General features: G+C 42.6%; 1 protein-coding gene and 1 long non-coding RNA gene across 3 annotated transcripts; one reads left to right on the forward strand and one right to left on the reverse strand.

The window, feature by feature from the left end:
* Positions 1 to 1,419: 1,419 nt before the first annotated feature.
* On the reverse strand, positions 1,420 to 3,676 carry LOC117347054. Its single transcript, XR_004536713.1, has 3 exons — positions 3,476 to 3,676; positions 2,919 to 3,020; positions 1,420 to 2,281 (listed from the first exon to the last, which is right to left on the reverse strand). It is a non-coding gene; the product is annotated as an uncharacterized LOC117347054 (long non-coding RNA).
* Positions 3,677 to 24,752: 21,076 nt separating this feature from the next.
* On the forward strand, positions 24,753 to 90,875 carry DRD2 (dopamine receptor D2). Of its 2 annotated transcripts, XM_033917373.1 has the most exons (7): positions 24,753 to 25,019; positions 56,147 to 56,256; positions 63,432 to 63,568; positions 70,764 to 70,957; positions 72,119 to 72,205; positions 80,083 to 80,419; positions 89,546 to 90,875. In XM_033917373.1, exons 1-7 carry the CDS (start codon positions 24,753 to 24,755, stop codon positions 89,737 to 89,739), a joined length of 1,326 nt encoding a protein of 441 aa, XP_033773264.1. In that variant the 3' UTR covers positions 89,740 to 90,875. The 2 variants fall into 2 exon arrangements, with proteins under 2 accessions (XP_033773264.1, XP_033773265.1); XM_033917374.1 differs by lacking the exon at positions 72,119 to 72,205.
* Positions 90,876 to 144,179: the final 53,304 nt, after the last annotated feature.

The raw sequence follows: 144,179 nt of genomic DNA on the forward strand, positions 1-144,179 counted from the left end.
CAGGACTTCCAGTCTCTCCTCATATGTCTTCTGGCGCAAGCCTCCTATCATTTTCGTCGCCCTCCTCTGGACCGCCTCAAGTCTTCTTACGTCTTTTGCCAGATACGGTCTCCAAAACTGAACACAATACTCCAAGTGGGGCCTCACCAATGACCTGTACAGGGGCATCAACACCTTCTTCCTTCTACTGACTACGCCTCTCTTTATACAGCCCAGCATCCTTCTGGCAGTATTATGTGACTATAATTGAATTATTTATTGCTTTATTGTAACCACTTTAAAATGTCAATAGTATATTAAATAAATGTCAGTGGTATATTAAATAAATAAATCAAATCAAATATGTACTGTATTTTTCGCACCTGACCATAAGACATGCTCACCTCTAGAGGAGGAAAAAACAAGAAAAAAAAATTTCTGAACCAAATGGTGTGCCCTGCCCTGTCCCCCCCTCTGGTGGTCTAGTGGTAGGCCAGGACAGGGTACAGGGCACATCTAGTGGTAGGCATGTCTAATGGTAGGCAGCCCTAAGCCAGCCTGCCCCTAGCCAGCCCGCCAGCCCCAAACCAGCCAGCCACAGGCCAGCCAGCCCCAAACCAGCAAGCCAGCTCTAGGCCAACCTGCCAGCCAGCCAGCCACAAACCAGCCAGCCAGCCCCAAGCTAGACAGCCAGCTCCAGGCCAACCAGCCAGCCAGCCCAAGGCCAGCCAGCCCCAAACCAGCCAGCCAGTCCAAGGCCAGCCAGCTCCAAGCCAGCCAGCTCCAGGCCAACCAGCAAGCCACAAACCATCCAGCCAGCCTGCCAGCTCCAGACCAACCAGTCAGCCCCAGGCCAGCTCCAGGCCAACCGGCCAGCCAGCCAGCTCCAGGCCAACCAGCAAGACAACCAACCCCAAACCATCCAGCCAGCCAGCATCAGGCCAACCAGCCAGCTAGCCTAAGGCCAGCTGGCCCCAAGCCAGCCAGCCAGCTCCAGGCCAACCAGCCAGCCACTTTTGGGTGGAAAAAAAGTGTGTCATATGGAGCAAAAAATACAGTAATTAAAGTTATACTGATGTGTTTAACAAGCAAAATTCATCCTTTTTTTCTTTGCTTATTATTTTACCCTTTACTGTAGCCTCCTGATGGTGCTAGATCTCTCATTATTGTGGACTGAAGCTGAATTTTCCTACTGCTATATTTTATTGATAGTATGCATTATTTATTTATTTTCCTTTAATCAACTTTACTATACAAGGTTTGTTTTTGAGTGTATTCAATAAATATATATATATTTTTTTTTAAATCTTAATGGTACAGGAACCCCTATATAATTAAGACCCCTCATACATGGAACCTGCACTCCCTGTCAAAACACAGTGACATGGGGTTCTTCATAGAAGTATGATTGACACAAGAGTCACCCAATAATTGTTTATGTATAAAATATGTTCTGAAAGCCCTGACACGTCTAGTGACAGGAAGAGAAATCAAAACAAATTTAGCTTGCGTTTCTAGAAGTGGCATACGTGAGATTATATTCAGCATCTCAATCAACCTGAGAAGTGGAAATAGATGATTGTGGAGGCTTGGAAACCAATAGCTTAAAAAACAAATCGAAATATAGGGTTTAAATATGTTTATCTGGCTGTCTGATTGCTGATTTAGAAATGTGAGCAAGAACTTAGCAGGCTAACATTCATCTCTCATCTAGCAAAGATCTATATCTTGATTAAAGCAAGAAAACCACTTTACAATGTGTCATGTCTACATGGCTCATCTACTCAATGCTTTGGAAATGGCACTATGCCTAATCTTCTTATCCACCAGAACTTTCAGTAATTTTGTTGCTGTTTTTAATTCAAACGGAGTGTGAATTCCGGTTGGCGTTTGCAGATCTAAGGGGCTCGTCCATGGAGAAGAAGGCTTTTAAGCAAGCTATGGAGAGCAACGCCGACTGGAATTAGAACAACGGCAAAAACTAGAAACAGCAGCAAAATTACAAAATAATGCAGCCGCTCCTTAGATCTGCATTGTTGAGCTTTGCATAGTGCATTAGGTGACTGCGCAGCGTTTAACTTGTCCTTTGAGAAGTTATCCTTACCGGTGATACGTTGTACTCTGCACAACATATTGGGCAAATCATAAGGCTCCTGAGGCAGACCGTTTAGGCCGAAACACATGCGTGTCAAGCAGAGTTCTGAATTAAAGGAGCACACTTGTGTTTTGAAAGTCTCCACTGTTTGCTTGATCGTTGTTTGGTTGTGGAGGCGACTCTTCTGGTTTTTCTTGTCACATTAGCCTACCAGATAGCAAAGAGCATGTTACTTGCAGTAATGGCCTCTGTATTGACTGCAAGGTGCAGTCTTGACTTGCTTCCTGTTTAATGTGAGAATTACTGCACACTGTTAAGATGCTGCATTAAACTGTTAGCAGCAGTCCCCACTGCTAGTATATAGTCATTCCCATTTTGCAGCTTAGTAAATTATGAAGTGCTGACAGGATTGTTCTTGAAAGTTCTTGAAAGTTTGAGGTAGGATCATTAAGATTGTGAAAATTATCTGGGGGAGTAGTGGGAAGTAATGACCTATGGGCTTGAAAATTAATTGGAGAGAGCAGATAAAGGCTGATAGTTTGTCCAAGCTAATACCCATCCATCAACTTTAAAAAAAAAAAAAGGTATTGTCAGGGGAAAGAATGCTATGCTTTAATTCTCCTGTGTAAACTAGTGAGGTACAGAACTAGAAAGGCCTTGGTTGCTTGATATTCATTTCACAGACAGGAGAAGTGACACAACCAATCAAGCTTTGCATTTCTCAGCCTCTGCGTGATAAAAACACTTTTAAACACCTTACACAACTGTTCAAAAGAGATGTATGAGATGTCACTGGGTTTCACAGCAGTGCGTTAACTGTCAGGAAAAAAAAATCCATACCTACCTCCTTCTAAGTAATGCTCCAAGATGAAAATAGACCTTCCCCACAGGATGACAAGCAGCTTCGTAGAGTAGATACAAGAGATGCTAGTTTCAAAAGCTGAATCTGTTGTCAAGTTATGTAAATGAAAAAAAAAAATTGGGATCAGTGGAAGCTTCTGGATTAGATGAGGACAAAATAGGGTTTTCCTCTGGTTGCAGGTAACATATTCCTCTGAACTGACACTGTCTGCATTTCTACCTAACAAGGATATTCTGCAGTACAAATATAACTGTTTCTCACCTCTGTAGTGCTACTTAGATTACACATTTCTTAACAATCACATGTTAGAGATGGCTCCTTTTCGGGAAAGCTTATAATCCTGTGTCCCCCGGTCATGAAATGCCCTAAAAATGACAGTGAGCCTCAGGGTAAAATTGCTTGCTCTGTACTATGGTGATGCCCTAGCAGAACTATATGGGGGAGTAAATTTTGTGGCTTGCTTTCCTTCCAAGGAAGGAATTATGATGTCATAGAGGTCATATATAAGGAGCCGCTGAAAAGTTCTCAGTCCAACCAACCTTCATCTTCTGGCAGGCTTGCAGATCTCTCTGGTGAGAGGGCCAAGGGCAATTTCCCTAGTTGTACTCCTCCCCAACACCATCTTTATATTTTGCACAGAAGGAAACGCATCTCTGTTTCTCTGGTGCTGTACTACATGCATGGAACATACACACAGGCTGAAACTTCTTGGGCAGTGAACAGAAGTCAGAAGCAAGGTGTTCCACAGACTGAAATAAAAGCAAAAAACACAATCCAAATCTGTCTACAGTAAAGCGCAATCAAAACAAACAAAGGGGTCCTTTTATCAAGGCGCGGTAGGGGTTTAATGCGCGGAATACCGCACATTAAACCACCTGCCGCGCTAGTCGCTAATGCCTCCATTGACCAGGCGTTAGTTTTTTTGCTTGCCGCGGGGGTTAGCGCGTGATGAAATGTCCGACGCGCTAACCCCGCTAGCGCGGCTTGATAAAAGAACCCCAAAGAAAAAACTGCAGACAAGAGTACAAGACGCTGGCTGGGTTTATATAAACAAATATATATTGCGGCTAATGTCACCACCTTTATACAAACCAGGGGATCCAACAAGGTCCGTGTTTCGGTTAACACTCCTTCATCAGGGGTCTTAACAAGTAACCAAAACTGTAAAAAGGAAATTTGCACATAAAGGTGGTGACATTAGCCGCAATATATATTTGTTTAAATAAACCCAGCTTGCATCTTGTACTCGTGTCCAAAGGCTGAAATTCCTTGGGAAGTGAATATGACCCAAAAGTAATGAATTAACCAAAGAGAGCATTTTTGGACTGTGAACATAAGTTGATAAACAAATTTATCCTGACTTCTGATCAGGACTCCTGAGGAAGGTGCTCTATGTTTCAAGGGTGGCAAATTTCATGGTGATACCAGAAAATACTTCTTCACCGAAAGGGTGGTTGATCGCTGGAATAGTCTTCCACAACAGGTAATTGAGGCCAGCAGTGTGGCAGATTTTAAGAAAAGATGGGATTGGCATGTCGGATCTCTTCATGGAGGTAGATAGGGGGTGGGTCTTGGTGTGGGCAGACTGGATGGGCCATGGCCCTTTTCTGCCATCATTTCTATGTTTCTATTAAAAGTTTGTTGTACACGCAATGTCAAGTACTTCAATGCGTATGAGAATTTAAAATTAGGAGACAAAAAAATGAAACAATTTTATACAAATAAACGTACAATGTAACATACAAATAATTACCGATACGAAAGCAGAGAGGGATGAATTATAATCTTTAAAGAAGATAAAGGTACAATTAGGGAAAAAACATCTGGAGGGTAACAAAGAATAATTTTAAAAACATGGCTAAGCCTGAAACACAGCCCTTGCTAGATATATCCTTTCCATATCAGCTATTTTTTTGTTGATCTTGTGCGTATATTGATAGTTTGGGGTTTTTTGTCTTCTTATTATATGGGTACTTTTGTCCCTTTTCCCTGTTGTACTACATGCAAGATCTGACTTCTTGGGGTTTTGGTTCCATGTATGTTTATAATCCGTGGTCACTTATTCTTTATTTGGCTCTTTTGTTAAGTGAATATAACCAAGATATTCCTTTTGCATGAGTTTTCTATGTAGCTTTCTGTAATAATCTGGTTTGTTCAGTTTTCCCAATAGATGTATGTCATCATGTGACTGGGCCGAGTAGTAATACCCATCACATATCCACCCTCAGTCACCTTTGTTCTCTGTAAAACACAATACAAACAGGGTTAGACACAGTTTTTAAAACATATGACCAGGTCTTCCCAACCTCCTGTTCGTCCCAAGGTTCTCCTTGGACTCATCATTCTCCTAGTTCCTCCCTTGACTCCGCTAGCTCTCATGGGTCCTCCCTGAACTCCATCTCTCCAGGTCTCTTGAGTCCTTCCTGCAACCCTGCATTGGCCTTCTCCATCTTCAGTAGCCTCCGGTGCCATTACTGGTCACTCTGCTGCTGGTTGCCACTGTCCCAGTCCCTCCGCCAGATACTCCTTAGATCTTGGTCAATGTTTCCAGGGTCTCTGAGGCTGCTTCACCTGGGGCCCTCTCCAAAGGCTCTCGGTGCAATTGCTGGTCTCCCCGCTGGTCACCACCTGCCTTGCCACCAATCAACCACCTGACCCCCTCAGCCTTGGACTCTGCCAGCTCTTCCTGTTGCCTCTTATGGGGCCACCACCAGTCCCTCACTCCCTGGCCTCTTGGGTCTCCACCATCTGGAACTTTCTTCATTGATCCCATGCTGGTCATCAAGCCTGAGTCATTTTCTCAACTCCAAGCTCTACCAGGCCCTCCAGCTACATTTAGCTGTTTCCTGCCAGTGTATAGGTCCTTATAGATCCCGCCACTACTGGAATTCTCTCCACCAGTATATAGGTCCCCACAGAGCCTCCCACCATCAGACTTCCTATTGCTGTCCAAATTCTCCCTGTCAGGACTAATCAACCTGACCACCTTACTCTGACTGGGGATCTGGTACAACAGAGTAAGGTGGTCAGGTTGATTAGTCCTGACAGGGAGAATTTGGACAGCAAAAGGTTGTGTCTCGAACATGCATGCGCAGACGATCTATAGATCATCTGCGCATGCGCGCAGATCGCATAACAGCGATCCGTACAGGCAGATGGGGGCGTTCCTTCGATCGCCCCCCATCTGCATATTTTTCTTTCCTGAATTCATCGGTCCTGCCCAGATCGGGCCCGATTGGGCAGGTTAGTGAACCTGGGCCTATCTCCCCCTGTGAATTCCCTTCTGGTACCTTTGCATTCTACTTCAAAGCATTTGGAGAGATTACATACCATGAGGCTCAGAGTTCCCAGGGGATAAAGTAAATAGCACTTAGGCAGGGGAAATGTAATAAGCTAATGACTTTCCATTAGCAGACGCTTAGGGCAAGGCTGACATCCCACCACTTCCTTTGGATTTCTTTCATGCAAATCTCTCAAACCTTTAAAACTTGCCAGAGCCTTCACACTTCTGATCGTTCTATTTGAAACACATTTTTAGTACAGTTGAGTCCAGATACACAGTATATAACAGTATTTATTTATTTACTCATTTATTTTAGCCCATCTTTCCAAAAAGAGCCCAGAACGGGTTACAAGGACAAACTTTAGTGAAAAATAAGCATTTACAGTATAGACATAGGGGTTTTTAGATTACATCATTTACAGTATAGATATAACATACAGACTTAAAAATGCAGACTTAGTGGACATAGGGTGGTTTAAACTGCAGTATTTTCTGTATAGATAAGGCATAGCATAGAGGTAAAATAACTTTTTCTTTGGAGGTGGGTGCATCGTTGTCAGAGAATGTGGTAGCAATTCAAGTTATATTTGCAATGGCATACGAGTTTTAATGAGATTCCGTTTAGTGTATTAGTCGTTGCTTTTGAGATCCATCTATTTGCAGACGCGGTTTTTTTTAAGCAGCTGGGTTTGTAAAGAGGAAGGTTTTCATGGCCTTCCTGAAGTTCCAGAGACTGTCTAATGATCTAATGGATGGGGGGATGATGTGCCATAATCTGGGTACGTAATGAGAATAAGAGCATTTTCTGGCTGTCTCAGACGTGAGTGAGTGGCCAGGTGGTAGGACCAGCCGTTTTTCTGCTTGGGATAATTGTTTATTCTATAATATTATAATTCTGTTTCATTTTCCGTAAATACTTGCTCTCATTTAGAGCTCTCTTTCTTGGTCAACAATATTAAAATGCTGAGCTTTCTACCCCTAGGACTTGATGGCATAGGGATCGGCCCAGAAACATAGAGCCTGTCACATCAAAGACTGGATGGTTCAGGGGATGGGCACAGGAATAGAGAGCTTGTCACTCCTAGGAACAAAGGGCTAAAGAGTTGGCACACCGATAAAGAGCCTATCACTTCTAGGAATGGATGGTTCAAAGGATGGGCAAAGGAATAAAGAGCCTGTCACCATCAGAACTGTTTAGTTTGGGATGGACAGGAGGATACAAATCCTGTCACCACTGGGACTGAAGGACTTGGTGGAGAGCAAACAATCCAGCAGCTAAAGTGACAAATGGTGTAGAAATGCCTTAAGGTAATTTGGCCCCTTAGAGCTATGACTGTCCATAAAACCTTGTCTAACATATCAGCTGCTACCTGTTCAAACCTATGGTCCAGCAGACTGGTCAAAATATGAAATTATTCGCCTAGGTTTCAACTCAAATCAGACTTAGCTTGGCTGGGTCACTGAGTTGTTATCCATTAAGGGGATCGTTTTCTAACTGTGCGCGTGGGGGGGAAAAACTATGCACTATGCTCTGTGCTGACTTTGGTCAGATTTTCAAAACAAATGAATGGGCATATTTCCTTTGAAAATTTTGCTGTCCTTGTACAATCATTGTAATTCCATCTATCTAAGTCTAACCAAGAAAAATCTTTCAAAAAGACTTCAGCGGATCCAGAACACTATGGCTAGGTTGATCTTCGCAAAGAGCAAATTCGATCATGTTTCCCCGCTTCTGTCAAAACTTCACTGGCCTGCCTAATTTTCAAGATCCTACATGGCATTCTTCCTCCCCTAATCCCACTATCCTGGAATTCTTCGAGACCTGACACTGCCAGATCCGCCCACATACTCAAACTATCTTTCCCCTCGTTAAAAGGCGTCATGTATGCAGGGAAATAAGGAAAATCCCTTTTCTTCAAATTCACTGAGCTTTGGAATAACCTCCCTGCCCCGCTGCGGAACCTAGGCTCATTCCAATTATTCTGAAAGTATCTGAAAACCTGGCTTTTCTCCAAAACGTAAAGTTATCTATTTAAAATGTAAAGCTAGCTATCCTCTTCATAACCTCTAATTTCTTATTATGTCCTTCCCTCATTTATTGAATTACCTGTAAACCGTGCCGAGCTCTATCTTTATGGAGATGATGCGGTATACAAACTTAAGGTTTAGTTTAGTTTCTCTTCCTCTCTCTCTTTTTTTCTCTCTCTCTTTGTCTCTTTTTCTCTCTCTCTGTCTTTTTTTTCCTCTCTCTTCTTCTCTTTTTTTTCTCTCTTTGTCTCTCCTCTCTTTTTCTCTTTTCTTTCTTCTCTGTTCTTTTTCTTTTTTTCTCTCTCTCTTCTCTCCTCTCTTTTTCTCTTTTCTTTCTTTGTTCTTTTCTTCTCTCTCCTCTCTTTTTCTCTTTTCTTTCTTCTCTGTTTTCTTCTCTCTTCTCCTCTCTTTTTCTTACACTACCCGATCCGCACACATACTCAAACTATCTATCCCCTCATTAAAAGGCGTCATGTATGCAGGTAAATTAGGGAAATCCCTTTTCTTCAAATTCACTGAGCTTTGGAATAACCTCCCTGCCCCGCTGCGGAACCTAGACTCATTCCAATTATTCCAAAAGCATCTGAAAACTTGGCTTTTCTCCAAAACGTAAAGCTGTCTATTTAAAATGTAAAGCTAGCTATCCTCTTCATAACCTCTAATTTCTTATTATGTCCTTCTCTCATTTATTGAATTACCTGTAAACCGTGCTGAGCTCTATCTTTATGGAGATGATGCGGTATACAAACTTAAGGTTTAGTTTTAGTTTAGTTTAGTATAGTATATCTATGTTATTTGAATATTCTAATATTATTTGAATGATTTTTGACTCGGTGATAAGACAGGTGTATGAGGGAAAAGCATTGATGTAGTGTGCTTAGATTTTAGTAAAGCTTTTGAAATGGTTCAGCATAGACAACTTATAAATAAATGGTGTGAACCCTAAAGTGACTGACTGAATTATAAACTAGTTGAGTCGGGGGAGTAGCATTGCCAAGGAATTGGTGAGCTCTGTACAACGCAGCCAGCACACTGTGTTATTTTTGAGGGTTAGCTACTATAAGAAGCAGCAGCCCCCAAGGCACGTGGCCGCCGGTGCGTGCCTGAAGGAGTTGCCTAATGAGGCATGCACTGCCCCTTTGAAGCCCCTTCAAAGTCATGACGAGTAGAAGATTATTCATCTGCAATTTGAACCTTTTCTGGATAGGGTCGATTTTGACATCAATGACGATATAAAATGTATTGTGCTTTTTTTTTTTTTTTCTTTTATCACAGTGAAAAGGAAGAATAAGGGCCAGAAATCTCCTTGGATGATATATGGGCAGTACTGATTAGATATAAAGCAATATTAAAATCAACAGCCACACAATTTGCTGATTATACCAAGCAAACCTCAGAGAAATTGGCTGAATTGTATAATAGTGTTGATGAAGTGGAATACCATTTAACTTACATTGTTGTTGTACAGCGCTGCGTATGCCTGTCAGTAGAGAATCAACACATAATACAAGGGCTGGTCACTGCTAAGACCCCCTGGTAATTTTCCCAGCGTAGTATTGAATGCAATTGACCCTCAGAAATGCCACCAGCCACTCAAATATGTTTCATAGTGGTTGGATTTATACATTATATCCTCACCGGGCCATTTTTGTTTTGTTTTGTTTTTAAATTTGTGAATATCTTAGTTTTTCAAAAAGTGCAACAGTGCCAAAGTAAAACTTATTGTAGATAAGAGCTAATACTTAGCTTAGCTATACTGGTCCATTCTAAGGGATACTATCACCAACGTGTTTCACCCAACACGGGTTTCATCAGGGCTCTGACACGGGGACAAATGTTTCCCCGTCCCTGCAGGAACTCAATTTCCCCGTCCTGTCCCCACGAGTTTTGTCACTGTCCCTGTTCCTGCCCCATTCCTGTAAGCTCTTAACCACACAAACCTCAAACACTTATGATTTTAAAAGGGTTTGAGGCTTGTGCAGATGAGGACGGAGCTTAGGCATTGGTGGAATGAGGCATTATGACATCACAATCTGAGCTCTAGAATGTTGCTGCTTATGATTTTAAAGTGTCTGAGGCTTGTGCAGATGAGGACGGAGCTTAGGCATTGGTGGAATGAAGCATTATGACATCACAATCTGAGCTCTAGAATGTTGCTACTTATGATTTTAAAGTGTCTGAGGCTTGTGCAGATGAGGACGGAGCTTAGGCTTTGGTGGAATGAGGTTTTATGACTTCACAATCAGAGCTCTAGAATGTTGCTACTTATGATTTTAAAGTGTTTGAGACTTGTGCAGGTGAGGATGCAGCTTGCAGGAATGGGGCAGGGACAGGGACAGAACTCGCGGGGATGGGAAAATGAGTTCCCACAGGGGCGGGGGAAAAAATTTGTCCCCGTGTCATTCTCTACCTATCCAGCACTATAAAAATGTTAAATAGTAGTAGTAGTGGACCAACAGATTATAACTTTACAGGCAACAAGTGTATCAGCCACTAAAGATAGCTATACGTTACATAAGAAGATGAAAGCACTAAAAATGATTTGAGATTTAAAAGTATGAGATTTTTGAATTTCCCAATTTGCCATCTTTTGTCTGCTGAGATTTTGCTTTGAAAGTATTTACAGGAAGTGTTGCTGATAGATGAAATTTCCTGGTTTGCTTCTTACTATTTATCTACTACTTGGGCCCAGAGGACGAACTAAACGTTATTGAGAAGAAGAATTCTTTTAATCTTTCTCAGTTTCTTGAGACTTCTCAAGATGCAATTGACTTTAGAGCTACTCTTCTGGGGTGTTTTGTCTGGTTTTTCCTCCGAGTTAGATAAAACAAAAATGTTCAAAGCATATTCTACAAATAAAAATGTTTCTTTTTGTGATCAATATATTTCAATTTTTCCTGATGTGGCTAGGTCCGCACAACTAAGATGCATAGAATTTCTTACTTTAGACCCCCCTTCTCATCAAGCCGTATTAGGGTATTTTATCACCAGCCACTGAGGTAAAAACTCCAACATTCATAGAATGTCGGCCAGCGATAAAAAAAACAACAACCCTAATGTGGCTTGAGTAAAAGGGGCCTTAAAAAGCAAGCTGCTCTCTTTAGGAGCATCCTTTTTTTCTTAAACCCCCCCCCCCTCCCTTTATGAAGCTGCATTAGGCATTTTTAATCACTGGCCATGTTAGTATTAGCTCCAATCCTCACAGGAATTCTATGAGCATCAGAGCTAATACTGCTGCAGCCAGTGATTAAAAAAAGCCTAACACGGCTTCGTAAAAGGAGGGGGGGAGGAGGAATTTCTTAAATCATTACTTTCCAAAAAAATTGATATGTATTTATAGATTTAGCATAGCTGGAGAAATTTATCTCAGATAAGCAGGTGCAGGACATAGAGAATATCAGTAAGTACTGGGGGTTAAACATAGAAACATAGAAACATGACGGCAGATAAGAGCCATAGCCCATCAAGTCTGCCCACTCTACTGACTCACCCCCCATAGTCTGTTCTCCTAGAGATCCTGCTCCTAATGACCCATCCTTAACTCCACCCTCTTAGGGACCCCACATGGGCATCCTATTTACTCTTAAAATCTGGCACGCTGATGGCCTCGATTACCTGTACCGGAAGTTCGTTCCAATGATCAACCACTCTTTCGGTGAAGAAATACTTCCTGGTGTCGCCAGATCTAAGATATGGAGAACCAGAAGTGGAATTTATATTCCTAGCTCTTTTATAAATATGTACCATATTTTTCGCACTATAAGACACTCCTGACCATAAGATGCACCCTAGATTTAGAGGAGGAAAACAAGAAAAAAAACATTCTGTACCAAATTGTATACTATTATATACCAGGCTTTGCACCCAAACCCCCTCACTCCCTGCCAGGCTCTGCACCAAGCCTCCTTCTCAACCTGCCCTGGCTATGTAGCCAGCCCCTTTCCTTGCCAGGCTCTGCACCCTGTCCCCCCGCCCTGCCCTGTACCCTGTACCCCCTCTGGTATTCTAGTGGTAGGCCAGGAAAGGGTACAGGGCAGGTCTAAGTGGTAGGCAGCCCCAGTCCCAGCTCCCACCCCCACTCCTGCCCATCCCTCACTGGATGGCTGCCTCCTCATTATATCGGGGCCAGGGGCGCACAAGGCAGGAGCGAGCTTTTCGTGCTCTACTCTGGTCCCGTGCAACTTCCTGAATGGCTGTCATCAATTCTCGCAAGTCCCGCGAGAACTGATGGCAGACATTCAGGGAGCGGTGTGGGCCCAGGCTGGAGCGCGAAAAGCTCACTCCTGCCTTGAGCGCCGCTGGCCCCGACATAATAAGGCAGTGAGGGAGGGGGCAGGAACGCAGAAAACTCTCTCCTGCTGATGCACCACTGGACCAGCAGAATTTAAAGGTGCCGGGGGGTGTTAAATTTGCTTCATAATACACACAGACATTTCCATCCACTTTTATTGGGGAAAAAAGTGTGTCTTATGGAGCAAAAAATACGGTAGTTTGTTTCTATAGGGTATGCTTTCCCATTACTGTGGAGTTTAGAATCTCTATGAAGATTGCTTTCATAATTTTCTCCATTGTCTAGATCAGTGGATGGGCAATTCCAGTCCTTGAGAGCCAGGTCAGGTTTTCAGGATATCCATAATGAATATGTATGAGGTGGATTTGCATGCAGTGCCTCCTTGAGATGCCAATCTATCTCACGCCTTGGAAGAAAGGCAGGAGAGGGGAAATATGATAGAGACATTTAAATACTTCTGTGGTATAAAAGCAATGGAAGTGACTATCTTTCAATTGACTGGATGCTCTGGAATGAGAGCACATAGGATGAACGTGAAAGAGGAGAGACTGGAGTAATCTAGGAAAAAAATTTTGTCCCAGCCACCTCCACTGCACTTTCTGTGAAAGAGTATTTCCGATTAATGTTTTTTTAAGATTACCTCCTTGCAGCTTTATTTCATGTCCTCGACTTCTACTGCACAGCTTCCCTGTCTTTGAAAAAAGATCTGCTTGCTCATTAACATCTTTCAGGTATTTAAATGTCTGCATCATAATTGAAAGCTACTAATGAGCAAACAAATCTTTTTCAAAGACAGGGGAGCTATGCGAGTAGAGGACATGAATTGATTTTATGGTGGCAGACTTTAGGTACATACGGAAGGGGAATTTTTAAACTGATTAAAATTCATGCTATTAAAGTCAAATTTTAACCACATAAATCTTTTTAATATCAACCCTTACATATCTAAACAAATATGCATAATAGTAGGGAAGTCAATATGCACTAGAAGGACACCAAACGATTCTGAACTGCATCAGGCACATTAATATTTTTTTAATGTGGAATTTACAGTATTTTGTTAATTATTTACCAGAAATTGAAGAATGAAAAGAAAAAACTCTGATCTATGTTCTTATCTATTGAAGAATGGGCTGAGCTCATGGATATTGCTTTAAGTTTAGTCACCTATTTCATATTGGCAAAGTTCTTCCTGGCACTACTTGTAACCCTTGCTTTCAAGGGTTACTGAAAGTCATTTTATAATGTTTATACGGAGGTGAAGGCTGGGACCAGCTTGAGCTGGGAGGCTGATTAGCACATTAATCCACTCACTCTGCATTCTCCTTTCATCCAATAAGTCAGTCCAGGTCAGAATTTAAGTTCTGAACCTAATATTGGTTTAGGGTTCCCATACTTGTGAAGACAAAAAAAAAAAAAAGAGGAGACATGACCACGCCCACACTCCACTCACAGCCCCGCCCACACTCCACCCATTTTCTTGGTCCCACTTCCCATCCTCTGTACCCTTTTAGTGCTTCTCTCTCATTTCCTCCAACCCTCCTTCTCCTCCTTCTCATTCCTACCCCCCTCTCCTGTGGATGCTTCTTTCTTTCTATTTCTCTTGCTCTCTTCTTCCAAACCCAAAACTAGAGAATGACACATTGACAAAATTCATCACCGTCCCCGTCCCCGTGGATAACCGCGGGAAACCATCTTCATGTCATTCTTTAAGGAGAGAGGGAAGAATCAGAGTATAATTGGGCACAACCACTGACCCGCAAACTTTGCTTTGAAGAATGCTGGTGTACAGGACCGAGGTTGAAATAGACACTAGAAAATGACATGGGATTATTTTCCATGGTTATCCGCGGGGACGGGAACGGTGATGAATTTTGTCACCGTGTCATTCTCTACCCAAAACCCCCTCCCACAGTTGCCCCTCTCTCTCCTTCCAGCTTCCTCCCCTGTTGTTTCTGTCTCTCCCCCTTCCCATCTAGCACTACTCTACTCCATACTCTTTTCTCTAGCACTCTCTCCTTTCCATAATGCTTCTCAAGCCCTCTCTCCCTCCATGCTGCTTCTCCAGCACCATTCCTCTTTTCCTTCATGCTGTTTCTCCATCCATTTTATTTCTCCAACCCTCCCTCCATTCTGTTTCTCAAGACCCCCCCCCCCTCCCTCCTTCTCTTCATGCTGTTTCTCCCATTCCCTCCCTCCTTCCTCCAACATGCTCTCTATCTCCTGACTCCCCCACCTACCTCTTCCCCGGGCTGATCACTGTAATTGAATCTTTGGGTAGCTGACAGCAGCAACAAGGTAAGCCTGCTGCTGCTAGCTTCCTCTCTGCAAGTCCCGCCTAAGCAGAAACAGGAAGTCACTGCAGATAGGCAACTTCTGGGACAGGCTGGCAGCAGCAGGCTTATCTCATTGCTGCTGCTGGCTGCCCGTGGCCAGCCCAGAGAAGAGGTAGGTAGGGGAGTTGGAAGAGCTGGCTAAACCTGGACAGACTCCCCATTTTTGAAAAACTGTCCAGGCACCCAGACAGCCCTTGAAAAAGATGACATGTCTGAGTTTTCCCAGATGTCTGTTAGGTTGGATCATTTAGGCAAGCCTTGGTCAATACTCAGCATCAACTATATATAGGCAGAAGTAAAGGGGAAAAATTGATTCAATAATTTACAGTCTTTATTAGATTTTCTTAGGAATGCTTATGTGGCAGGGGGTTCCTGATGAAAATCTTTTTACAGCTATACTTTCTGACCCCTCCTCCAGCATTGGAGGATGGCAAACAGAGCAATTGCTCTGAACCCCATACCACAGAGGGCAATAACTCTGCCTCTAGCTGAAGGAGGCATAGCATGCAGGTGGGCTTTGGGACTCCCTCCCCAGTTTCTGGCTTGGGCCTCTGCATGTCCTGAGTTGAGGATTAACCTAATGGTTAGAGTAGGATTACCATATGGCTCCAGTAAAAGGAGAATGGATTGAGACAACCGGGTTATACTTCCATTGCTTTCAATGGAAGTAAAACCCAGATATTTCAATCTATCCTCTTTTTCTGGAGCTATATGGTAACCCTAGGTTAGACCAGTAGGTCAAGAGCCAGGAAAGCCTAGTTCAAATGCCATTGCAGCTTCTTATGAATTTGGGCAAGTCTCTTAACTTTGCATTGCCTCAGGTCAAGGCCGGATTTTCCTATAGGCTAACTAGGCTTCAGCCTAGGGCCTCAAGATCAAGAGGGGCCTACATTCAAATTGTTAGCAAAATTAAATTACACCATTCTAAAAACAGTGAACACTAAAACACTGAACCGAAAATAAGGAGAAATTCTACGCTTCGGGATCAGAACTGGCTCCGGCCGCAACAGGGCGCCGACTCGGCTTCTCCCTTTCTTTTTCTCGCCCTGGGAGGAGGATCGGGGAGGGAAAGACGTCAGTCCGGAAACAGCTGGACAAAGCCCAGCCCCGCGGGGAGAGAGGCAAAACGTGGATCTGTCAGGACAGGGCGACCCAGACTGGCATTGGGGGTGGGGTGGGGGGTTTCAGTGGAAGGGGGATGGGAGGCAGGCAGGCAGGCTGGCATCGGAGGGGAGGTGGGGGGTTTAATGGAAGGCAGGCAGGCAGGATGGCATGGGGGGGTGTTCAATGGAAGGGGGATGGGAGGCAGGCGGGCATCGGAGGGGGGGTGAGGTGAGGAAGGATGCACTGGGGGCACTATGGACATAGGAAGGGGCGATGTTGTATGTTATGTTTGATTAGTTATTGTTACAAGTACTATATATGGTGCTGAGAATAAATGTCCAAATAAGTGTTCTTGACTTTTTTTAATTTATTATCCGTGTCACATTTTTTATAAAGGTTACTACAGTAATGATGTATTTTATTATCTCTCATGTAATTTACAAACTTAAAAAAGGGAGGTGAAAGGGCCTCATAAGTGGAATAGCCTAGGGCCTCTTTTCATCTAAATCCGGCCCTGCCTCAGGTACAAATTTACTCTAGCTTGTCAGTTCATCAGGGACTATTAATATCTCCTCTAGCTAAATATAGCTCACACCTTGATCTATAACTGAAAAAGATATAAGCTAAAATAAATAATTTAGCAATGTAGGAAATCAATATGGGAAAATCAATATGGTACTTGAGGTCTCGATACCATTGTCGTATGATGTGGTCCTATTCGGGACATTGTTGAAAGCTAAGAATCCAATAGACATTTATAAAAGCAGACTTCTTTTGATTATGACAGGGGTGGGCATGCAAATGATAACTGGAAACTGGAAGAATTGGGGACAGATTTAGGGCTCCTTTTATTAAGCTGCGATAGCGTTTTTAGCGCACGCAGAATTTTAGCGCGCGCTAAGCCCGCTAAGCGCAGCTTAGTAAAAGGAGCCTTAAATGTTTCATTTTTGATGGGAAACACTCTGTTTGTATTACAATTACGAAAAAAAAATGAATGCGGAAGAATTGGGTAATAATAAAAAATTTAAAAAAATATGGGGTCCAGTAGAGGTGTTTGTTAATAAAAGACTGATTGATTAACCTCTCTCGAACACCATGTCCAACATTCCTCCCTCCTTCCCACCAAGCTGCCTGTGACTAACCCAGAAGCCTTCCCTCTGAGCTACTTTTTACCCCTCACCAAGTCTGATCCTAATATTCTTCCCACCTTCTCCACTTCCTTGAGGCTCCTCTTGCATCCCTTTCAATCCGTCCCACTATTCTCTCTCCACCACCACATCTAACATTTCTCCCTCTCATCTCAGCTGATTCAAAATACTGCAGTGGGATTGAAATATGGTCTGAAGATAAATGATATTGTTTCAATAATTTATAAGAAACTTCATTGACTGCTACCTATAGAGCAATGTATAGAGTTTAAAACAGTTTGATTCATCATATTATACAGGCAGAGGCTTCCTATAATCTCACGTTGTGGTTTTTTTTTATGTTTGCAGTTTCCCCCTTTTAGAGGTATACTTTTTAAATGTCAATTTAATTCTTCTTTTTACATATGCTGCTATTGTTATTTGGAATGATTTACCTGTACAATAAGGACAAAAGTTAGTACAGTAATTGGAATTTCATAGTACAGTGCTCCACTGCGAATTCGCGGTCCGCGGTCCCAGTCATTCACGGTATTTTTCCATCCATGAATGACGGGGCAGGAAGGGCAGCCTCGCGGTATGCCTCTGACCGCCCTCTTCTTGTACTAAAGTCGGACCTCACCAATCAGGAGCTGCTTTGACACGCAGCTCCTGATTGGTGAGGCCCGACTTTAGTACATTGTAAATTGCCTTGAACTAAATGATATTAGAGCAATTCAGAAAACTTGTATTAGATTAGTTATACTAGGTATTTCCCTGTCTCTGGAGAGTTCACAGTCTAAAGTTGTACCTCAGATAGTGGAAGGTTAAGTGATGTGCCCAAGACCACAAAGAACACACGATTTGAACCAGGCTTCTTTGATTATTGACCTGATTCTCTAATCATTGGCTCCTCTTCTGCTTTGGTTTAGTCTCCATGGGAACAGGTTCTTCATTTTATATAAGCATTGAGGGATACAGCTGCTGTGGATCAGATCAGCAATCCCTGTGGTTTCTCCTTTTTTCTTAGCCCCTAGAGCAAGTCTCAAGCTTTAGATGGGCCCCAGAGTAGGATAATATCTCTCCTGTATTTCTCTCTCTCTCCTTGCCGTAGGCTTCTGGGCATTAGGCGTCGGAAAGTGGGGAGACCATAGAGGCCACGGTCTCCCTCAAAATTCTCGGTCGCTGTGGTTGTGGCCCTACATCCCACCCTTCTTCTGCACAGCCGCCACACAGCGTCAAACAGCAGGCCTTCCCTGGAACCCTTCATTCTACTTCTGGGGGCAGGCCTACTCATGGACACTGCACGGCAGCTGCTGTAGATTTAAAATTAAAGTGCCGGGAAAGGTGGGTGGGGGGTTTCAGGAGCTGTTTAGAGTTCATTCGCCCGGGCGTTGCTCCCGGGCTCCCTCAAACAAAGCAGCGTTCCTCTGCCTATGCCTCTGGGTGAGGAAAACAAGACTCTATGCTTAAGCTAAGACATTCTAAGGCCTTTTAGTGTAGAATTATGTGCTACGCAGCCAGGATTTGGTGTGAACACTAAAATTTAGCAGACAAGCTAAAATGTCATGCTATTAGGGGAGTGTGTGGTGCAGTGGTTAGAGCTTAAGTCTCCCCACCCTGAGGTTATAGGCTCAAATCTCACACTGTTCCTTGTGACCCTGGGCAAGTCACTTAATCCCCATTTTGCCCCAGGTATATTAGGTAGAGTGTGAGCCCACCAGTACAGATAGGGAAAAATGCTTGAATACTTGAATTTAAACCACTTAGGCTATAAGTGGTATATAAATAATAAAATAAAATTATGAGCATTACACATTTTTAAAAAACCAAGGGCTAGATTCACTAAGCCCATGGATCCGATCCGATCCAATCAGTGGGCGAACCGAGGCCGGGCGACCGATTCTCAACGTGCCCACATGCTAAGTAGGCTGATCGGAGCCACTCCTCCCACTGACTACACGGATCGCTAGAGAGTGATCCTAATGCATGTGCAGACCATCTTCTTTGCCTGTAGATAGACTGCGCATGCTTACAGAGCTGGAAACTTTTTTTTTTTTTTTTACTACTTCGCAAGCCCATAGTTTTAACCTGTTTTAAACCCACTGGTTAAAACTGCGGGGAAAGACGAGCAGGAGAGTCGGGGCAGAAAGCGGGGGCGGCAAGAGGAGAGTCGGAGCAGAGAGCAGGGCGGCAGTCAGGAAGTGTGCTAAAGGGGCAAGAAATATTGTGGCGGATATAAAAGGAGGACGCTATAGCTGCAGCTGGAAAGACAAAACAAATTTTGTTTTTTAAGGCATATTTGTTTCTTGTGCTTTGAGATTTTGATGCACGGGAAACAGCGTTATTGGTCAGTATTAAAGAAACTTTTGCAGGGCGGCAGTCAGAAAGGACGTGAGCAACTGGTCCCTAGCAGTCGCTTCTTTTTTGATCGGCCAGCCCAGTCGGTGTTCCATATTTTGGTTAGTGAATCACTGCCTTCCTGCTTTGCATGCCGTTTCCCCTCATATGCATGCGCGGATTGGATCGGATCGGAGGATGATCAGCACAGAGGTTAGTGAATGGGGTCAGAGGAAAATCGGGTCGGTACACGATCGCAAACACGGTCAGTGGGCTTAGAGAATCTAGCCCCAAATCTTGCCAGTTCTAAATGCATCAGTGCAACATTCTGAGGGTTTCTTTCAGTGGCGTACCTAGAGTATGTGGCACCCGGGGCCCATCATTTTTTGACACCCCCCCCCATCTATATGAAAAATATGACTTTTAGTAACAATCCACATATCGCACATCAAGAGTGTACCTAAGAAAAGGCAGCATCTTAAACACTGCAGTGAACACTAGAACACCAACACATACATTGTAAAACTAAACAAGCCAGATCCCGCACAGTCAATTGATCCTGTAGTCAATGCCAACTGAAAACTATGTTCTTTTCATACACATAGAACAGAGATACACCCTCGCCCCATATGGAATAATCACAAACTAAAAATAGAAATATGTAGACAAAAGTTAAACTGAACTGCCAAGAAACCAGACCCTGGATACAATGCAACACCACAAAAACAGTAACACATGTCCTCTAATACAGTGCAAAATATAAAGACAGTAGATGTAAATTTGAAAAAACTGATACATAACAATCACCACTTTACAAATTAACAAATAAAAATAAAACAAATAATGAGAAATAAAAAAAATACCATTTTATTGGACTAATCCCTGTAAGCTCTGTCCTCATCCCCGCAAACCACCTGATTCCATCCACACAAGCTTTGAATTGTTTATATTAAAGTATAATAAGAAACAATATTCTGTACAATTGTCAATTTATAAATCAGCGTCTTCTCCCCACTCTCTCTTCCCCGTTTCCATTCAGCGTCCTCAGCCTACTCTCTCTCCACTTTCCTTCAGCGCACGCACATAAAAACAAGCAATTTCATTCTATTCATTCATAGAAATTAAAGTCTAAATAATGCCAGTCACATAACAAAACATGATTTTACAAAAATAATTCCCTGCACAGTCAAGCCTGCAAGGATTACTAGATATCTTTCAGCAGCTCCCCTCCCTCCCTCCCCCTTACCTTTGTGGCCAAGTCAAAATGATCTACCAACAATAATATTTTAAAAAAACACAACGCACACTGTACGCATAGAATTGTTAATTATCATTCCTATTCCGGGTTTTTTTCAAAGAGGTCAAAGCAGATGATTCTATGCACTGTCACCTCAGTAACAACCATACAAAAATAGACAAATACCCACCCCCCTCCCTTTTTACTAAACCACAATAGCAGTTTATAGCGCAGGGAGCTGCGCTGAATGCCCAGCACTGCTCTGGACGCTCTTAGGCTCCCTGCACTAAAAACCACTATTGCGGTTTAGTAAAAGGGGACCATATTGTAAAATATAGACAGCAGATATAAATTCAGACACATTTTGATCATTAAATTTAAAATAAAATCATTTTTCCTACCTTGTCTGGTGATTTCATGAGTCTCTGGTTGCACTTTCTTCTTCTGACTGTGCATCCAATCTTTCTTTCAGCCTGTATGCTTCCTCTCATCCACATCTCATTCCCTCCCCCAACTTTTTCTTCCTCTCTCCCTGATCTTTCTTTCTTTCTCTCTTCATGCCCCCTTTCCTTTTTTTCTGTTTCTCTTCTTTCCTTCTGTCTCCCTGCCTGCCCCCTTTCTTTCTTTCTCCCTGCCCTTCCCCAAGCCACTGCCACTGCCGCTGCCATCGGGGAACCGGACCCAAACCGCCACCAATGGATACCAGGCCCCAAAGCCGACGCCGATGACGCCCCATGCTCTCCCTGCTTCGGGCTGACCAGCATTCCTCTCCCCGACGTCAATTCTGCCGTCGGAGAGGAAGTTTCGCCCAGCCAGGCAGTGATTGGCTGGCCCGAACTTCCTCTCCGACAGCAGAATTGACGTCGGGGAGAGGAAGACTGATCAGCCCGATAGATCGCCAAGGCAAAGTGAGTCCTGAGTGATCGACTCACTTTGCCTTGGCGAGCTACCCATCGAATTGGGTACCCCTGCCCTAGGGAGAACACTCAGCTCTCTCCTGTGCACCCCCTTGGGGCGTTCACCCGGGGCGGACCACCCCCTCCCCCGCCCACCCTAGGTACGCTACTGGTTTCTTTATGTGCTGCATTTATGGCTGCATATGACCTCTGACAGATAGCCCAGTGAAAGCCAAAGGCCAAGCCAGAACAGAAGCATTAGAATCGACCAGAGCATTGCACAGTTCAATGCGTCTAATAGGATATCATTTTACCTCCAGTTTCTTTCGGTAAAAGACAGCCAAAGCAATATGTTATTACCTTTGACTGAATCAGGCTTGGCTTACACTCAAGTGTTCTTATAAACCCCACTGCCTTTTCCTTTACAAATTGAAAATAACAGCTCTGGGTTATTGTTTTCTGAACACACTACATTCAATAATGAATCTCATTTAACAAAAGATTCTACAGAGTCCTAGGACATCAATCTTTTTCTTATCCAATATGCAGTGTTCACCTGGTTCCCACTTTCCTCAAAGCCTTCTTCCTCATCCCCTGTAGTAGCTTTTACCTTTTACCTCCCATGAGGTTTACAGGCTCTCCGATGCTGGAATTCTGACCAAGAGCAATGATCCCCATTCCTCATAATCGTCCTTTTTTTTAAAAAAGCACATTTCTTATCTTGTTCACACACCTTCCTTCTACGGTAGACAAAAGAGCACTGCAACAAAACATGTCTCATCATTTTATTTCTAAAAGAAAGGGGTGCTGCTTCCAGAAATTTCTGCACTATGTCTTGCTATCTCTGTTGCCTCTTTGATTGCTCTCGGCCACCAGAGGTCTTATTTCTCCGGGACGTTTGTTTTCTCAAATCTAATCGTATCACCGGTTTCCCTGCCACGGAGGGCTTCCGCTGATTTTTCTGCGTCACATAGCTTGTGGGGGGTCTCTTGTGCTTGTTCAGCCTTTCCTCTGTGGTGCGTCCAGTTTCACCAATGTAGGATTGGCCGCAGCTGTCTGGGATTTTGTACACCCCCAGGGGCTTGGAGCAGAGGTAACTGGCCTTTCACATGTGTGAGTGTAGATACGAGTTTCTGTCATGCACTGAATGTCGTTTTAATGCTATTTTTTCTTTACTAGTTTCCCTATGCGATCTGTTACTCTTTGGACATATGGAAGCACTATCATTTTTTGTTCTTTCACAGCATTGTCCTCCAATGGTTGTTGCCCATTGCTGATTTTCTGGGTCAAGGTGTCCACAAGTTTTAGGGCTAGAGAAATAGCATTTCTGCTATAGCCATTAGCATGAACTGTGTCCTGGAGGGTGTCCTTTTCTTTCTGAAGGCTGCCTGGATCGCGAACTCTTAGTGCTCTGTTCATCAGTGTGCGTAGAAATGAATTCCTCTTTTTGTGGATGGGACTCTGCATGTAGAGAACGGTTGGTATGGGTGGGTTTCCTATATGCCATATTTCCCAAGCTTCCATCGAACTGATTTCTAATCATTACATCCAGAAAGGGAAGGCATCCATTGGTCTCTGTCTCCGCGGTGAATTTTATGTTGGAGTGGCCATTGTTCACAAGGTTTAGAAATTCACAGAGGTTTTCCCATCTGAGGGGGCCAAATGACGAGTGTTGGCTACATAGCGGATTCACAGTTTCGGTTTGAACTTGGCACTCTCCAAAGAGAATGCTACAAATTATTAGGTAAGGAATGGAGAATAAAACAGAGAATATTAGAATGCTTTTGTATCGCTCCATGGTGTTACCACACCTTGAATATTGTATGCAATTTTGGTCTCTGTATCTCAAAAAAGATATAGCAGAATTAGAAGAGCACAGAGAAGGGTGACCCAAAACGATAAAGGGGATGAGTCGACTTCCCTATGAGTAAAAGCTACAGAGACTAGCACTCTTTGGCTTGGATAAGAGACAGCTGAGGGGAGATATGATAGACGTTTTTAAAAATATTGAGTGGATTGGAAATGGTAGACATGAATAAATACAAGGACTAGGGGGCATGCAATGAAGCTGCTATGTAAGTAGCAAATTTAGAACAAATTAGAGAAAATATTTCTTTGCTCAGTGTGTAATACTGTCACAAAGCCCAGGAGCTCTTACCAGTTTTCCTTTTTTAGGGAAAGGGGAGGGATATCAGTCACTGGGAGGTTAAGGAGTGACCTCCCCTAATCCCTCCAATGGAGCACTACTTGATAGGAGCACTGTTCTGAATTCCAGATGTCCCTTGATCTAATCTCAGGTAGCAGGTGCAAATACTGATGCCCAAAACACACCAGACTATGCAAGCCCCTTGCCCCATGCACATAATTTGATCATCTTTGCAATATAAATATCTAAATATTGGCTTAAACATGCCTAAAACCCAAATAGCACTTCTAAAATAAACATCTTAATTTTTCTGTGAACATGGCAAAAGTGGATACCAGATATTTGCAAAAATGCTGTTTCTAACGCAGTCTGTTTCAATCTTAAATTATCAAAAATAAACAAAGAACAGATGCAGTGGCGTAGTAGGAGGGGGGAGGAGGCGGTCCGCCCCGGGTGCCGTCTTGGTGAGGGCACCCCCTGCTCCTTCCCCGCTCCCCACTGCCACGCATACATGCCGCTGCCCTTCCCACCGTACCTCCGTAACATTCATGGCATGGGCAGCAAACCCCCAAGCTGATGTCACAGCAGTGTCAGGTCTTCCTCTGATGTTACTTCCTGGACTCGTGTCTAGGAAGTGATGTCAGAGGAAGAGCCGATGCTGGTGCGACAGCGGCTTGGGGGGGTTGCTGCTTACGCCACGAATGTTATGGAGGTACGGGGGAAGGGAAGCATCGTGATACAGGAGGAAGTGGTTGGGGGGGGCCATGATGAGGGCGGGGGAGAGGAGCCTCTCATTCTCGCTACGCCACTGATCAGATGATAAAGGGGATAGTATGTAGAAAGCTGAGATTAGATCAAGGGCAGACTCTTTGGTAGAAACAGGTCTGTGCACTTTGAGCACTCCTTAAATATCTGGCGTTTGAAACAAAGATGTTGATGGCAATTAGTACTGTATAAAATTTAATTTCCATTTCCTTTCTTCTCTCCTTTCCTGTGTGGCAGCTGAGCTGGAAATCGACACTTGCAGCTACATGGATTTCCTGAACCTGTCTTACTACAATGATGACATTAACAATAGGACAAATGGATCTGACGTGGGCCAGAAGTTTCACTACAATTACTATGCCATGCTACTCACGCTGCTTATCTTTGTCATCGTCTTTGGGAACGTGCTGGTGTGCATGGCTGTCTCACGCGAGAAAGCCCTCCAGACTACCACAAACTACTTGATTGTCAGCCTGGCTGTAGCAGATCTATTGGTGGCAACTTTGGTTATGCCATGGGTGGTCTACCTTGAGGTACGCCTTTTCATTTCTTTCCTATGCGTACTTGAATTTTCACACATCTCATGCACCAGCTCCGAACTTTGAAATACAAGGAAACTGAGGGAGTGCGTAAAGCGTGGAGCATAACGTGTGCAAAATAAATAAAGTCACAAATCTTATGTGCTTTGACTGCAAGAATTGTGCCTTCTGATCACTGAGTTATTGCTGGGGGGGGGGTGGAAAATACTGTTCATTTGTCTTTTGTTTGTTTGTGTCTGCATGTAAGCACTTGCTAACATTCACAAACAAAGTATGATTTTGTTGGGGAATTTTGCATCATTTCAGATGGAAAATGACACAAACCAAAACAAAAAAGATCATGTCATGATTTGCTCATTGTTTGAATTAGTAGCACATCCTTAGTCACTGCGTAGGAGTCATAAACCTGAATGCTCAAATTAGATCCATGTTTGGAAAACAGTGTAAATCTTCAACAAGGCAGATCCTCTGTAGTTCTTGGCTAATTCCTTAACAGATTTGGAACGACCTCACCTCCCCGTTGCGGAACCTGAGCTCCCTTCAGTTATTCCGCAAACAACTGAAAACCTGGCTTTTCAGCAAATTCCCCCCCTTCTTTTCTCCCCCCCCCCCCTTCTTCACATAAGTTCATGTAATCCTTTTTCTTCTTCTCTACCTACTATTTTAAGTTCTTGTAAACCGTGTCGAGCTCCATACTCATGGAGATGATGCGGTATATAAACTTAAGGTTTAGATTAGATTAGATTTGATTTGATAGGCTTAGGATAATATAGGGGGGGGAGAGTGCTGAAAAGTTCTCAGTTCACCCAATCAACTTCCTAAATTCTGAGCACCCTTTTGCCACAGGAACTCACGGCAGCCATTTTGATGATGGCTCTGCATGGGGCAGGAGAGTAGGAAGATCGATCCTGCCCCGTGTCACCGCTAGACCACCAGGTAAGGTCTGGGGAAGGTCCGGGACGCAGGAGGGAGGAGGGGGTGGGCCAGAGTCAGCCCAAAAGTTATTTGTGAATATTCCATATTCGCTGACCAGCTCTGCTCCTAACCCCCACGAATATGGAGGGAGGAGTGTAGATACTCATGTCTTGTAGGCCAGTGTGACCAGGTACATGTACCTGTGAAGGGAAGAAGTAGAAAAAATGTATTGACAAGCAACAAATACAGCTTTCATGGGACCTGTCAGACTTTGATCCTGGAGTGTTAAGATTAGACAGAAAAAAAATCTTATCTGAAGTATAAGAGAAAAGACTCCTGCCTTCTCCAGAAATTGTTAATCTCATATGTAATGGAGAAGCTCGGAGAAAATGCTTTCTCTTGTCACTTTAGGGCTGGAATGTAGAATAAAACAGAACAAACTTATCAAAGGCATTATTACGCTCAGCCACAGATCTCTGAGAGTGTTTGGAGGTTTTTTTTAATGATTTTTGGCCAAGTGTGTTTGGAGTAATTGAAAGTAATCAACCCTGTTGTGTTCCCAGTATCAAATAAACTTTTCTGCCCTTTCTCCATTTAGAGATTCAGCTGCCAGAGCATATCTTGCAGAAAGAGAAGCTTAGCACGTGTATATAGGCAAGTTACACTAATAAAAGAAAAAAACAACAACCTGTCATTGCAAATGTTGAAAGAGTGTGAGGAAATGTGTGGATTATCTGCCGATAGCAGTTGACAATCAGTAAACCACTCCATGTAGACCTTCTCAGACACGTGCCAATATAGGACCTAAACCAATCTATGTTTTCCCTCTGTTCTTCCTTCATTTATGAGATGGCATCTCCCACTGACTTCAAGAGAGCATATTAGACTGGATTAGACCAATAGTTCGTCAAACCCAATGTTCTTTCTCCAAAAATCTAAGTAGTTAATAGACGTCCGGATTTCCCCAATTATGCCCTCCTTTTAGACGACATGTCTGGACGGCTTTTCAAAACCCAGCACTTTGTCCAGGTTTTGAAAAGCTTCCAGTTAGGTGCAACATTGGGACGGCGTCTATGCATGCGCTGATGTAACGCGGTGACGTCACATACATGAGTGCGCGTGTGTGATGTCATCACATCACGCCAGTGCGTGTGCAGATGCCCTCCCAACAAGTGAACAGGTTGAGGGGTGGGGGCAGAATGGGGCATTACTCGTGCAGAAGTGGGTGGGCCCGGGGGCAGGGCATGGGTCTGGATTTTAGTTCCCAAAAATCTGGTAACCCTAGATTACTAGAACCCTGCATGGTAAGTATGAGAGGCATGCCCCCTATAGAACTAGGATCATGAACAGCTATAAGGTCCAAGGGAGTCATTGAATACCTCTATACACTTGAGTGAGATATAGTAATACTAGTCTATACACTTCCCCTTCCCCATTCGCGGTTTCAGTAATCGCGATTTCACATATTTGCAATTTTTTGGGAAGGGGAAAAAAAAAACATTGTTAAGTCTTCCCCCCGGCATCCCGGCCTTACCTGGTGGTCTAGCGGGCTTTCGGGGCAGGAGCGATCTTCCTACGCTCCTGCCCCGTGCAGATCGCCATTAGGAAATAATTGTAGGGAGTTCCCGTCATAGTCTCGAGAGACTACGGGAACTCACAGCAGCCCCGAAAGCCCGCTAGACCACCAGGTAAGGCTGGGAAGGCGGGAGGGAGGCGGGGGTGGGTCAGAGACGGATATTCGCAGTTTTTCGCCATTCGCGGTCCGGCTCTGCCTGTATCTCCCACAAATCTGGAGGGAGAAGTGTATTCTGTTCAAGAAAGTCAGGGGAGGAAGAAAAGGAGGAGGAGTGGCATCATAAGTTAATTATCATATTAAAAAGTCACACAATTGCTAAGGAAGAGGTGCTATGGCCAGATTCTGTATAGGATGCCGATCTCGGTGGCCACTTAAGAAGCACCCAAGAATTGTGTTTCAATCACGAACCGGTGTTCTCATACAGAATTGCGTCTACCTTAGGAACAGATGCCTTAACCCCCGATTCTCTAACCAGCGTCCACGTCAACCGGTGTTGTTAGAGAATTGCGCCTGCCAGATTGCAAAGATAGGCGGCTCAGTCGCCTATCTTTGCCAAGAGATCCCTTGCCATCAGCTGATCGCAGCACAGGAATCCCTGATTAGCTGAGCCAGCAGGACTCCCCAAAACCTTCGGGGAGTACTGCCGGCTTCAGGGAGTACTGCCGGCTCAGCTGATCACGGGAAATTCCCCTGCTGCAATCAGCTGAGCCAGCTGCGGTGAGCAGAGGACCCCCAGGACCCCCACCCCAAGATTGTCAGGAGGGATGCCCACTCCCTCCTGCCTGACACCTCCATCCGCCAAGATCGGCAGGAGGGATAGAAACTATGGAATTAGGGGGCATAGGATGAAAGTGAAAGGGGACAGACTCAGAAGTAAACCTCAGAAAATATTTTTTTCACTGAAAGGATGGTGAGTGTGTGGAACAGCCTCCTGGTGGAGGTGGTTTGGAAGAAAAATGTTTCCGAAGTACTCAGATTCTCTTAATATCATAATTCACTCCCTTATAATATCCAAAATGGATTATTGCAACTCATTATATAAGGGTTGTGTCAAAAAGATATTAGGCGCCATCAACTCATACAAAATACGGCCATCAAATCATCTCGGGTTCAAAAAAATCGATCACGTCACCCCTTTGTTAAAGAAAGTTCATTGGTTGCCTATCTCACACCGGATCACCTATAAAATTGCTTTTCTAACTTTCAAAACTCTACAGACTAATGCTCCTGCATTTATAGATAGACTATTCCATATGACCCCCCCCCTTCCAGAACCTTAAGATCAGCCCCACAACACTCTCTAAATGTCCCGTCCTTAAAAATAATTGGCACCCGTCGTACTCTTATTTTCTCAGTTACTGCCCCCTCAATTTGGAACTCCCTCCCTTATACCTCAGAGCTGAACAAAACTTGGATAAATTCAAAAGTAGTTTAAAATGCTTTCTTTTTAAAGAGGCCTACAATTGATTTATCACATATACAGTAATATTTATTTTATTATCACTTAACCTGTCACATCTACCCTACTGCACCTCCCTTTCATATGCTTTTTCTTAATAAATTGTAGTTCCTCCTTCCCTTTTCCTATTGTTCTCATGTCACAACCCCAAACAAAGTATGTCAGTCTTGGAAGGTCTATGTTTATTATTTGTTGTTTGTTCCCTATTTATATTTAAATTTTTAATGTACATCGCTTTATATTCCAGGAGAAGCGTGTTATCAAATTTTAATGAACTATGACAAATTTTTCACTGTCCCTAAGGGAGCTCATTTTCTTATCCCGCTCCGGCAAGTTCTTTCCCTATCCCTGCCCCATTCCTGCAAGCTCTGTCCTTATCTGCACACACCTCAAACACTTTAAAATCATAAGTAGCAACATTCTAGAGCTCAGATTGTGATGTCATAATGCCTCATTCCGCCAATGCCTAAGCTCTGTCCTCATCTGCACAAGCCTCAGACACTTTAAAATCATAAGTAGCAACATTCTAGAGCTCAGATTGTGATGTCATAATGCCTCATTCCGCCAATGCCTAAGCTCTGTCCTCATCTGCACAAGCCTCAGACACTTTAAAATCATAAGTAGCAACATTCTAGAGCTCAGATTGTGATGTCATAATGCCTCATTCCGCCAATACCTAAGCTCTGTCCTCATCTGCACAAGCCTCAAACACTAAAATCATAAGTAGCAACATTCTAGAGCTCAGATTGTTATGTCATAATAATAACTTTAATAACTTTATTTTTATATACCGCCATACAACAAACAGTTCTAAGCGGTTTACAAGGGAAGAGACTGTATAAAGAGCGACTTTACAGAGACTTTACAATGCAATATGGAAAAGGGAACAGGGAACTAATGCCTCATTCCACCAATACCTAAGCTCTGTCCTCATCTACACAAACCTCAAACACTTTAAAATTATAAGTGTTTGAGGCTTGTGCGGTTAAGGCAGAGCTTACAGGAATGGGGCAAGGACAGCGATAGCGACAAAACCCGCAGACAGGACAGGGAAATTGGAGTTCCTGTGGGTGCGGGGACAGATTGTCCCCGTGTCATTTTCTACACTGGATCTCTAAAGGAAAAGAATGGAAGTTAGATGACATGGTTAGGCAGACTAGATTTATTATTTAAAAATTTATTTCACGTTTATCACCTAAGTGGGTTACAGTAAAAAACATACATATTCAAAACATACTCAAGTATATTATAACCTAGACATCCTATCTTTTTCTTCCAAATAGAATCACTAAAACTAGCATAACGCTAATAAAAAGCTCACCCTATATGAACTGTATAATACATTTCTCTTCAAAGCTAATAAAAAGCTTTAATAAATAGATATGTTTTCAACTGTTTCTTAAATGAGAGTTTCTCTCTACATAATCTTAAAACCCTGGTAATGTATTCCACAAATCTGGGCCTACAAAGAGATAGCTGTTGCTTGCATTTTTTAATAACATGTTTCACCTACTGTATCGATCGATAGCCTCATCGCGGATTGTGATCTCAAATTCCTAGAAGGAATATATTGTTTCAAAAGCTGTTTTAGATACAGAGGCGTCTCCCCATAAATTACCTGATGAACAATTGTCAAAATGTTGTATTCAATCTGCGATTGAATTGGCAGCCAATGCAAATTCTTCAGTACTGGAGTAATATGATCATTCCAGGCTACCCCTGTGATCATACGAGCTGCCTCATTCTGCACCACCTGTAATGCTTTAATTCTACATTTTGAAATACCTATCAGCAAGGAATCACAAAAATTAATCCTAGAGTCATAGTCCGAAGATCTGATATTGACATCATAAATTTTACCCTTGACAACAATCTCAACTGAAAAAATACACTTTTATCCGTTTGCATAATTTGTTCTTGCATGGTGAGCTTTGTATCCAAATATACCCCTAACATATTTAGATACGATGGAATGTTTAGAGTCACATCCTGGTCTTTATCTGCCTTCATTTTTCTGTTTATGTGTAGCAGTGGCATACCAAGGGGGTGGGGGGGGGTGATCTGCCCTGGGTGCACGCTTCAAGGGGGTGCACAGCCGGCTGGGTCTGTAACCTCCACCCTAACTCAAAACGGTACCTCAGTGCGGCTGCCGTACTTATCCAAGAGCAGAGTCGGCAGCCGCGCTGAAGTGCAAGAAGGTCCCGCGATGACTACTTCTACTGCCTCTGCTCCGGAAGAGGTAAGTGACATCGGGGGGGTGGGGGGTGGACCAGCAGCCGCAGTCATCGCGGGACCTTGCCGCAACTCCCTGCGTCTGCCAGCCCCCCTCTGACATCACTTACCTCTTCCGGAGCAGAGGCAACAGAAGTAGTCATTGCGGGACCTTGCTGATTTGGATGGAGAAAGAAAGGAGCATAGCAGGGTGGTGGAAGGAGAAAAATGGGGTCAGGGTGGTATAGAAGGGTGGTGAAGGGAGAGAAAGGGATTTAGGGTGGTAAGGAAGGGTGTGGAGGGTGAGAATGGGGGTCAGGGTGGTAAGGAAGCGTGGTGGAGGGAGAGAAAGGGGCAGATTGCTGATGGAAGTGGGGGGAAGGGAGAGGAGAGAGTAAAATGACAGACCATGGGGGTGTGGGAGAGGGAAGGAGAGGAGAGAGATGCCAGACCATTGGAGGAGGGAAGGGAAGAAGATGGATGCCAGACCAATGGGGGTAAAGGGAGAGATGGGAGGGGGAGGCATAAAGTTTCTGGAAGGAGAATAGAAGGAGAGAAGATTCCATATAGAAGGGGCAAAGAGAGGGTAGACAGTGAATGAAAGGAAGAGAGTGACAAGAAGATGAGGAAAGCAGAAACCAGAGAAGACAAGGTAGAATAAAATTATATATATATTATTTTTATTTTTTTTTGCTTTAGGGGAGATGCATAGCTATTTGTGATGTTGCATTGTATGAGGAGTCCAGCTTTTTGGTGCTTCAGTTTAACCTTTGTCTACATATTTTTATTCTATCTCCCCATTTACAAAACTGTAGAGCATTTTTTAGCATTGGCATCTGAGCTGTTACCACCATGACTAAAAGCCACACTACAGTTTTGTAAAAGGGGGAGGAGTTAGTTTAGGATTACATACTAGGCGAAGGTGTTTTCTGTGTTCTGTATGTTCGAAAAGACATGGTTTTCTGTTAGGATCGACTGTGTAGGATTGATCTGTACTAGTCTGGCTTGTTTAGTTTTACAATGGATGTATTGATGTACTGCTCACTGCAATATGTAAGATGCTGCCTTTTCCTAGATACACTCTTGTGTGACATGTGGATTGTTACTAAAAATCATGTTTTCATACAGATGGTGGGGTGTCAAAAAATGATGGGACCCGGGTATCACATATGTTAGGTATGCCACTGCTATGTAGGTAAACCATTAGATCTGTAGAAAACTTAATTACGTACATTGCTATCTCTCAGCTGCTCTAGTAACTAATGTTAATTAACAATTAAGCACACACAATAACTTAAAAAGTGAATATTTATAGTTTTATCTGTGCTTGAAAGCAAGCATATTCTATAGAACACATTTAATCCATGCTAATCTTTCCTTTACGTTATCTGAAGTATAAATTGAGTAGCTTTTAAACCTTCATTGCAGGAACCAACTTTAAAAGTATCGCCGACAAAATACTGATTACTGAAAGTAAAAAGAATAAAACTCTTGATTAGTGGCATAGCTAGGATTGAATAAGCCCTTGGTGGAAAATTTTAAAGGGGTCCTCTATGACACTATAAGCACCATTTCTCCCAAGGTGACCTATACACTTCTTCCTCCGTATTTGCGGTGGTTAGGGGCAGAGCCAGCCCGCGAATATTAAAAAAACACGAATAATATTCAGGCCGATTCTGTCCCTATCCCCCGCTTCCCCTGGCTATTGTAAGCCCTGAAAGCCCCCCTTAAGCCTTACCTGGTGGTCTAGCGGGTTTTCAGGCAGGAGCGATCTTCCCACGCTCCTGCCCCCTGCAGATCGCTCACAGGAAATGGCTGCCTTGAGCTCCCATAGTCTCTGTAAGCGATCTGCATGGGGCAGGAACGTGGGAAGATTGCTCTTGCCCCAAAAACCCGCTAGAACACCAGGTAAGGCTTAAGGGGGGGGAGGCTTAAAGGGCTTAAAATAGCTCAAAAAAAGAAAAAGGAATTTTAGGTTTAAAATCGCGAATAAGTGAATTCGTAGATACGGAAAGTGTATAGAAAATCTGTGATAGTGACAGAAATAGAAACTTAAATGTAAGATATAAGAGATGGACATTTCCCACAACTGACATATTACAATTAATAAATTCAGAAATATAACCACCTTCTTGTTACCTTTAGGGTCTGAAACATTGTTTAGCTCCCAGTCTCTCTTTTCTGCTTTTCTCTGGTTTTTCTTCTCATGCAGGGTCTCCTGTCCTTTTGACGTTTGTTCTCTATCTATATCTAGCATCATCTTTCTTCTGTGTCCTTCTCCATCCAGTCCAGTGTCTCCCCTCTATGTCTCTATCCCTATTATCCCTGGATGTCCAGCACCTGCTTTTTCAGTGCCCCTATGCATTAACCCTCTGTATTCCTATCCCTCCCCTGTGTTCAGTATTAACCCTCTGTGTCTCTATCTCACACTTGTGTCCAAAATCTCTTTTCTCTGTCCCTTTCCCTCCATTTAGCCAGCTTGTTGCCTCTCTCCTCTCCTCCTTCCATACCAAGCACCCCAAAATGTCTCTCTCTTTATCTACCCTCTCTCTCTCCTTCCCGCAATTGGTCAATTGTTTTTTTCTTCAAGGTCCAGTCTTTTCATTCTTTTCCAAACATTTGCCTCCAAATCCAGCATCTCTCCCTCTTCCCATCTGTTCTCTCTCTCTTCCTTTCATTCACCTCTCTGGGTCCAGCATCTATCATCCTTTCTTCCCCATTTCATAGTTAAATGTGCACAGGACAAATGCGCAAAGACAAGTGAACACAAGAGGTCTGAGTGCAAGACATCTGAGCACAAGACAAGTGAGTGCAAGACATCTGAGCGCAAGCCAACTGCAAATGAAGAAATTTGGAAATAGTGTCGCTCTCACCAAAGGCGAGTGAAATCTGCGCAAGACAAATACCTGTTATAGAGCAAGTTCTAGCAAGACCAGAAATTTACCTATAACAGACACAGTCAGGCAGCGAAAGAAAGGCGGGCTATTCTCAGTACATATAAAAGGAGCAAACGTAATCAAAGTAACAAAAATGCATTCACGTGACTTATATTCTAAGCACAAAGAGGCTAGGTAACCATAGTTATAAAAATGCACTTGCAAAACACTGTCATGTATGATGACAATGACATCTTTACGTGAACGTGCGCATGATTGTGTTGTTAACATTTTGTGGCGCGCTCCGCACACTTGTGTGCTCAATTGTCTTGCGCTCAATTGTCATTGCGCAGAATTGTCATTGCGCTCAATTGTCGTTGCGCTCACGTGTCTTGCACTGAATTGTTTTGCGCTCAATTGTCTTGCGCTCGTATGCATGCAATTGTCCACACGCTTTTGTCTTGCGCACATTTGACTTTCCACCTTCTTCCCCAGGTCTATCCCCCCCAGTCCAGTATCCTTCTCTTCTTATTCCCCTCCCCCCAGGTCTGGCATCTCTGTAGCACCCGCTTCTGCGTCCTCAAAATGTGCAGCGGGTGGCTAGCAGAAGCAGCGATGTAAACAGATTGTCTCGCCAGCCCTGCCAGGGTCTTTGCCATGTCCCATGACAGCAATCCAGAACAAATTTATAATGCAAAAAGCTTCTGAAAATCCTCAATGTCCAAATCCTGCTGGGTTTATGTTCTTTTAAGTCATCAATATTCCCTTGTTCGACAGCATCCTCTGGCCTTTTCAGGCACTGGAAACATGGTCCAGATGGCAGTTAACTGCATTTTATCCCCAAATGAGTTATTTTTTCACTCAGAGAATAGTTAAGTTCTGGAATGCTTTGCCAGAGGATGTGGTAAGAGTGGTTAATGTAGCTGGTTTTAAAAATGGTTTGGAGAAGTTCCTGGAGGAAATGTCCATAAACTGTTGTTGAGGCAGACATGGGAGAAGCCACTGCTTGCCGTGGATCGGTGGCATGGAATGCTGCTACTAGTTGGGGTTTTGACAGGTACTTGTGACTTGCATTGGCCTTTGTGAAGATGAGATACTGGGCTAGATGGACTATTGGTCTGACCCAGTAAAGCTATTTTTATTATACTGTATGTTGCTTATTTGGAATTTTATACACTGCCTCATTCGCAATGCAATTGTAAGCAGATTAACAATAAAATCGTATTCTAAAAGCAGAAAAGAGCTCCATTGTTGCACAGTAAAGTACACATTTACTCAGAACATAGACATACAATTATACACTATTTTGCATAGTTATTGTATTCTACCCACATCCCTTCTTGCATTTGCCCACTGTTCACATTAGACAAATATATTAAAAAAAAAATCAGATTCGTTTTCTGGATTGCCTCCAAATGCTATTCAAAAAAAAAAAAAAAGTGTCTTAAAAATTGAGCTAAATTTTATCAATAAAGGTTCAGACTATATACAAAGGCAGCGGCAAGTAAAAAGAAAGCTGACTTTCTTGTCTTTTCCTTTTGGAGATTTTTCAGGAGATGGTTAGGCAGGGTATGCAATCCTACCAAAAGAAAAAGCCTTGGAGTTTATGAGGGCATCCAGTGAGGCTGTGAGCTGCAACTCAGCCTTGGGCTCCTTTTACTAAGCTGCACTAGCGGTTTTAGCGCGTGCTAGACACTAACGCCAGCATTGAGCTGGCGTTCGATTTTGACGAGTAGCGCGGGTTAGCGCGCACGGCAATGCAGCGCGTGCTAAAAACGCTAGCGCACCTTAGTAAAATGAGCCCCTAGTGTTACATAGAAACATGATGGCAGATAAAGGCCAACTGGCCCATCCAGTCTGCCCATCCTCTTCCTCTCTCTAAGAGATCCCACGTGCCTATCCCAAGCTCTCTTGAATTCAGATATAGTCTCCGTCTCCGCTACCTCTTCTGGGAGAATGTTCCATGCATCTACCACCCTTTCAGTAAAAAAGCATTTCCTTAGATTACTCCAGAGCCTATCACCTCTTAACTTCATCCTATGCCCTCTCATTCCAGAGCAGAGCTTCCTTTCAAATGAAATAGACTCGACTCATGCGTATTTACATTACATAGGTATTTGAACGTCTCTTATCATATCTCCCCTCTCCCTATTGGCTAAGGCTCTTAACATTTGCATCTCCTCTTTCTATAGGCTAAGGCTCTTTACACCTGAATTGTGAGGTCATAGAGCTGCCCATCCGCAGTAACCATTATCTCTTCCTCTCTCTGAGAGATCCCACATGCCTATCCCAGGCCCTCTTGAATTCAGATACAGTCTCCGTCTCCGCTACCTCTTCCGGGAGACTGTTCCATGCATCTACCACCCTTTCACTAAAAAAGCATTTCCTTAGATTACTCTAGAGCCTATCACCTCTTAACTTCATCCTATGCCATCTCATTCCAGAGCTTCCTTTCAAATGAAATAGACTCGACTCAAGAGCATTTAAGCCATTTAGGTATTTAAATGTCTTATCATATCTCCCCTCTCTCACCTTTCCTCCAAAGTATACAGATTGATATCTTTAATTTCTTCTGGACTGACTCCATCCTGTTTATATCTTTCTGAAGGTGCAGTCTCCAGAATATTCTCAATGAGGTCTCACCAGAGTCTTATATAGGGGCATGAATACTTCTTTTATAAAGGCATGTATGAGTACATAAGTGATCTTTTATAAAATACTGACTGGCATAAGATTAGGTGCCTTATGACATGATGGGGTGGACTTTGACAGTGGACATGCACAGGAGCAGAGTTTAGGCAGAGCATGGGCAAACGTAGCAGGTCCACACATAGATTATGAATTATGACTTGGTAAATGAATAAGACCTGAAACCAGAGGACTGAGATAGCCTGCATGAGAAAGACCTCTCCATGGTGCAAAAGCCTTTAAAAGCAAAAAGAAACTCAAGCAGATGTATACAAATTCAATTGCCACTTTAAAAAAACAGAAAAGAAAATGCGTACAGCAGATAAGAGGGCAACGAATGAAGGAGGAATACATTTCATGAAAATAGCTTTGTATGTTATAATAAGAATGCATGCTATTTGTAATAGCTTGTAGTACAGTATTTCTAATTATAGTATGCAAAGCTACACTTGCTAATTGTGTCTCCACAAATAGTAGCTTTGTTCATAGTGCTTGTATATGAAATTGTACTTAAAGCCAGCAGTTAATGACCTTGAGGTGGAGAATCATGCAAAGCAGTTCATTGACTTTGAGTGCACAAACTACACCCACAATTTTGCAATACAATAACTACATCTCAATGAGGTGCTTTTTGTTGTTGTACATTTTGCATACTGTTTTTCTATACAGCTCATTTGCATACTCTGTATAAGAAATTCCCAATCAGGCCTGCAAAAATGATCAGCTTAATGCAGAAACTTCAAAGCACTAGAGCAAGAGAAGCTCCCTCCCATCTTAATCCCTCTGATATTCATTACTTCTACCTTTTGCAACAATGTTTCTTAAAAGATATTACTGAAAGTGGAATGTCTGCTTTACAAATTAGTTTTATAGAAAAGTAAAACCGGGAAATGCTATAGGACAAAGTATCTGATAAAGGAGTTCGATATTCGCAGGAGTTAGGGGCAGAGCTGGCCCGTGAATATTGAAAATTTGTGAATAACTTTTGGGCCGACTCTGACCTGCCCCCTCCCCCCCTCTCTCACTCCTTCCTCCCAGCATCCCGGACCTTACATGGTGGTCTATCATCCGACGCTCCTGCCCGTGCAGATCACTCATCCAAAATGGCTGCCATGAGTTCCTGAAGTCTCTCGAGACTACAACAGGAACTCATGATAGCCATTTTGGATGAGTGATCTGCATAAGGTGGGAGTGTAGGAAGATTGCTCCTGCCCCAAAAGACTGCTAGATATTGTATATTTAGACTTCAGCAAGGCTTTTGATAGAGTCCCACACCATAGGTTTATTGAGCAAAATGAACATGCTTGGGCTTGAAGAAACACTAACAGCATGGGTAAAAGACTGGCTTAGTGGCAGACTTCAAAAGAGTAATGGTAAACGGTATTCCCTCAAAAACATCGAGAGAGTGACCAGTGGAGTGCCACAGGGCTCGGTCTTGGGCCCGATACTGTTTAAATATCTTTTGTAAGGAATACTGACTCAGGGGACTTCGTTGGCAAAATTACATTATTTGCAGATGACGCTAAACTATGCAACGTTGTGGGCAGGGCAACGGAACCTGACAGCGCTACCAGGCCCAACACTATGGAGCAGGACCTACTTCTGCTGGAACAATGGTCCAAGTACTTGGCAACTAAACTTTAATGCAAAAGAATGTAAAGTAATGCAATCTTGGAAACAGTAATCCATGCAGAGCATACACCTTGAACGGTGTGAAAGCTTACCAAGAACTACTGCAGAAAGGGACTTAGGGGTACTCATCTGGGATGATATGAAAGCTGCAAATCAATGTAGAGAAATGCTTCAGCAACAGCTAGACAAAAGCTGGGGTTGCATCAGAAGACGCTTTATCAGCCGAAAGCCTGATGTCATACTGCCATTGTACAGATCCATGGTGAGACCTCACCTGGAATACTGTGTCCAGTTCTGGAGGCCACATTATCAAAAAGATGTGAAGAAAATGGAGTCGATCCAGAGAATGGCCACTAGAATGGTCTCGGGACTCAGGGATCTCACTTATGAGGAACGTCTCTGACCAAACTGCGTTTTGTATTCTCTCGAAGAGCGCAGAGACAAGGGGGGGACATGATAGAAACATTCAAATACATCAAGGGCCGCACCGAATGGAGGAAGAAATCTTTTTTCTCAAAGATCCCACGGCGACAAGAGGGCATCTGCTAAAACTTAAAGGGGGAAGATTTCACGGTGACACCAGGAAATACTTCTTCACCGAAAGGGTTATTGATCGATGGAATGGTCTTCCACACCAAGTAGTCGAGGCCAGTAACGTTCTCGACTTCAAGAGACGTTGGGACAAACAAGTAGGGTTACTACAGAGTTAAGCTTAAAAGATGGATTCTCATGGGAGAGGGAATTCTAGAGTGGGCAAATTTGCTGAGGGAGGGTTCTTGAGGGGGCAGACTTGTTGGGCCGCTGGCCCTTTTCTGCCGTCATACTCTATGTTTCTATGCTAGACCACCAGGTAAGGTCCGGGAGGTGGGAGGGGGGGTGATTCTGGTTTTAGGAAATCATGAATAATCGAAATCGTGAGTCCTAAAACCGCAAATCGGAAGGGGGAAGTGTAGTCAAAACCTTGAATTTAATCCTTTTCTGTATTCAATTCAAGAGCGGGACAGCATTTGCAGTTAACACATGGGTAAGGTACCATGCGCTACCTGTCATAGCTGCAGATGGTGTAAGTGAAAGCCAGCCTGTTAGGTGCATCCAGGTGCATTTCAGGGGTGGAGTCTAGTTAACTCTCAATATGCATGTTTAGTGCATAAATAGGACCACATAACTAGGTGTCCTATCTGTAGGTGCTAACCCATGGCTGGTTAAGGCTGAATGCTGACCTAACTGGGCATACTATAGCCATCTTTTAACAAACTGGAAATTCAAAGCTGAAGCCACACAGGGCCCGGCACTGAATTTCCAGTTTTAGTGTCTGCAGCCAACAGAAAAACAGTATACTGTCGCTGTCTGAGTATCAACTGGAAAGTGTTTTTGCAGATGCAATTTCTGTCGTGGTTTTCCAGAGATGATCACCAAGGTTAGATGCTCCAATTCTGGGTTGTAATAGTATTCTATGGGCCAGGAAGTAATGCGTCCCCTCCTGAGGAAGGTACCATTGTGAAATGTGAGTAAGGGGGGGAGGGGTTGGCTCAATGCACAGTGTCAGGGATTTTATGTGGAGGACAGCAGTGAGCGTAGGCTTTATTGTAACGGAAACTAGCACACCAAGACGACAAACCACAAGATAAGTAATAAGTAAAAGTTAATGAGTAACAACAGTGTAAATGATGTAATCAATGCCTTGGTGGAATGGGACTGGAAGGTGCGATGATGGTCCCTTTACTTTTCTGAAACTGCTTTCAACTCTTAACTCCCACTCACTGCTGTCAGATATCTAGGCCCACTGTATCATTTCCTCTACCATAATCTCCCCAACCCCGTAATGTCCTATCTAAATTAGTTTGTAATCTCTTCTGAGCAGGGACTGTCTATTGTATGTTAAAATGTACAGTGCGGCGTACGCCTTTTCAGCGCTATAGAAATAGTAAATTGTAGTAGTAGTAGTACCATGCTCATTTTTAATTGAGCATGTAAGCTGTTGTTCTGAGCATAAGAACATAAGAATTGCCGCTGCTGGGTCAGACCAGTGGTCCATCATGCCCAGCAGTCTGCTCATGCGGCGGCCCTCTGGTCAAGGACCCAGCGCCTAACTGAGACTAGCCCTACCTGCTGATTCAGCAGGACAACTTGTCTAACTTTGTCTCTGAATCCCTGGAGGGTGTTTTCCCCTATAACAGACTCTGGAAGAGCGTTCCAGTTCTCTACCTACTCTTTGGGTGAAGAAGAACTTCCTTACGTTTGTACGGAATCTATCCCCTTTCAACTTTAGAGAGTGCCCTCTTGTTCTCTCTACCTTGGAGAGGGTGAACAACACTGTCTTTATCTACTAAGTCTATTCCCTTCAGTATCTTGAATGTTTCGATTATGTCCCCTCTCAGTCTCCTCTTTTCAAGGGAGAAGAGGCCCGGTTTCTCCAATCTCTCACTGTAGGCAACTCCTCCAGCCCCTTAACAATTTACTCATATTGGTATCGACTAAACAGTGATATTCATGAGTACCCTGTGACGCACGGAAAATAGTAATTAAGCCAGCACAGGCCTATTGATATAGTGAACTCCCTATTATTAATTTGAGTGCAATAGATTATTGCCACATTGTCTACCATGCTTCAATCTCTCATGCCATGTCTGCCACACAGTGTTTGCTGTTCTATGTCTTCTGTACTGTGTTTCATCACGCACGCTTGCCTTACCAAACCAACTTTGCCAAGTCGTATCATTCTATGTTACCCATGATTTATAATACTATTTCTCACCGCACCATGTTTGCCATATTAAGCTTTACCGTGCTTTGTAAACTATGTTTTGCCATCCCTGTCAAACAAAGTTTGCCATGCTATCTCCTACCGTGCTATGTCTGAGAGTGTGGCGTAAGGGTTGAACCTGCGGCCTCGGCACCCTGAGGTTGCAGGTTCTGATCCACGCTGACTCCTTGTGATCCTTGGATGAGTCGTTTGGTCCCCAGGTATATTAGATAGATTGTAAGACAACACTCTCACAGGAACTCTGAACTGCCTTCTCTCTGCTATGTCACACAGGAAAATGGAACACCTCTAAACAAGAACGCGAAGAATTTATCCTCCAGCATTCCCTCTCCTCCACACATAACCTGAATCCTAGGAGACATCAATCTCCACTTAGAAGACCACACCTCCAATCAAGTAGCGGTACATTCTTTCATACCTCAACACCCTATCTTACCAGATACTCAATCCCGAACCCCCACGCATAAAGGGCCATCAACTTGATATAGCCGCTTACACTTCCCCCAACCTTAACACACCAAAACATCCACATCACCAACGGCTCCTGGCATCCCACCTTATGGTCTGACCATTACAAGTACACCTTCACAATTAACTGGGTGCAGAATAACAACAAACCCACGCCACACACAACAAGCTTCAAGTCAGAAAGAAAAACGATCCTACCACATTCTGGGACACAGTAGACCCAGAAATAGACCTAAACAATCCCAAAGGATTCATAAACACCTGGCGCTCCACAAGTGAATCCGCTTTAAAACAAACTAGCACACTAAAACAACAAAATAAAATATGCAGACCATCAGACAAATGGTTTTTGACCGCCGAACTCCTACACCTAAAAAGACAATGCAGACAATTAGAAAGGACATGGAAAAAAACAGAAACAAGACCACACCAAAAACAGAATGGAGACACCAATCAACACAATACAAAATCAAACTGAAGAAAAAAGAACAGACTACTAACTCCAAACTCATTGGCACCGATAAACCGGGACACAAAAAAAACTTTTCAACCTTGTCAGAAATCCTCACTGATACCAAACCCCACCTCGCCACCCTAGGAAACCAAATCCAACAGCCTCCCAACTAGGGACCATTTCAAACACAAAATCATCACAATCAGATCCACATTTAACAACTCTCGAAACATCTTAGAAGAGATACTAACAAAACCCACAAAAGACGAAGCCACCTCAGCAGATAGGATCTGGACCGACTTCCCAACGACACAATGGTCAGACCTAGACCGGCTGTATAAAAAATACAGCAAATCTTCATGTGATTTGAACAATTGTCCTCCTTATCTACTAGCTACAGCGTCATAAATTCACAGCTGGTCTCACGCTATGGCTGCAAACCACCCCTAAGGGAAGGTCAGTTCCCCCGCGAACTTGGCGAAATCATAATTATTCCCATACTAAAAGACCCCAAAGGCCCAATAGACAGCCCAACTAAATTATAGGACCAATCGCTTCTATACCTCTATACGTCAAACTCATAGAGGGTCTAGTAGCACAATATCTCGCCAATTACCTAGAAGACCACCACATCCTACACCCTACTCAATCCAGATTCAGAACTAATCACAGTACTGAAACACTTCTGGTTTCCCTACTAGACATAGCCCGTCAGCACCTCAGCAAAGGAAATAAGTTACTAATCATCCAACTCGATCTTTCAGCAGCATTCGACTTAGTTGACCATTCCATACTACTCCAGATACTAGATGCCATAGGAATATCAGGTAATGTTCTCAACTGGTTCCAAGGATTCCTCAAAACAAGATCATACAGAGTCAAGTCAAATGATCTTCTATCCGACTCATGGTCAAACCCCTGCGGAGTTCCACAAGGATCCCCTCTATCGCCCATACTTTTCAACCTCTTCATAGCATCCCTAGGCACGGCCCTAGACCCCCCTAAACATTACATCCTTCAGCTACGCGGATGATATAACCATCCTCCTCCCCTTCGACATCCAAGACCCCACCTCCAACGGACGCCTGAAAACAACATTGGAAACTGTAGAAAAATGAATGACGAACCACAAGTTAAAACTGAATGCGGAGAAAACCAAATTCCTACTACTAGAGAAGGAACAAAAAACATCCCTAACAGAACTAGGTGTAAACACAATCAAATATCCAATACAGAATACTCTCAAAATTCTGGGAACACACCTAGACAGAGGCTGCACAATGCAAACACAAATACACAAAACCATAAAAAAAGCATTCTTCACCATGCGAAACCTAAGAAAAATAAGAAAATTCTTTTCCAAAGAACACTTCAAGATCATTGTACAATCCCTCATACTCAGCTCCTTAGATTACTGCAACAGCCTCTACCTACCTTGCCCAAATACTATGATAAAACAACTACAGACCGTTCAGAACACAGCTATCAGACTCATCTACTCGCCTCAGCAAATTCGACCACGTCACACCCGCCTATGTAGACTCTCACTGGCTTCCGATAAAAGCAAGAACTCAATTCAAACTCTACTGCTTACTTTTCAAAGTAACCCATGGTATGGCCCCCAATAACCTGAACAACCGTCTTTGCCCGCTACCGACTACCCAGATCAAGAAGAACTCAGAATCTTTTCACCTTCCCCCCTCATAATGGTACCCGACGTAAGAAACTTTACGACAGCCTTCTAGCAACTCAGGCAGCGAAAATTGACCCCACCATCACCAAACTGATGATCAAAACAACAGACATCAAAGTGTTTCGGAAAGAAATCAAAACATTTCTTTTCAAAAAACACGTCCTTACTTAATATTCCCCTCCCCAATCGCACATGCACTCTCCCCAGCAAATAACACACTAGTCATCCCCTTGAACCTCATTTACGAAAAATATCCAAACTCCTAAATAAGCATCTCCCTTAGGTATCCATTTTAACCTTCTCCTAAATAAGCATCTCCCTTAGGTATCCACTTAACTGATTCCTTCAAAGTTTAGGTATCTTTCTTCAGTTGCCTATATTGTTTTCCCCACTGAACCTTGTAACTACTTGAACCCTGTCAAGTTATTCTATCGATAAATCCAGATATCTTATACTTATATTTCTATACCACAACATGTAATTTACTTAAATCGTTGTAATGTAATTCTCTCGGTAATGTCCTGATCTCTTTTAACTGTAATCCGCTTAGAACCGCAAGGCACAGGCGGAATAGAAATCACAAATGTAATGTAAGACAGGGGAAAATGCTTGAATACCTGAATGAATTCATGTAAACCGTTCCAAGCTCCCCCCTGAGAAAACAGTATAGAAAATTAAATAAATAAATAAATATATTACTCAGACTATTCACTGAGAATTAAATCCTTTTCATTCAGAGGATCGCCAAGGTATTGTGTGAGGGAATTTTTTTTTTTTTTTCAGGGAACTAATGAATTGATCTTGGCTTGTGTACAACGTTCAGTTATAAAGGTTTTGCTTACCACAGCACGCTAACAAAACAGTGTTTATCTGACTGAAAAACATTATTACACTTTTATTTCTCTTCCCCCTGCCTTGCTACTCATTATACAATATGACTCAGTCACCTTATTACTCTCCTGGCATCCAATTGAGTATAATTCACTATTAACCAAGACAAGGCGAGTTTTACAAAGCCCGAGGGGGAAGTATCAGGAAATTTGCTGTATCTGACACTGACAATACAACATGCCACTTCTAGTGAGGATGGGCTGCTTTTGTGATATCTTGGCCACATCCATGATGCTTATGCCCACTCTGTGATACCAGATGCCGTACTCCTGAGGTCAACAGCTTAAGTGAGGAAAAGCCAGAGCAAATAGGAATGTTGTGATTTAAGAATAGCCAAACTGGGTCAGACCAATGGTCCATCTAGACCAGTTTCCTTCGTCTAACAGTGGCCAATTCAGTGGCAGAAACCCAAATAGTAGCAACAGTCTGGAACCCCAAAGAGTATCAAGATTCCATGAATAATCTCAAAGGACAGTAAGATTCCGGAATGGTTGAAACATTCCATGCTATCGATCCCAGGGCAAGCAGTGGCTTCCCCCGTGTCTGTTTCAATAGCAGACTATGAACTTTTCTTCCAGGAACTTGTCCAAGCCTTTTTTAAACCCAGCTACGCTAACTGCTGTTACCACATAATGCAGAGGGTGACCTGGCTGGGTAAATATTTAGGCTTTGATCCCCATGTTACACAAACACTATTGGTGGATGGAGATAGGGATTTTAGGATGGATTTTGACCTCCATAAAAGGAGTACATCTCAGACAGATGGTAACGGAGCCCACTAGGGCCCAAACGATCCTAGACCTGGTACTCACCAACGGGGAAAGCGTCTCAGAGGTCTCGGTGGGGGATACGCTAGCCTCCAGCGACCATAACATGGTATGGTTCAACATTGGGAAAGGATCCCCTAAATCAATTACAAAAACAAAGGTGCTCAAATTCCGGGGCACCGACTTCGCACGCATGGGAGATTTCGTTCATCAGACACTGCAGGACCAAGCAGAGACCGGCAATGTGGAAACTATGTGGTCGTACCTGAAATCATCCATACACGAAGGAACTAATCGCTACATAAAATCAGTAGATAAACGGCAAAGAAACAACAAACCCCAATGGTTCACTGAAGAGATCTCGCACCTCATTAAGGAGAAGAAAAAAGCATTTCTTTCCTACAAACGTACGCAGAGAAGAGAAACTAAAGTAGAATATAAGACCAGATCTGCAGCGGTCAAAATAGCAGTTAGGGAGGCCAAACTTCGAGTGGAAGAAACTCTGGCAAAAAACATTAAAAAAGGGGACAAATCCTTCTTTAGGTATATCAGTGATAGGAAAAGGAACACAGACGGTATAGTACGCCTTAGACAACCGGACGGAAACTACGCGGTGGCGGATTCAGAAAAAGCAGAACTACTAAATGAATATTTCTGCTCAGTCTTCACCTGTGAAGCACCAGGACACGGACCACAGTTGAAGGTAAAACAAGACGTGGATGACCTGTTTCAGAATTTTGAGTTCACACCTGGGGACGTCTACAACGAACTGGCAAGGCTAAAGGTAAACAAGGCCATGGGACCGGACAATTTACACCCAAGAGTGCTCAGGGAATTGAGAGATGTTCTGGCGGAACCGTTGGCAGTGCTCTTCAATCTCTCACTAAGTACGGGGATAGTTCCGTTGGACTGGAAAACAGCCAACGTTGTTCCTCTACACAAAAAGGGTTGTAAGGCTGAGGCTGCAAACTACAGACCGGTAAGCCTCACCTCAATAGTGTGTAAACTCATGGAAACACTAATTAAGTATAAATTAGATACGATCCTGAACGAGGGAAATCTCCGGGATCCCAGTCAACATGGATTCACCAAGGGTAGGTCATGCCAGTCCAATCTTATCAGCTTCTTTGACTGGGTAACAAGAAGACTGGACTCAGGAGAGTCCTTGGACGTCGTGTACCTGGACTTCAGCAAAGCGTTTGATAGCGTCCCACACCGCAGACTGCTGAACAAGATGAAATCGATGGGATTAGGAGAGACTCTAACTGCATGGGTTAAAGATTGGCTTAGTGGCAGACTTCAGAGGGTGGTGGTTAACGGTACCCTCTCTAAAATGTCGGAGGTGACTAGCGGAGTGCCACAGGGTTCAGTCCTGGGCCCACTCCTCTTCAACATATTCATTGGGGATCTGACTCAAGGGCTTCAAGGCAAGGTAACCTTATTCGCTGATGACGCCAAACTATGCAATATAGTAAACGGCTATAATCTACAGGATGCTATGGAGCAAGACCTGTGTACTTTAGAAAGTTGGTCCTCGATCTGGCAGCTGGGCTTCAACGCCAAGAAATGTAAGGTCATGCATCTCGGTAACGGAAATCCTTGCAGAACTTACACCTTGAATGGAGAAACTTTAACCAGGACTATGGCAGAACGAGACTTAGGAGTAATCATCAGTGCTGACTTGAAAGCAGCCACTCAAGTGAAGAAGGCTTCATCTAAAGCACGACAGATGATAGGTTGTATTAAGAGAAGCTTCGTCAACAGGAAGCCTGAAGTCATGATGCCATTGTACAGAGCCATGGTGAGACCTCATCTGGAATACTGTGTGCAATTTTGGAGGCCACATTACCGTAAAGATGTGCTCAGAATTGAATCGGTTCAGCGGATGGCCACCAGGATGGTCTCGGGGCTAATGGGTCTTCCGTACGAAGAAAGACTGAGCAAATTGCAACTCTACACTCTGGAAGAGCGTAGGGAGAGGGGAGACATGATTGAGACATTTAAGTACATCACGGGACGGGTCGAGGTGGAAGATGATATCTTTCTTCTGAAGGGACCCTCGACCACAAGAGGTCATCCGCTCAAACTCAGGGGAGGGAAGTTTCGTGGAGACGCCAGGAAATACTTCTTCACGGAAAGAGTGATTGAGCATTGGAACAAGCTTCCAGTGCAGGTGATCGAGGCACGCAGCATCTCAGACTTCAAGAAAAAATGGGATACCTATGTGGGATCCCTACGAGGGTCATGCCAAGGGATAGGGTCACTAGGGTATAGACTTGAAAGAGCGGGTCAGTAGAGTGGAAGTATAATTACAATCATACTCAAGGGGATCATTAGACTTAATAGGGAGGGTCAATAGGGTGGGCAGACTCGATGGGCTGTAGCCCTTATCTGCCGTCATCTTTCTATGTTTCTACATTGTTTCACTTAAAACAGGGATGTCAAAGTCCCTCCTCGAAGGCCGCAATCCAGTCAGGATTTCAGGATTTCCCTAATGAATATGCATGAGATCTATTAGCATACAACGAAAGCAGTGCGTGCAAATAGATCTCATGCATATTTATTGTATTTACATAAATAGAAAGAGCTATACTTTAATATAAATAAATTGCTATCGCCACTATCCCAAATAAAGTGTTCACAAATTTATTGCTTTCTATAAAATACCTATACAACACCTTCTCCACATACAATTCATGCCTTATAAATATATTAAAAAATTCACAATCTACCCAACCACCTTGCTATCATAAAGTGCATCTTCTTGTAAACTTTTATGTAATCTCTGAAAACCTTTATGTAATCCGCCTTGAACTGCAAGGTATTGGCGGAATAGAAATCACTAATGTACTGTACTGTACTATATCTTCAATCCTTTGTTAATTTTCTTTTTTCTTATACCATTATTTTCTTTCTGTTATAGTCCTTCTTCATATATCATACTCCAATCTTCAAAAATATGAACACCCTACATAGGTCTATGTTTCGCCGTTCGGCGTCATCAGGGACTTTAGATTGTTCCCAACTTCAGATTTAAAATATGTTCTACAATACATGATTTATATTCTCTTATCATTACTGCAAATCACATCACAATACCCCTATCATAACAATACATCATTATATAAATAACATACCTTGTCATTCATTATATATTGTTTATAGGCCACACACTGTTGGGATAACTCCAAACCAGGACCTCTCTGCAATAGCAGCACAGGAACTAAAGCATCATGACATCACTTAATCTACTCCCTCTTTTAACAGTTATACTCAGCTGATGGTAATCATAACAAATGCCATTCTACTTCCTTGTTCAAACCATAGGGCTCAACAGTGCCCCATGAATAAATCAATTTTTGTTCTTTCCTCAATAAAATTTCTGAAATGTTGCCTCCTCAGTTTAAGTGAACTGTAATTAATACTATAAACTTTAAATCATTCACCCTATGTTGATATTGCACACAATGGGCTACCAACAGGAGATCTAATTTCTCTAACCTTAAATTACTCACATGTTGGGCTATATGTTGTTTGATCTTTCTCCTCATTTGGCCGAGATATCATAGTCCACATGGGCATATAATCCCATATATTACTTGTTGAGTATTACAGTTGGTTCTATCCCGTAAGTAAAATATTCTATCACTATTGGGTATATTAATTTGATCAGTTTCCAAAGCAAACCTGCAATAAACACACCCACTACATCTCCCGTGGAACCCCCGATGACATTTTTTTCCTACTATTCCGATTGGACAACAGCTCACTAAGGTTCCGCCCTTGAGAATAAGCAAATCACAGAGCTCAGCATGTAATCCAAGAATGTGCCAGTGTTGCCATATTAACTACCTCAATTGGCCCACTTGAGCTGAATAAGGAAGAATACATGTTAATTTAGTATCATCATTTTCCTTTGTTTTCTTTAGCATTAACCACTTCCTATCTGAATACTTAGCCTGTTTATATGCACGTTTAATAACTTTCTGAGGATATCCTCTCTGATTAAATCGAGCCATCATAATATAGGCTTGAGATTGAAATTCCATTGGTTCACTGCATAAACGCTTCACTCGCAACAACTGACCAACCGGAACACTGTCCTTCAAAGATTTAGGATGGTAACTATCATGATTGGTCAGTTGTTGCGAGTGAAGCGTTTATGCAGTGAACCAATGGAATTTCAATCTTGTAAGAGGTTCAGCATGATCTTGTAGGGGATGGTAACAAGACAGCAGAGAGTTTGGAGAACCTGACAGAAAACACAGCTACAGGAGCAGCAGTATACATCTATATTTTGGGTTTACATAATACCTCAGCTGACAGTGAAAGTTGGGATATAAGCTGATTGTCATTGTTTAAAAATGATGAGTGGAATAGAAGGAAGTATGCTGGGATTCCAGTTTTTGGGATATTTTAAGGTGCATGAATAGTGTGACCATATGGCTCCAGAAAAAAGGGGACGGATTGAGACATCTGGGTTTTACTTCCATTGAAAGCAATGGAAGTAAGGAGAACAGATTGAGACATCTTGGTTGCTTTCAATGGAAGTAAAACCCGGATGTCTCAATCCATCCCCTTTTTTCCGGAGCCAAATGGTCACACTATATGAATTATGGCACATGATTATACAGTGCCTTTCATGAGTGGTGGGAGTTTGTTTGGGCCTGAGCTCCCCTTTGATGCAGTTTAATGATTTGACTTCCTCTGAATGAGGGAAACTTTTCTTTTTCTTTTGGTGAAGTGTTACTGTCAGCATGGAAGTATATTTTGATAGTGTGGTGTACAGAGGAGCTCCTAAGTTTAACACAGTAGAGAAACTGTTTAATCTCGGGGGTCAATATTCACATCAGAAACAGCCCCTAAGTTTAGTGGTTAAATTGACTGCATAAAAGTCCTGTCTTTATCCAATGTGGTTAAGTTGTTAATGTTGCAAGTAATCATATGAGATAGTCGGCCACATAAATCTAAATATTCAATGACAGTGCCTGGTCATGGACTGACATTTAATATCTGAGAATAAGGACATAAGAATAGACTTACTGGGTCAGACCAATGGTCCATCAAGCCCAGTAACTCGTTCTCACGGTGGCCAATCCAGGTCACTAGTACCTGGTCAAAACCCAAAGGGTAGCAACATTCCACGCTACCGATCCAGGGCAAGCAGTGGCTTCCCCCATGTCTTTCTCAATAACAGACTATGAACTTTTCCTCCAGGAAATTGTCCAAACCCTTCTTAAAACCAGCTACGCTATCCACTCTTATCACAACCTCTGGAAACGCATGCCAGAGCTTAACTATTCTCTGAGTGAAAATAAATTTCCTCCTATTGGTTTTAAAAGTATTTCCCTATAATTTTGAGTGTCCCGCAGTCTTTGTAATTTTTGATGGAGCAACAGCTTAAAAAAACTGCTCACTGCCATCAGGTTGAGGGTAAAAATGGGGAATGCTAGACAGTGACGAGCATTCTAAAATGTTTGAGAAGTGTATTGAGGCACCGTACCCAAACAGTTTGAAACACAGTGTTAACTGCATAGGATAGCCGGGTGAAATATGAGTTGGTGGTGATTAGGAGATGCTGGTAGGAGGATTGGGTGGGGCGGGGGGTAGAGGTGAGTAAGTGGGGATGAGATATAGTGGGATCTCAATAAAAGCCATCATGGATCCTGATATTTTGATTGGCTATTTAGTGCTCAATAGGGAGGGGGGAACATAGAGGGCTGGGAATGGGCAAGAGTGGTAGAGAGAGGGGAAATGTCAAAATGATATCTCAGAGTGGCCATTCAATATCTACTTATGGTCTTCAGGATGATGTGGCCAGGGGGAATGTCAAATGCCTGTATCTTGGCATAGTATACAGACCCCCAAGGCAACAGGATGACATAGATATAGAATTAATCGGTGACATAGAGAATATCACGTGGGGATACAGTGTTGTTAGGAGACTTCAATATACCTGATGTGGATTGGAACACACTTTCCTCTGCATCCAGCAGCAGCAGGAGACTATTGAACTCTATGAAGGGAGCTAAACTGAGGCAACTGGTATTGGAGCCAACAAGGGAACAGGCAATACTGGACCTATTGCTTACCAATGGCGAAAGTGTCACTGAGGTCTCAGTGGGCGACAAGTTGGCCTCCAGCGACCACAACATGATATGGTTCAAACTCAGGAAGGGTTTCGCCAAAACTAACACATTAACCAGGGTCCTTAGCTTCAAGAACGCCAGCTTTGAGGGTATGGGGGATTTCATCAATCAAGCACTACAAAACCGAGCAGGAACAGATAACGTAGAGGAATCGTGGTCGACTCTGAAAGCTATCATTCAGGAGGCGACCAATCGCTATATAAAATCAGTGAGTAAACGGCGCAGGAACAATAAGCCACAATGGTTCTCTGCGGAGATCTCAGACCTCATAAAAGAGAAGAAAAAAGCGTTCATCTCCTACAAACATACAGGATCTCAGGACTCTAGAGAAGTCTATTTGGCTAGGGCAAAAACTGTCAAAACAGCGGTTAGAGAGGCCAAATTCCGAATGGAGGAAACTTTAGCAAAGAACATCAAGAAGGGCGATAAATCCTTCTTCAGGTATATTAGCGACAGAAACTGCAGCACAAGTGGGATATTACGCCTTAGGAAACCAGACGGGAACTATGTAGAAGCAGACTCAGAAAAAGCTGAATTGTTAAACAAATACTTCTGCTCGGTCTTCACCCGCGAGGCGCCGGGTTCCGGCCCTCAGCTGCAGAAAAAGAATGGCTCAGGAGACCCGTTTAGTAATTTCAAGTTTACAACAAGCAGTGTCTACTGTGAGCTGTCTAACAAAGGTTAACAAAGCAATGGGGCCAGACAACCTACACCCCAGGGTGCTCAGGGAGTTAAGAGACGTCCTGGCGGAACCACTATCCGCACTCTTCAATCTCTCCCTTAGTACAGGTAGAGTCCTGTTGGACTGGAAAACGGCTAACGTCGTTCCACCCCACAAAAAAGGTTGCAGGACAGAGGCTGAGAACTACAGACCAGTGAGTCTCACATCTATAGTGAGCAAACTAATGGAAACCCTAATCAAACACCAATTAGATAAGATCCTGGATGAGGAGAATCTACGGGATCCCCGTCAACATGGATTTACCAAGGGGAAATCCTGCCAATCCAAATTGATCAGCTTCTTTGACTGGGTGACGGGAAAGCTCGATGTTGGAGAGTCCTTGGACATTGTATACTTGGACTTCAGCAAAGTATTTGATAGTGTCCCACACCGCAGGTTGTTGTGCAAAATGAGTTCTATAGGATTAGGTGACACTTTGACAAAATGGTTTGGGGACTGGCTTAGTGGTAGGCTTCAGAGGGTGGTGGTGAACGGTACCCCCTCCGTAACGACGGCAGTGATCAGCGGAGTGCCACAGGGCTCGGTCTTAGGCCCGATCCTTTTCAATATCTTTATAAGGGACTTGGCTGAGGGGCTTCGCGGTAAAATAATGTTATTCGCCGATGACGCCAAACTATGTAATATAACAAGCAAGAGCACAATGAACAATATGAAACACGACCTACTCCTATTGGAGCAATGGTCAAGGACCTGACAACTGAGTTTCAATGCCAAGAAATGCAAAGTCATGCACCTCGGCAGTCAAAATCCATGCGAGACTTACACCCTAAATGGCGAGATCCTAGCAAGGACTGTTGCAGAACGGGACTTAGGGGTGATCATCAGTGAAGACATGAAGACTGCCAATCAAGTGGAGCGGGCTTCATCTAAGGCTAGGCAGATCATAGGATGTATACGTAGGAGTTTCGTCAGCCATAAGCCTGAAGTCATTATGCCGTTGTATAGATCCATGGTGAGGCCCCATCTGGAATATTGCGTGTAATTCTGGAGGCCTCATTACCGCAAGGATGTACTGAGGCTTGAGTCAGTCCAGCGAATGGCCACCCGGATGGTCTCGGGACTCAAGGATCTCCCGTACGAGGAACGGCTGGATAAACTGCGGCTATACTCACTCGAGGAACGCAGAGAGAGGGGAGATATGATCGAGATGTTCAAGTACCTCACGGGCCGTATCGAGGTAGAAGAGGATTTCTTTTTTTTCAAAGGTCCGACGGCGACAAGAGGACATCCATGGAAAATCAGGGGGGGGAAGTTGCACGGCGACACCAGGAAATACTTTTTCACCGAAAGAGTGGTTGATCGCTGGAATAAACTTCCACTTCAGGTGATCGAGGCAAGCAGCGTGCCTGATTTTAAGAAGAAATGGGATCGTCACGTGGGATCTCTGCACAGAGTTAAATAGGGGAGGGTCATTGGGGTGGGCAGACTAGATGGGCTGCGGCCCTTATCTGCCGTCTTTTTCTATGTTTCTATGTGGTTGTATTTGATTCCACTTTTGGAGCTCATCTCCTGCTTTGTGAGTTAATAAAAAAAATATACCATTAAAAAAAAACCTGATGTGTATTTATTTATTTACATACTTCCATTAGTGTTTCCCATTTAATACAAAAATTGCCTTAAGGCAGCTTGCAATCATCCAGTTAAATATCAATCAATATGCGGAAAAAAACAACATGCAGAAAAAGAAAAGTGGTATTACTCTACATCTTTCATACATAAATGTCAGCGATTCTACATGGAAGTGATGATTTCAGTACTTTTCTATGAATAAGAGGCCCATTTCATATATATATGCCCATTTCATATATATGCCTGCACTTATAAGTGCAGGCAGTTAAGAAGCAAGGCCTCAAAGAGTGAGTTTTTTTAAATATTTTAAAGCTTGTGAAAAGTACCAGTGAGAAAGCACCATTAATTGCCCTCTCAATCACTTGCTTCAAGCCTTGGCCAAAATGAGTCCTTTGAAGAAGCTTGCGTTCATCTCAGAGGAGGAGAAAAAGCCAAAGGAGAAATTGTTTATAATATATGTAGGTGTATTCCTATAGTAAAATGGTGAATTATGTATCCAAACACCACCCCGTTGAATCTGCACATCCCAGCTATCTCCATAAGTAAATAGGGCATTCCGAAAATAGCCATTTACACATTTATGCATTCTCACCATTGTGCATGCATATTTTGGCATGCCCCCGATATGCAAGCGCAATTTAATTGAATAATAAGCCAATTAGTGCCAGTAATTGAGATTTTAATGAGCAATTATCAGGGCTTATTAGTTTTAATTACAAGATATGCATGTAGGTACAGGATCCATGCCTAAATTTTAAGTGTGAGTCAAAAAAGGGGCCATGGAAAAGGGAGGGGCATAGGCGAATCAAAGGCATTCCTGAAAATTATGCACATAATTATAGAATTAGAGGGATCTGCGCCTAACTTATTGGTTATAATTAGTGTTTCTTGGTACTGATTGACACTAATTGGCAGTTTCATGCATAGCTGCTCTTAGTCAGTATTCTATAAGTTGCATGCAGATCTAATGGGGTATGCACCTGGGAGGGGCTTGGGCAGTTATGCATGTGGGTTAGGGTTGACCCCCCTAGCCCCGCCCCCCGCTGCCTGCCTCGTCAGGCAGGGAGGAAGTCTGCGCATGCACGGACGCTACATGATAACATCATGTACATGCATGCATGTGACATCATCACATGGCGTCCGCGCATGAAGCAGACTTCCTCCCTGTCCGACATAGCTTTCCAAAATCTGGACAAAGTGCCGGGTTTTGAAAAGCCGTCCGGACCCCCGGACATGTCCTCAAAAGGAGGACATGTCTGGTGAAATCCAGGCATCTGGTAACCTTGATGTGGGTTGTAGAATACTAGCAATGTTGTGCCGTGAGGGCTTCCAGGGGATTCAGTAAATCCCCAGCTCTACAGCCCTGCTTCTGTTGTTGTTGGTGCACAGATGTAGACTTACACGACTGTCCTATAACAGTAAATGTAAACTGTGGCTTTCTGAAGTTGTGTTTACATCTGTATGCCAATATAAATGAGGATACCGTCAAAATAACCTTTGAAGGGCCTGGAGAGGATATTATGTAAGTTGGAAAACTAATACTTTCTGCTGATTTTTTATGCACTTTTGGTTGTTGTACTCGGGAACGACTCAAGGGATTGCGACACCCTGAGCCAACTTTTGTGAGAGCAAAGGAGCATGTTATCAACTCTGGAGGATGACCCAGTGAGAAAGGCTTAGGGTACTCTTGAGCTTTTGCACCTTAAGCCAGTGCCTAACCTAGATCTTGCCTCAAGCCGGCTCTGATAAACTTTATATATGTTGTCTAAAAATCAGTGGCGACTAGTGCAGCGCTAAGTGCAATTCTATAAAAGTTATGTGAACCTTATAGAATAGCGCTGACATGCGCCAATATGTGGCATAACGTTCAGTTGCGCCCTTTTTAAGTCAAGGAAAGCTTGACCTAAATGCGTGCGCCTAAGTCGTGTGCACAACAGTGCATAGGAGAAAAACTTCCACATTACTCAAAACCTGCCCACGATCCAGGCCTAACCACGCCCCTTTATGCTATGCGCCTCCCAAGTTGTGCGTGCAACTTTCAAATTAACTCCAATTAAGGTCAATGGGATGCTGATTGCCAATTATCGGTGCCAATGAAGCCTATTAATCAGTTAAGTTGTACGCATACATCAGCTACGCACACCGATGTGTGCACACAACTTTAGTCGCCAAATGCAGAATTTGGCCATTAATATACCTTGCTATGTACAGCCAATCAGAAAGTGGGTTATAATTTTATGCCCTGCCTTCTTCTCTTTGATCCTCAGGTGGTTGGTGAGTGGAGATTCAGTCGAATCCACTGTGATATCTTTGTTACTCTCGATGTGATGATGTGTACTGCCAGTATCCTCAACCTGTGTGCCATAAGCATTGACAGGTAAGATTTATTCATTTATTTATTCATTCAATTTTCTAGCCCGTCCTCCCAAAATAACCCAGAACGGGTTACAATATTATATACCAGATACTGACAGATATATACTCTTCCACAGGGAGAAGTAGAAATTATTTCTTCGGAACAGAGAGGAGTGAACACTCTTTATGGAGGGGACAGATTCAGAACTAATGCTAGGAAGTTCTTCTTCAGCCAGATGGTGGTGGACACCTGGAATGCGCTTAAAGAGGGCGTGGTAGGACAGAGTACGGTATTGGGTTTCAAGAAAGGATTAGATGCTTTCCTGGAGGAAAAGGGGATTGAAGGGTATAGATAAAGGATTAATATGCAGGTCCTGGACCTGACGGGCCGCCACGTGAGCGGGCTGCTGGGCACGATGGACCTCTGGTCTGACCCAGCAGAGGCACTGCTTATGTTCTTATGATTTGAAGAGCAAAACTGTAAATTAGAGGGAGTTACTGGGGGAAAGGTGAGTTTTTACAGCCTTCCTGAAGGCCAGTAGTTCTTCTAGAGAACTAATAGATTGTGGGAGTAGATTCCACAATTTTGGCAGGACATGTGAGTAGATTCATTTGTGGGCCGTTTCCAGATGAAGGGATCAACCTGGAAACAGCCCTCAAGCGTATTTACTCAAGTGCCCTGCCTAAATTGGGGATGTTCTGGGAGTGAAGTCGGCACTTCGCCAGTTAAGTCCTAATATTGAACTCTTAATTGGTCAAGGTAACTGCATAAAAGGGACCACATAAAACGCAGCCCTATCTTTATATGACAATCCATGGGCGGTTAAGTTCTGTATAGCGACTTATCTAGTTATGTCTTAGCTGGATATTCGAAGCCAAACCCCAAAAAATGGTCTGGACTTGAATATCCAGGAACAATGCTCCAGCGGCAGTCAGCAAAATGTTCACTGACACCGGCTGAATATTTTCCTCATTATTTCGAAGTATATGCATAATTTTGAAAACAACAGCTTGAATGTGGTACCAAATCCCACTCTAATCTAGGATTCAAACCATTTTTATTGATGATATAAAAATACAACCATGAAAAAGTTGAAAAGTAAATATCAAAACAAGAACGTTGACAAGAACTGCAAATAACTATAGGAATATCATCAAATTTTGAACCACACATCCCCCCTCTTAACATAAAGAAAATCCCCTCCAATCCCCTCTCCCCCATGACAACAGGCCCAGCAGGTTACAGCAAACGAGTAGTAGCCAAGATCCTGGTTCCGTAAAGACCTCGGCCTAGGAAGAAAGTAAAACCAAAGGGTCTAATCTACAATTTGTGTCACTCTATGCTTAAATAGGTTCAAGGTGTACAATTAAAGTGAGGGCAAAGATAGAAGAAAGGGGGGTATGAAGATATAGAAGGGAGGAGGGAGGGTGAAGTCTTCTGTAGGGAAGTACTGAGGAGATATTAGAAGTACAATTTACTTTGGAAGGGAAGAAATCTGTGAGTTAGAACAAGCTAGTGATTGTCAATGGAATATATTGCATCTGACATCACTTCCTGGAGCAGCACTTCCTACAGACAGGAGATGTACAGCCAGAATGGCATCACGCATGGACTTCTACCCACATGTACGATGGGCAATTAAAAGACCTGTTTTCAGGTATAGTTTTGTGTTCCCCGCACAAATGACTTTGAAAATTACACTTTTTGAGGGTAGGAATAGCTGATAGGCATCACAAGTGAGATTATTCACAAAGAATGGATTATCCTAAGGGCTGCATGCATATGTATTTTCTGCTAGCATAATTAGTATAGTAAGAAAAAAACTAAAAACAATTTAAAATTGTGTTTGCCTAATTTTCAAATTGACTCCTACTAGACCAGCACTGTCCGAAGTCATTAATTAATTTATTTAAAAATGTATATACCGCATAAGGGGAGACCGTGGCGCAGTGGTTAAAGCTACAGCCTCAGCACCCGGAGGTTGTGGGTTCAAACCCACGCTGCTCCTTGTGACCCTGGGCAAGTCACTTAATCCCCCCATTGCCCAGGTACGTTAGATAGATTGTGAGCCCACCGGGACAGACAGGGAAAACTGCTTGAGTACCTGAATAAATGCATGTAAACCGTTCTGAGCTCCCCTGGGAGAATGGTATAGAAAATTAAATAAATAAAAACTATGCGGTTTACAAACCGAAAGCATCCTTGAATAAAAATGTTTTTAGAAGACTTTTAAATTGTTCAAGGTTAAGTTCCATTTGGATGTGGTTGGGAAGGGAATCATGGTAGTGTGATGCTATGTTTATTTTGGGCACACAAAGTAACTATTTATTGGAAGGAGAGTACTTGTACAGTGGTACCTTGGATTACGAGCATAATCTGTTCCAGGAGCATGCTCGTAATCCAAAATGCTCGTATATCAAAGCAAGTTTCCCCATAGGAAGTAAGGGAAACTTACTTTAATATGTTCCCCCCCCCAAACCTTCCCCCCCCCCCGAGGCCAGCAGCGCTGCTCCCCCCCCCCCACGAGAACCGGCAATGCTCCCCCCAAAGGCCTCCCCCCGCGAACGGGCACCCTCCCCGCCGTAATCCGGCACCCCCCCCCCCCCGCCGCCACCGGCACCCTCTCGCTGCCACCTGAGATCCCCCAACCCACCCGAACCCTCTTCTTACTTCAGTGTAGCCTCCGCACCAGCATCGCTGGCATCAGCATGTCCTGTGCTCGAAAATCTGCTTCCTGTGCCGGGCCTTGAGCATGCGCGCATGCTCAAGGCCCGGCACAGGAAGCAGATTTTCGGGCACAGAACATGCTGGTGCCGATGCGGAGGCTACATTGGAAGTAAGAAGAGGGTTCGGGTGGGTTGGGGGATCTCAGGTGGCGGCGGGGGGGTGCCCAATGGCGATGGGCGGGTGCCCGATGGCGGCGGGGGGTGCCGGATCGCGGCGGAGGGGTGCCGGTTCGCGGGGGGGGCGTTCGTACAGCGAGGCAAGCTCGGTTTACGAGGCACCAAATTTGCGAATGTTTTGCTCATCTTGCAAAACACTCGCAAACCGGTGCACTTGTAAACTGAGGCTGTATTTAGAACCTAATTCTAATGTAATAACTGATCCCAATCTTATTGTAAGCCGCAATGATTCCTTGCTGAAAATTGCGAGATATAAGAAACTATGGGGTCCTTTTATTAAGGCTCGCTAAAGATTAGCGCGCACTAAATGCTAAGGCATCCATTATATTCTATGGGCGCCTTAGTATTTAGCGTGCGTTGATCTTTAGCACGTGCTAAATCGGTTAGTGCACCTTAAGAAAAGCACCCCTATATGGTATGGTATTTATTATTACATTGTATTTTTATTGTTTAGGTTTGTAAATTGCTTTGGACTGTTAGTTAAATTGACACTGCATCTAAAGATACAACTAAATTAACTGAGGAAAGCCTGATTTTGAGTTTTGAAAAATTTATATCTACTGATTGCTATGGATGTACTAAGAAAAGCAGCTTTAACGCTGATAGGTTGGCTCTGCAGAGGCTGGAGACCATTAGTGCTTTTTAACTAAATAGGAAATGAGTCCGTGGGAACAGATTGGTGGAATAGCACAGCCCTGATTTTTTATTTTATTTTTATTGGAATTTATTACCCACTTTTCATGAAGAGAAGCGGTTTACCATACATGAATGGTAATCAGGTAATAATAATAATAATAACTTTATTTTTCTATACCGGCATAGTCAGATTGACTTCTAGGCGGTTTACATAGAAAGAAGGCTGGACAATCAGCGAATTACACAGTGTGAGAGGAAGAAGTTACATAATAATTAAGGAAGCATAGTGAAGGAATACATGAGAGAAAGAAGTTACGTAATACATTGGGGGTGTAAGGGGAAAGAATATCTGAGGGAGGTCATCTAGTTAGGCAAGGAATTTATCTTGGTACATTACTCTTAAGTAATGTACCAAAACAATTTTTATCTCAGGAAGTTTCACTGTAGGCAAATTAGTGCAAAACATTTTCCTCATAGGCAAAAAAAAAAAAAAATTAGAAATCTTTAGTATTACAGACCTCAATGTATGATCTTGATTGCTGAAAGCTGAAAATAACCCCAAGCAGAAGTCATGGATCAAGGAGCTGACTTTTTCCTTGTACATAACATTATATTAAAGATAATTAGGATGAATTTAAAATAGCTTATAAGATACTGCAGTTATGGCAGGTTACAGCCAGTCCAAAGATTAAGCAGAAATTGGAGAAGTTTTAAAGGAATCACATGGTATGCATGGGTTTGCTCTTAAATGTACTGATTACATCTGCTTATCTAATACTTTGTTGATCACATTCTGTGAATGGCCCTTAAATCTTAAGTTATTTCTCTGCTTGTGATATCAGATAAAAACTAAAATATTGCATTATCTGATGGTGTATCATACAGCAATAAACAATGAAGGAGACCTTTGGTGCTCAATCACTTTGTGTAATAAGACTCAACATGATCGTGTTTCGATCCTAAAAGGCCTGCCTCAGGAGTCTGAATAATGATTGGGAAGTGATTATTAAAAAACTAGTATTTAAGCCCGTTACATTAACAGGTGCTAGAATACATGTGTCTGTCTGTCTTTCTTTCTGTTTGTCCCTATCCTTGGCCGCTATCTGTCTGCTGTCTCTCTCTTTGGCCACTGTCTGTCTGTTTCTCATGCCCCTTCTCCCACCTACCTGTCTTTCTGTGTGTGTGTGTGTGTGTGTGTTTTTTAAATTCTTTATTCATTTTCAATATTTTCAATAAGTGCAATACAAATTAAATACATTTTATATTTAAGACATCACTTAATACTCTTTCAAGAAACAAATCAATCTATATCCCTCCCCCCACTCTATCCCATAACTATTATAAATTTTTAATTTAATAATCAAATCTTCAAAAAGCTCATTATGATACACATGCTGTGTGTGTGTCTTTATTTCCATCTCTCTGTCTCCGTGCCCCCTGCCTGTCTTTTTATCATGTCCCTTCTCCCACGTACCTTTTTTTTTTGTGTAGAGTGCAAAGGGCAACCGGCGCACAGAAACCGCCGCTGGCTCAGCTGTAGGAAGTGTAGGAAAGCCCTGAAAACCGCCACCTGCGCACGCGCCGCTACTACCATGTCTCTGCCTACTCTGCCACGGAGCTACGGATCACAGAGGCAGAGATCACGGAGGTAGGAGTGCGCATGCGCGCTTATGGTTTTATTATTATTGATATTGCAGACAATCAATGCATATATTGTAGTATAGTCAAACCTTGGTTTGCAAGTAACGTGGTTTGGGAGTGTTTTGCAAGAAGAGCAAACTTTAACTCGCAAAACGAGTGTTGACTTGATCAACGAGCGTGTCACCTCCCCCTCCCCACCTTACCTCCAGCTGGCAAACAACCCGCACCAACCCGCACCGGCACCACCGCTACCTGGATGTCCCTGGGTGGGTAGAGTTGTGCAAAGGTCCGCCCTCTAGCCCTAATTGGTGGAAGGCAGGCAGGAAAGGCATCTCGGCTACTTCATAGAGGTGAGGAGGAGCTTATATAGGAAGTGGAAGCAAAAGGGGGTTGAGCTTGGCTAAGGAAATGCTGCGTTCCGGCTCTGGAACGCGAGCCCCCCACCCCTCCCCAGCATCCAGCCTTGCTTTCATTACCCTGTCCCCCACCTTCTTCAGCCAGGTCCCCCGCCAACCTGCCTCACTTTCTTTCCACCCTGACGCCCTGCTACTATCGCCTCTCATCCTGTGTGGAGCTGACAATGCCTGGTGAAAGGTGAGCAGAACGGAGCCATGAGGGGAGAGACTGGCGATATCAGGAAACCGGAACCAGATGGGCCCATGATCATCCTGTGCAGAGCTGCCCATGCCTGGTGAAAGGTGATCAGAGCAGAACGGGGCCGATAGCAGTAGCGGGAAACCAGATGGGTCCATGAAGTGGGATTGGAGCAATAATGGGTACCATGAGATGATGCTGGCATTGTAACACTCTCGGAGCAGCTGGGGGCTGAGAGGGAGCCTGTATGGAGGAGCAGGCCTTGATTTGAGAGCGGGGCCTGTTAACGATGGGAGGACGAGAAAAGGGAAAGATGATCTGTGAGGATGAAAAAAGAGGGGAGTACATATGCTGGGTTGGAGAAGTGTTAGAACAAATCATCCTAGTTTCCATTAATTTGTATGGGGAAACTCGCTTTGATATACTAGTACTTTGGATTACGAGCATGCTTCTGGAACGAATTATGCTCGCAAATCAAGATACCACTGTATATAAAACCATTATAACGACTTCTGTTTATTTATGATGGAACAAGGCTTAACAATCAAGTTGTTCAGTGTTGAAACACGCAAGTATCATCTGGAGGGTGTGTGTGTGTATGCGTGTGTGTGTAATGCTTTCAGTCATTATAATGGTTTTGCATACTACAACATATGCATTGATCGTCTGTGATACCTTTCAATAATCACTTCCCAGTCTTTTATTTAGACTTCTGAGGCAGGCCATTTAGGGCCGAAACACGAACGTGTCAAGTCTTATTACACAATAAAATGATTGAGCAACGAAGGTTCCTTTCGTTGTTTATAGATTTCCAAGACTTGGGAAGGTGGTATCTCCTGTTCCTTCGTGGTGTCATAGGCAGAGGCATGTATTTTCTAGGGTATGCACTGAAAATGTTTTTGTTTCATTTTGTTTAGAATTAAATTAAAATGTCAAAAAGTAACACACAAAAAAAATGAAATGGAAAAGTTTCAGTCCCACTCCTCCCTCAAGTTTGAATAAGAAGCTCCCTTGGACTTGTCCACAGCTCACACAGGACCCTCTCCTGGATCATACCTTGCTCCTGCCTCGCCAGTGCCTTAATTCTAAATGGTACCAGATGGCTACCAGTACGACAGGAGCATTTGAGGAACATGGGTGGGAAAAGGAATTGGTGGGGCCAGAGGATGGTGAAAGAACCTGGCTGGCTTTTTTAAAGAAGGCACAAGACTTCTTGGTTTTTTGTTTGTTTGTTTTGGGAATGCCATGAATAAAGAACGTTTGTGAAATTTCTATTTTGTTTCCAATGAAAGCATGTCCCTAATCCTTTACTCACGCAAAAAGTGCAGGCAGGCTCCACTGATGCATAACTTAAGGAGAGTCCCATCTATGGCTGTTATTTGCGTATGGCATGACATTGTATGTTCTCTTTCTGTGCTGCAGGTACACAGCTGTGGCCATGCCAATGCTATACAACACCCGCTACAGCTCCAAGCGCAGAGTGACTGTCATGATTTCTGTGGTATGGGTACTCTCTTTTGCCATTTCCTGCCCACTTTTGTTTGGGCTTAATAAAACAGGTAAAACCCCACATCAGTGCAATATCATTCAAGGCTAGTGTTTGTTTCAATGCAAAGCCCCTTTTTTTGTTTGGCTGTCTTGTGTGTCCGTTCGTCTTGACTACATCATACTCTCTCAAAAGTAGAGGCTGTCCATTATCACTTGGAGTCTATACATGGCGCTGAAATTCTGGCACGGGCCCAAGATGTGTATATGCAACTAAATTGGTTAACAAGCCATCAACTATCAATTAATTGGCCTTCACAATCATTTATTGAAGTTAATTGGCACTAGTTTGGATTTGTGCATCCATCTGTCTGCATGCTATGCTATAATACCAGATGCTTAAATCTCATAGTGCACAACTCAAAAGGGGGCATGCATAAAATTTACAAGGGTCTGACTAGGTTTCACCTGGCATAAATGCCAGTACCCAGCTTTAGGCATGGGAATCGGCTCTACGTGCTATTCTAAAAGGGTGCTCATCCTGGAGCACTTTTTTATAGAATGGTGCTTAGCATCCATTTTTTTTTTCCAGCACCAATTTTTCAGCGTCGTTTATAGAATTCCCCCGTGTTTCTGGACAATGCTGCATCCATCTAGTGCAGCATTTCCTGAGTTGTCAAGATATCCACAATGAATATACATGAGATTGATTTGCATATACTGCCTCCATTATATGCAAATGTCTTTCATGCATATATATTGTGGATACCCTGAAAACTTAACTGGCAAGGGGGGTACTCCAGGACCAACTTGGAAAACACTGATCTAATAGGCAATGTAGAAATTATGACGATAATAATAATTTATAGCAGTGTCTCTCAAACTATCTCCAGCCGCAGCACACTAAAGGTAGTGGCCGCGGCTCGAGGCGCCTGTAAGTGCGCGGACATCACCGTGATGATGTCACATGCCTGCTTCAACGTCAATGCGTGAAGGCCCTCCAGACGGGCCCTGAGATGTCAGTGGGGGTGTCAGCAGGGAAGAGGGCCGGAGAGAAGGAGAGGTGCTGGCGCCCGCTGATTGCCTACAGGACGTGCCTCTCGCAGGCAGTCAGCCGGCGCTGGCGCCTCCCCTCCTCCCCAGTGTGCTGCGGCACATCTGAAATCTCAGGAGGCACACTAGTGTGCCACGGCACACAGTTTGCGATGCACTGATTTATAGGATACTGGGTATTTGGGCATTGTGTATTGTGCTTTAAGGAAGAAATGGGAAAGGGACGCACAAAGAGTGCTCCTAGATTTAGGCAACTGGAGGGCACCTGATTGGCGCATATTCTATAAAGGAAAGTGTGCGCCTACTTTCTACATTATGAGCTTAGCTAGGACCACATATGACAGCTAGTTCTCTAAATATTTATTTGGTCAATATTCAGTCAGCATCATTTTAAATGCTTACCACTGCTGGCTGAATTAGATCCTAATATTCAATGCTGGCACCAATGCAGGTACCAGCACTGAAAATTGGGGCTCTGTACAAGCTTTGACAAATCCAAAACTTCACCTCACTCTATAAGAGGAGGAAATCAAAGGTTATACGGCTAAATCTCCAAACTGAGATAAGCCACAACATCCACCTCTGATAGGTTGTAAGTCTTTAACACTTGCTGTACTCCGTCATCTTCTAATCTTTTCAGAAGTAAGACAAACCAGTGGCATCTGATCATTCATTCATTCATTCATTTTTCCCGGCAGATCTAGCACCTGAAATGTGAGGACGCTAAAGAAAGAGTGCCTACTGTGAACCCTTGAGAAAGCCCTGCTTGGGAGAAACGGGTCCCGTCGGGGCATGCTAGTAACTCTGCACGATTAAAAGAAAAATAAATGAATGAATTATCAGATGCCACTGGTTTGTCTTACTTCTGAAAAGATTAGAAGATGACGGAGTACAGCAAGTGTTAAAGACTTACAACGTATCAGAGGTGGATGTTGTGGCTTATCTCAGTTTGGAGATTTAGCCGTATAACCTTTGATTTCCTCTTCTTATAGAGTGAGGTGAAGTTTTGGATTTGTCAAGGTTTGAATAACCTCACTTTCATCTTCATACATTTTTGAGGGCTCTGTACAAGCTCTAAGCAGAACCTAGATCTAAGTGGCCAGGTGTGATATTTAGCAAGCTGCCTGGTTTGTTAACTGTGCAGAGGGCTGAATATCAGCTAAAATCTTCCCCAGAGCATTTCCCCTCCCTAGAGCATCTCCCCCACCCCAGAAGTCTCTTCCCCCCCCCCACACCCGATACTAGCACGCTCAAATCCCCCCCCCCCCGATCATAGCACTCCTCCAAAATCCACTCCTCGCTACACACATACACTTGTTTGCAGTCCTCCCAAGCCCTCCCCCCAAGACAGCTCCAACCCTCGACCCCCATCCCCAATAGGTTTCCTGGTCGTTTAATGGATCGTTGAGGAATCAACGATCCTCACTTGCTCCAGCCCATGCCGGCTCCCGAGTTAAAACTACTGCTGCACTCTCTACTGCAGTCTCACAGAACTTGGTAGCATTCATGAGTTACACAGCATTATTTGATGGATAGGGCTGTTATACCCTCTCTCTCTCTGTTTAGCTAAACTGGAAGTGTGGACTGCAGGAAAGAACAGTGTTAGCCAAATATTTCCTGGCTATGTGAAAGTCTATAAGGATTCTAAGCGCATTTTGGCACATGAAAATTTTTTTAAAAATGGCACAGAAATGAATCACTTTGAACTGGAAAAATAAAAAGACCCTTCCCTCAATACAGCAGTACATTAATGAGTTGAAGACAGTCTGCATTGCTTGGAAAGCATATTTATATTCCGAGAAGCACAGAGTATAATTTCTTAAGGGTTTAGAAGACTAGAATTAAAGATATTGGCTAGTTGTTAGCCAGAAAGCTTAGTTTACACAGTTGCTGTTCAATAATACAAATGCCAACTATGGCGTACAGCTTTTAATAATCACATCAGGTTCCAGAGTGACTTATTCTAATTCTTTATTTATGATGGCAATTTAGTGTTGCAGTACTCAGCTTAGCTGACCTTGGTGAATTCTTAGGTAAGAAAAGTTGCATGAATTATACATCTGTGGTGAGACTTGCATATGTTCATTTGATTCATGGCAGATGTACATTAGTGTATTGACACCTTATTCACTGAATAAGGGTGGTAGATGCGTGGAACAGTCTCCCGGAAGAGGTGGTGGAGACAGAGACTGTATCTGAATTCAAGAAGGCCTGGGATAGGCACGTGGGATCTCTTAGAGAGAGGCAGAGATAATGGTTACTGCGGATGGGCAGACTGGATGGGCCATTTGGCATTAAACTGTCATCATGTTACTATGTTTCTATAACCATAAAGCTCTATGACATCACAATGCAGGTGTAAAGAGCACTAGCCAATAGGGAGAGGAAGAGATCATGGTTACTGCAGATGGGCAGACTGGATGGGCCATTTGGCCTTTATCTGTCATCACGTTGCTATGTTTCTATATCTCCGACTTTAGTCACCGTGATTTTTCAAAACACTAATCAATGAATCAAATAATCATTCAAGTAAAAACCGGCTTCAGAGTGAACGCTCAGATCCATAACCAAACTCTAGTGAAAATTCACGGAGCCAGTTAGTTTAGAGACCATCATAGCTAGTTCACTGTCTCTGTCACCTGCTGTCTTAAAACAAGGCCAAAATATCATAACAGCAATGATGTTACACGCTATACTTATCTGACATGCAGAGTGGCAATGCTGCTGCTCTAAAGCTGCTCCGGGTCCATACTTATATTACTGCTAAACTGCTGCTGCCATGCTCTCTCCGACCCCCCAACCCGGGTTTCACGGTTGGCGTCTTCAGGAGATGATACTATAACGAAAACATAATGCTAATAACTACACCACAGTGAAACAAGGGCCACGGTGCTGTAGAAGCCCAAATTGAACCATAAATATTACATCTGTATCACAAATGTGAATCAAAAACTTGAATATACTTATTCCGGCTTACCGGGACGTAAAACTCCTCAACCCAGCATCTGTGAGGGGGGGGGGGCGGAATCGGTGTGGGCAGGCATCAGCAAGGGGGGCATCGGCACGGGGGGGCAGGTTAAAACCACAGGCTGGCAATGCATTTTACAAAATATATAAAAAAGGAAGAATTCCTTTTTTATGTATTCTGCCAAAGCGCATTGCCAGCCCATGGTTTTAAAGGGCAGGAGAGTCGGATCAGCAAACCCAAATCGGTCTTCCTTCTTCAGTTTGGTGAATTGCAGCCCTGCCTACTTTGCATGCCGTTTCCCCTCATTTGCATGCACGGATCGGAAGCGGATCGCAGGAGAGGTTAGTGAATCGGGCCGGAGGGAAATCGGGTCACAAAAGGAGTCACAAACCCACCAGTACCCGATCTGTTTGCTTAGTGAATCTAGCCCTTAGTGATTACAAACAAGGAAAGTGTTTCTGATGTTATAGTGGGTGATCATCTCGCCTCCAGTGATCACTGCATGGTAGGGTTTAATATTAAGATGGGTATAGAGAGGAGTCATGCAAAAGTAAATGTTCCAGACTTTTAAAAAACTAACTTTGTTCAGATGAGGGATTATGTCAAGGAATTGTTGTCTGGATGGGAACGTCTGGAAGGAGTGGAAATGCAGTGGGCAAAACTGAAAGGAGTAATTATAAGAGCGACAAACCTTTTTGTGAGGCAAGTAAGTAAAAGTAAGAGGAAAAGAAGGCCGCTTTGGTTCTCAAAAGTAGTATCTGAGAAGGTAAGGAATAAGAGGTTAGCTTTCATAAACTACAAAACATCACAGAAAGAGGAAGGCAGGCAAAATATCTGGAAAAGTTAAGAGAGGCTGGTGGTCGTGTAGTCAGAAAAGTAAGGATGCAAATGGAAGAAAAAATAGTTGACACGGTAAAATGGGGAGACAAGATATTTTTTTTAGATATATTAGTGATAAGATGAAGTGCAAAAGTGGCATTGTGAGACTCAAAGGTGAATAACCAACCTGATTTTATTAACAGTCTTTTAATTCCGTACGTAACAACAAAATCCCTTCGTTCCACTTCTCAAAATCTTTTAGTTATACCATCATTAAAATCAATAAATACTTTACACACCAACAACTTTGCTGTCACTGCCCCTTCGCTTTGGAATCTACTGCCTATAAATCTCCGTAACGAATTAGATATAAAACAATTTAAAATAGCATTAAAAACATTTCTATTCCGAGACGCTTTTTGTTAAATGGCCTCTTTCTTTCTTTTTTTTTTTGATAATTTTTTACCTAACCTACTGTTTTAGCCTTTATGACTTATCTATCCTATACTTATTGTAGTTCCTTCCCATCTGCCCTTTTGTTGCCGTATGTTTGAGTAAGTCATTTGTCTTCCCTGTTTTAATATGTTTAATTTGTTTTTGTGTAATTTTATTATGTTAACCGCTTAGAAGTTGGATTAAGCGGTCAAACAAATTTTTAATAAACTTGAAACTTGATGTAGAAGCTGATAAAGAAAAGGCTGAATTGCTTAACAAATATTTCTGTTCTGTGTTCATGGCTGAAGCAATAAAATGCCTCAAATTGGTAAGGCAAGACCTCACAGTTACAGAATTGCCCTCTTAAATGCTATTTCAAGGTCATGCTGAAAGAAAGTTGGAATGAACTAGAAAATAAGTTCAGAGGTTAGTATGGTGCACAGAAACAAAAGATTCAGAGTGTGAGTGAGTAATTTCAAGAATTCCAAAACCCAAGCTAAAGCTGCCTAGATATTGAGAAGACCTTTGCAGTTACTTGTGAGGAGTGGAGTCTGAGGGGCTGCTGAAAAGTTCTCAGCCCAACCAACATATCGAGGGATATACACTTAGAACCTGATTCTATATAGGACGCTGATATCGGGGGTGCCTAAGAAGCGGCCACCGATCTATGATGAATCATGCATCAGCATCCTATTCAGAATTGTGTCTACACTCCTGGACAGACGCCTTACATGTAGGCCAGCATTTTGCTTAAGCACGCCCAAGGCCACTTCTGGGTGAAACCACGCCCATGCCCCGCTTTGGGCGTACTTAAGCAATGGGTATGCATCTTTGTAGATGTGCTACAGAAGCCTACAATGTAGGTGTCCTATTTCAGACACTTTTTTATGTTGAAACATTTTATTGAAGAAATCAATCAAATACAATAAATGCTCATTACAATTAAATTCAAAGCTCAAATTTTACATAAATAATTTTATCATTTCTCCAAAATATATTTTTCATATTACCTATTCATAATACCATATATACCCCCATACCTTCCCTTCACATCCCCCCAAATTTTTAAAAATATAACAATGTAATAAATTAATTATATAAATATACAATTCATGAAATTCCAACTATTATTATCATCAAACAAATTCCCTCCCTACCCCCATAATGAAAGATGACACATATTACAGTGTTAAGAAGCAATGAAGGTTTCTTATTTCTCAATATAAAACATTAAGAATCATACTACGAGCTCTATGGGAAAGATTTTGAATATATGGATTCCAAATTTTCAAGAAATACCTAGTTCTTCTAGGAAATTTACAAACCTCCCAGACTTCAAATAAAATTAACCAATGGAATTGGTTCCTCCAATGCCAAAAACTAGGAGGATCTTTCTGTAACCAATATTATAGAATACACTTATGACCAATCATGCATGCTTTCTGAAATAAAATATTTCTTTCTAATCCAAAACCCCCACAAGCAGCAGCTTTACGAAATATTACCCCCCTTACAGATTCAACTAATTGAATATTCCATAAAGCACCTAAAAATAATAAGATGGCAGACCAAAATGATTTAATGAGAGGACATTGCCACAATGCATGAGATAAAGTATTTGGGTATTTTTTTTTTTTTAAACGTGCATCCCGATTGGCTGGCAGACGGCATGAGGACGCCTACTGCTACCTGCAATCGGGACGCATGTTTTAAGAATCAGGTCCTTAATCCAGTGATTTTCTACTTTTTTTGTACCATCTGAAAAATACAGAAAGAAAAAAGCAGAAAATCGCTGAACTACTTGTAGAGCCCTCGATGGAGACTGCCCCAAAGTTGGGCTGAGAACTTTTCAGCGGCCCCTCATAATAGTTGTTTCCACTGGGAAAGTTAGAAGTAATCACTTTAATCAAGAGTTATGCAATCTCAGAGTGAAGGAATGGTAACACCCCCAACATTTCAGAAAAGATTCATGCAATGCAACTTTTGTTTTTCAGATATTAACAATGAGTGTATCATTGCAAATCCTGCCTTTGTTGTCTATTCCTCCATCGTCTCTTTCTATGCTCCCTTCATTGTCACCCTGCTGGTGTATGTTCAGATTTATATCGTTCTCCGAAAACGCAGGAAGCGTGTCAACACCAAACGCAATAGCCATGGCCTGGAGGCAGAAATGAAAGTATCACACAAGGTATCATCACAATGCTTGACAAATGTTTTCTTCAGTTTCCTTCTCCCCATTCTCTACAAGCCAGTGGTGTGGAAACACTTCTGTTTTACCACAAATCTCAAAACAAACCCAAAATAAAATGGGGGAGAAAACTTATAAAAAATTGTAAATATAAACGTTGTAAATAGTTAAAGTAGGGATTCATTCACACCAAAAAAATATATAATAACAGGTACAGGACAGTTGACAAAATCATAAATAAACGGAGAAAAATAAACCTCAATTGTGGGTCGCCGGGACTACACAAGTACCCAAAGCTCACCACCTCATCACGGTTTTATAAAAAAACTCCGTACAATTATATGTTGCTTTCACACTTCAACATCTCTTTAAAAGAATAGTTTTCAAAAAATTCTCAAAGGATTTGAATTTCAACGTCCATAAATTTTCTATTATTAGGTGAAACAGTCCCAAACTAACTATATTTATGGCAATCAGCTCCAGCTGTAGACAAATTCAAAACAGGGTTTAATAGTGTGGCTGTAAAACCTGCATAATAGCATATATAAGAGAGTTAAACACTCATCTGAAGGAGAATCTTCGTCCCGATAGAAAAGATCTTCTATTTCGCCTGATTTTGTCAACTGTCCTGTACCTGTTATTATATATTTTTTTGGTGTGAATGAATCCCTACTTTAACTATTTACAATGTTTATATTTACAATTTTTTCTTCACGGAATACGATTGTACCTTCATTATATTTAGGAGAAAACTTATAGGCATCAGGAAAGCATGCTGCAGATCTGGCTTATAAAACAATACAGCATTTTGAAATTTTCAACATAATTTGTTCTCAGAACAAATCTGGTAAACAAAGTTTGCAACCGTCTGTCTTTATGAAGTATTTTCCTCTTTACTTATGAACTTGGGGACAATTTTCAGAGCAAAATGAAAAATCATCTACTCATATCAGGTGCACTTTTAGTTAAAACCATATCAGGCATGACCCAAATACTTGCAATCTGTTTGGCCATCTAAAGAAACAGCAGTGGAAAATTAGCTACAAAGCCCACTGGTCCAAAGTGTTTGCTCACCTTACAACATTAAAAAGCTATTCATAGCGGCCCCCAAATTTCTGAAGAAAATGTATTTCTTGTAATCTCCTGCTGCTTGTTTCTTAGGACAAATGCACCCATCCGGAAGATGTGAAGCTCTGTTCAGTCCTTATGAAATCCAATGGGAGCTTCCCAGTTAATAAGAAAAAAGTGGTAAGTGTTACATGACAGTGACTCATCCACAAGAAAGACTATTCTTTGCTCAGAGCAGCACAACAAAAATGAAAGAACATGTTCTGTTCAACAGAACATTGCAACCTATCAATTTGGACAGCCAAGAGTTGCAAGAAATAGGTCTACCATAAGACCTTCCTGGTCAATAGCAAGTATGCATATAAGCAACTATTAATACAGGGAGGAAGTCAATGCAAAACACTGGAAATATGATTGCAATTCTAACCAGCAAATTTTAATGGGAGAGGGAGGGATACCCAGTGTAGGGTTACCATATGGCTCTAGAAAAAGGAGGACGGACTGAGATATCCGGGATATTTCCACTGAAAGCAATGGAAGTAAAACCCAGATTTCTCAATCCAGCCTCTTTTTTTTCTGGAGCCATATGGTAACCCTAACCCAGTGACTCAAGGGGTAAGGGCTGTGCACAGTCAAATAAAGGACCTGGTTTTGATTCCAAAGCCTAGCCTCTACTCCTTGAGCTAGTCAGGGTTGTGAATTCTGTGGAGTTAACACTCAGAGCCCTTGGGTGCGGGGGAGGGCATGGTAGAGCTCTTGTCATTGTGCAACAGGGACATCTACTGGTGAGAATCTGGTTTTGGAGGGAATTGTGGCTTCTAACCAAAGACTCTAGCTAGCCCCAGGTAGCCTAACAAAGGCTGGTTCCAATTTATCTGGAAACCTGAGGAAATTGCTTAACAAAAAACAAGCAAACCTCTATTTTTCATGCTTTTCTAGATTGCTTCATGTTCTGTTATTCATCTCTAGAAAGCATCCTCCTTCCCATGCAATCTCCAAGAAGCTTGCACTATCTCTATACTTTGGGGATTTCAGGATAAGAATGTTTCATAATCAATTTAATTGGAGGATGGAATGATTACTAAATGAACTTTAACATACTCCAAGAATTAGGACGCAGCATGAGTTACTGAGTACTATTATAAAAACCAGGGAAATCATACTTGGTGTTATATCTAGGGCAGGGGTAGGCAATTCAGGTCCTCGAGAGCCAGAGCCAGGTCAGGTTTTCAGGATATTCACAATGAATATGTAAGAGATGGATTTGCATGCACTGCCTCCTTGAGATGCAAATCTATCTCATGCATATTTATTGTGGATATCCTGAAAACCTGACCTGGTTCCGGCTCTCGAGGACCGGAATTGCCTATGCCTGATCTAGGGTTACCATATGGCTCCAGAAAAAGAAGAACGGATTAAAACATCCGGGTTTTTCTTCCATTGCTTTCAATGGAAGTTAAACCTGGATGTCTCAATCCGTCCTCCTTTTTCTGGAGCCATATGGTAAACCTAATTTAGCTATATCACTCTCACTGCCACAGAGGAAACCAGTACAAAAGTAAAATACTCCATTCAAAAGTTAATAACACTCACACATACACTTCTATTCTAGCTTGCAGTAGAGCCTGAAAACCAGTTTTCTGTGAGTAATCATTCATGGCCCTCAAACACCCATATTTCCGATCCATATCAGAAGAGAAAGAGGAAAAGTGATCACCATCCTAAAAAAATATACAAGATAAGCAGCTATAAGACAGAACAAAAGTCAAAATAGTCTCATTAGCTGAAGTGCCAGTCCATTCTTTACAAATTAATACAGTTGTGACATTTTTGCTGAAGGAAATACATGCATGTAATTGCCTCATAACCTTGTCCATTAGCTCCTGCTAAACACAACTCTGTTCATAGACAAGATAGAGACTTTCCAGACATAGGAGATGACAGATTCTAATTTGCAAAACCTTTCAGTTGACTCTGTGATTATATACTCTATGACTGGAGGCACGTCAAGTGAGTCAAGTGATAAAATACAGGAATATTTTGGCATCTGGTCAACCATTCGATTCCTCAAAGTCTCCCTAGTTCATAGCTAAGTGCTTCTGTTCAGGGAGGTTAATTAGACTGAAATGATTTAAAATTAGCCTGCAATAGCCGAACAGGGACCTCTGTGTTTAAGTGCAGTGACTGCCGTCTAGAGGGACCTTCCATCTTGCATTCCAAGCATTATTTAATCTTTGGCCTGCATTAACTCAATAAAAAAAAATCTACACACACAATAACACTTTACTTATCTATGCTACAAGGAATACGTATGTCTGAAATCACCAAAGTCAGAGTTCTTGGGACCCCAAGTTGGATTTAAGCTATATTCTTAAAAAGTGAAAATAATACTTTAATTTATGCCACTGAGACATTCTATACTTCTGCCACCCATGCCCTATGGGATATAACCATCGCACTGCTAGCGAAAACTATAAAGAAGCACAAAGAGAAAGCATGATAAACCAGTCCATCCTCCACAAGATATTTCCAGGTCTTCAATGTTGTCCTTCTTTAGTAATTTCTTTGACAATTGTAATTACTAAATCTTATGTATTCTTTGATATTCAGTTCTAAATGTTGCATCAAATGAACTGCATAAAACAAGGAGCAGGTGAAGAGATGGGAGGGAGCAGTTCTTTGGGCAAAACACACACAGTACAATTATTTACATTTTAATGGGATTTATAGAAGTAAAAGTAGAACATTCCTGCTAGAATGTAATCTCCGCATGCTAAACCAAATTAGCCCATGGGGGTTCATTTCATAACAGGCTTCCTATGCACAATTTCCCTCCCCCCCAAAAAAAAACAAACAAACCAACAACCCCAACCTACTATTTTAAAAATAGGCACCCAGATGCCTTTATATAATAAGATCGAATAGCACATTTAGGGATGATATCAACATTGACTCTTGTTATTATTATACTGTTAACCCTAGATATTAGTAACTAGGTCTCAATGCATAAAATGGAATGTGAACTAAAATAAAATGAGTTAATGGTAAAATATAATGTCAACAGTAGCCCACATTGATAACTTCCCCCTTGAATGTGAAGGGTTTCAGTTTCTGGTAACCACAACTTATATTGTGATATCATAATGCCTCATTCCTTCAATGCCTAAGAGCCAACCACACATCAGTGATGTCACAACGGTTTGATTGTCCTATAATTGGCTCACTTTTATTACATATTAGCAGTGATTTTGATTTCTAGAGACATTTCTTTTTTTTCTTTAAGGGGGGGAAGTTATCAATGTGGGCTACCATCAAAATCCAGGGCAAGCAGTGGCTTCCCTCATGTCTTTCTCAATAACAGACTATGGACTTTTCCTCCAGGAAATTGTGTCAGCATTTGTGCACTACTGGGCCTGGGTTCTGGGTACCTATCAATGCCTCTTCCCAGCTTTGACGTAGGTGCACATTTATAAAATATGTATCCATTGCAGCTCCACCCTCACAACACCCTTTGGAATGGCTACACATGACCTTTTAGGAGTACTTTACTATTTAGCCACATAATTTTATAATGCAGAAAATGTTTTGGACGATCTAATTCAGTTGTCATTCGCCATGACACGCCCACATGTGATATTTATTTATTTGAAAAATTTCTTAAATACTACATCTACAATTCTATACTGTAAGTGAATATGGAAGCCATCTGGTATGTTAGCTTAGGTCTGACAAAAAAATTTGAGCTACTATGCTCTGGCTTTTCATGGCGATGTTAACATGCAATGTTAACCACACATTCCTTTGCCTTATAGATGCGACACTTTGGCAGCTCCATTTCTAGACAATTCTATAGCTACTAGAAGTCAGATTCAAAAATGAAGACTTGAGACCAGCAATGTTACTAATTTTATACCTCACCCTGTTAATCCTCTAAGACTCCTCAAAGTCTGCTTATAAAAATGTAAATACAATTGCATAATTACAAATAATAAAATACAGCATACTAAGGGCTCCTTTTACAAAGGTACGCTAGTGGTTTTAGCGCGCACTTAGCGTGTGCTAAAATGCCCCGTGCGCTAGCCACTATTGCCTCCTTTTAAGTAGGCTAGTGCGTGCGAATCGTGTGCGTGTGCTAAAAACACTAGCACACCTTCGTAAAAGAAGCCCTAAATACTGAATTCATAAACAACACATTCAATTCAAAGAAAAGAGAATTCATGAATGACACAGTTTCATGCAATTTTAAAAACAAATGCTTGTGGATGGTAACATTATAGCCGGTCACCTAAGGTTGAAGTCCATGTAACCACATACTGTATGTCTAACCTATTTCATAAAGCACAGGATCTTTTCTAGATAAGCCCTGCCAAAAAGTTAACCCCCGCCACCCAAAAAAAATTATAAAAAAGAGGCGCGATATGGAGGTCCCCCCGTCGGAGCCCTTAAAAAACTGGTCGACAGTTTATCCTATATTTTTTATAATGGTAAGTTTCATATCCTCTTTTTTATAATCTTTTTTGGTGCTCTGACGGGGGGTGGGGGGGGGAACCCCCCCCCCCCACTTTACTTTATACACATCGCGCCACGTTGTGGGGCCGTTGTGCTGAGAACTTCACTGGTTAAGGTTGCGTGCGCTGGCAAAAGGTGGCAGGGCTTAACTTTCAGCGCGTCCACTTTTTCCATTAGTGGCGGGGCTTATCTGGAAAAGATCCAAAGCACATAGGCGTTTCCATGTCTTTTATAAAATACCAGAGGCAAGGGACTCATATCCAAAAAATGGCATAAACCGACACGTAGACATTTTAGTCACCAAAGCATCCAAGTGCCGATTTTCAAAACTCGGTTTTTAGATGTCTTGCAGGGCATTCACCCTCCAAGACATCTAAATGTTAAGGGGGCATGTGCGAGGTGTGTTTTGGGTGGGCTTAGCACTTGGACATCTTGCAGGGATAATCAAACCTTTTATCAAAATGTCCAGGGTGTCATTTGGACATTCAGAGTTGGATCTGTTTTCGAAGCATCTAAGTGCCAAAAAGGTACCCAAACTGATCAGATGACCACTGGAAGGATGAAAGCATCCTCCCCCACACACACACACCCCCAGTGGTCATTGACCCCCCCCCTCCCATCCCCAAAGATGTAAATGAAACAGTGCATACCCGACTTTATGACAGATGCAGAAATAATTGAACATCCTAGTAGAGCAGCAAGCAGTTGTCTGGAGTAGCCTAGTAGGTGATGTGGTGAACCATAGAGAGGGGGATTCTAGGTCCATATCTCACATTACCCATTACATTTATGGTAGAAAGTGTGAGCCCACCAAAACCCACCCAAAACATACTGTACTGCCATATAGGTTACACTTGCAGCCATAACGGCTGTTGGAGTGGTAGACAGGTAGGTATTGTAGGTTTTGAGGGAGTTTTAGAGGGATTACCGTATGCTTTAAGGGGATTATAGTGAAATGTGTACCTGACATACTTTATGTGAAGTTCACAGCAATGTCTCCTAAGGTGCCCCACTGCTCTGTTGGCATGCCCGTTGCCAGTCCATTAAAATGCTGGTCCCTCCCACGCCCAAACTGACTTGTTTTGGATGTTTTGCATTTGGACATTCTGATTTTTGAAAATGGCCAAAAAAGGTAGATGTCCTAAGGGCCAAAACATCTAGACGAGTCATTTTTGAGAAAAAAAAAAAGATAGATGGCTAGCAGTTTTGAAAATGGTCGTTTTCCTCAATCTGACTTATGGGTGTCTTGCAGGAAATGTCCAAAGTTAGATTTAGATGCATTATTAAAAATGCCCCTCAAAGTGTCAGAAGTTGTGCTTAGATCAAAGTCATGGATATTTATGCCCGATTGGGAATAGGCATAAATGTTTGCACATACATGTGCATTTTATAAACGGCACGGTTTAATTGTACTAGGACAATCTGACCTAGGGCAGTTTCTCTTCCTCCACAAGGTCCAACCCCATGGAAAGTGGCAGCTCCCTGCTGCTTTTCCACATCTTAAATTTCCACAGAAGAATCAAAGTCTGACAGGGAGCCTGGAAGAGTCTAGGCCCTTCTAATGTGAAGCAGCAGCAGTGTGAGGCACAGGAAGCGCAGGGCTCTGTTTTTCTGTAAAAAGATCTAAGCTGCGCTCCTTTGCCAGGTCACCTACTTGCAGGTTTATAATTCAGGAAAAGAATCCAAACCTTAACAGCAACTGCATAGCTCTGATAATTAGGCATAGTGTAGAGGTGGACATAATGGCACATTGTCCATATGACATTATCCTCTGGATTCTACTGTAATATATGGCACCCAAAATTGAATATACCCACATGCATAAGCAAATTAATTGCAGTAATGAGCAATTAACATCAATAATTGGGTGCTAATAATCAGTTATTGATGTTAATTGACACTCATTAAAATCTGCACCTGTTTTGGGCTGCACATTATTCTGCAAGGCACGGTGCCTAAATCTAATAGCACATAATTTATGTTTAAATGTTTTTATTAACTTTTCAAACAATAGAAGTACCATGCACAGCAAGGTCTACAACCCCCCCCCCCCCCCACACACACACACCCATCACAATTATCAATCACGCAATATAAGACACAATAATGAAAAGAATTATATTAAACATTCAATACTCTACTGTGGGCAGGAGGTGTGAGATCCATCCAAAAAGGCTCCCAAATAAAACAAAAGATAAGACCCTGACGAGAGTCAATGTCCACGAAACATCGACACTCTAGGGAAGCATGAACAATCATAAGGGAGCACAAATGAGCAAAAGATGGGGAGTCCGGAGTCAACTAAGCAGTCAAATAGCCTTCTTACCAAGAAGAGCTAAGCAGGCCACAAATGCTGCCATACCATTTGGCTTAGGAGACGTAATAGTATGATGTCCAAAAAGAGCTTGTAGAGTTGGAGTCCAATGACGTTTCCATATAGAAGATATAAACTGTCCCAAGGCAGTCCAAAACAAATGAACCTTAGGGCAAGACCAAAAATGATGTCCCAATGACGCATATGGTTGCAAACATTTGAGACAGCAGTGAGTTATCATCATCCGATAAATTTGTGTCGGTGAAATGTAAAGACAAAACAGAAACTTATGCTGAAGTTCTCCCTTCACCCCCAAATTGTTACCCCAGTGTATGTTTGCTACTTCCCCAGCATGTAACCGTATCCCCTCTAGTTTAATACTCTGTACATTTACTTGTAACTCATTCTGATCTTTCTGGGAGGAAGGGATATAACGCTAAATTAAATAAATAAAAAATCTTTAGTCTTTGTTTAGAAGCTCACAGAAATAACAGGCATAACATATGTGATTGCTTTTAGCATATGCATTTAGCAGCTGCTAATTTTCAAAAGCAAAGCACATGCATTGCTTCCCTTCCAAACATGGCTGCAATGTGCACAGCCTAAAAATGCCCAAGTGCATTGGAAATAACTGTGGACTCAGTGGCGTAGTAAAGGAGGGCGAGAGGTGGTGGTCCTCCTCAGTCACCGTCTTGGTGAGGGCGTAGGCACCCGTCCATCTCTCTGCCCCCCCCCCCACTCCTTGCCCGCTCCCCCAACTGCTGCGTGTGTGCGACACTTTCCTTCCCTTGTACCTCTGTAACGTTCCTGGCTTGAGCAGCATCCCCCAATCTGCTGTCATGCCAGTGTGGGCTCTTCCTCTCACGTTACTTCCTGGACCCGCACCTAGGAAGTGATATATGAGGAGAGCCGACGCTGACGTGACAGCAGGTTGGGGGTTGCTGCTTGTACAAGGAATGTTACATAGGTATGGGGGGAAGGGAAGCAGCACATGCGCGGCAGAAGGGGTGGGGAAGGAGCATGTAGAGGTGATGGGGCAGGGGAGGGGCACCACCACCCCGGGTGTCTCTCACCCTTGCTACGCCACCATGTGGGCTATTGAAAACTGTTTCCTGCATCCTTCAAATAGAACATCAACAGAAGTCATTACCTACCAAGCTAGACCACACCATTCTGTTATCCTATAGCTTTATATTTGCCCTATTTTGTTTTGGGATTTTTGATTCTTGTCCAGGAGGCAGTGAATCACCCTGATGAAATGGAAATGGAGATGATGTCAAGCACCACCCCACCAGAGAAAAAGAAAAACAAGCCAGCATCTCCCAATAACCATCTAGCAGTACCAGCCACATCTAACCAGTGTAACCATGCCAATTCATCTTCCCCGATGGACAGTCCAGTGAAAGCAGAAAAAAACGGGCACCCCAAGGACAACCCAAAGACTGCTAAGGTCTTTGAGATCCAGTCAATGCCCAATGGGAAAACAAGAGCTTCCATCAAGACCATGAGCAAGAGAAAACTGTCTCAACAGAAGGAAAAGAAAGCAACCCAGATGTTGGCCATTGTCCTTGGTAAGTGTTTGATCTTTTGCAGATTGCAACCTCTGTAACCATTGGGCTTCTATGCTACATGAGTTACCATGTGAACCTAATAGAAAAACGTTATCTGTTCTGCATCTGGATGCATCATAGCCCACCAATCCCAAAATAATTTTTTGAACAAATTTGACAAAACATTCGGCCAAGCACCTCAGGATCTGATACATATAGGGGTCCTTTTAATAAGGTGCGCTAGCCGCTTTAGTGCGCCCTAATTAGCACACGCTAAATGCCAATGCGTTCATTATAGTCTATAGACGCATTAGCGTTCAGCACACGCTAAAACGGCTAGCCCACCTTAGTAAAAGGACCCCATAATGCTTTCTCTTGTTGCGGCCTCTATTACCTAAACCGAAGTAAATGTCAACAATTAACAAGTAGTAGCTTCCGAACCTCTGCAGTTGTTGTGGGGGCAATTCATATGTGAAAAGGCAGTCATGCTGCTAACCAGAGCGGTAACAAGCTATTTGTGGGCAATGCAGCCAGGGCACTAGCTTATCGATCACAATTTATTTATTTATTGGGATTTATTAACTGCATTTATGATGTATAACAAGTATAGTTCAAGAGAAACAAACAAACAAAACAAAAAAAACCACACTGTGGAGAGACGATGATCCTGAAATGGACTTTAATGAAAGTTCCAAATACACAATCCACATAAAGAATACAAATCCACATACAAATCAAAAGGACCTATTAGGCTAATAGCCGCAGGACCCAACACGGTCCGCGTTTCGACAAGATGTCTTCTTCAGGGGTCCCTAAGAGTCCTATGATGATGAATATGCGGAATATGGTGTGTGGAGAATCAAACGCTGCTGGAACATAAAGCAATGAAAAAGTATAGTTCAACATAAAACTTACAATTTTGATAAGAACATAAAAATAGTAAAATCAACCAAATATAAACATAAATACAATGAATGAGGTAAACTCAAAAATCAGCAAAGGCAAGCATCCTATACTGCAGCTGGGGCCCAGTTCCCTTTTGCCTGCATTATAAACCACAAAGCTACGGCTGATTATCATCTTTCCTTGCCGAGGTTCACAACAAGGAACCTTCCCCCCACTAAATGCTAGCTATAGGAGTTGCAGCTGGGTTTAATTATTTGGGATAAATACAGTGTTGTCAGAGATTTTTTTTTTGTTATTGTTGTTCTGTCTACAGATCACAGGAAGTAACCAAATAAAACTTCCTTTGAGGTTTGTGTTCTTTTATCTCATGCGCTAGAAAGGATGAGCAGTATTTCAAGTTATCCTCCAAAATTATGACATTTCATTTATCAAAGCTGTCATAAGAGCTCCATGAATAAAGCCGCTGCATGTGACAATTAAGATATCCATTCACCTGGCGAACGGCAATGGGGTGAAAAATAATAATGCTTCAAATTATGGCACAGTGCATATTAGCTGGAAATAGTTCTCTGGTCCAGCAGCTGTGAAGAGAGGCATGCAGTGTTGCTGATTAGGTCTTGCTTTTTGTAAGAGGGGGAGCAGGCCCAAATTTATGCATACACAAAAGAGGCAACTGTCTCTGGTGTTAAATTTTGATAGGTGTTAGAATATTGCTATTATTGTCTGGGTCGGGCACTGCTGTACTTCAGATCATCCTACAGCAGTGGTCTCCATTAATTTTTAAGTCAGGGCTACTTTGGATCCAAATGAGCTGAAGGAAAGCCACCAAATTTCTTCACATAAGAGGCCTTGACATTGCTGACTAATAGTATGTATCAATAACATCCACCCCCACCTACCTACATTCAAACATTTTATTATGCGATTCCTCAAGGAATTGGACATTTCCAAATACATTTTCCTCATCTATTGAGAAATGCTTTGTCCTTCAAACATGTGGCTCTTCCTACCACTACTGGAGAGGCAGAAAAGAGCAGAACAAAAGGCCAGAATGATGAAGAGAACTGCCCCGGAGGTTTCCAGGCACTGCCATTGGACCTCAGACCTTGCAATACTTTGCCAGTAAGAAACATTGCAGTTTGGGGCCTTTCCGCCCTGTGATGATTGCTCCTTGAATGGGTTTCTATGGCAGGAAGCCTGTGTTGAAGAAGGAGACGGGACATTGTACTATACTTGTCAGTACAAGGTACTGCACTGAAAGTACTTACAGAAGAAGCATTGTGGACTGCTGCAAAGTGATCTAAAAATATAGCAGTGGAAGTTAGAGGGTATCATTTAAGAAAAGAAAATTTGAGCAAGGGTGAGTTTAGCAGATGCTATGTTCCCCCTTTTCATATGGGTGCTCATAACTGAAATCGGGGGAGGGGGGAGGAGTATTTCTGTAGAAATTAAATTGTAGAAATCGAAACAACTTCCTGCTCTTGAAATATAGAACGTAATGGCAGATAGGCACAAAGCCCATCTGTTAAAATGTATCTACCTTAAGAACATAAGAGTTGCCACTGCTAGGTCAGACCAGTGGTCCATCGTGCCTAGTAGTCCGTTCACATGGCGGCCCTTAGGTCAAAGACCAGTGCCTTATTTGAGTCTAGCCTTATCTGCGTATGTTCTGTTCCTGAAGGAACTTATCCAACCTTGTCTTGAATACCTGAAGGGTGCTTTCCCCTCTAACAGCCTCCGGAAGAGTGTTTCAGATTTCTACCACTCTCTGGGTGAAGAAGAACTTCCTTACGTTTGTACGGAATCTATTCCCTTTTAACCTTCTGCTCTCCTTATATGGTCTCCAGCTTTCAATAATAAGAATGTGCTAGAAAAAGATGTCATGATATGTAGTATAATAATAAAACACACTCACTATGAATCGAGATGCCTTGAGGCCTTATCGTTGCTGATTTTCTTCTGTCCTTTATAGTTAATAAAGTACCAAGCATGGAGTCTAGAGCTCTATATTCAACATAAGACACAAGAAAATAAGTAACGATAAGGCCTCAAGGCATCTCAATTCATTGTGGGTTTGTTTTATTATTATACAGTATATTTTGGACCACGTGGTCAGACTAATATAGATTTATTTGAAAGGGAAAGACTCAGGAATAACAACAGAAAACATTTAGTCACAGTAAGGGATACTTGGAATGGCCTCCCAGAAGAAGCAATGGAGACAAAACATCAAGAGAGCCCGAGATAAGCACAATCTGCACAAAGGACCCTCATTTGCAAATAAGGTCAACTGTAAGGCAGAGCTCAACATTGCAGTTTAATGTTTGTATCGGCAAGAAGTAAATTAAGCAGACTACGTGGGTCTTAGAATCCTCATCCAGCATCACTTTGCTTGGGAGTTTGTCCAACTAGCTTTGGGAGTTACCTGGATGAATCGTGGGAATTGCAATTCTAACTTCTCCATAACCTGGTTAGTTATGCTTTGAACTACCATCATAAATCACTATATTTATTTATTTATTCGATTTTTTTAGCCCGTCCTCCCAAAAGAGCCCAGAACGGGTTACAATGAATATATTGGTGCATTAAAATTATAAGTAAGATAGGTACTTAGAAATTCCCTTACTGTCCCGACGGCTCACAATCTAACTAAAGTACCAGGAAAAATGACAATTAGAAGAGTAATAAAGAAAGAAAATAGAGATAGAGGAGAAAAATAAGAAAATAAAATACTAATAAGATTACAATGATCTAAAGGAATTTGAAAGGTTAAAAAGAGGGGAGATAAGAATAGATGCAGAGGGAGAACCGTTGAAGCAATAGAATTCTGGGGAAATTTAAATGAAATTTGAATGATAAAATAAAACAAAATAAGTGGCAAAATAATAAGTGAGATAAAAAAATATATCATAAACTAAAAAGAAGTGAAAATAAAATCAAAACAGTCAAAACTGAAGTCCAGCTTGAACGGGCCCCCGAGCCGACCGTTGGTCCGATGGCCGGACTGCAGCCCTCCTCCGTCGGCTCTCCCCTGCTGGAATGGGGGAGGAGCGAAGACAGTGTCGGGTGCCCCGCTGGAACGGGCCCCCGAGCCGATCCTCAGCAATTTCTCTATGTATTTTCCTTTTAAGGTGATGAACTGCAGGCAGTTAATACCCTTCTAGGCTCTGAGTTCAGTAAGTATCCCCCCTTCCCCCCAAGCATTTCTCTGTAAACTAGAGAATGACACGGGAACAAATTTGTCCCCGTCCCCACGGGAACTCAATTTCCCATCCCGTCTCCATGAGTTTTGTTGCTGCCCCTGTCCCTGCCCCATTCCTGTAAGCTCCTGTAGGCTTGTGCAGATGAGGACAGAGCTTAGGCATTGGTGGAATGAGGCATTATGACATCACAATCTGAGCTCTAGAATGTTGCTACTTATGATTTGAAAGTGTTTGAGGCTTGTGCAAATGAGGACAGAGCTTGCCGGAATGAGGCAGGGACAGGAAAAGAACTCGCAGGAACGGGATGGGAAAATGAATTCCTGCGGGGATGGTGAAAAATTTGTCCCCTTGTCATTCTCTACTGTAAGCCTAATTTTTTCCACTAAAGATTCAAAATGTAGCTGTACGTCTGATCTTAAATTTGAGAATGTCAGATCACTTTACTCCAGTGGTCTCAAACTGAAACCCTTTGCAGGGCCACATTTTGGATTTGTAGGTACTTGGAGGGCCTCAGAAAAAAATAGTTAATGTCATATGAAAGAAATGACAATTTTGCATGAGGTAAAACTCTTTATAGTTTATAAATCTTTCCTTTTGGCTCAGTCTTAATAATAATATTGTAATTTATAGCTAAAGAGACATATGATCAAGAAACTGTTTTATTTTACTTTTTTGATTATGATAAACATACCGAGGGCCTCAAAATAGTACCTGGCGGGCCGCATGTGGCCCCCGGGCCGCGAGTTTGAGACCACTGCTTTACTCCCTATTATAGAGAGCTGCATTGGTTACCTTTTGAGGTCAGGGTATTATGTAAATGTGGGACTTTACATTATAAAGCTTTACACGGTCAAGCTCCCAGTTATTTGCTGGATCAATTTGCGCTCTTTAAAGTAGAACGTCCGCTGCGAATTACTTCGATGTTTGTATTTCCTTCAGCGCATGGCTGCTGATACAATACATTTTTACATCGAATGATTGCATTCCAGGCAGCCAGTCAAGATTCTGAGTTACGTATCTTGTTTGCTACCTCAGGTTCCTATCTGCACTTCTGAAAACTATTGGAAACATCTTTGTTTGTAAGATTTTGGGGAAATTAATGATTAAGTCATAAATTTTTTTAATTCGATGATTTGTGCAGTCTCTTTCTTATGTAAACCACATCGATCTGGAAGGCTTTGCAGTCTATAAATGTACTGTAATGTATGTAAGAAGCTATCTTATCTCTTAACTCCTGTAGAAATCAAAGTGGCATTTTTCCTTGACCTACAATAGTGCTGTCTTTCTAGCACCCTGTGGACTTACTTGCCATGGCCTCCTCTGCAGACTTCTTTTGAATCCCAGCTTTTTGAATGACAAGGTTATCTATCTACCAGTTGCAGAAAAAGAAAAAGTTGTCCTTTATTATACTATCACTCAAGGAGTGGCCAAATAACTTCTTAAATCCAGCGCATTATTTCTGGAAGCGTGGGTTCATTGTCCGATGCAACCTGTAGGGTAACACAAAATCCTGCAGATAATTTTTCCATTGTACTCGTTATGGATTGCTCTAATGAGCCCATATGATTCCTCTGATGTTTTGTAATTTTTTTTTCATTTTATGCCTGAATCAAGTTTCAAATTTATCTAAGATTTCATATACCGCCCAATCAGCCTTCTAGGCGGTGTACAATGTCATAAAAACATGTATTGACTAAAAAAAAAAAAAAACTTATTTAAGATAACAGCACATCATTAAAAACAATAAGTTATTAAAAACATTTAAGATAACAGCACATCATTAAAAACAATAAGTTATTAAAAACATTTAAAACAAGGACAAAAGGGAAAAGGGCTAGAACTACAATTATCAAGTAGAGAGAAAAACATATAGGGAAGAAAACAAAAGGAAGGGTGGCAAAAAATAAAATAAAACTATGTAGCCCTGAAAAGGACTTTTAGGTATCAAAAGCGTCAAGGAAAAGAAATGTTTTTAACTTCGTCTTAAAATGGTGAAGAATTGATTCTTCCCGTAAATGGGCCGGAATATTATTCCAAAGAGATGGCGCGCTGACAGAGAAAATGGTAGACCTCATTGTGTTGATAAACTTCAGAGATGGGATAGATAGATAGATTTTTGGCAGACGATCTTAGGGCTCCTTTTATCAAGCCGCTCTAGCAGGGTTAACGCGCATGACGTTTCATCACCCGTTAACCCCCGTGCTGGCCTAAAAACTACCACCTGCTCAAGGGAGGCGGTAGCGGCTAGCGCGGCCGGCGGTTTAGCACGCAGTATTACGCACTTGCGCAGCTTGATAAACGGATCCCTTAGAAGGACTATAGGGGATAAGAAGATTATTAATAAATTTCAAGTTGAATAAATACATTTACGACAGCATGCAATGTGCATTTCCATGATTTCCCTCATCACTAGCAGCTGAAATCTTGCACTTTCATTTTGTTTATTTTCTTTATTTATTCATTTACAAGTGCTTGATATACCACTCAAACAGTTGTGCTGCTGGCTGTTTTACAAAAGTAAAAAAAAAAGACAATAAATAGGAATGAGACTGAAAAAAGGAAGAAAAAGATAAGATGGAGAGAGCGGGAGAAAATAACAGGATCTTACAACCAGACACGCAGCTACGCAGAGGGGAAGAGTTTAGAAAGGACCATACGCAGCTTGAAATAACCAGATTTTGAGTTTCACCTTGAATTTGGAAAAGGAAGGTTCAGTTCTGATGTCAACCATTTTTCCAATAGCCAGTCACTATGGGCTCCTTTTACGAAGGTGCGTTAGGGTTTTTAGCGCATGCGTAAAATTAACGTGCGCTAAAGCGCACGGTAACTGAAAATCTACCGCCTCCTAAAAAGGAGGCGGTAGTAACTAGCACGCTTGGGAATTTAACGTGTGCTATTGCACGCACTAAGGCCCTAGCGCACCTTTGTAAAAGGAGCCCTATGTGGTTGCACCGTGACAATTTCTATTGAAATATGGAAAAACCTAAGTCTGCTCAAAACACCAATATCATCAAACTGACAGAACACATTGCTACAGAAACGTAATGTTTTATTCCCACGACCTCAAACACCCAAGACGCTACTTGATTGATTTTTCACATCCTTACAGGAGTGACGTGTTCACCAAAGGTCTTATTAAACGTGATTTTTTTTCACTGAATTAACACTATGGTATATTAGTTATTTTAGAATACAAACGAAGAGCACTCAGCTTAAGCCCGATGGTCACCCGACCGTTTCACTCTCAGGTTTCCTCAGGGGCCGTGCCTCTCCAAATAATCACACCTCAGCTTTTTACTTTTTCTGGAGGTAAAGACATGGAAAAAAAAAATCAATCAAGTAGCGTCTTGGGTGTTTGAGGTCTTGGGAATGAAACATTACGTTTCTGTAACAGTGTGTTCTCTGCTAATTTGACCATGACAATTTCTACCACAAATCCTTCAGGAAATGTAATCGATTTTCTTTCAGCATGGCGGCAGCGCTAGGACAAGGGATATCACCCACGGTGCAGCACACTTAGGGGATGCAACAAATGGCAATTTGAACTCTTTTACATATGCTTATTTCCCATTACATTTAAACATCCAGGGGGGGAGCGTGAGGGGGGTATATCTTTAGTTTTGATATTATTCCTGATGGTAATGATGGATGAGGGAGGGAATTTTTATCTTTTGTATAGATTCTGATTGTTTATAAGTGCTTATTTGAATATTATTATTTGTATGCAAATTGTATTGCACTTTTTGTTGGCATTAAAAACTAAATAAAGTTTAAAAAAATCCAGCTAAACCAAGCCAACATCCAAAGGAAGATTCACTTTCTTAATTTCCAACTCATTATTGCAAAAAAGTGAAACAGATCACTTTTGCATGCAGAGAGCCGAAAACAAAAGCCCTGCCCAGGCAAGATGAGTCCTTGAAGGTGGAGGCTGATCTATTGTTTGACAGACTGTCAGATTGAAAGAGTGGGCATTGAGAGACTGGAGACATAGAATCTGCATTATTGCAGACACAGAAATTAAACTTTAGTGAAAAAAGGGAGGTTTGTCTAACTGGATAAATGCAGGATTCATTGTAGGAAGGATGCTAGGTCTCAAGCTGGCAGGGGAAGCCCCAGTTCAAAGCCTGCAGCCTCCTCTCTCCCCTCTGCTGGCTCTCAGCTGATAGAGGGAAGGAGATGGGCGGCTGCAGGCAGGAGGTGGAGCTGTGCCTACTAATTGCTCTTCTGAGCAGGCACCAAGTATAGTTCCTCCCCTCTTTTACTGGTGCTGCTCTGAACAAAACGCATGCATATAATTTGCATGCTATTGTGCTGAGCATCACCAGTACAAGAAAAATTGCTTCTACCATGGTATTTTTACCATGGTGTCAGAGCTTAGTACATCCTACCCAGAGAGTTGAAGAAAGTAAGAGACAGAGAGAAGGATGGGACCAAAGTATACCAGTAAGACTAGGGGCATTGAGGAAATGACCAAAAGGTTCACAGTATGTTCATGGAGGGGGGGGGGAGGGGGATGAAGCCAGAATCTGGCAGATTTATCATCGGCCAAAAGAAATAGGTCACATGCAAGGTGTGACCTATGAAAACAGATTACAGATCCTTCCAGGTGCTGATATTCAATACAATTTCATCAGCCATGAGAGGCTTCTGGCCTCATAAAGAACCTGTCCAGGGTTAACTAGGGATATTCGGCAGCATTTAACCAGATAGTGCCACTGAATATCCCCTCTGACTACCCATGCTAAAACCAAATACTTTGTGGGCTATGTAGAAGCAGAGTTAGGGCAGAAACAGGGTGGTATGGAAAGCTAGCTTTGGGAGGTCATTTTCCTTCTGCTTATAGGTTGTATGAGCCAACAGAATAGTATTGAGGGCATAAGAACTGCCATACTGGGACAAAGCAAAGGTCCATCAAGTCCAGTATCTTGTTTCCAACAGTGGCCAACCCAGGTCACGCCCTTTTCAGTTGTAGCTTTTGACAGACAAACTGTACAACTGCTGCTGCTTCTGTGCATTTAATCTGAATTTTGTTTTCCAGGTGTGTTTATCATATGCTGGCTCCCCTTCTTCATCACCCACATCTTGAACATTCACTGTGACTGCAACATCCCACCAGCTCTGTACAGTGCATTTACTTGGCTGGGCTACGTCAACAGCGCTGTCAATCCCATTATTTATACCACGTTCAACATTGAATTCAGAAAAGCCTTCATCAAAATCCTTCATTGCTGAGAGCAGAGGGAGACGTGTCAAGCCCTAGTAGCCTACAATGTGGAGGACAGTGTCTTGAGGGTTTGCACTGGAGCCACTGGACTCCATCAGCAACGCTCAGACGATTTGTACCTGGTAATGGATATGACAGGAAGCTGCAAGGCAGCCGAGAATATGCCGACTGAGCACGCCCCAAGATGGACAAGATGGCCGTCACCTCACAAGCTTCAAATGATGCCTTTTTTTTTCATATCTGGTGGCACCGCAGTAGAAGCATGAGAGCTTTTCATTCTGTCCTGTACTGTGGTTAAAATGGTTAGCCAAGATGTCACCAGCAAGGGGCATTTGTTAAAGTTTCTTTGAAAGCAACCTCATTTCTCTGGTTTTTAACTGTTACAAAAAAAAAAGTTCAATTTACTGGAGCTATGCTCAGGACTACATGAATCGACTTTTCCATCTGAAGTGTTCTGATTTCTTCTTAATACTGTAGAAGCAGACTACAATGAAAAAGAACAAATAAGTCCCACGTGGTGAGAGGTCACCTACAGGTTCTGTTAATTTCAGTCCAGCATTTACACAAGTGTGATATAGTGCAAAAACAATAAATACTATAAACAAAAGCCCTAGCCAAAAAAATATACAACTGAATATCTTCCATGGGACGTGTTAATACTTCAGTGTCCAGTGTCATACACTCATTACAAACACTAGCTCATTTTCATCTCCTCAATAAAAATGTACAACTTTCAGAATACCCCAATAATTAGCACAACTGGGACTAATGAATGGGCTACTGCCATGTAGAGAACATGAAGTCTGCGTCCTTTCGACAGAAGGGATACTGCAGCACACCACAACCAGCACCAACCCTCTCTGCCATGTGGCTCTGTTGTGACCCGACTCTGAAACACAGACTCTTTCTCCGCCCCTGAAAAATTCTCCGATTTTACATCAGAAATTCTTCCTGTGAAGGTCTGCTTTGAAATAATATTAATCAGAAAATTGCCACGAGCGAGTGTGGCCTTTAAATGTCGTCTTTTTCATACGTAACCCTCAGTCTAACTCATGTTGAACATCAGCTATAACTGACTTTTCTGCAAATCTTCAACCAGCCCACTCATTGGAAAAGCTGTACTAACTGCTTCGAGGCATTCTTACCAAAGGCATGAAATCGAGTGCTAAATAATAAAAACCATTCACCCCAGAGGTGGTTGCTGGGTACATGTAAGTGATGCTTCTGATAGAAAAAAAAAAAAAAGCATTAAAACAAAATCGCAATCGTTCTTCTTGTACTCTGTGATGCCAAACTAAAGATCAAGGCCCGACTCTTGACCAAGGCTCCAGGTTCCTGCATTGCTTAGGTTCGGTCTTGAGCTGCTTGCAAGAAGAATGCTTCCTTCAAGCTTAAAAGATATAAATAAAAAGCAAACCACCCGATATTCAAAGCAATTTAAACCGGCAAGAGAGGCTTCTACCCACTTAAATCGCACTCAGCAGGCTGGCTGGCATTAGAAAAGTGGGCAGGGGAAAGGTGTTCTAGAGGCGGAATCAGGGAGGATCCAGAAACTAGGCAGTTGCTGGCAGTATTTAATGACCACTTAAGAGTGTAAAATAGCCATCCTAACTTTGATCATTTCGTTATGTGTGTGCCACCACTACATATCATCCAGCGCACACTTAGGGCTCCTTTTACAAAGGTGCGCTAGCGTTTTTAGCGCACCCACTGGATTAGTACGTGCTATAGTGCGCGCTACCTGAAAAACTACTGCCTGCTCAAGAGGAGGCACTAGCAGCTAGCGCGCGCCATTCCGCGCCTTAAGGCCCTAACACACTTTTGTCAAAGGAGCCCTTAGTTTCTGTGTCACGAGTGATGCTGTGGGATGCACTCTTCTCCCTCCCAAATCCTTCCCATGGCCAGGCCCCACCCTGATCAAGTTCCCCCAGTCAAGTCTCCCCCAGACAAACCTCCCCAGCAACAACTCCCTCATGACCAGTCCCCCCCCCCCCCCCGCCATGATCAAACTCCTTCCAAGTAGGTGTCCACCGCAATCAACCTCTCTCAAGCAAGCCACCCTCTGGGAGTGTGTGGTGCAGGGGTTAGAGCTACAGCCTCAGCACACTGAGGTTGTGGATTCAAATCCCTCGCTGCTCCTTGTGACCCTGGGCAAGTCATTTAATCCCCTCATTGCTCCAGGTACACTAGCTAGAGTTTGAGTCCACCGGGACAGATAGAGAAATATGATAAAGTAACTGAATGTAAACCACTTAGGATATAAGTGGTATATTAATTAATTAATTAAAAAAACAATAATAATAACCCCAACACACAGGGACTGGACCCACTTAAGTTCAGGTAGCCAGCATCAGTCCAGTCAATGCTGGTGCCTGGCCATGGTCTGGCATTGAATATCGAGATCAAATTTTGTCATCGACAGCATTTTAAAAAACGCACAGCCCGCCAAACAGTTGAATAATGACCTGAAAACTTACAAACATCCCGGGTTTGACATTCAAAGGATTTATGCTACTAAATTAGCCTCTTTGAAAATTTAATAGGACTGAGTATCTAGCTATTTGCTCAAATATTCACTAAACTAAATTTAGAATCAGAAAGAGTTGATGGCTTTAGGGCAGGAATAAAAGCGTTACGAGCTTAGCACCCATTAAGCAAATGAACAGCTGCCCTTAAGCATAACTTTTTAGGCTCCTAAATAAAGACCAATTTGCAGTTGAAACTTTAGACTACTAGGCTGAAAATAAGGCAACACTTTAGGAGCCTAACTTAAGATCATAAATTTAGGAGCTCAGCTTTTTGGCCCCAATTCTATAAAAGACGCCTAGCCAATCTAGGCACCTAACTTAAGTTTTAAAATTGGCTTAATCAGCACTGATAATTGAAAGCGCCATTAAAAACCCATTAAAATTTTTTTAAAAAAAAATCTTTATTAATTTTCAGAATTGATACAAAGTGCAAACAATACACATTCAGATAAAACAGCACTTATAGTCGAACAAAGCACCCTTCCCCCTCCCCCTCCCTTTCTGGATGTGTGTAAAAATCATCTAGGAATTAGGGATTTAATCAATTAGTCAGTCTTTTGTTTAACAAACGCCTCTAATGGACCCCCCCCCCCCCATATTTCTTTAAACCTTTTATTATTTCCCAGTTGTTCTGCATTCATTCTTTCATACCTGTAATACAAACAATATTTTTAAAAATTAATTTGCCTGTAGGCATCTAACTCAGTAGGTACATACCACTTCAAGGTAGGCATCTACACTGAGGTGCCTACTGGCAAGTAGGCTCAGTTAGGGGTGGATTTGGGGCAGAGTTTGGGCATGGATTCACAAGAAAATCCTGACTTAAATGGCATTGTGCCTAAGCATTTAACACCTACTGGCACCTAAGAATGCTTAGGCACCACTTGGCGTGATTCTTTAAATGGTGCCTAGTGGCTGATTGATAACCATGCCAGCTAGGACATAGATGCCATTTATAGAATCAGGGCCTTTCTATATATCACTTCCCCTATATGTAAGCCTCTGTTTACCTAACTGTTTAAAGGGATTCTGAATGCATTGTTCTTCTCCACGTTTCTTTGGGATATAATGCCAATGGCAGGCATGAGGTATATCTATAACGGTTTTCACATAAGTGGAAAAGACCTTTTATGACATTGGGTGGCAACCTATGTGCATATAAGTACGAGATCTGTTCAAAAAGTTCCAGGACTGATTTTATAAAAAAATTAAACAATCTTACAACTTATTCCATTGGGTCCCCTTCAAAGTACTCCCCTTCCCTACATATACACTTTTCCCAATGTCATTTCCACTTCTGGAAACAGTCCTTAAATGCATCTTCAGGAATCTCTAAAAGTTACTGCGTTGAATTTTGCTTTATATCTTCAGTAGTGTCAAATCACTTTCCTTTCAGCATGGGTTTAAGTTTAGGAAACAAGAAGCCAGAAGGGGCCAAGTCAGGAGAATAAGATAGCTGGAGAGCTGCCATCGTATTTTTTGCACAAAATTCGGGAATTTGGACACATTCCAAATACCTTCCATGACTCACGACACGTTGCCCATAAGCCACTTTCGACATTTCATAAGTTTCTGTAGCGGTCTTACCCAATTTAAAACAGAACTTCACGCTGTAACGCTGCTCAATGAGGCCACACACGATGCAAAATAGCCGATCATGAAAACACACTTTCACAAAAACTGCTGTAGCTCGGAGACAAAAACAGATATCGACAAACAGAATAAAGGAGATTACTTGTGAGGTTTCAAACTACTCAACGCTGCCTAGTTCATCTCAAAAAGAACTTCCCATTGGTGCGCAATTCAAACTGTCCTGGAAATCACCACTGAGACCTTTGGATCCCTATCAAATTCAGTAGGCGGTTGTTGATTAAAGGAAATTTGGAAGCCTTAAACATAAGATGCTTTCGTGCTTGGTGTTGGAGCAGCTGGTTCAGCAACTTTCTGATGTTCCCATTGCAACTTGATTGAAAACACACTGATGTCCTGGGTTGCGCTGTATTCCCCTTCAAATCCCAGGGCTCATCAGTGTTGTTCATAGTACTAGGTCAACGAACTTAAGTAAAAGTAAAAATACACATATATTTCAAAACTTAAGTAAAAGTACAGTGAAAACATTTAAAAATGTACTTATGTAAAACTGAAAAAGTTATTGCCTAATATAGGCCCCATTTTCTCAAACTGTTTAAGGGTTGTTGTTTTTTTGCGGACCACTGCAGGAGCAGCAGTCTGTGATAAAACAAAACCCTTACGCAGTTTGATAAAGAGGGGAAAGATCACAACTATTAGCATTTTTATCCCAACTTTTAGCTCTGCCGTTCAATCCACTTTGCTTTTAGTAAAATTCAATTTTTGAAAATGACTGTCACTTATGTGTGTGCTTGTGACTCATTAATCCAGCAAAGCTAAAAAGATGTTCAACAACTGCACTAGCACAAAGTGGATTGTTCAGTCTGATAAAAATAAAAGTTCCTTCAAATTAGGCAAGGTTGCAGTATTACTGATGCCTTCTGACATGGCCTGAAGCACCCGACTTCCATATAGCAAAGAGTACTTTATCACCATTGTCAGGTGGTGGAAACAGAGACTGTGTCTGACTTCAAAAGGGCCTGGGATAGGCATGTGGGATCTCTCAGAAAGAGAAAGAAATAATGATTACTGCGGATGGGCAGACTAGATGGGCCATTTGGCCTTTATCTGCCATCATGTTTTTATAACCATAAAGTTCTATGACATCACAATGCAGGTGTAAAGAGCCTTAGCCTTTAGGAAGAGGAGATGCAAATGTTAAGAGCCTTAGCCAATAGGGAGAGGAGGAGACAGTAGATGCTCTTGTTGGACCATTTGGCCTTTATCTGCCATCATGTTTCTATGTTAGAAGTAGTGCTATCTAATTCAATATTTCCATTTTCATCTTCATTATCGCCATGCTGTCCAATTAGAAAGAAAGCTTTCATAAAGTTGGAATCTCGTAACAATTTTTTGTCTGATGGCAAACTGTTTGAATATCTTTGAGAACTGAAACAAGAACATCAAATGTGTAGGAACCCTTCAGTTTTAAGAACAGGCAAGCAGATTTCCCCTCTAAAGACACTACCAATCCAGTAACCCTAGTATAAACTTTTCCATGGGGTGACCAGCAGTCTATTGTGATAGAGACGTATGTAGGCGGAAGTGGTATTAGGTGCCATAAAGCGCCTCCGTAGGCGTGATTCATGTCAAAAGGTAGGTGCCGGAAATAGTTTTGAAAACCTTGGCCTACACTTACAGCAACTACCTTTCCTGAAGGCGCAATTCTCTAAATAACGCTGTCTCCTGACTGACATGCGATCAGCAGCCAATTTTAAGGTGGCCACCGACAACAGTGCCATTTAGAGAATCTGGGCCCAAAAGTCTACCGTTGAACAATTTTAAACGCCACACAGGAGACAAATAGAATTTAAAATAGGTATAGTATTAAACCAAATACCTTAACAGCGTAATCTCTTCCTGCAGGGGTGGGTAAAAATGGGCACTTTTACTTTGTCAATATTTTGAAGAGTAGAAGATGTACACCACAAGCCAGAGCTCTGACTGCTGTAGTTATTAGTAAGCTTCAAATAATTCCACCAATGTTCGGTCAATTTCAAACTTTTTGAGGAAAGGCAGAGAAGTATTCTTTATTCTGAAAGTGATGGGGGGGGAATTGCTTAGAAAACAGGACTATCTACCTTAAAACTCTAGAAATAGTATCATCTGTTATATCAAGGAAAGCTCCTGAAAGTGACCAAAAATATGCTATATGTCCACTGGTGAAATATGTTTAATTGGGTCATACATGTCTAGTTCATCATCACATAGTCTGTTGTAAAGAGGTGCTCAGAAGAAAGAAGTTTAAGACTTCCACATGAATTCTACATACCGTGTTTCCCCCATTATAGGACCTCCTCCTTTAGTAAGACACACCCCTTTTTTTCCCCACATGGGAAATATAAGGCCCCCCCCCCCCCCGAAAATAAGGCACTATTTGGCAAGCATGTCTTGGCGATCCAGAGTACTGGTACAGTACCGTATGCGTGGTCACACAACTTCCTGCTTCCGCTGTCCAGGAAAACAAGCCCAGGAACAGCCTCTGTACACCGAGGCCCTGATTCTCCAAAAGTACGTCCCGATTTTAGGCAGCTGTAGACGTCCTACAGCTGTCTAATCAGCCAATCGGGATGCACGTTTTTTAAAAAAAAATGCTCCCCAGGCAGGCCGCCCGGGAGAGGCGTCCTATACTAAACGCCGATTCTGTAACCGGCGTCTTTAGAGAATCGGGTTAAATTAGACGCAGCCGCTATACTTATGGCAGCAAGGGATCTCCCTGCTGCAATATGTATAGCGGCCGCGGTTGTTGCGGCCGCCTGTCCCATCACCGACAGGAGAATGCCTAACTCCTCCTGTCGGAACCCCGAGCCCCCTCCCCCCCAAACTCGTAATCGCCGACAGGAGGATGCCCAACTCCTCCTGTCGGAACCCCGGACCCCCCTCCCCCCCAAACTCTTAATCGCCTACAGGAGGATGCCCAACTCCTCCTGCCGGAAAGTCCAACAACCCCCCGCCCCAACTAATCTCCCTCCCCCAACTAACCTTTCAATGTTGGTCAGCTGGACGGGTCTTGCTGCCATCCAGCCGACGGGTCTGCCTCGTGGAAATGAGACGGCACGCCCCTTCCCGGCCCATCCCCGCTAAATCTAAGGCCTGATTGGCCCAGGCTGTAGAAGCCTGGACCAATCAGGCCTTAGGCATAGCGGGTCCGCCCATCCCCACTAATCCTAAGGCCTGATTGGCCAAGGTGCCTAGCCTGGGCCAATCAGACCTTAGATTTAGCGGGGATGGGCCGGGAAGGGGCGTGCCGTCTCATTTCCACGAGGCAGACCCGTCGGCTGGACGGCAGCAAGACCCGTCCAGCTGACCAACATTGAAAGGTTAGTTGGGGGAGGGAGATTAGTTGGGGCAGGGGGTCGTTGAGCTTTCCGGCAGGAGGAGTTGGGCATCCTCCTGTCGGCGATTACGAGTTTGGGGGGAAGGGGGTTCCGGGGTTCCGACAGGAAGAGTTGGGCATCCTCCTGTCGGCGATTATGAGTTTGGGGGGGGAGGGGGTTCCGGGGTTCCGACAGGAGGAGTTGGGCATCCTCCTGTCGGCGATTACGAGTTTGGGGGGAAGGGGGTTCCGGGGTTCCGACAGGAGGAGTTGGGCATCCTCCTGTCGGCGATTACGAGTTTGGGGGGGAGGGGGCTCGGGGTTCCGACAGGAGGAGTTGGCATTCTCCTGTCGGTGATGGGACAGGCGGCCGCAACAACCACGGCCGCTATACATATTGCAGCAGGGAGATCCCTTGCTGCCATAAGTATAGCGGCCACGTCTAATTTAACCCGATTCTCTAAAGACGCCGGTTACAGAATCGGCGTTTAGTATAGGACGCCTCTCCCGGGCAGCCTGCCTGGGGAGCATTTTTTTTTAAAAAACGTGCATCCCGATTGGCTGATTAGACAGCTGTAGGACGTCTACAGCTGCCTAAAATCGGGACGCACTTTTGGAGAATCAGGGCCTTAAATGTTTTTCTGGTTTGTGATACAGCTTTTCTGGTTTGTGATGACCTGTACCATATACAGGTAATAAATGTCTTTTTTTCAGCAATAAATGTGTACTGTATTCTTCTTCATGGAAAAATAAGACATCCCCCTGAAAATAAGACCTTGTGCATATTTTGGAGTTTTTAAAAATATAAGGCAGTGTCATATATTCGGGGAAACAGGGAAGAAGATTTTGAAGATCAGCTTGTGTGTTATTAATCCATATTTAAAGCTCTCCTCCCCCCATCTGAATGAGAATCACTCACCCCCTTTTTTTTACTAAAGTGCGCTAACCGATTAGCGCGCGCTAAACAAAAGAGGGCGTGTTAGCGTTTAGCGTGTGCTAAATCGATTAGCGCAACTTAGTAAAAGAGGGCCTCCGAGAATCAACTCTTTTGCATCTGGTATCTCTACAGCTTTTCGCGCATTTTAGAAATCTGTTGTCCCATTCATAGAACTTGTACATGGAAAAAAAAAAATGCATTGTAATCAATTGTAATCAGCTCACAATATATTTTATGACATCAATGTAAATAAAAGCAAAATTAAATGGAAATATACTTCAATGGACTGTGCAAGGTAGCAGGTTAAGTCTACAATACATTACATTCAAATACAATTGCAAATGTCAGTCTAGGTGTATTCCACAAATTACTTTAAGAGTCCAACAAGGATTACAAGAGTAATATAGGGCTCCTTTTACGAAGGTGCGCTAGCGTTTTTATCGCACACACCGGATTAGCGCGCGCTAGCTGAAAATCTACCACCTGCTCAAAAGGAGGAGTTCCTCGATTGTATCAACGTTGATGATGGCAGGTTCCATCACACAATAAAGCTAAGTGCTGCCCTCTTAATATAAAATAGACATCTTTTTCAAAATAAAATAGCTATTTTTGCACATTTTTAGTAATGAATTGTAGTTAGTACATAATTTAGGTATATATTTTCAGTTTTATTCGGTCACAGTGATAGTCACAATTATTAAATTAATTTAGATCAGTTAATAAGTTTCTCATGTATATGCACGCTATGCACTTTACAATTTCAAGTTTGTACGTGCTAGGTATTTTATAAGTCTAAGTTTATATATTTATTACATTTTTATAATTCCAAGTTTACATATCTATTGCAATTCAAAATGTTATTATATTATAGTCTTGTGCACACACACGTAGGCATCATTCATTACTCACTATTTCAATGCAATTAAAAATAGTAATTCATTAAATCATACATCTTTCAATTTAACACCTAACATTCTTATTTGATATTCAAAAGCATTTAAGATTAGTAATTTATTAAATTAAGTAATTAGTATTATTTAATTCTATTTAAATAAATAAAGTATAAAGTTTTTCAATGGTAGGGGGTGGTGGACATAAATGACTTCAAGAGTAAATGGGACATTTACGTGGGATCCCTACGAAGATTTAGTTAAGGAACTGGGTCACTAGCATTTAGACTTAGTAGGGTGGGTAGGTAGAGTGGGCAGACTTGATGGGCTATAGCCCTTTTCTGCCGTCATCTTTCTATGTTTCTATGTTTCTAAGACAGGAACCTGGAATGGTATAAATCATGAGATTCCAAAGATTTAAGTCTGTACAATTTATGATATGTCCACCACAATTTTTCTTTAATATTCAAAACTCAATTAGGATCATAATCTAACTGTAATTTTTCGGATACTTAAAATAACATTTTGATTCATATTTTCTATATTAGATACTATAGTGGTTTTTAGTTTTTACTCAAATGGAGTTTGTTTCAATGATTTGATTATTTCATACATCTAAGTTTCCAAGTTTATTATATAGTTTGATTAATCGCCTATTCAAAGTTCTAGGCGATGTACAAATTGTTATGATATCTAAAATATAGGTAACAGATCACTCAGACATACAGTAAATCATATTAAGTTAAAAATATAGACATTCTTATACAGATATTAGTTCATTTAAGTTAAATAATTTATACGTACAATATCAAAACAAAAGGAAAATTATTTAATTGTTACAATCAATATTAAATTCAATATATTAAGGTAAAAACATTAGGAAGGGAGACAATAACAATTTAAGAAGAAATGCTAGGTAAAAAGAGAGAAGAGAATCGTTTATTCACTAAAGGCGTCTTTGAATAGAAAACTTTTAAGTTTGGTCTTAAATTTGTCTAAATTCTTTTCCTCTCTATAATATACATTGGAAGTTCATTCCAAGACTGAGGAGCTGTTATTGAAAAAATAGTATGACGCCTCGTGTTAATAACTTTTAATGAGGGAATGGCCAATAAATGTTGATCTTGTGATCTAAGTGATCTAGAGGTAGAATAAGGAATTAAAACTCTAAAAATAAAAGCGGGGGTTTTAAATACTAAAGCTTTAAAAGTAAGTAGGCATAGTTTAAATATAATGCGATGTGCCACCGGGAGCCAGTGTGCATCCTTAAGTAAAGGTGAAACATGATCAAATTTTTTAGCTTTGTAAATAATTTTAATAGAGGCGTTCTGAATTATTTGAAGACGTCTAAGTTCTTTTTGTGGCAAACATAAGAACATAAGCAGTGCCTCTGCCGGGTCAGACCACAGGTCCATCCCGCCCAGCAGCCGCTCCCGCGGCGGCCCAAACAGGTCACGACCTGTCTGTATCACCAGAGGGGGCTCCCTTGCCACCTTGGTTTCTCATTTAAGTCCTGTCTTCCTATCGAAGTCCTAACCCTCCGGTCTTGCACATGCACGACCTGGTTTGGTTTCTATACTCATTACCTGATTAGCTTTCTATACTTGTGTTACATCCCAGCTCCTCCCTCAGTATCCCGTGATCCCTTTATCCTTCAGGAATCCGTCCAATCCCTGTTTGAATCCCTGTACCGTACTCTGCCTGATCACTTCCTCCGGTAGCGCATTCCAAGTGTCCACGACCCTTTGGGTGAAAAAAAACTTCCTTGCGTTTGTTTTGAACCTATCTCCCTTCAGTTTCTCCGAATGCCCCCTCGTACCTGTTGTCCCCTTTAGTCTGAAGAATCTGTCCCTATCCACCCTCTCTATGCCCCTCATGATCTTGAAGGTCTCTATCATATCTCACCTGAGCCTCCTCTTTTCCAGAGAGAAGAGCCCCAGCCTATCCAACCTCTCGGCGTATGGGCAGTGTTCCAGCCCTTTTACCATTTTCGTTGCTCTCCTTTGGACTCTCTCAAGTACCGCCATGTCCTTCTTGAGGTGCGGCGACCAATACTGAACGCAGTATTCCAGATGTGGACGCACCATCGCTCGATACAATGGCATGATGACTTCCCGTGTTCTGGTTGTTATGCCCTTCTTTATGATGCCAAGCATCCTGTTGGCTTTTTTCGAGGCTGCTGCGCACTGTGCAGATGGCTTCAGTGATGCATCCACCAGCACACCCAAGTCTCTCTCAAGTCTGCTGTCTCCCAACAATACCCCCCCCCCAATTTGTAGTTGAACAACCTTTAAATAAGGCGTTGCAGTAATCAATTTTAGAGATTACTAGAGAATGCAGTAGGATATTCAGGGATTTTGCGCATAAAAATTTGGCCACGGATCGAATTTGGAGAAGTCTGTAAAAGGTAGATTTAACCACTTGGCTTATATGATCGTGGTAAGATAATTTGTTGTCAAATGTTATTCCAAGAATTTTAATATTTTGGGTTGTCTGCAGTGAAATGCCTTTAATAGATTATCTTCCCTTCCTCCAATTTGATATATGATTATAGGATTGATATTGATATTTGCTCAAGGCCTTTCTATACAATATCTCAAAGGGAGGCGGTAGCATGGGGGGCGATTTAGCGTGCGCTATTCTGCGCGTTAAGCCCCTAGCGCACCTTTGTAAAAGGAGCCCATACTAGCTACAGAATTTCTAGAGTGGACAACCAAAAAGCATAAATCTTAAATTATGTAATCCCCTAAAAGTTATATAATCCCCTAATGATATAATCTCAGATGGGAACATGTTCCACAACAAACACCTTGATATTATAAAGAAATATATAGCCACAGTTTGGATGGTTCCTCTAAGACAAATAATAAACAAAGCACATTTTGGGGGATAGTCCAGTGACTTGGTGGCAGCAATATGTACTGCCTTGAGGTAGAGTATTTGAACTTCCTGTCAAGTCATGATAATCATTAAAGACAACATGCAAAGAAAGGGTACAAAGAAACTCCCTGAACTGTAAAGTATTACATGTAGGAAGCAGAAACTCAAGGTACAACTATACGATGGGAGGGATATTATTGAATGAGAGTACCCAAGAAACGGACTTGGGGGTAATGGTGGACATGACAATGAGGCCGACCGCACAGTGCGCAGCAGCCGCTAAGGAAGCAAATAGAATGCTAGGTATAATCAAGAAGGGTATTACAACCAGAACAAAAGAAGTTACCCTGCCGTTGTATTGGGCGATGGTGTGTCCACATCTGGAGTACTGGGTCCAATATTGGTCGCCGTACCTTAAGAAGGATATGGCGTTACTCAAGAGAGTTCAGAGGAGAGTGACATGTCTGATAAGAGGGATGGAAAACCTTTCTTACGCTGAGAGATTGGAGAAACTGGGACTCTTTTCCCCGGAGAAGAGGAGACTTAGAGGGGATATGATAGAGACTTACAAGATCATGAAGGGCATAGAGAGGGACAGATTCTTCAAACTTTCAAAAAATAAAAGAATAAGAGGGCATTCGGAAAAGTTGAAAGGGGACAGATTCAAAACGAATGCTAGGAAGTTCTTCTTTACCCAACGTGTGGTGGACACCTGGAATGCGCTTCCAGAGGACATAATATGGCAGAGTACGGTACTGGAGTTTAAGAAAGGATTGGACAATTTCCTGCTGGAAAAGGGGATAGAGGGGTATAGATAGAGGATTACTGCACAGGTCCTGGACCTGTTTCGGCCGCCGCATGAGCTGACTGCTGGGCGCGATGCACCTCGGATCTGACCCAGTGGATGCATTGCTTATGTTCTTATGTACTGACTGGATTTACAGCCCATGAAACAGGGTTTTATGTAAGATGCTCTACCAGCCTCAGGTCTACTGCTACAATGGCCGGGCTAGGCACAGTGGGAGGCCAGGTCTATTATAATAGGAGGAAACCTCCAGAGTAGTTGTGACTGAAGGTCATGGCGCCAGGATCCAGCACCGATTTCAAGGAAAGGAAGAACTCCCAGACCAATTTAAAAAAAAGCTGTATTTGAACAAAAACATAGGAGCTCACAGGTAAGTTCTTCACACTAATCTACTCCAAAGAAAAAAGTTTGAACATTGATAGCATTTTGCATTGCAGGGGCGCAGCCAGACACCCAATTTTGGGTGGACCCAGGCCCAAGTTGGGTGGGCAGAATAACCCCGCCCCACAGGCAATCTGGTCTCTCAGCTCCCCCGCCTCTGCCTCCGCCGTTGCTGGTTTTAAAGTTCAGATCTTTGCCGGCTGCAAGCAGTGCGACTGATACATTACTCATGCCAGCCCCTCACCTTCCTTCTGACGCAACTTCCTGTTTCTGCATAAGTGGAGTACATCACAAGTGGGACTGACACAAGTAATGTATCAGTCATGCTGCCCACTACTGGCAAAGATCTAAACTTTAAAAGATATGTGGGAAGGAACAGTGTTGGGAGTTTTTAGCTAGCGGGGCCTGGGGATCCCTGCCAGCTACATTAATGCAAGGTTTAAGGGTTCAGTGGTTGTGCCCTTTCCTACTCTGATTCTTCCCTCTCTCTTTAAAGAATGATATAGGGATGGTGACAAATTCTGCCACTGTGTCATTCCTGTCCATACCTCCATACCCTACTACACTAACTGCTTTCAATAAAACCTTTTGCAACAAATTCCAGATAAATTCCATATGCATTTGCTGTTAGAATACACTCTACTTATTCCTAATGTTCCTGGTTCAGATCCCTCTGTGTTTTTGGGTGTATTAAACAGGTGAGGATTAAAGTACTGCATAGACCCAAGGAACAGGTATGAAATAATCTGCCTGGTTTTAGGAGCAATTATAGCTTATCTGTTAAAATTTAATTTCGCTTTTGATAAACGTTTTGTGCTTTGGGTGCTCATGAGAGATGAGCAAATGGACAGCAGCTGGGATCGAGGCTTTGACGATTGGTTGTACTGCTCACAAATTTTTTAAATGTGAGCTACTTTGGCAAGCTTTGTGGTTTTCATATACTGGGAATGCATGAGACATGCACTAAACTCTTTTTATTACATTACTTTCATGGTTCATGGTATCTATATAGAGCTGTTCTCCATGGAGGGAGCGATTTAACAAACTATTGAGCAATTCATCATGCCATGGACTGAACAGGCTACAGTGATTACCAACAAGGATGGGCATGCTGAAAGACTGGGAATTAGTTAATGGAAAAGAAATGCTAGGGAAGTTTCATTGCTGCAAAAAAATGCAGTATATAAAAGATAGATTTCATATTTGAATGAGCATACTGTGTCATAGGCTGCCAGAAAACTCTTTATAGTCTGTGTGGTCAGCACATAATACATGAAACATAGAAACATAGAAAGATGACGGCAGATAAGGGCCATATAGCCCATCAAGTCTGCCCACACTATTTACCCACCCTCTTAAGTCTTCTGACCCCTTAAGTATAATTGTAATTATACTGTCACTCTACTGACCCGCTCATTCAAGTCCTAGTGACCCTATCCCTTGGCATGACCTCGTAGGGATCCCACATGGGTATCCCATTTGTTCTTGAAGTCTGGGATGCTGCGTGCCTCGACCACCTGCACTGGAAGCTTGTTCCAATGCTCGATCACTCTCTCCGTGAAGAAGTACTTCCTGGCGTCTCCCCGAAACTTCCCTCCCCTGAGTTTGAGCGGATGTCCTCTTGTGGTCGAGGGTCCCCTGAGAAGAAAGATATCGTCTTCCACCTCGACCCGTCCCGTGATGTACTTAAATGTCTCAATCATGTCTCCCCTCTCCCTCCGCTCTTCAAGAGTGTAGAGCTGCAATTTGCTCAGTCTTTCCTCGTACGGGAGACCCTTTAGCCCCGAGACCATCCTGGTGGCCATCCGCTGAACCGACTCAATTCTGAGCACATGATAATTCAACACCGACAGAAGAAAAGCTGACAAAGTAAGGCGATTGCATCCGGCCCTCACTCCAAATGTCAGAACAACATAATTCACTCGAGTCCAAGATAGAGGTCTGCATAGGAACGGGGATTGCGGGAATCCCGCGGGTCCCGCGGGAATCCCCCCCTAACCCACAGGACTCCCACGGGGACCCCCCTCTGGCCAACGGGACTCCCATGGGGATGGAAGGCTTTGGAAGCAGGGTTCGTCCATATAATATAATGGACACGTCAGACTTAGTAAAAGAGGGGGTTTATAAGTTAATTACTTGAACAGGAAACAAAAAAAGGGTTCCATCAAAGAGATTCCGCAAGGAAAACAGCAGCGCAAGCACAAAAAAAAACTGGAATTGATGATCCTGTCAGAAGTAATTGCTGCTTTTTATGGGGATGGGCGGGGATGGAGGTAATTCCTTGCAGGGATGGGTGGGGACGGAGAGGATCCTGACGGGGACGGAGAGGATCCTGGTGGGGACGGGCGGGGATGGGTGAGATTTCTATCCCCATCCAACTCTCTAGTCCAAGAGCCTCAGTTAACGAGCGGCTACAATCTAACGGATCCTTTTACCAAGCTGCAGTAAGCATTAACACGCATTTATTGCGTTTGAAAACGTTGGTGTGCCGAGGCATCCCAGGGTACCTTTGATGTGCATGCACGTCTGGCATGCTAAAAATTAACATTTATTTTTCACCAAGGGGGCAGGACTGCTTACCGCAAAATTAGTGTTTGAGCCTGTATTGCCAACGAAATAGATGGCGGTAAGAGCTCATGCCCTAATTTTTGTTAATGGCCGCACAAAAATAGTCACTACATTAAATTAAAAATCGAAAATCAGCCGTGGCAAAAAAAAAAAAAAAAAATGTTGCCTTAACACGTGGAGAAAACCCATATAAGAGTACACCAAGGCCACTTTTCACTGCAGCTTACTAAAAGGACCTCTGAGATATCAATAAACTGGTTCAAAGTCTCAGTACAAGCGGTGGAAAGAGAAGCCACCAAGCTCCAGGACCAGGAATTACTTCACTGCAGGTCTTAATATCCCTTGTTTTATCTTTGGATGCGATATTGGCTCCTTCCTCCCCTCAGGTTTCTGTGTGACTTTGAAATTTGGAATTCCTCCCAGTCCTCTGGTCACCAATAGTGCTCATGATGTCTCCATCCACAACAGCCCTTTCCAGTGGTGTCCAAAATGCCCTTCTTTCTCTCCAGTCAGGCATTCCTGCTTAACTCCTCAAATGTATCCCGGGCAGTCACACAGGTAATTGAATGAGAGCACTGTGAATCACTGCATACTCACAGTCCCTGCAATTATAAGGCCCTGGCACCTTCACTTACTTTGAAAGTGAGCCTAAGAGGAGAAGAAGGCAGCATAGTCTACAGCTTGATCCAGGGCTGTCCAGAAAGGCTGTGGAACTTCCAGAAGATAGAGGGGGGAAGAGAAGAAGAAAAAAAAATGCATTACTGTGCACAGCATTGTTCTCTCCTTCCCCCCCCCCACCAAATTTACAGAACATAGGAATAAGATCACCACTGTCAGGTAGTATGAAGAGCTGCTGAAAAGTTCTCAGCCCAACCAAGAAGAGAATGATGTGGAGCCATGAAACTTACAAGTTATTCCACACTTCTCTTGACACTTTTCATTTCAATGAGGCAAATACATCTAGCAAATGGTCACAAGTTTAGGGAAACCAAGCCATTGTGACATCACCGATGAGGTTGGCTCTTAGTCATTGGCAGAATGAGGCATTATGACATCACAATAGGAGGTACTGCTAAAAAGTTTGCAGCCCAACCAAGAAGAGAATGATGTGGAGCCATGAAATTTACAAGTTATTCCACACTTTTTGCTTCATTTTATATAATTGAAATGAAAAGTGTCTCCCTCATCATTTGGCATCATTGATAGTTTTACATCTCATCTCTTTTTTCTCTCCTTATCCTCATCTTATTCTTCTATCATGCTATACTAATTTTCCATTTCTCATATCTCATTCCTTATCCAGTTATGTTTCTCTTAGACTTCTCTCCCCCTCCCAGTTTTCTACCCCATGTTTGTGTCACCTTTGTCATTTCCTCTCTTCTGTTCCTCTCTCCACCCCATCCCTTTTTTTTTTTTTTTTTTTTACTCTGTTCTGCTTGCCTTCTCCCATCCCTCTACCTTTCCTTTCCCTTGGTGGACATCTTCTGGCTCTCTCCTCTTTCTTCCTCTTCTCTGCTTCCACTCCTCTGCCCCTGTCTTTACCCTCTACTTCTTCCACCCCCCTCTCCAGCTTTCTTTTGTAGCCCACTGTCTCTCAACAGCAACAAGCAATGTTGTTGTTTTACAAGGCTTCTGTAATAAAAGCTAAAAGGAAGGGGCAACACTATTAAATACAGTATGCTAAATCTCTTGGGAATACTCCTTGCAGCTAGGGAATGTTGCAAACTAGAGTGTGATGTGTGGTTATTGAAGCAGACAGGGTAGGCTTAATAAGAGCAGAGGGAAAGTCTCCAATCTCCAGTGACTGTAGCTGGCAGGGGAAGGGAAGTCCATGTATTGGTAGTCATAACTTTTCTTAACTCTTTCCTTCCAGGAAAGCCAGAGTAAGGGATCCTCAATTCCAATCCTCGAGGTCCACAACCCAGGTTTTCAGGATTTCCACAATGAAGGGTCACCTTCGAAAGCTAATCAAACAATGCACTAAGTTAGTCCAATAAAAAAAGATATGACCTTTATTCTTTTTTTTTTTTTTTTTTACTTCTTTTAATTCTATATATTATCACAATGAATATGCATGAGATCTATTTGCATGCGGAAATCCTGAAAACTAGGCTGGGTTATAACCTCAAAGACTGAATTTAAGGACCCCCTGCCCTCCTTTTTTTGCCTCCTCTCTGCTAACAGAGAACACTACCCCTAGTTTCACTTAAATAGTTGTTCAAGAGATGCTATACATATGTAAAGACCAGCTCAGAGACATGGAGGTTTTTTTTGGAAGGAACCCCCCCCCCCCCCCCTTTACCACCTCATCACCCAATCATTGCTAGATCTTTCATACTTTTATGCATAACTTAGTGCCAAATAAACTATAAATCAATCAAAAGAATTTCGAAAAGATCAAAATTTCTTAACTTAAAGCTTGGTTTCTTGGTTCCAACGTGAATGGTTCATAGACAAAACCGCCGAAGACAAAGGCGCGCGCCGACAACTGAGCGCAAGACGGAAGCACACGCCGAAGAAAAAAAGAGTGTTTTTAGGGGCTCCGATGGGGGTTTTGTTGGGGACCCCCCCCCCCCACTTTACTTAATACAGATCGTGGCGGCGTTGTGGGGGGTTTGGGGGTTTGTAACCGCCCTCATTATACTGGAAACTTAACTGTTTCCCTGTTTTTTAGGGAAAAAGTGAAGTTTTCAGTAAAATGGGGGGGGTTACAACCCCCCAAACCCCCCACAATGCCCCCACAACGCGGCATGATCGGTATAAAGTAAAGTGGGGGGATTCCCCCCCCACGCCCCCGTCGGAGCCCTTTTAAACAGTCATTTTCTTCGGTGCCCGCCTCCGCATTGCGCTCAGTTGTATGCGCATGCCTTTTTCCCGGCACGCTTTTGACCTGACACCAACATGAACACGTTTCGTGCTCCTGCCTCAGGAAACCAAACAATCTAAAATTCAGCCGCACTGAATAGAAAATTCTAGGCGGCAATAGGTGATTGGAATCTTTTAATAACTTGTATATTCACAGGTCGCTCCCATAACTTCCTTCCAAAAAAACCCCTCCATGTCTCTGAGCGGATCTTTACATATGGATAGCATCTCTTGAACAACTATTTAAGTAAAACTAGGGGTGATCCCTCTTTACAAAAAAACGTATTTCGCTACCTTTTTTGCAATATTATTGGTATATGTACCTTCTCCCGTCTGACTTCCTCTCTGCTAACAGCATAAGAACCAAAGTGACCAAGTAGGGGGTTCTATCAGAGGTATAAACACAAAAGAGCCAAGCAACTTAAAATAAGAAAAGAAATCCTAACACACACAAAGCTAGAACTGCGTTCCAATATTAAAAATAAAACTAAAGCATCAGCTAGGCAATTTTGCGCCTCAGCCCAAATGAAACTGCATGCCTTTTCCATGTATTAAAATTTGAGAAATTCTATGGCAACTATGAATTACATAGGGATGTATTTGAACTAATTTGCACATTGAATAATGAAAACTTATTTTGCATAATAAAAATAAGATAGTTTTCCAACCTTGCTTCAGGCCTAAATTTATTTTTAGGTGGGGGGCTTTTATTGCTGAAGAATTTCAAGCAGGAGGAGAGAAAGTTGATTTCAGAGAGGAGATGGATCTTGGAACTTGGAATAGGAGAGGAGGGTGATAATGAGGAGGAGGGAGGAAGGCTGGGGCCAAGGTTATTGGATCTGGATAAAGGAGAACTATTCATCCCCATCTTGCTCTCTATACTTTCCCAGCCCCAAGTTATTACTGTCTTCCCTCTACCTACCCACCCCTCAGTCCTCTTTCAGTCCCTTTCTTGTCCCACCCCATGTCCTCATTATGTCCTTTCCTGTCGTGATCCCAGGTACATTACATTACATTACATTAGTGATTTCTATTCCGCTTGTGCCTTGCGGTTCTAAGCGGATTACATTAGAAGATGGCTGGACATTTCCAGGCGATGACAATACAATTATTTGTATAACTTTACAAACTTTGCAAACCTAACTTTACTTAACTTTTCGTACATAACTTTACATAACTTTACGTACATAACTTTACATAACTTTACGTGGAGTTACTTTGTGTTACTTTACATTATCCTTACCGTGCTTGCATAATTTGCATTAAGTTTACATAATTTATCTTACATAATTTATCTTACATAACTTTACAAGACTTTACGTAGAGTTATTTTATGTACCCATTCACACACACATTTTCAAATCCCCTGGTATCTCTGTTCACATCCCCCATTCATACACTTCATTTCCCAGTCCTCTCTATTCACAGTGACCAATTCTTCAGACTCTCTATTCAAATTCTCTTCCTCCATGTTCCAACAGACCCCAGTACCTCTATCAGGGCTGCTGAAAGAGAAAGCCAGGCCCAGGGCAAACAATCACTTTCCTGCTGCAGCAACACAGGCCTAAGAGATTGCTCTCTGTGCTCGGGCTTTAAGACTAACTCTGATCCCAAAGTTTGGTTATTGTATTTTGCTCATTGGCCGATCCCTGATGCAGGTGTTGTATGCTGAAACATGGCTCGTGTTAGGTCATTAAAGACAAGTGGCTGTTCAGAGGACCTTTGTATTTTTTTTTTTTTGCTGTATTGTGTTTGATGTGCTCGGTCCCCCTCTCTGCTGGTCATTACTCTCTAGCCCAGACATGTCCCCAGTACTGCAATTAAAAAATTATAATAAGAAAGTAATTTTGAGACATGACCACACTGGAGCCTATGATTAAATTAGTCCGTGCATTATCTCAGTGTATCACTTTTGTACCTTCTTTTCACAGGCTCCAAGCATAGTTTGGCTAAAAAAGTCTCTGCTCCCTTCCTTTTCTTCTAATGTAATATGGAAATTGGTGGAGTAGGACATCATTTCCATTACCCTATGTCCATGAATGTTGTTACCTCAGTGGTCTTTAGCACCACTCGTTCAAAGAGATCCACAGATCCAATCATGTAGGGTTTGGCTGAACAAAAAATAAAAATTTGTAGAAGGATTGGTAAGACAAATGTATTTATTGCCAAAACACTGTTCTTTGATGGTAGGCCAGTGAGGAGATGGTATGGAGTATGGACACCAATTGAAACAGATTCTCCTTTCTTCTGTTTGAAATAGCTGGGGATAAAGGGAATTACAGCCCAGTGATTCATAAGAACATAAGAATAACCTTACAGGGTCAGACCAATGGTCCATCAAGCCCACTAGCCCGTTCTCATGGTGGCCAATCTAGGTCACTAGTACCTGGCCAAAACCCAAGGAGTAGCAACATTCCAGCATCTCAAAAAATAGCAAGATTCTGGAACTCCAATGAGAGCAACATATCAGAGCTGAGATTGTGAGTCATAATGCCTTTTTCCACAGTGCCTCAGAGCCAACCTCATCAGTGATGTTGCAATGGCTTGATTGTCCTATACTTGGCACAAGAGCATAAACCGCGTGGAACTTTATGGCCTGGCGGTATATAAACTGATTATTATTATTATTCATAAAAACAGCCATACTGGGTGAGACCAATGGTCCATCAAGCCCAGTAGCCCGTTCTCACGGTAGCCAATCCAGGTCACTAGTACCTGGCCAAACCCAAGGAGTAGCCATATTCTATGCCACCAATACAGGGCAAGCAGGGGCTTCCCCCATGTCTTTCTCAATAACAGACTATGGACTTTTCCTCCAGGAACTTGTACAAACCTTTCTTAAAACCAGCTACGCTATCCGCTCTTACCACCAACTGCGGCAGTAACAGCTCCGATGCTCATAGAGTTCCTACGAGCATAGGAGCTGTTACCGCCAAGGCCGGTGCTAAAAAACACTCTACACTTTTGTAATGGTGGGGGTTATTCCAGTCGGAATGAAAAAAGTGAAAAATTGCAGATACAGGGGTCCTTTTACTAAGGCGCACTAGCCGTTTTAGCGCACGCTAAACGCTAATACAGCCATATACTATAATGGATGTATTAGCATCCAGAAGACTTCTGGTATTTTATCCTAGATCAGTAGTTCTCAACCCACGACTCAGGACGTGTGAAAGACCCGCATTGGGACTACCGCAGGCCACTTTATAGCACTGCTTGGTAAAAGGGCCCCTTAGCTGGATGATAAAATTTAAGCAACTATTTAATTTAAAAAAAAAAAAAAAAGGTTGAAAGAATGAAAAGAATTCAACAGCTTGTTTCTGAAGAATGTTTCTAATAAGCATTTAAATGACAGATGTAGAACAAGGAGATTTCTCTCTCCCTTCCTCCCATCAAAACATCAACTTGACATTGAACACAATTTGAATGCTAAATATACTGTTTCTGGAATTTCACGGTGGTTTTTTTTTTTTGTATGTTTATGTCCTGAACAGATAATTCGAGTCTTCAGTGCAGTGAAGCATTTCAACATAGTAGCCTAATCAGTGAGAAATGATCTGATGTTCATCCTACCGATATCAGTAAGGCAGTTTGCGCCCTAGTCATGTGAACTTTTCAAGCACCGCATACAGTGGACCCAATATGAGAGATGCCCTTTAGCAGCTATTTGCAAAAGTCAAACTCGGGACTTGAACTCGGATCTTATCTAAGCAGTTCATCGTCAGGAGTGATGGGCATATGTTTAATCTGCAGTCTGTGTAGCCAAGAAGGGGAACAAATACACGAAGAGCCTGCTTTCCAAGTTCTGTGTCACGGTGACATCCCCTGTAATGGTGAATTCACGGGTGTGCAGGAGAATATTGTCTTGTCAAGCTCCTCAGAGCTTATAATGCAATTGCCCATATCCCATGCACATTTTAGGTGCAATTCTGGATGAAGATCTTGGTATTCATTAAAGACACCTGAGATGAAGTTATAAGTCTCTCTTTGAAACGAGTAACTTCCTAAGTTGACAGTGGACGGGGATAACCACCAAATAAGTTTCTTTTTATGTGGAGCTCCTAATGCGCTATGCACAATTTATTATTATTATTTTTTTTTTTTAGAACTATGATACAAGGGGCCGCTGTAAAGTTCTCATCCCAAAGTTGGGGGCAGTCTCCATCGAAGGCTATACACTTAGGGCTCCTTTTACAAAGGCGTGCGAGGGCCTTAACGTGCGGAATAGCGAGCGCTAAATTGCCACACGCGCTAGCCGCTACCGCCTCCTTTTGAACAGGTGGTAGATTTTTGGCTAGCGCACGCTATGGCGTGCGCTAATCCGGTACATGGGATAAAAATGCTAGCGCACCTTTGTAAAAGGAGCCCTTAGGGGTCCTTTTACTAAGGCACATTAGTCATTTTAGCGCACGATAAAACGGCTAGCGCGCCTTAGTAAAAAGGACCCCTAAATCAACAATTTTCCACTTTTTTCGTTCCATATTTTTCCAACCTAGTAACCCGACTTGAATAACCCCCCCCCCCCCACTTTACAAAAGTGTAGCACGGTTTTTAGCACCGGCCATGGCGGTAACGACTCCTATGCTCGTAGGAACTCTATGAGCATCGGAGCCGTTACCACTGCAACTGGCGCTAAAAAAAAAAAACCCTCGCTACACTTTTATAAAAGCGGGGGTTAGTGTATAGCCCTCGATGGAGACTGCTCCAACTTTGTTGGTTGGGCAGACAACTTTTCAGCGGCCCCTCGCAGTGTGAACTGCTAATAGCACACATTCTAAACATGGTGTGAAACAAAACAAAAATGAAAAACATAAAAGGCGACACCCCTACCTGCAAGTGAAATTTTAAAAAATATTGTTTGTCACAACCCTGGTTGGCTCCCCTATGTGGACAGTCCTGATGAACACACACAATTTCACAGTCTGTTGCCTGGAGAGCTCTGCTTCTAAATGTGCCACTATGTCATTCCAATGACTCCATTTAAATACTTCAGTGCACTTACCTTTGCAAAATTAATATTTTATTAGCAGGAAAACCATTTCACCACGTCTCCCTGAACAATGTCCTTGCTTTATATTTACAACAACAAAAAAAAGAGAAAAAAGTTACAAAAAAAGGATGTAAAACAATTACTGATATTTGCCTGTCTTTCGTTGAAGGAAAGAGAGAACACAAAAACATTATTAGCATAAGAGGCTGGGGATTTCTTTTTCCTAAATTTGCATTTTTGGCAAGTCTGTTTCAGTGCAAAATGTGTTTTACATTTTGTAAAATAATAGAAAAAGTCTCACCAGCTGGGAAACACCAGTGTGATAATGGACTGGGGTTTTGTTTTAACCATGATCCTGTTACTGGTGAACAAAGGCTATTTCTTATGAGGTGGTCCCAACTATAGCAGGCACTCAACTGAGAACGGTTGAGAGGGAGGATATGTGTATAAGTGTATATGAAAATACCAGTATCACTTAAGCACATTCCCTTCCAGGGCCACTTTAAGAGGCCTAGGCTTTGGAAACCCAGCCAGAAGGGGAAAAGAACATAAGAATTGCCATACTGGGAAAGACCAGAGGTTCATCAAGTACAGCATCCTGTTTCCAACGGTGACCAACCCAGGTCCCAAGGACTTAATAGATCCCAAGTAGTAAAACAGATTTTATGCTGCTTATCCTAGGAATAAGCAGTAGATTAACCCAAGCCATCTCAATAATAGCATATGAACTTCTCTTTTAGGAAATTATCCAAATCTTTTTTTTTTTTTAAACCCTGCTAAGCTAACTGATTTCACCATATTCTCTGGCAACAGATTCCAGAGTTTAATTATACACAGTATGAAGAAATATTTTCTCCAGTCTGTTTGAAATCTACTACTTAGTAGCTTTATCGCATGCCCCCCAGTCCTAATATTTTTGTTTCAGCCAGAGGAAATAAAAGTTCATAGCTAAGTAAAGACTAAGAGACTCAGAGCAGGAAGAATCAGACCTTCAATGTGTACCCACAAGATACGTTTGAAGGATAGCCATGTGATGGGCAAACTCTGTGCATATTGTTATTCTTCCATAGTCTGGTAGGAACCAGACCTCCTATTGCTTGCTATTAAACTCTAAGCTAAGAACATAAGAATAGCCTTACTGGGTCAGACCAATGGTCCATCTAGCCCAATAGCCCATTCTCACAGTAGCCAATTCAGTTCACTAGTAAATGGCCAAAACCCAAGGAGTATCAACATTCCATGCTACCGATCCAGGGCAAGCAGTGGCTTCCCCCATGTCTGTCTCAATAACAGACTATGGACTTTTCCTCCAGGAACTTGTCCAAACCTTTCCTAAAACCAGCTACGCTATCTGCTCTTAACACAACCACTGGCACTGTGTTCCAGAGCTTAACTATTCTCTGAGTGAAGAAATATTTCCTTCTATTGATTTTAAAAGTATTTCCTTGTAACTTCTTCGACTGTCCCCTAGTCTTTGTAATTTTAGACGGAGTGAAAAAAAATCGATCTTTATGTAAAATACTGAGCTAACAACCTGTGATAAGAACAGGTTTCTGCATGCTTCCCCCCACCGCTTTTTTTTTATTTTTTAAACCACTTAATTAAAGAGGTTTGTTTACTTTTAAACCCTATTCTGGCTGTGCTTGCAAAGACTTTTTGCCCTATGCCCACTCACACTATCACAAGCTTCTTCTGTTAAACTCAAAACGTTACAGATAATTTGAGGACATTTTATCCGTTTGTCTCCAGGAGAACTGCATTATGTAGATGAGGTTCCTTAGCGAAAGGCAATTACAATTAACCATTGCTTTCTATTCCAAAAAGAGTCTTCTGAAGAAATCTTCATTTGCATTTATCACTTTGCTGACTGTGACCAGTTTAATAGAAGAGGGGATAACTGATTTAGTGCACACTAACGATTAGCATGCACTAAATGCGAAGATACCCATTATATTCCTATGTGTATCTTAGCATATGTTAATCATTAGCATGTAATTAATAGGTTAGTCAAAATATAAAGCTATCAGATAATTGGAAAGGAAGATCAAATACTAACAGTAAGAGCACTAAGCCAAAAAAAACCTTCCAATGTTCTTGTATCCAGCCACAGAGGGGTCAGAACTCAGGGAGAACACAGCTTCACTAAAGAGTTTGAACTATCTTATCATAGGTCCGCTCTGGAAACAGGCTAGAAGAAAAAAGAAAACTGGAACGCTCTTCCGGAGTCTGTCATAAGGGAAAACACCCTCCAGGGATTCAAGATAAAGTTAGACAAGTTCCTGCTCAACCAGAACGTACACAGGTAGGGCTAATCTCAGTCATGGCGCTGGTCTTTGACCAGAGGGCCGCCGCGTGAATGGACTGCTGGGCACGATGGACCACTGATCTGACCCAGCAGCGGAAATTATGTTCTTATGTTCTTAACTGCCTCCTAAAACCAACCGAGGAAGAAAAAATCTCTAGCCAAAAAACTGGGCAAAATACTTAATACAGTGGTACCTCGGAATCCAAACGCCCCAGAACTCGAACGGCTTGGAATCCAAACTTTTTTTTGTAGTAAATTTTGTCTTGGAATCCGAACGCCCTGCACATTGTATGTGTGTGTTTGTGCCCCAGAATCTGAATGCTGCTTTGGAATATTTGTTAATATTTTACCTTAAAATCCAGTGTATTTCCTGTTAAAATTTGAGTTTGTGGGACCCAGGAACGGATTAATCCAGTTTCTATTATTTTCAATGGGAAAAATTGTCTTGGAACTTGAACGCTTTGGAAATCGAACGGGGTTCTGGAACGGATTAAGTTCAGATTCCAAGGTATCACTGTACTAGAAAAGAATATATCAAAGAGGTTAAAGTATGAGTTGCACCTGGGAGTCAAATTCTATATCAAAATTACTGTATAGGCTGGACAATAATTTAGAAAGTAGCAGCAGAGGCAAAACAAAAAATCCCCTAAACCCCCGTTGTACTTAGCTTTCAAATTATGGATGCCAAACTGCCACAGTCTGTTGCCAATCAAGCATTCAAATGATGATTGTAATCCATCCCAAATCCAGTGTTGCACGTATTACAAAAATCCGCCTCACCAGGTTACTGTCCAAAAACTCAATAAGAGGCCCTGCAGGCAGGCCCTTGTTTCGTTGAGCTGCATCAAGAGAAACTTCTTCTCGGAACAGACTGCAGAGGCAAAACTTGGCTTAGGGCCAAGGCAATTTCCTCCAGGACTTCTAGAAAGGAGAAAAATCCTGGGAAATGCCTTCAGGGAATGGGATAGCTTCCTAGAGCATAGAAACCTAGGTATCTGTACCCTTTATATATGAAGATATATAAAGGGTACAGGACCACTCAACCAGTCAGTATATAGCTTGTGACATGCTAAAATTGTGAATGTGTTTGCAGATTTTAAGATTTAGGGAGAAAATTATCAAAGTGAGCTGCCAATAAGATTTTAAATCTGATCTGCACTAGTTTAAGTACAGGAATTCTTCCAAAAGCATGGAAAGAAGTAATTATTCATCCCATAATCAAAGACCACAAAATTAGTTCACAAGAGGTTTCAAACTATAGACCCATTTCAAACATTCCTTTCTTGGCAAAGCTTACAGAAAAAAATAGTCTTTTGCCAAATCTCAGATTTTGTCAAACAAAAGTGCTTCATCCAAACCAAACCGGATTCTGCCAACATCATTCCACAGAACTTTCACTTATTGGGTGGACTACAAAAATTCTTTATCATCTTGAACATCACCAGTCCATTTTACTCATTTCTTTAGATTTATCATCGGCATTTGACATGATAGACCATAAGCTTCTTTTGTCTCGTCTGTGTGAAATTGGAATCAAAGACCAGGTCTTGGATTGGTTTTCATCTTTTTTGATAGATTGTTCCTCCAAGGTAGTTTTTAATTCAACATCGTCTGATCCATTTACAACTAACTATGGTATCCCCCAGGGTTCCATTTTATCTCCCCTACTTTTCAATATTTTCCTGGGCCCCCCTTAACATTACAGCAAACCATCGGATTCACAATGTTTGCTTATGCAGATGATGTTCAATTAGTTCATCCGATAGATTTAAATAATCAAACCGAAATAAAGTTCATAAACCAAAAATTGGAAAAGATTAACTCCTGACTGGACTTACATATGCTCTCTTTGAACATCGAAAAGTCCAAAGTAATGATTTTTCCCAACAAGGAAGGACTTTCCATGCAGACCCCTCTTAAATTCAAGTCTCAACCTATTAAAATTGTAGCTTCACTCAAATTACTTGGAGTCGCTCTCGATAGTAAATTTAATTATCATCTCCATATTAGTACTGTGGTCCAGCATTGCTTTTATTGGCTACCTATGATCAGGTCACTATCCAAACTATTAAGACACTGCTTCTTGGAACATCTTGATTCATTCTCTCGTGATTTTGTGCATCGACTACTGTAATGTCCTCTATAAAGGCATAATTAAAAAAGAAATAAGAAGACTTCAGATAATATAGAACACCGTTGTAAAGATTATATTCAGTACAAAGAAATCCGACCATGTTAACCCCCCTTTTGCAAGAAGCCCACTGGTTGCCAGTGGAACACAGAATCACTTACAAAATTCTTTTGTTAATATTTAAGACAAGATAAAATAATCAACCCGAATTTATTCATAATCTTCTTACCCCTTATAATCCTTCTAAGACCCTAAGATCAACAGCCTTTTCTCTATTCCGTCACTGAAGTATATAAATACAATGAGGTCTACCATTTTCTCTGTTACCGCTCCCTCTCTCCGAAATAGTATCCCGAATTACTTACGTGAAGAATCAATTCTTAATCATTTCAAGATGAAGCTAAAACCATTTCTCTTTCTTGATGCCTTCGAGACCTAACTGTCCTTTTATGGGTAATTGAGTTCAACATTATTTATAGCAGCCCCTCCTATTGTTTTTTCCTTAATTGTTCTTTTACTTTGACTATTGTAGTCCTTGCCCTTTTACCTTTTGTTCCCATTTGTCTTTGTTTTGAAAGTCTCCAAAAATTATTGTTATTGTTAGGTGACGCTCTGTCATCTTAAATTTGTATTTTAGCTAAAGTATGTTTTTATGATTTTGTACACCGCCTAGAAGGTTGATTGGGAGGTAAAAGAAATTTTAAGTAAACTTGAAACTTGAACTGTTTACCCTGGTTATTAGTAACTAAGCCTCATTAAATAAAATAGGGCCTGTGGTAAATAATAATAATAGTTTATTTTTATATGCCGCCAAACCATCAGTTCTTGGCGGTTTACACAATAGTAATTAGCCATCTCAACAGTAGTCCAGGTTGGTAACTCCTCTCCTTAATGTCCTCCAATAGAAAAATCCACCTGACTGCTTCATTCCTCAGTTTGAGTGCTCTGAGAAGGAAATGTAAGATCAAAGAAGCTACAGGGATTGAAATCCCTGCCGAAGTTCTATGTTTAAATTTCTATTTTCGGCATATAGTCATATGGTTCTTTTGTTCCAAGTGTAATTACAGTGCTGTCTGTTCATTCCAGGGGGAACACAGAGTGAAATAATGAATGGGTAATTGCATGCTCATAAATACTTGTGTCTTTGGTATTAGTGGCTAATAGGAATCTCAGTACTGTAAGAACTGCAAAGTCACTTGTGGAGCACGCACGCGTACAGCATCTTGTTTTGCGCTGTAAGGACCTACTGTGGATATTTTCCTGGGAAATGATCTCAAGCACTGGGTCTCAGAGTGATCTTGGGTCATCTAATCATAGGGTTGCCAGATTTTCCTTTCGGAAAATCTGGACCCCTAAGCCCCGTCCCGTCCAATTCCACCCATCTCCGCCCTAATCCTGCCCCCAAGCCCACCCTAGCCACGCCCCTGCTGTGTACTCTTGGCGGACAGGGAGGATGTCTGCACATGCAAGGATACTACGGGATGATGTCACGTGCTGACGTCCTTCCTTCCCAACACAGCTTTTCAAAACCCGTAAGGATGTGCTGAGACTGAAGTCGGTCCAGAGAATGGCCACCTGGATGGTCTCGGGACTCAAGGATCTCCCGTACAAGGAACAGCTGGATAAGTTGCAGCTGTACTCACTCGAGGAACGCAGAGAGAGGGGTGACATGATCGAGACATTCAAGTATCTCACGGGCCGCATCGAGGTGGAAGAAGATATCTTCTTTTTGAAGGGTCCCGCGGCAACAAGGGGCATCCGTGGAAAATCAGGGGCGGGAAACTGCACGGGGACACCAGGAAATTCTTTTTCACTGAAAGGGTGGTTGATCGCTGGAATAGTCTTCCACTTCAGGTTATTGAGGCCAGCAGCGTGCCTGATTTTAAGGCCAAATGGGATAGGCAGTGGGATCTATTTACTGAGAAAGGTAGGGGAGGGTCATTGGGGTGGGCAGACTAGATGGGCCGTGGCCCTTATCTGCCGTCTATTTCTATGTTTCTATGTTTCTAAGTGCCAGGTTTTGAAAAGCCGTCCGGACCCCCGGACATGTCCTCAAAAGGAGGTCATGTCCAGGGAAATCCGGATGTCTTGTAACCCTACCTAATCATAAAAACATGAGAAATCCCATATGGGGTCAACTTAGGTTCCATTGAGCAAAGCATTCCATCTCCACTTGCTAGCTTGAGGAACTTGGTTGGAAATTCATGCACAGTTCTTGGAATTGGATTCCCCAAATCCATCTAGCTAATGGATGATATTGGTCCAGCAGAAACTTGTCTAGGAGGGACCACTGAAAAGTTCTCAGCCCAGCCAACAAAGCTGAGGCAGTCGCCATCGAGGGCTATGCACTTAGTCCCACAATTTTCCACTTTTTTTGCTCTGTATCATTCCGCTATGACCTTGTCCTCCCTCATTGCCCTTTTTGCTCCTCCATGATCTAACGAGCATCTGGATATGAATAAACAATCCAATGTTCCATATAGCATTCTTAAACGGACTGGTGATAAATAATTGCACCCCTAGCCCAACCCATGGAGGCATTACATCCATCAGTTCCTTGATGTCTAGTGGAAGGGTCAGGAGTGATCTCCAGTTGCTTCTGCTCCCTCCATTATAGGGTTGAATATGCCACCTACTGATCCCTAGTATCATGCTGCCTTTGTGGAGGCGGGAGTGATTACTTACCACAGGCCTTTCCATGCAACTGCAGGTGAACTATTTGGTCTAGAGGGCATTTTTTATTTATGATTCATAAGCTTTGGTGCCGATGGGCACATTTAGGCTGTTGGTTCAAGCTTTAATTTTAAGTATGCTGGACTATTATAATGTTATTTATTTGGGCTGTCCACAGCAGCTGTTACAGCATCTGCAGACGGTCCAAAATACTGCTTTGTGACTAATTTTTTCCCTACAGAAATGTGATCATATTTCTCCTTATTTTCTCAAGCTTCACTGGTTGCCAGTGCAGGCCAGAGTATTATGAGTATTATTTAAACTCACAGAGTATTGGATTGACCCTGTCCCGTTTGATTGGTCATTTTGTGTTTACCCCTCCTGGACATGCTAACCATTTCAGCTTTCCCTCAGTAAGAGGTAGGACAAGGCATCGTTATGTAGATGAATTGTTTTAATTTCAAGCATTGTGATTGTGGGATGAGTTTTAAGTGATTTTTTTTTTTTTTTTTGCACTACACCTTATGGAGATTTTAGGCAATACCTGAAATCGTATTCTGTAAATTTGTACTGCGAGATGTTTAATGATTTGTTTGAGTGTGCTTAGAATTGTTTGCATGCTTCCAATTATTACTGGGTTTTGTATGTTATCTGCACTGAACTGGAAGATTATTGCAGAATATAAACAAACATGTTATGTTCTCTGGGCCATGTATTTGTGGCCATTATAAGAAATTAGCATACGAGACCGTACTGCACCACTCACTTTGTAGCTCTAAAGGACTTGTGTCAATCTCACACTAATCAATTAGCATGTGGTAATGTGGCAGTGTTAATTGAATTGCGCTGTCCAAGACACAGTGGTGCAGTAAGAGGGTGCGGGGGGGAGCGGTCTGCCCCTAGTGCATTCTTCCTAAGGGTGCAGCACCCATCCTCCTCTCTGCCACTCCCGCTCCTCTCCTTGCCGTGTGCTCCTTGCCTTCCCCTCTGTCCTTTTTTACTTCCCCGATGTGAGGTTGCTGCCCGCGTCGGTATTGGCGGTCCCTCTGATGTTGCTTCCGGGACCCGTGCCTAGGAAATGACATCAAAGGGCAAGCCGACACCGACATGGGCTTGATGCTTATGCTGGGGACGTTAAAAATGGTTGGGGGACACACATGTGGCAGGGGGAGGGGTGCCACCAGCCCGGGCGCCGCTCATACCCCAGACATAGCCCCTTCCAAGAAAAATGTAGGAATTTTTTGGGCATGTGGTTTGCATGCACATATTGCCTCAGTGCACCCACAGTAAGCCCTTTTAAGCTGTGGTAAGTGTACACTAATGCTTACTGCAGCTTAGTCAGTGCTGGCTTAACCAATGGACCAAGTGAGGCTTCATCCCAAGTTGCTAGCAATCCCTCCAGTCTCCCCTTCTCATCCAGAACTGCTTGCTCACCTTTCTCCCTCCCCCATGGTCCTGTAAAGTTTATGTTGGTCCATGCTGTTAGCAGCAGCAATGAGTGCCTTTGGTCAGCCACTTGATTTGGGCTAGAGAATGACACGGGGACAAATTTGTGGACCATGCGAGGCTTCATCCCAAGTTGCTAGCAATTCCTCATCCCGTCGTTTTAAAATCATAAGTGTTCAAGGCTTGTGCAGGTGAGGACAGAGCTTGCAGAAATGGGGCGGGGAGAGGACGGGAAAATGAATTTCCGCGGGGATGGGGAAAAATTTGCCCACGTGACATTCTCCAGTCTGGGCTCAGACATTGCGCGGTGCTGATGCTGCCACCAGTGACTGGTATAAACTATACAGGACTACAGGTAAGTGAGAGAAGAGTGGGAGCAGTGCTGGGCCTATGGGGAGGGAAGAAAGACTGGACCAGGAAGGGAGAGATGCTGGCTCAAGGGAAGGAAAGGTGATGAACCTTGGGGGGAGGGGGAGGAAGGATGGAGTATTGGAATCAATGGGATGGGGGGATGCCACCAAAGCAAGTTGACTCAGGGCACCACTATACCTTGAGTCAACCCCTAAGAGATTTTGACCATGTGGTAATTTTTTAAAATGCTAAATACTATGCAGCTTAACTATGAGAGAATTTATCATCATCAGCAAGCTCCACAGACAGCACTTCTATGGGTGCTTGGTTAACAATCAAGCTTGGCTACTAGCCAGATGGGGGAGTATTAGGGAATATAAGGCAACCAGTGATCCATATAGCCAAGCCTCAGAGTCAGATGGCTGAATTCATACAGCAACTCATTTTAGGGAATTTGTGTGCTTTATGATGGGGGGAGGAGTAAGGGTAGAATCTGTGGTATAATTTGTGATATTTTTATTTCCTCCTTATTTTGGGATTGTCTTTACTGTGTAAGAGGTGCATATTGAGGTTTATATATATATATATATATATATATATATATATATATATATATATATATATATATATATATATATATATATATATATATATATATAATTTTGTTTGTGAATTTTTATGCACTTGTGAATTGCTTTTAGCCATTATTGGAAACAGAATTAGTAAAGATGAAGTAAGAAGAAATACATTCTCTTAATTTACATCATTGAGTAGAAATGAAAACCACATAGAAAAGCTGAATCCAACTCATTACAGCTTTGCCTGTACCAAAACTGTAGCATGAAGAAACCAAACCACATGCTGAGCCTATCTGGCACAAGAAGGTCAAAAACTGGAAACAAGCACTGTGCAAGGTATGTAAACTACTGTGTCATGGAGCTGCAGCAGTCAATGGGTTAACGAGTGTCCAGGGAAAGACATATTGCCTTGCAATAAACAGAACTAGCAAGTAGAGAATGACACGGTGACAAAATTCATCATCGTTCCCGTCCCCACGGATAACCGTGGGAAATAATCCCATGTCATTTTTTAGTGTCTATTTCAGCCTCAGTCCTTCTACACCAGCATTCTTCAAAGCAAAGCTTGTGGGTCAGTGGTTGTGGCCATTCATACTCTGATTCTTCCCTCTCTCCTTAAAGAATGACATGAAGATTGTTTACCGCGGTTATCCGCGGGGACGGGAACGGTGATGAATTTTGTCACCGTGTCATTCTCTACTAGCAAGTACAACATTTTAACGAGAACACAACAGAAGCTCATTTATTAAGTGCCAGTAGGCAACCCCCCTTCCCCCCCCCCCGCCCCGCCACACACATAACTAAAAGCAGAGCATCCATCAAGCTCAATGAGGCATTTTGCTTCCTCAAATCTCAAAAAAAAATTTTTTAAATGTGATTTGAAAACAAGGTGATTATATTAACGAGCAAGCATGGTGAAATTTAGCATGCAAAATAGGTAGTTTTTTGGAATATTTAATTTTGTGAGATAATTTCAGTATGTTTCCTTTTGTACTGAATTGCCACATTTCAGTACAATGAGAGCTCCTGTGGTTAAGGGTGTCTTTAGAAACGCAGATGCTTCTGTTACTGAAACCATAGGTGCAGTTTGACTGCTTCCATTGGGAAAAGGGTAAGGAAATCACATTGGTAGTAGAACATAAGAATTGCCACTGCCGGGTCAGACCAGTGGTCCATCGTGCCCAGCGGTCCGCTCACGCAGCGTCCCCTAGGTCAAAGACCAGTGCCCTAACTGAGACCAGCCCTACCTGCGTACGTTCCAGTCCAGCAAGAACTTGTCTAACTTTCTCTTGAATCCCTGGAGGGTGTTTTCTCCTATAACAGCCTCCAAAAGTGCGTTCCAGTTTTCCACCACTCTCTGGGTGAAGAAGAACTTCCTTACTTTTGTACGGAATCCATCCCCTTTTAACTTTAGAGACTGTCCTCTCATTCTCCCTACCTTGGAGAGGGTGACCAACATGTCCTTATCTACTAAGTCTATTCCCTTCAGTAACTTGAATGTTTCTATCATGTCCCCTCTCAGTCTCCTCGTTTCAAGGGAGAAGAGGCCCAGTTTCTCTAATCTCTCGCTGTAGGGTTCAATTCAGCTTTAACACCAACAGCTCTGGTGGGGGCAGCATCCCTCATGCCCACCCCAAACTGTACCTATGCTTAATCGTCATCTCAACCGAAGGTCTGTCTTCAATGTGGAACACAGCATATGCTATCACTCTTGTTAGTGTTCTCCATTAGAGAATGCGGAAAAAACGAAGGTGACAATAGGCCTGCCTCAGGACTCTAAACTTGTGGTGAGATGATATAAGTAAAAATATCCAGTCATCAAGACTTATTTCTGTATTAAATTATGCATATGCCGATGATTAAAGAAAATATGGCATCCAGAAATGTCCTTCTAACACTGCCTGTCAAAAGTGCGCCTCCTCGATGTATACATGACTGGATATTTTTTACTTATATCATCTCGCCACAAGTTCAGACTCCTGAAGCAGGCCTGTTGAGGGCCAAAACACGGTCGTGTCGAGTCTTTCTGTTCAATAAACGAGACTGAACACCATTCAGTCACCTTCGTTGGCACCTTCGACATGGCACGAAAGAAGAAGCAGAGAATCTTTTTACTTTGCCATTCTTCCATGACAGGATAGCACTATTTGACCCAACCTCACTTTGAGTAGTCTGGCATTTAAGCTGTTTAATTCTTACTTTGGGTTCTTTGAAAAAGAATTTTGAAACATGGTCCAAGTCGGGACCTGCAGAAACCCCAAAAGTTAAGTGAGAATTTTTTCTCTTTTGCCATTGAGTAAAACAATTTTAACTTTTGACTAGCACTTTTTTTTTACACCATTCACTATTCCATACACAATGACTGGGTGGTGGGTTCAACTATAGGAGCTAAATTACACAATTCTAAGTGTATGAGAATTACATTACATTACATATTTAACTATTGTGTTAGAAGCTTCCTCCTTACTTGATTTTAGAAAGCAGATAAAAACACAATTATTCAATAGGTCAGTCTCTTAATATGCATTTTACTGTCTAATTTAAAATTTTTTATCTTATTTTAAATTGTTGTATTCTGTCTTATTCCATGTACTCACATTTGTTGTATCCTAAATGATTTGTACTGTATGTATCATGCTTGACTGTTGTAAACCGCCTAGAACTCTCGGATATGGTGGTATATAAAAATAAATTATTATTATAACTAACAGATAAATATAATACTAGGAGTCTTTTCTTTTGTCTTATTGATGGACTAGACATGGGCCAAGTTTTGGGGTCAAACGCCTGCTTCAGGGATCGTACAATTCAGGCAAAGTAACAACTCAAAGTAATTAAAATACCTTTGCTAAAAACAGGAATTTCATGTCTTCTGAAAAATTCAAGAACGCAGTGTTCAGAATCAGAGTCTCCGAAATAGGACCAATTGTATGACCCCTGATACAGGTGTTTGATGTCAAAACACGGCCCGTGTCAGGTTCAGCAGGAAATGATCTTGATATGTCCTTGTAAACTTATGCACTACAGTAACTACCATCTTTTTTTAATCCCTAGCCTCTTCCTCTTGCCCCCCTCGCACCCACCAAGCTGGCTCAATAAAAAGACAGGATGTTGAGAGAAGAACCCAACTCTGTTGCATGGTATCTCAAAAATAGTGGTTCTTCATACAGTCCTCAGGGGCCACCTGAGCTTTCAGGCTACAAATAGTGAATACTTCCACAAATCTATTGCCTCTGTATTTATTGTGGATTACCTGAAAACCTGATTGAATAGGAAGTCCCTAGGATGGGCTTGAGAACTGAGAGGCAGGGGAAATTAGGAGCTGATATTCAGTGGCTCCTGCCCAGTTAATTCCTTTTGACTGGATTCTGGCATGATATTCAGGGACACTTAACCAGACAGTGCCACCGAATATCATGTCCGACTGTCACAGCACTCTCTGGTTTGTGCCGGAGTGGTCTGGGACGGAGCACCAATATCTAGGTAAGTAGGACTATAAACATGGCAGCTTAACATGCCTAGATATCTATCTATCTAGGAGGTATCAGCTCTTAATATCAACGGTATCCAGCTATCTTCCAGTGGCTGGGCAATATCCAGATATTCAGTGCCAGTAGCTGGTTATAGGAGAGTGTGGGGCAATAATTAGAACTACTGTTGTGGGTTCAAACCTTGTGCTGCTCCTTGTGGCCTTGGGCAAGTCACTTAATCCTCCACTGCACCAGGTACATTAGATAGATTGTGATCCCACCAGAACAAACAGGGAAAATGCTTGTGAAGTACCTCTATGTAAACCACTTTGAGTTGGTTGTAAAACTACAAAAAGGCAGTATACAAGTCCCAATCCCTATTCAACCCTTATAGATGGACATTGAATATTCAGCTTTAAATCAGCCCATGGAAACCAGTATCTGACTGCCACAGGCTAAATATTGACCCTTTATGTTATGCAACTTCCCCTTATTATCTCCCATTATCCCTTCACTGCCCTTCCAATACTAGGGCTTCTTCTCCATTCAGGCCATTACATATAGAAGGGAAACATTAGCTAAGTCAAGTGTTTATAGTACTGTAGAATGATTAGAGAGTTTCCAGTTCATTACACTGCATGTTATCAAATAAAAACAGGAGATTATGCTGACTTAAGTTGGATTTCATGCTTACAAGTTCTAATGACCATCTCCTTGAATGCTTTTGTATAATTATGGGCAAACTTTAATTGCAATAGCTAGCTTTGCTCCATTAGTGCTCAGGTGATGTAAACAAAAGGGAAGGATCCTTCCTGTCTCCTGTCCCCTGTCCTAGCCGACTCTGAAACATCTCACCTCTCTCCTGCCTCCATGACCTCAAGAAAGCCTACCTTGAAAGCCCTGGTGGTCCAGAATGACCTGGGGCAGGAGCAATCTTCCTACGATCCTGCCACATGTTCCCTGTCCAGAAAGGCGATGCAGTTATGTAGAAAGAGGGCATCAGCACGCAGGTCTCACTGCTTCTAAAAGGAAAAGCTTACTTGGAACCTACAATTCCAGGGAAAATAAAATAACAGAAATCCCTCTCCCCCCCTGTTTGTTTCAATGCTACAAATGTCAGAAAGTTACAGTATATACCAGGGGTTCTCAACTCAGTGCTTGGGACATACCCAGCCAGTCAATTTTTCAGGATAGTCACACTGAACAAGCATGAGATAAATTTGCATGCCCGACTTCCATTCTATTCAAATCTATCTCGTACATATTCAGCGTGGATATCCTGAAAACCTGAGTGGTTGGATATGTCCGGAGGAATAAGAACATAAGAACATAAGAAACGCCTTCACCGGATCAGACCGAGGTCCATCTAGTCCGGTGCTCCGCACACGCGGCGGCCCATTTAGGTATTCCTTTTTGGAGACCCGACTTTACCGTATCCCTCAATATGATATGCAAGAAGGTGTGCGTCCAACTTTCGTTTGAATCCCAATAGAGTAGTCTCCACCACAACCTCCTCCGGGAGTGCATTCCAAGCACCCACCACCCGCTGTGTGAAACAGAACTTCCTGACATTTGTCCTAAACCTGCTGCCACTCAGTTTCAGGCTATGACCTCTTGTCCGTGTCACATTCGAAAATGTTAGCCATGCTGCTTCTTGGTCTATTTTATCAAATCTTTTTAATATTTTAAAAGTCTCTATCAAATCCCCTCTCAGTCTTCTCTTCTCGAGGGTAAACAGTCCCAGTTTCCTCAGTCATTCTTTGTAGCTCAAATGCTCCATTCCTTTGACAAGTTTCGTGGCTTGCCTCTGCACTTTCTCCAACAGAGTTATATCCCTCTTGAGGTATGGAGACCAGTGTTGGACACAATATTCTAAGTGCAATCTAACCATTGTTCTATAAAGTGGCAGTATGACATCTTCCGATCTACTCGTGATCCCCTTCTTAATTATGCCTAGCATCCTGTTTGCTTTCTTCGCCGCTGCCGCACATTGTGCTGATGGCTTTAGGGTACTGTGAATCAGTACCCCCAAATCCCTTTCTTGTTCGCATTTTGCTAATGTCACCCCTAACATCTTATACTCGTGTTCTGTGTTTTTCTTTCCTAGATGCATCACCTTGCATTTGTTTATGTTAAAGTTCATCTGCCACTTTGTCACCCACGTTTCCAGCTGTATCAGATCTTTCTGAAGGTCCTCGCAGTCCCTTTGAGAGGCAACCGCCCGACATAGTTTTGTGTCATCTGCAAACTTTATTATATTGCATGTTGTTTCCTCTTCTAGGTCGTTTATAAAAATATTGAACAAGATAGGCCCAAGAACCGAGCCCTGGGGTTGAGAAATCCTGATAATGCAGTGCTCTTCTTTTCAAGAGGTCAGTGGCCACTCCCATCAACCCTAAGTGTGGCCCTATGATTATTCCCTCTCGGCCCCCAGAGTTTTGCCACGGCACTACATCCATATTAGTAGTTCTCCACCATTCAGCTCTCTGTTGCCCAAACTCCTTCACTATTCTCATAAGACCGAAAGCAGGATGGGAGATTGAGCACGGAGGCACTCTAACTTACTGATAGTCATGTGGCGGCAGAAGAAAACAGGACAGCGGGACTGTGGAGCCGATATAGCAGGATAAAAAAACTGGAGGGACGGGGAGTGGGGGGGGGGGAGAGAGCCAGGCTGAAGAGGCTGGAAGTGAAAACAGGATAGTGAAGGCTGACTGGTGGGGACTGGATAAGGATGGAGATGGGGATTGGGACTAGCTGGGGTAAAGTTAGAGGAGAGTGTGTTGGGGGAACAAAGGAAAGAGAAAACATGTCAGTGGGAAGATGGACTTGAAAATGTGGTTGAGCAGCCAGGCTGACCGTATCGGAAAATGAAGCCCTCAGGACAACTGTGTCAGTGGAAGAGGACTTCCCTCACTCCCCTGCCCAGTGTGTTGCCCCCAGTGTGTTGGTCCCCTTAGCTCTCACGTGACGTTTTTGCCAGCATAGTCCTGCTCGAAAAGTACTGAAGATCACTGTATCAATATATCATGTTGCACTGAACTACTATGATTTATTTCTGTAGCACTGTACTCCAGATGTACAAAGCAGAGGGTATCAGCAACACAACCAGTAGAACACTGAAAAAGTACTGAAGTGGCCATAAGAAGTTGAAGGAAGCCAAGGTGCCTAATGACCTGACACCACTCCCGATGTAGGTATTACACTGAACTACTGTTGCATAGGGTCATTAATCAACTTGGCTTCCTTTAACCCAGGGGTGTCAAAGTCCCTCCTCGAGGGCCGCAGTCCAGTCGGGTTGTCAGGATTTCCCCAATGAATATGCATGAGATCTATTTGCATGCACTGCTTTCATTGCATGCTAATAGATCTCTTGCATATTCATTGGGGAAATCCTGAAAACCCGACTGGATTGCGGCCCTCGAGGAGGGACTTTGACACCCCTGCTTTAACCTCTTCTTATGGTCACTTTGCTACTTTGTGTGTTTGTGTGTACTTCAAACATGCCAACCACCTCCACCACCCCAAACCCTACACAAAAGTTTAAAAAAAAAAAAAAATGGAAACTTTGTAAGCATTGGATTGTCTAGTAAGTATATAGCCTCACACTAATCAAATTATGGTTATTTTCAACTGGATAGGTGCCAGGCCAGGCCCTGGTTTGCATCAGTCTACTATCAAGTTTGGGCAGCACTTGAAGATTTTCACAGAAGCTATAATGACCCCAGACTGACAGATGGAAGGACTGAATTACTGCTTGAGTGCTCAAGAAACGGCTGGCGAAAAGGGAAACAGCTCCTTCCCCTCAGGTTTATTTTTCCCCTCTGTCACTGATATTGCCAGCAAGGGCTCGAGATATTTTTTAACTACCTAAAACATTGTGAAGGTAAGGGAGACAATTTACAGCAGGTGCGAGTGTGGGAATGAGAGAGTATGGGAGAGAAGTCATTTTTTCTCTCAATAAACAGAGCAATAATTTATCTGCCCGATGTGTCTCTCAGTGAAACTTGACAGTTTTTCTTTGGCAAATGGCAGTTTAAACTCTTGTTGCAGGAAGTTGTGGGGCTAACACCCTCCCCTCTCTGACTTCTTCTGGTAAAAACTTTTCACCAAGGTGGTCTGTATTGTCCATTGGGCTTCTTACTAAGGCCAGCAGATTCCCAAGGCATATATTTAGAAAGCTAGGAGCATTTTCAGTGGGGTGGAACCCTTCCAGACTTGTTTTACTTTTCCCCATTTCAGCTGCAGTAAAAAGCAGAAATCTGTCAACTCTGACCTGGTAACTTTGTTTTCTGTTTTGTCTTTTTCAGAAAATTGCCACTAAAGATGGAGCAGAGAAATACAAAATGTAATGTGTTTTAGGAAGTGGGATGCAAGGAAAAAGGAACCTCCGGGGCTCGGCGTGTGAGCGAGCTCAGCCCCCCAGAAACAGCCGGGAACCCTCCAGAACTGCGGCAGTTGAGCCGTTCGCCTGCTCCTGCCTTTTGCCTGCTCGCACCGCAGCTGACATCTCCAGGGCTCCCAGGCCACCTCTCTTCCTCCGGGGCTCGGCGTGTGAGCAAGCTCCGCCCCCCAGAAGCAGACGGGAACCCTCCTGAACTGCGGCAGTTGAGCCGTTCGCCTACTCCTGCCTTTTGCCTGCTCGCACCACGGCTGGCACCTCCAGGGCTCCCAGGCCACCTCTCTTCCTCCGGGGCTCGGCGTATGTGCAAGCTCCGCCCCACAGTAGCGGCCATGTCGGCTTCTCAGCTGCTGCTGCTGCTGCGGCCCGCCTGGGCCCGCCTGCTCCGCCTCGGTGCCGCGGGGCCCGCGTCCTTCCGGCCGGGCTACGAGGGCACATCCGTGGGGGCGCACCCGGGGCCTCCCCGGCAGCGCCACCGCAGCGGGCTTCGTCCCCGTGAGAGGGAGACGAAGGAGCGGCGGCAGCGGAGCCCCGGGACGGCCGAGGCCGGGCTCTCCGTCCTGCTCTTGGCCTGGCGCACTGTTCCAGCAAAGGCCGCGCGTCCAAGGAAGCAGCTTTGTTAGAAGCTGCAAGAACAAATAATATACAGGAAGTAAGTAGGTTGCTGTCTGAAGGCGTGGACACAAGCTCGGCTGGACAGCTCTAATGGTGGCAGCTATAAACAGAAATCAGAGTGTAGTGAAAGCCCTTCTCATAGCTGGTGCTGACCCGAACCTTGGAGATGAATTCAGTAGTGTCTTTGAGACTGCTAAAGAGAAAGCGATCCATTCCTTGGAAGGATACAGTAGAAAATTCAAACCTGGTCTGGGTCCTATTCAGATCATTTTTCTCCAAAGACAAGCAAGGCAACTCCATTGACATGCAGAAGGAGAGAGTGAATATCTTAGACGAGTTGATGACCGGAGACACTGGATTTGGGGCTTCCGGTTTGCTGACAAGGATTGGATGACATCTGGAGAAGTTTCACAGCCAAAGCAGTGAAGTCATTTCAAGCTGGACTTCAGTCTTGACTGTTTGTTTTTTATTTTTTCACTTTCTTTTTTAGTTTATGATATTTTATTTTTAAATCTCATTCATTGTTTTGCCACTTGGTTTGTTTCCTACTTTATTATTTAAATTTCATTTAAATTTCCCAAGAATTCTATAGTTTCAACGGTTCTCCTATCTGCTTCTATTTCCTATCTCCCCTCTTTTTTCAACCTTTCAAAGTCTTTTAGACCATTGTAGTCTTATTAGAATGTTTATTTTCTTATTTGTTCTCATCTATCTCTATTTTATTTTTTCATTACTCTACTAATTGTCATTTTTCTAGGTACTTTAGTTAGATTGTGAGCCTTCGGGACAGTAAGGGAATATCTAAGTACCTATTTTACTTATATTTTACTTATAATTTTAATGCACCCTTATTGTCTGTTTTTTTCTGTAAACCGCTTAGAATCCTAACGGAGTTTAGCGGTATATAAGAAATAAATTACATTACAAATTACATTACATAGGGAACTCTATGGGCTTGATTCTGTAAACAGGGCCTGACTTGTAGGTGTCACTCCATGCTAGGCATCCTTTAAACAATTATGCCTAGCAGCATAAAAGCAGACTTTAGCATCATTAGGTGTCCTAGAGGTAGACACCAGTAATGTATGCCAGGGTTTTCCTGTCCCAAATTACCAGCACCAATCGACAATATATACTCAAATATAAACCGAGAATTTGGGCCATAAAAACGGCACAAAAATGAGGGTCTTGGTTTATATATGAGTCTGCGCCCAACTACTCCTTTCACGACCTGTTGCATGCCTCTCCCAGGCCTTCCAAAAGCCCTGGAGGTCCAGCGTAGGGTTACACTATATCAATTCAATGGAAAAAGTCCTTAATAGCAAAATATAAACACAAAATAGAACTTGAAATGTTGTCACCAGTATAGACCTAGGTAGTCTCTTAAGCTCTCAGACGCTTGTGTTGGCTTATCAAAGTGTTTTTTGAACCAACTTGTGCAGGAAAGAAGGTATCTTTCATCGAGCTATAGAGTTTTCAATTTTTTAATTTTTCAATTTGCATATGCAGTATCAAAGCTAAGATACTATACACTAAAACGCAACTGAAAAACCGACAGGTCTGAAGCAGTCGGATCCAATTTAAAATAGCCAAGCAATTGTTAATGAATCAATCACTTGTCTATTTTGCATGGGATTTTACTAATTTGCATGGGTTGGATCAGATTGGATAGTTAAGTGGGTGGTGGTTTGTTTAGTAAATTGGGTCGGGGAACGATCGCAAAACCAGTAAAACGGAAGTAGAAATCCCACCCATCCCCGCCAGGATCCTCTCCGTCCCCACCCGTCCCCATCAGGATCCTCTCCGTCCCCACCCATCCCCACAAGGAATTACCTCCATCCCCGCCCGTCCCCATAAAAAGCAGCAATTACTTCTGACAGGATCATCAATTCCACAGTTTCTTTTGTGTTTGCGCTGCTGTTTTCCTTGTGGAATCTCTTTGATGGAACCCTTTTTTTGTTTTCTGTTCAGGTAATTAACTTATAAACCCCCTCTTTTACTAAGGCTGACGTGTCCATTATATTATATGGACGAACCCTGCTTCCAAAGCCTTCCATCCCCATGGGAGTCCCGTTGGCTAGAGGGAGGTCCCCGTGGGAGTCCCGTGGGCCAGAGGGGGGTCCCCGTGGGAGTCCTGTGAGTTAGGGGGAGATTCCCATGGGACCCCCACGGGACCCACGGGATTCCCGCGATCCCCGTTCCCGTGCAGACCTCTAATCCGAAGCTTTAGTGAACCTAGTCCTAAGTTTCTTTAAAAGAAAAGCTGAGATGCTTCCATTTTCCATTCGCAGTGCTAAACGTTAATATTCAACATTTTTCATTTTGTGGGGGTAGGGTAGGTGTTAATGAGTCATTTGAATAGCTGCAGTCTTTTAAAGGGCCTCGAGCTGAACATCTGGACAGTATAATACGACAGGAATAAGACAATGAGCGGCATCTGTTCCATTGTATTTGATAGTGAAGTTTTAACAATAAAAGGCCTCCTACGGAGGGACTGATTCAAAAACTGTGATCCATACACTGAGTGGTGACTCATGGTTTTTCTAAAATTCTTGTATGCCTCATTCAGCAAAATTACTGAGCCCTCTAACGGGTCCAATGTCTAGAGAAATTACTCCAGAGGAGAATTATTTGCACATCTCTGAATTTTACAATATGAAGAACAGACAATCTTCCAAAATTTATTTAAAAGTAGAAACAAGTAGAGGGCATGCCAGGGTTCAAAACCCCACCCATATTGTCTCTTTTCAAATGGCATTATGGTTTTTCAGGACATGCAAACCAAGGGTTGCCAGATATTCCAATAGGAAAATACGGACCCCCCCCTAAAACCGCCCCCAAGCCCACCCAGTTCTGCCCATCCCTGCCCTGTAATGCCCTAATCCTGTCACCAGTCCCACCCCCGCTGCCTGCTCTTTCAGGCAGGGAGGAACTCCGCGCATGCGCGGACTTCCTCCCTGCCCGACGCGATACGAGGAGCCTTTTCAAAACCCAGACAAAGTGCTGGGCTTTGAAAAGCCGTCCGGACCCCCGGACATGTCTGGGGAAATCCGGGCGTCTCGTAACCCTATGCAAATAAACTGTGAGCCCCAGTCCATTCTATTTTAAATGAGCTTAGTTCAATCAGGGTAGGGTAATCAGATGTCTGGGTTTAAAGCGGGTTAAAAACACGGGCTCGCGAAAAAGTTTTTAAAAAAAAAAAGATTTTTTTGCTGTTCCGCCGGGCACAGAGGGCCAGCGCATGCGCAGACCATCTACAGATGGTCTGCGTACACATCAGGATCACTAGAGAGTGATCCCGGCAGTCGGTTGGGGGGGCTGATTCCGATCGGCCTCATTTGCATGAGGACAATTCGTGAATCAGCCCCCCTGGACACGGATCGGATCGCTCCTGGATGGGATCCGATCCGTGCCCATAGTGAATCTAGCCCATGGAGCTCTGTCTGTTTTGGCGGTGTGCCTTGTTTTTACTTTTCCTACTTCCTTCCTCAAACAGCATGCCCAAGCTCAAACTTCCCAGAGCTGAAGTCATTGCCCAGCGGTGTAATATGGATGGTAGAGTAGCTTCCACGTGGCTGAGTGCACAAGCAGAGAAATTCCGCTCTTTTGGGTGTGCTAGAGAGTGACTCGCCGTTCAGATGGACTTTAAAACCTACTGCAGATTCATAAAAGAAAATTACTGCTGCAAGAAAAAGCTTTTTATGGGTAACAGGGCTGTTTATTCTCCCCATCTGACAGCTCGAATATGACAATATGCACTGGCTTAACGGCATTATCTGCATCCAAACCGAGCAAGAATTCTCTCAGCTATCATGAAAGGGACAGAATGCTATCACACAGCATTAAGCCCTTTAAATATATTTCTAAATTATTGCAAAACGATCTTAAAAAGTTCTCAGTCTTTATTATATATTTATTTATGGATGTCTCTTTCATACCTTCTAAGCCTCATCTAATTCCTAAATCTCTCCTAATCTAATTTGAAGATATAGAAACACAGACAGTTTGTCCCTCTGAATCCTCCATTATTATTTGTATATGGAAGCAATGAAGCAAAATGGCTGATTTTCTTCTCTTTTTTTTTTTTTTTTTGGTATTAATGGCCATGTGCTAATCTCACCGTTAGTGCATGACCATTAAAAATTACTGAGTGATCACTAAAAGACCCTGATTCTGTAAAAGATACCTCCACTTAGGCGCTTAGATCAGATATAGAATACAATAACAAATTACAAAATGCAATCAGTATAAACATGGAACAGTCTCCCATATGAGGTAGTAGAGACAGAGACTGTCTAAATTCAAAAGGGCCTGGGATAGGCACGCGGGATCTCTCAGAGAGAGAAAGAGATAATGGTTACTGCGGATGGACAGATGGGCCATTTGGCCTTTATCTGCCATCATGTTACTATGTATCTATAATCAAAAAACAGCAAGGGAATATTTTTATCCAAGGTGATACTTATAAATCACTGTTGTACTAATCACCTTTGTTTTACTTCAAGCACAAATTACAACACAAGTTGATGTGGTTAAGTGAACACTCAGACCCACAGCTGAGGTCCGGTGAAACAAGTTCACGGAGCAGCTATTAAGGAGACCATCATTGTTGTTCACAGTCTCCTCCACCAAACAAAGACTAAATAACAGCACATAAACTTGAAGAAAATAAAATAATAAATTTGACAGCAACTTAACTTTGAATGGTGTGGATGATACACATAACTGCTCCGGGCTCCTCCGTTTATTCACAATACCGACCCCCCAACCTAGGTTTCACCCGCTGGCTTCTTCAGGAGGGGTACTACAATTACAAGATGACTCAAATCAACACTACACCACACAGCTTGCTAACTTAATAAACAATACATTTTGAAATACTCAATATAAACACTCTCTCTGCAACTTACCGGCACAAACACTCCATACTGCTCACACACGCACTGCTGACAACAGGAACTTCCCAGCAGGCCACGCTTTAAATACACTCCCCTTACTACCTATTACATCATCACTCATTACATCATGAGTGAAAGATTAAAGTTGAAACCATTCAATATCATTGTTTAATCCTGCTGGGGCCAAGGTATGCCATTGAAATATAAACTTCTGCTCTAAATAAAGAAGATGTTGAGTAATGTTTCCAGATTTTTTATGAGCACACATAAGGACAGTGTATTGTAATTCCTCAATGGAGTGCTGTTGTTCAATCCAATGACTGACTAAGGGGGCAGTAACACGTTTGCATCTTATATTGCTCAAATGTTCGGCAATGCGAATTTTGATAGCACCCCGAGTGTGTCCTATATAATATAGCCTACAAGGGCAAATAATGCAATATATTACTGCAGATGACAAACAATTAGTACCTGTTCTTAAATAAAATTTCTTGCCCCCTGTTTGAGGAATTATCACTTGGTCAGTGTTGAGGACATGAGGGCAATACACACACTGATGACAACATACGTGAGGACTCTCTCTATTCTGTTGGACAGGGTCACGGTGTTTCAACATCTGACCTAAATTCCGGCCCCTAGTGTGAGCAAATAAAGGGATGTCATTCAAGCTCTCATGTACCTGCAGCACTGGCCAGTGTTTCAAAATAATTTTTCTAATTTGTTGACTTCGATTGGAATAAGGCAATACACATACCACGGCCCCACTGTTCTCCCTTTGTTGGGGATGAAATAGCCACTCCCTCTGGCAGTTGCGGGCTCTCTTCCATGCCCGTTTGATTACCCGGGGAGGGTAACCTCTCTCCAAAAACTTTGTGTATAAAAGCGTGGAGTGTTTGTGCCGGTAAGTTGCAGAGAGAGTGTTTATATTGAGTATTTCAAAATGTATTGTTTATTAAGTTAGCAAGCTGTGTGGTGTAGTGTTGATTTGAGTCATCTTGTAATTGTATTACCCCTCCTGAAGAAGCCAGCGGGTGAAACCTAGGTTGGGGGGTCGGTATTGTGAATAAACGGAGGAGCCCGGAGCAGTTATGTGTATCATCCACACCATTCAAAGTTAAGTTGCTGTCAAATTTATTATTTTATTTTCTTCAAGTTTATGTGCTGTTATTTAGTCTTTGTTTGGTGGAGGAGACTGTGAACAACAATGATGGTCTCCTTAATAGCTGCTCCGTGAACTTGTTTCACCGGACCTCAGCTGTGGGTCTGAGTGTTCACTTAACCACATCAACTTGTGTTGTAATTTGTGCTTGAAGTAAAACAAAGGTGATTAGTACAACAGTCAACTATGTATCTATAACCATAAAGCTCTATGACCTCACAATGCAGGTGTAAAGAGCCTTAGCCAATAGGGAGAGGAGGAGATAGTGGATGTTGCAGATAAAGGCCTTTATCTGCCATCATGTTGGCCTTTATCTGCCATCATGTTACTATGATTCTATAACCATAAAGCTCTATGACCTCACAATGGACTTTGGTTGTTTTTGGATGGATTTTTTTTCACTTGTGATTTTGTATGAGAGCATTGAGCACTTTGGAATATGCAGCTGAGCCCAGGATGATATGACGATTTCAGAAGATAAGAACTCCACACAGGAACTTCAGAAGATAAGTACTCCTTTATTGTGATTGACTGTTAGATGTTTGATTATTTTAAATAAAAAGTATTGCTGGAGACTTTCAGGCATCCTGTGCTTATGAGTTTGTATGGTATTTTGATTGTGATGATTTTAACAATATTTAAATTAAAGCAATGTTTTGAAGAAAAGTAATTCTTTTTTTGTAGAAAGTTAAAATTTTTTTTTAAAGAATTATGTATAATGAATTGATACTCCCACTGTAGAGTGTGTGACTATGTTTCTATAACCATAAAGCTCTATGACATCACAACACAGGTGTAAAGATCCCTAGCCAATAGTGGATGTTGCAGATGGGCAGACTGGATGGGCCATTTGGCTTTTATCTGCCATTATGTTTCTATATGAACAGCAATTAAAATCCAAACTAATATCCCAGAAATTTCCACCACCCCCTCACTAACCTCCCCCTCCCCTTTTACAAAACCGTAGCATGACATTTGGTGCCAGCCACATCAGTAACAGCTACGACGTTCATAGAATTCCTATGAGCATTAGAGCTGTTACCGCCACAACTAGTGCTAAAAATTAGCGCGGTTTTGCAAAAAGGGGGAGTAAGAAAGAAAAGAAAACATTATAAACCCCAACTCAGAGAAATGTTTTGATATTTATATCTCCGAGGAATGCCCAAGCTAATTCCAGCCCTGGTGACAATTGAAGGGCAACTTGCAGGAAGATACAAAAGTGATCCTGATTTCTCATCAGCTATGTTAACTATCTCCCTCACCCCCCCCCCCCCCCCCAATTTTACAAAACCATAGCATAGTTTTTAGTGCCGGCCGTGGTGGTTACAACTCCAGCGCTCATGAGTGTCAGAGCTGTTACCGCCACGACCGGCGCTAAAAACTGCGCTACTGTTTTGTAAAAGTGTGGGGGGTATATTTTTCTATCATCAGTTGTCTTTATCCGCATAATCTTCCTTTCTCTCCCTCCCTGTGCTGATGTATTCCTTTTCAACCTAGTGTCTCTGTTACCTGTGGTATGTATCAAAAAAATATGGAAATGCAAAGCTGGCAGAGCGAAATGTAATGACAAGGTGATTGACAATACGGTTTTCTTGCAATTGCAGTCTCATCTCGATTCAATGTTCATTTTCCACCCTCATCTTACTTTAGAGGAACACACGGACCAATTGGTTAGAAAATGTTTCTCGGCTTTATGGAAACTCCAAACCATTAAAAAATATTTTAATGCTTTCTCATTATGTTTGCTAGCCCAGTCTTCCATATTAAGTATGACTGGCTATTGTAATATTATTTATTTGGGAACTTGCAAGAAAACCCTTAGAAGACTGAGTTATTCAAAATTCAGCAGTTCGAATGATTTTTGGTTTGAAAAAAATTGGAGCATATTAGTCCTTATTTTAAAAAATTGGTTGCCAATAGAGGCAAGAGTTCTATTTCACATTTACTTGCATCTGTTTCAAAACCTGCTCATTTGGTCTCACAGTTTTCTTTAGACTGTTCTAATATATCTACACGTCGAATTCATTTGTTTACCTATTTTGGGACAGGATCCTGGCTAGGCCTTGTTGCCCCTCTGAATCCCAGTCCCAGAGTTTGAATAAAGGTAGTGGAACACAGCTTTCAGTGCCTCCCAAAGATTGCACACCGAGATTCCCCGGTTGAATAAGGCAAAACACTTTAATGGTAAACAAACTTCAAACACAATTGAAGAAATGGCACGAGCACAAAGAAAAAGGCTTCTATTAATTCAGTTCATTCTTATTAGGAAACAAGTAAGTTCCACCTTAGCACAAGCCGTGCTTTAGACTCTGTCCAGTCCAAAAACAAAAGTCCAAAACTTTTCCTTCTGACCTCACTCTTGGGCCTATCAAAACAGTGCATTAGTCAAATATGTTTCCTTTGAAAAACACCCTCCCTGGCTCTGGCTGTGGCCCTGTTGGGTAGAGCCGAATCTCCAACAGGCTGGGAGGAGATAGGCCTGTACACCACAGGTGTTTCCACCCTCCCATAAGACAGGCTCAGGTTTTACTTCTTCACCCCTAAGCACAACTCAGGGCAGTGCACAAGCTGCTCCAAAAGTAAAACACAAAACTCAAAACTTTCAGCTACTGGTTTCTACAGTTCCTGGGGTGGCTAGAACCCCACAATGCCCCCACATAATACTCTGGCACGCTTTAAAACAAAAGGCCAAAATGCAAAACTCCAGTGAGGAAAAAACTGCTTGGCTTAACAGCCTACTCACAGTCCATCTGCTGTTCTTCCCAGTCAGGCAAAACATAGTCCTCTGGGCACTCCATATCATAGTCCTCAGGCTGGGCTTCTGAGACTGGTTTGGTATGGCTGTCTTCCAGCTCCTCCATCTCCCAGTCCTCAGAGAAACTGCCTTGTGCTGGCCCTGTTTCAGCTGTCTCGCTCCTCTCTCTGATAAGGAAAGCTTAGTAAATGGGAGCCTCACCATGCCCCCTCCTAGCAAGAATAGACAAACTCTTAAAGGGCCCTGCATTCTCAATGTCAGCCTGAGCTCTGGACACTCTTAAAGGGACGGGCTCCTTTCTAAAGCTATGCACAGGATTTCTAAGCTGTTCAGGATGTTTCCTATACCTGGTAACAGGTTTTTAATGAGGCTTACAGGGACTTTCTCCCTGTTTCTTGTAGGGCTAGCCAGCTTCCTGTCACACTATCTAACAGTAAAAGCTTGTAGGTACAAGAGATATCTGGATAGAACTCTCGCTTTTCAAGCTGGCAAAATGAATAATTAGTTTCGGAAAATTTTTATGCATGCTTCCTCTTACCTTACTTTTAGAAAACTAATAAAAACCCAGTTGTTCAATCGATTCATACCTTAAGGGTTTATTGTTTATTTTAATCCTAATTGTATTTCTGACAATTTATAATTTTCTACTGATTGTGCGGTACTTCTTACTGTAAACCGCCTCAAACTTTTATGGCTAAGCGATATATAAGAATAAATTATTATTATTATTACTCAAAGCAATGCTAAGTGAAGTTTACAGCAAATTAGATGGAGGATACATCGCACTGGCTAGTTCCTTGGATCTTCCAGCAGCTTTCAATGCCATTGACCATATCCTTTTGCTCTCATGACTCACCACCTCTCTAAGCTACTGACCAAGACAACCAAAGGAAAGAACTGAAAACTATACTTTTAAAAAAACATTTCTCAGATGATCTAACCAAAACCTTATAAACCCTTCCCCAGATCCCATCGCTCATGCTAGTCATCAATTCTTGTAAGTTCATTCTATCAACTTTGTAAGCTCCCTGGGAACGCCCAGACCAATTCTTTTTGTAAACCACCTAGAATTGAAAGGTATTGGCAGGACAGAAAACACTAATGTAATGTTTTTCTGGTACAGCTCATAAGTGGTTTAGTTCTTATTTACATACCAGATAATTTATGATTATTCCACTAACGAAAATTCTGATACATCTCTCTTCCCACTTCCCCATGGTGTTCCACAGGGGTCCATTTTCTCCCCTATTTTATTTAATCTTTTCCTCAGTCCACTTGCGTCTCTTGCCCAACTTTCAGGCATTAGTGGCTTCCACCATTCGGATGATATTCTTCACATCCTGATACTTTTACCTATCCCGATAATATTGACATCTCCCACTTGCAGGATCATTTGAAGCACTTAGCGAATTGGTTAGTTCGATTGGTTGTTCTCAATCCTGAAAAGATAATGGCATTTTGGTTTTCCAGACACACTCCTCCGCCAACTGATTTCAGCTGCGTGAAGGGGAGACATGATGGTTGGACCTGCCTCCTTACCTCACTGGCGTGTGGGGAAAGCATGCCGAGTGCTGGTTTAAACATCCATTGGCGGTGGTAGCAATGTAACCATGGATACCATCACAGCAGTTGTCACCATGAATCAGACACTGGCGTGTGATGGCACAGCATCTGACACAAGCGGGGCGCATTACATGGGTCAATGGCTTTGCCAAAAGCATACCATCATACAGTCTTCATTAGTAGGCCCAACTGCTGATAGAGCATCATTATGATGCCATCCATCTACAGTAGGGAGGTTCCCATATCTACCAAATCGCTTTTGAAAGTGACGTTAATTGGGCATTGCACGTGGCAGTCTCAACTAAGAAGCCAAGGACAAAATGTACACGGAAACAAGGCTCCCTTCTCTTTCCCCTTTGTTTTGTATCTTCTAGAGCGGCAACGTGATGTATAAATTCTTAGAAACTCAGCATAGCAAATTAATCAAAATCTTGCACTGCTCCTGCTTATGTTATTCTGTGGAAACAAGGGCTGGAGACAGGGTTAAAGGCTTTAGTTTTCAGCACTCTCTGTTCTGCATTGATTATAACCAATGTGAGAAAGAATAATCAAAGCCTGCAAAAGTATAACTACACTCAAGCGACCAGACAATCGCATCAGCACTTTTGTTTTCTTCCTCAGAGTGGATACTCATCCACAGCACTTATACTGTACATCAGAAGTTCTAAACACGCGGTAAGCACACCCTTAGGGGTACACAAGTCGCTTGTTGGGGGTATGCACTGCGCAGGTCCCCCGCCCCACCTTCCTGCTTAATGGCCACCAGGGATCCCATGCCTTCCTTTCTGCCCACTCTCCTCTGTTGAAGCCGACCCGGAAGGCTTCCCTATGATGTCAGAGCTGATGTCAGAGGGAAGCCTTCCGGGTCAGTGGAAAATCCCAGTTCCAGGTGGGCTGCAGCTCCTTCCTGCCTTCAGCGGCACGTGTCTGACCAGGATGCCTTCTCACTGTCAGAGCTGATCCACATCTTGTTTCTTCACTTTACAACTCTTCCGGAGGCTGTTATAGGGGATTCGAGAAAAGGTTAGATAAGTTCCTCCTGAACCGGAATAAGGCTAGACTCAAATAGGGCATTGGTCTTTGACCTAAGGGCCGCTGCATGAGCGGACTGCTGGGCACAATGGACCACTGGTCTGATCCAGCAGCGGCAGTTCTTATTTCTCCTAGTTCAGGGATGGACAACTCCGATCCTCGAGGGCCGGAATCCAGTCGGGTGTTCAGAATTTCCCCAATGAATATGCATTGAAAGCAGTGCATGCAAATAGATCTCATGCTCACCCCTGGTCCTAGTTCAATTCATTGCCTGTGCTGACTCAGTTCTCTTTGAGGTCCACACTCACAAGCTACTAGTTTGAGGAAGGGCTGTGGTTCACTGGTTGAGCTGCTGTCCCTGCCCCCCAGAGGTTGGACGATCAAATCCTGGTGCTGCTCCTTGAAATGTCAGAGCAACAAAAAGGTGGTATACAAGTCCTCATTCCCTTTCCCTAAATGGTTGTAGTTCACCTTTTTTTGTTTCGATAACTAGTTATTGAGATGTCGGAAGGGATACAATGTTACAAGAAAAGTTATCAGTAGTTACAGGGAACAAAGCGATGATGAGCATCAGCTCTCATCTTGCAAATATTTTTTAGACATTACATTGCTTCCCTCTGTGCCTCTTTTCCCCAATCACAATTCTTGCTTCATTTATGCCATGCAGCTTCTTGCAGATTGCTTGACTGATCTGTAGTTGTAACACCAGGTATCGCTTTCCTACCCTGCTCTGTATTATGGGGCCCTTAAGAATAGCCTTACTGGGTCAGACCAATGGTCCATCAAGCCCATTAGTCCGTTCTCACGGTGGCCAATCCAGGTCCCTAGTATCTGGCTAAAACCCAAAGAGTAAGCAAGATTCTGGAACCCCAAATAGTAGCAACATTCCATACAGAATCCCCAAAGAGTAGCAAGATTCTAGAATCCCAGAGAGTAGCAACATTCCATGTACCAATCCAGGGCAAGCAGTGGCTTTCCCCATTTTTTCCTCAATAACAGATTAAAGTGTGTTAGGAAACTAATCCATGAATAAGTGCATGCTAATACTGCACAAAACTGTTACCGCAGAGGCATGACAGGGGGAAATTCTATAAATAGCATCTTAATTTAGGCACTGGTAGGCATCCTATTGGCGCCTAAGTTAAGAGGGAAATGCTGTTTTAAATAGTATTTAAGTAAAACTTCAAAGCACCTACTGGTGCCTAATCAAACAGCGCCGGAATCGCGCCTCTGGGGGCACCTAATGCCACTACAGGCGTGGCTAATGCCGGAAGTGGCATTAAG

This window comes from Geotrypetes seraphini, chromosome 13, assembly GCF_902459505.1.
Source record: "Geotrypetes seraphini chromosome 13, aGeoSer1.1, whole genome shotgun sequence".
Taxonomy (NCBI): domain Eukaryota; kingdom Metazoa; phylum Chordata; class Amphibia; order Gymnophiona; family Dermophiidae; genus Geotrypetes; species Geotrypetes seraphini.

Excerpts from the sequence above, each read along its gene's own strand:
- DRD2 (XM_033917373.1), top strand. The coding sequence starts at position 24,753 with ATGGATTTCCTGAACCTGTCTTACTACAATGATGACATTAACAATAGG. Across the intron at positions 56,257-63,431 it reads TGTGCCATAAGCATTGACAG|GTACACAGCTGTGGCCATGC; the intron begins GTAAGATTTATT and ends TCTGTGCTGCAG. Across the intron at positions 70,958-72,118 it reads AAATGAAAGTATCACACAAG|GACAAATGCACCCATCCGGA; the intron begins GTATCATCACAA and ends CTTGTTTCTTAG.